The following is a 121896-nucleotide window of genomic DNA, read 5'->3' on the forward strand; positions in this document are numbered from 1 at the left end:
GAGGCAGTGTCCTGCAGGGAGCCATTCTGCACTGTCCCTGCACGGGGACACAGACTGGATGAGCTGACAGAGTTTTTCCATGTGGGTGGCTCTCCCACAGCGACGCGTGAGGACAGGGAAACGGCAGGTAAAACTTTGTAAACCACATTTACCTGGCTCTGACCCTTCAGCCAGACACAAAAGGTGCTAGCCATCCACCTCTGGCCATCTTGTCTAAACCCCCAGGCAGACTGACCACACTCCAGCTGCTTGTGTCTCCAGTTCTGGGGAGGCTGGAGGGCTCCACGCAGGAGATGCTGGAACTGTCATTTGAGTCCCAGCCAGAGTCACTGGGTCAGAGTCCAGCAGGGAATCAGTGGGGCTAGTTTAGTGGGTAAGGTGAGCAGGATTTGACCACATTTAATGCCAGGACGGGAGCACCGAGGGGAACTAGCTCGGCTGAGGATGGTGGTGTGAGGTGCTGAATCATGAGTCAGTGTGTGGATTATACGTCACAAGCAGATTTGAATATCATTCCCCCATCACCTACCTGCCAAGCCCAGCCTGCCACATTTCTCCACTCAGCTGACAGCACCCTGAAAACCTGCATTGTGTGCTGCAGATCTGCTGCTCTAGGTGCTGGGGAGGGCAGGGGCTTCACAAGAGAGAGAGATTTCTGCATTGAAGGCCACATGCTTCCAGCCTACCGACACTGGGGTTTCTATTGTATCTATCACTGTGATCAGCCCTAGTACACCCCTCTAGGCAGAACTGCTTAGGGGGCAAGGGTGTTCGGAGCCGATTTCACCTTCTCTCCTGTGCTGTTTTCCTGCTGCAATTCAAAAGTCCACAGCCTGCTAAGATTGGAAAGCGAGAGCCTGGCTAAAGCTCCAATGGGGGAGCCCCTAGGGGTGACCAACGCAGCCCACTGGAGCTCATCACAAAGGGGAGTGAGTCGAGAGAAGAGGATGGTGATCCCTAGCTAGTCAGGACTCTTCATCTGGCTGAACGGAGCAGGGTCACTTAGCCAGTGACCTGGGGAAGTTCAGGGTCCCCACCCCGCGATAAAGCATCCGCTATAACATTGGCACTCCCCCTCACATGGACCACCTCCCTGTCATAACCCTGGAGGAGCAGGGCCCACCTCAGCAGCTTGGCATTAGCCCCTTTCATTTGGTGCAGCCACGTCAGGGGCGAATGGTCGGTGTACACGGTGAAGCGCCGCCCAAATAGATATGGCTGCAGTTTGTTAAGGGCCCACACCATGGCCAGGCATTGCTTCTCTATGGCCGCATAGTGCTGCTCCCGGGGCAGCAGCTTCTTGCTCAGGTACACAATGGGGTGTCTCTCCCCCTTAGTATCAGTTTGCATCAGTACCGCCCCCAGCCCTGTGTCCGAGGCGTCGGTGAACACCAGGAAGGGTTTGTTAAAATCCGGGTTTACCAGCACCGGGCCCTGGATAAGTGCCCCCTTCAGCACACAGAGAGCCCTCTGGCACTGCTCGGTCCAGACCACCTTGTCCGGCTTTCCCTTTCGACACAGCTCCGTGAGAGGTGCTGCCAGGGAGCTAAAGTGGGGAACAAACCTCCGGTAGTACCCTGCCATCCCAATGAAAGCCTGGACCTGCTTCTTAGTCTGGGGGGCGGGCCAGGCCTTGATTGCCTCCACTTTGGCCTGCTCCGGCTTCAGGTGGCTGCCCCCAACCTTGCACTTTTCAGCTTTTATGGTCAGTCCTGCATCCTGGAGGCGACCCAGCACTCTCTTCACCTGGGACACATGTTCCTCCCAGGTCTGGCTAAAGACACAGATATCGTCAGTATACGCTAGTGCAAAGCCCTCCATCCCCCTTAGTAACTGATCCACCAGGCGCTGGAAGGTGGCAGGTGCCCCCTTGAGGCCGAAAGGCAGGACCAGGAACTCGAAGAGCCCTATTGGTGTGGTGAAGGCGGACTTCGCCCTGGCCTCTGGGTCCAAAGGCACCTGCCAGTAGCCTTTGGTAAGATCCAGGGTAGTGAGGTACCGGTCACCCCCCATCTTGTCTAAGATTTCATCAGTCCTGGGCATGGGGTAGGCGTCGGACACAGTGATGGCATTGAGCTTCCGATAGTCCACACAGAACCGGATCGACCCGTCCTTCTTGGGGACCAGCACCACGGGTGAGGCCCAGGGACTGGCGGACAGCTGGATCACCCCTAAAGCCAGCATGTCCCCGACCTCTCTCTCCAGGTCCTGGGCTGTTTTCCCAGTGACCCTGAATGGGGAACACCTGATGGGAGGGTTGGTTCCCGTCTCCACCCGGTGGACAGCCAGGTTAGTGAGCCCAGGCCGGCTGGAGAACAGCTGCCGGTATGAATGCAGCATGGCTCTGATCCCTGCCTGCTGGGCAGGGGTTAGCTGGTCTGAGAGGGGAATTGATTCTAGCGAGGGGTTAGCCCCAGCCTCAGGGAGGAGTCCCACCAGGGGGTCCTCTCCTTTCTCCTCCCACTGCCCACACACAGCCAGCACCAACTTCTCCCTGTCCCAGTACGGCTTCATCATGTTGACATGGTACACCCGGTGGCTGTGAGCCCGGTTGGACAGTTCCACCACATAGTTCACCTCGTTTACCTGTCTGATGACCGTGAAGGGGCCGTCCCAGGCCGCTTGCAGCTTGTTCTTCCTCACGGGGATGAGGAGCATCACCTGATCCCCGGTATCATATGAGCGGGCACGGGCTGAGCGGTCGTACCAGACCTTCAGCTTCCTCTGGGCCCTTGCTAGGTTCCCCCTAGCCAAGCCCATGAGCTCCACGAGCTTTTCCCGGAAAGTCAGTACATACTCTACCACTGATTCCCCATCGGGAGAGGCCTTTCCCTCCCACTCGGCCCTCATCAAGTCCAGGGGACCCCTCACCCTCCTTCCGTACAGCAACTCGAACGGGGAGAACCCTGTGGATTCCTGGGGCACTTCCCTATATGCGAACAGCAGGTGGGGTAAATACTTGTCCCAGTCCTGCGGGTGCTGGTCCATAAAGGTTTTCAGCATCCTCTTTAGGGTCCCATTGAACCTCTCCACTAGCCCGTTGGACTGAGGGTGGTAGGCTGAGGCCCAGGTGTGTCGGACCCCACACTTCTCCCACAAGCACTGGAGCAGGGTCGACATGAAGTTAGACCCCTGGTCTGTAAGGACCTCCTTGGGGAACCCCACTCTGCTGAAGATGGTCAGCAGCGCGTCTGCCATGGTGTCTGCCTTGATAGAGGACAAGGCCACCGCCTCGGGGTAGCGCGTAGCAAAATCTACCACCACCAGGATGTATTTCTTCCCTGACCGGGTCACCCTGCTGAGGGGCCCCACTATGTCCACGGCCACCTTCTGGAAAGGCTCTTCTATGATAGGCAAAGGTCTCAGCAGGGCTTTACACTTATCCCGGGCCTTTCCCACCCTCTGGCAGGAGTCACAGGTCCTGCAGTACTGTCGGATAGCGTCAAAGACCCTGGGCCAGTAAAAGTTCTGCAGCAGCCTCTGCCTGGTGCGCCGGATGCCCTGATGCCCCGAAAGGGGGATATCGTGGGCCAAGAACAACAGTTTGCGGCAGTACCTCTGGGGAACCACCAGCTGCCTCCCGACTTTCCAAGATTCAGTTCGCCCTGAACCAGTCCATTCCCGGTACAGGAATCCCCTCTCCCACAGGAATCGCTCCCGACAGTCCTCCCCCTGGGATCCTGCACTGCTGTGGCCAGCCAGGGCCCTCAGTTTCTCCAGGGAGGGATCCACCTGCAGCTCCGTTTGGAATTCAGCTGCTGGGTCTGAGGCGACAGCCCTGGCTGGTGGCGCTTCAGTTTCCCCACCCTGGGACGGAGGCTCCAGCCCAGCCCTGTCGAGCCCTACCCTTGGCGCTTCAGCCCCGCCCCCTTGGGAGGTCCCGCGCCCCTCGCTGGCTCTGGCTCCGGGTAAGGACCAGGGCGCTATGAGTGTCATCCGGCCAATTCTCCAAGTCATCACCCATTAGCACCTCGGTAGGCAGGTGGTCGTGCACCCCAACCTCTTTGGGTCCCTCCTTAGCCCCCCATTTCAGGTGTATCCTCGCTACAGGCACCTTGACGGGGGGCCCAAACACTCCCCTCAGAGTCAGGTAGGCATCGGGCACTAGCTGGTCTGGGTCCACCACCTCGGACCGCGCCAGCGTCACCTCTGCACCCGTGTCCCAGAACCCCTGGACACATCATCCCCCCACTCGTCAGGCCCCGTGCAGTCCATGGGGGTGCCCCTTTTAGTGAGACAGCCCTTCTCGGGGGTCCACTCTCTCTCGGGGTCCGGCCCCTCCACCTCCTGGATCCGCACCTCTCTGAGCCTTAGCACGTCTGTCTCTGCCGTGGGCCCCCTCAGGGAGTCCACTCGCTCTGGACCCCCGGGGCCTCCACCCCCGAAGGGGTTGATGCAACCCTGTTCTCTAGACCGGAGTGACTCTCAGCCAGCATGAAACAGAAGGGTTTATTGAGAGTTGAACACAGCACAGGAAACTCTCTGACCCTCAGGCCTGGCCTCCCTCAGCCCAGCACATCCCAGTCTCTCTGCATCCAGGTGGGCTCTGCCTGCTTCCCCTCTCCAGCCCAGAGCCCCCCTGCTCACCGCTGGGCATCTGAGATCACCGGCCCCAGGCCCCGCCTCTGTCCATTGTCTTCCCTCCAGGTAAACAGGGTCGTAAACTGGGACCTCCTCTCCTGCTTCTCCCTCTGGCTGGAACCGGCTGGTTAGGTCACTGGGTCCTCACTCTGCAGCCCATTGTCCTCCCACTGGCCAGAACCGGCTGCGTCTCCTCAGCTGGGCCTCTGGGTCACCAGGTCGCCAGGTCACCGGTCGCTGGGGTATCCATCCTCCTGGCCACCGGCTGGGTCCCCACGTCCTCTCTCCACGTCCTCTCTCCGGTCCTCTGCAAAACACACTCCCTCTCCCCTCACCTCGTTAAACCAGTAACACCCAGGGAAACTGAGTCCCACCCCCTCCGCATGCAAACCATTGAAACTCCACAGAAAACAAGAAAACCCCCCACTTCGTCACACCCCACATCCACCAAGATCCCTCCCTGGTTTATTTCTATTTTTCACTTTCCTTCATCAAAAGCCCCACACTGCAATGACATTCCTGCTGAACTGGGCTGCGGGAGGCCTCTGCTCAGAGGAAGTTGCTTTTAGAGCAAACTGGATTACTGCCCCCCACCCAGTCAAGGTCAAACCCTTCACACCATGCTCAGGCCCCTGCTGCCTCAGGCAGACGGCGGGTGGGTGGGACACAGCTTGGGCTCTGCACTCTGAACTTCTGTTGCACGCAGGTGGCATTATTGCTAGCTGCCAGGGTCAGGACTGCTCTGATTCTGTAGCCAGCGTCTGCCTTCGGAGCAGGAATGCTGCCCTCCTCCCTGGCTCCTGCCTCGTGCCCCTCATCCTTTAATAATGCTGTGACCTTTCCTTTATCTGGTTGTCAAGGTATCAACCGATTTGCGTCGCATGGCAATCAATGCAGTTTGGGCTCTAGAAGCTGTGTCAGTCTGCGGTAAGAGATTCCAAGTGAATAATAATCCAAATGCTGCTAAACATTTAATCTGAATTGAAAAGCTGACAGCAGTCTGCGTGCATCGGCTCAACCCTCTGCGCCACGGCTGGAGCAGGCAGGTCATAATTTTGTCATTTTATTGAACAAGGTATAGCAGTTACCCTGCTGGAGACGGAGCCAGTCCCTGCTGGACTATGTGGGAACCTAGAATACTTCAGTTTGTGAAAACGAAGCCCCTCCTTCCCGGGCAGCTGAATGCCTACAGCAGCCAAATCTGCAGGGGGGAGAGGGACGTCTTGCTGACAAGAGACAAAGTGAAGTTGTGGGTTACTAGCAATATTTACAGGCTTGATTCCCGTGAGAAGAACGATGCAGCACTGATTTGGGTTGCTAACTGTCAAAGGCAGCTGGAGTAGAGCAATGGGTGCAGGATGGAACTGGAAGGGACTCATAGACACCATATAATAACAAACCCTCTTATAATCAGACAAAAATTAGTGTGCAGTCAAAACCCAGACCCAGACTTGAACATGTAACTCAGTGTAGTGGCTTGGAGGGGTTCCTCCCTGTCTGCGTTAGAGGGAGGCCACGCCGCCTTATTATGCCACCTAGCGGCTGAGAGCTGATCAACAGAGGACCAGCACTCGTCACAGGCTGTACCCAGCCCTCTGGCTGGGGCAGGCAGCAACACCCTCAGCCTCCGCCTTCTAGGCAAGGCTGAGCAATACCAAAGCAGCCTATGGCCTAGCTCCATGACTAGGGCAGACAGACGACAAACGCAGGGCCTAGGGGGAGTAGGCTGCCACCCCAGCGGTGGGGTAGGCAGTAGGGGGTAGGGGGAACCGGGCCCACCCTACTTCACTGGGTCCCAGCCCAGGGTCCTAGCAGTGGCAGGGAATCCCAGCACTGGGACAGTGGTGATCCTGCCAAAACACACTGACCATGGTTTCAGCAACACAACCAGACTAATGTCTGGTTTCCCAGGGCTACTTCCTACCCCTACTTGTTTGTAGGGCTTTGTCGCTCATGGGCCCTCGGGCTGCTCGGCAGTCGGCAGTTCCAGCAGCTCCTCCAGAGGCAGGGGTGGATACAGCTCAGTCTCTGGTTCAGGGGCCAGCAGCAGTGTCCAACTCCTTCCCTGGCTCTCCCCAACAGAGCCAGAAGCCCTGCCTCTTATACTTCCTGTTCGGCCCCTCCCCTTCCGGCACAAGGAGGGGCCTGGCCTGGCTCCGCCCACCGGGGGGAGGAGTAGTTCCTCCCTGTCTGCCTCACTACACTCAGGAAGAATATCTAATTGAACGTTCAGATGTTAGTGTGGTGACTGGCTGACTAGCCTAGCTACTGTCCCAGCCCATGTAAATCAGTGACCAGTGAGATGGAGCCCAAGGGGTCAGCCTGGACAAAGCCATGAATCACAAAGGCCTTGTGTCTCATCCATGCTTGAACATCAAGAGCAGGGCAGTAGGAATATAGTACTGACCACCTGACCAGCATGGTGATGGGGACTGTGAAATGCTCAGGGACATTAGAGAGGCAACAAAAACAGAAAACCCAATAATGGGGATTTCAACTATCCCCATATTGACTGGGTACATCACCTCATGATAGGATGCAGAGATCAAATTTCTATACACCATTAATGACTGCTTCTTGGAGCTAGGGTGACCAGATGTCCTGATAAAATTGGGATTGTCCTGATGTTTAACTCTTTATCCTGCGTCCCGACCGATGTACGATCAGGACGCCATTTGTCCCGCTGTTGTAGGGTTGCCAGGCCTCCGGCTGGTGCACAGCTGACAGGCTCCCTACGGGGCTCCGCACAGCTCCCCAGACGTGGTGACAGCTCCCTCTGGGTCCTAGGCACAGGGACGGCCGGGGGGCTCTGTATGCTGCCCCTGCCATGAGCGCCGGCTCCGCAGCTCCGATTGGCCAGGAACCACGGCTAATAGGAGTTGCGGGGGTGGCACCTGTGGATGAGGCAGCACACAGAGCCACCTGGCCGCGCCTCTACCTAGGACCCAGAGGGAGATGTCACCAGTTCTGGGGAGCTGCCTGAGGTAAGCGCCACCCAGAGCCCACCCCCTGCACCCCTTCCCCAGCCCTGAGGCCCCTCCTGCACCCAAACTCCCTCCTGGTGTCAGCACCCCAAACCCCCCTCCTGTGCCGCAACCCCCCTGCCCCAGCCCTGAGACACACCTGCTTGCAGCGGAGGCTGGAGCTGTGGCCATGCGCTCCTGACCTGGGGCATGTGGCGGGGCCCAGGGCTGTGCACCCGCGGCTTGTGGCAGGGGCTGGAGCCAGGGCCGTGCGCCCTCCTCCCCATGGCTCTGGTAGGGGCTGTGAGCCTATGGCTGCCCCCTCCTCCTCCCCACACTGGGTCGTGATATTTTACTTTTGCGATCTGGTCACCCTATTTGGAGCAGTTAGTCCTGGAACTAAGAAGGGGAGAGGCAATTTTGATTTAGTCTTAAGTGGAGCACAGAGTGTGGTCCAAGAGATGAATATAGCTTACCCACTCAGTAATAGCACCCATAAAGTAATGTAATTTAACATACTTGTAGGGGGGAAAATACCAAAGAAACCCACCACAGTAGCATTTAACGTCAAAAACGAGAACTACAGAAAAAACGAGGAAGCTAGTTAAAAACAGTCACAAGTCTGCACGTTGGATGGAAACTATTTACTAACACACCATAATAGAGGCTTCAACTAAATGCATACTCGAAATAAAAAAACAAACAGTAAGAGGACCAAAAAAAAAAAAAAAGATGCCCCCATGGCTAACCAACAGAGTAAAAGAGGTGATCAGAGGCCAAAATACATCCTTTAAAAACACGGAGTCAAATCCTAGTGAGGAAAATAGAAAGGAGCATAAACTGTGGCAAGTCAAATGTAAAAGTTTAATTAGGCTGGCCAAAAAAGAATTTGCAGAACAAATAGCAAAAGACAATAACTAACAGCAAAAAAATGTTTTTGGTAAGTACATCAGAAGTAAGAAGGCTGCCAAACAATCAGCGGGGCCACTGGACAATACAGGTGCTAAAGGAGCACTCAAGGAAGACAAGGCCATTGCAGAGACGCTAAATGAATTCTTTGCATCAGTCTTCACTGCAGGGGATGCAAAGGAGATTCCCAGAACTGAGCATTCTTTTTAGGGGACAAATTTGAGGATCTGTACAAGATTGAGGTGTCAGTAGAGGAGGTTTGGGACAAATAAGGGCAGATATGATCAAGGTCTATAAAATCATGACTGGTGTGGAGAAAGCATTATTTACCCCTTCATGTAACAAAAGAATCAGAGGTTACCCGATGAAATTAATAGGCAGCAGATTTAAAACAAATGTAAAGAAGTATTTCTTCACACAGCGCACAGTCAACCCATGGAACTCATTGCCAGACAATGTTGTGAAGGCCAAAAGTATAACTGGATTCAAAAAAGAATTAGATAAGTTCATGAAGGATAGGTCCATTAATGGCTATTAGCCAAGATGGTCAGGGATGCAGCCCCATGCTCTGGGTGTCCCTAAACCTCTGACTGCCAGAAGCTGGGACTGGACAACAGGGGATGGATCACTCAATGATTGCCCTGTTCTGTGCATTCCCTCTGAAGCACCTGGCACCAGGCACGGTTAGAAGACAGGACACTGGGCTAGATGGACCATTGGTCCGATCCAGTGTCCCCTTTTTCTGTCCTTTATCTTTGTGATGCACTTAAAGGCAAAGTTGACCTTTTAGAGGTTTGATATGAGCCAGAACATGTATTTGGTGCTTAGTTTGGGCTTCAGCACAAGCCAAAGAATATATGGAGATACACCTATCTCATAGAACTGGAAGGGACCCTGAAAGGTCATCGAGTCCACCCCCTGCCTTCACTAGCAGGACACCAAATACTGATTTTGCCCCAGATCCTTAAGTGACCCCCTCAAGGACTGAACTCGCATCCCTGGGTTTAGCAGGCCAATGCTCAAACCACTGAGCTATCCCTCCCCCAAAGAAGTTACTGCTGGTGGCCCTGAGTAAGCAGCCTCACTAGCTTGCAGGCTGATTTCTTGCCTGAGACCCCACATATTTCAAGGACATCACTGTCGGGTGCACATCACCCAAGATAAATGCTAAATGTCACCCCACGCTGCTGTGCCCTCTAGACTAGAGCAGTCGGCACAGCTGCCACTAGTCTCCTCACCTGCACATCAAGCCGTTTGCTGCCTCTGTACAACTCTGGAGGATGCAGATTTTCCCGAGCTGCCGCCTGAGGATGGGAAGGGTTTGACGTCTCTTTGGCGCTGGTAAAACAGAGGTTCCAGGACACTGCTTGTTATTTCATGTCATTTCCCGGGTAGTCCTAGAAGTCAGGCAAGAATTTCTTTCACATAAGAAACTTTCCAGCACAGGCTTCCAGATCGTTAGCAGAACAGGGCTTCCTAATCTCATTGCCCAGGAAAAACAAGGTCTTGAACCAAAGACCCATTCTGCGAAACCCAAGAGTTTTCGACGTTCTAGAAGCTTTGCAAGCTCCAGAACAGGACGAGGGCTTCCACCCCATGGCCTGAGGGCACCTCCCAGCTGCTAGAGAAAAGCCTTGGGAACATCTGCAGTCACCACAGTGATATTAGTCAGTATTTTAATAGCTGTCAGGAGTTCAGCTCGCAGGTCTCTAGGGGAGGGGAAGGAATTTATTGAGTCTATTATAGATGTCAGTCCATATCTGGTCCAAAGAAACGTAATAAGGCCATCTATCCTGGAGCCTGCTTTCCATGTCAACCAAGCCGAGATATTCAGAGAGACAGACACTTGACTGATGAGTCCCGAACATCATTCAAACAATGGGTCACTCACTGTTTGGCTGCTGTCAGAGGAAAACTTTCTTTCTTGTCTTTTTGCCAGCCTCAGGCTTGTGTTCCTGGTGATCCCACTGCAGTCACATGCCACATCCTGGAGAGGATTGCTCAGGATGTTTGCCAGACCTGCTGCTGCTCAGTAACAACAGGAAGGTAGGGAGCACTTGCTTCCCTGCCACGACCACCCTGCTGCTGGTGCAACTGGGGGAGGTGCCCAAAGTCCTGGGCCTGATCTGCAATCCAAGAACGCAGCAGGCTCAGCCCAGTATTACAGGCCAAATCCTGCTTGCCCCTCTCTCTCACTGGCTTCAGTGGGATTATAAGGCAAGCAGGACGTGGCCCTCTGCGGGTTAAAAAGAGACGTTGCTGCAGACAAATGAGGATCAGGGCAGGGAATTTACATGCCCTCGAGCTGATGCAGCAGTCGGCCTCTATGACAGAGCTGCAGGAACTACTGGTCCCAGGCTGCAATGCTGCATCTCGTGCTAAGAACACGGCTAGCGGAAGCACTTAGTCACTGCACTGCTCGGATCAAGAGGTGGGATCTGTAGTCTCTCTGGACTGAGCATCCCTATTAAATACAAGATCCCACACAATCCACTGTAGAGCTGCATTTCACGTTTGACCTGTCAACAGCACGTAGGTGATTTACCAAAGCTCACAGCGCCAGTCCTCGGCTACGCAGCTCAGAGCGGCTGGGTGCCATATCAATCTGGGCTGCTCAGAGACAAGGAGATGCCTCCTCAAAGCTGCTGCAATGCACAGCACTGCTACTAGGTGTCACACACACACCTGTGGGATGTGTGGCTGAATTTGCTCATGGTTACTTAGGGGACATGGACACTTAGCCAGTCCCACTTGTGTGTGCTAAGGTTCTGCACAAAGTCCTGGGCTTTACAGACATTGAGTGTTGAGTCTGGGCTTGGGTATCCATTTTTCATGCTCCAAGGCCAAGGTTGGGGTCGTTCTGGTGCCAGCCGACTTTACAGCTCAAAGTGAAGAGCATGGTTCATGCCAGACTGCATCTGTCCCTACTGATCTACTACACCTAGGAGCCACATCGGTGCTTTGAGAGGCAGGACTTGGCAGATGATTAATTAAGTGCAAGGCGAATGACATAGCATTAGAGAAGCATAGAAATATTGAGGGAGACCAGAGAGCAGGTGCAGGGCATGTGCGGTTGAATCAGGAGTGTTTGCAACATCTGACATGCAGCTGGATTGTGTTGGCAAACGTATGGTCCGTCCTGTCTAAGCAGAACACGGTGCTTCAAGGGACACAGGTGAAGACCTTATTTAAACGAAAGTTTGAATTCTTTTTACTTGGTTTAGAATTTCTCAGAAGTTTGGAAAAGAGGACGCTTCCCCCAGACGGAAGGGTTAACCTGGTTAACCAACACTGTTCCCCTCCCCAGCGAGAGCCGCGGGGGCTGGAACCCCAACACTGGCCGTTTCTTTACTTCTTCTCTGGGGAGCAGCCCCAGGCCGAACGCCCTTGTTAGCGGCTTGCTGCAGGACGGGAGCGTGCACTTGCACTGGGATTGTGCCGTGTCCCCCACGGCAGCAGCGTCACCACTACATTGTTCGTTTCTTAAGGGTGGATTTTGCTTAAAGAACTAGCTCATCAGAGGGGAGATTTTCCGCCAGAGTCTGATCACTTTTACCCAGGACACGCCAGAGGCCTTTGAAGCGTGTCTTCGTGTGAAGAAACTGTTGAGTCCTAGAGTCGCTGGACATGGGCAACCTTCTGCTAGGACAGAACATTCTCCTTTGAGCAACAAACCTGCCTGAAGCTTTCCTCTAGCTAGAAGCCTCTCCAAGCCCCTCCCCCCCACCATGCTAAACAATTTCAGTCAGGCCCATAAGGCCTGACTAAGAACTTCTATGACACTGTTGACCTGTCCGGAACAAAGGATGTCGCCATTTCAAACCGAAGGGCACGTGCTCTAAAGACTGAGGCCTTTCGACAAAATCCAGCAGCAAGAAACATCCCGGCACATAAAGATGATGTTTTGAAAGACTAGATTGTGCCTTTTGCCGAGAAAGGAGTGACGAGGTCTGAGCCCCTCGATGCTACACTCCAAGAGCTGCTGCAGGAGAAAACAGGCGCCAGGCGCCAGTTCAGCTGGTTGTTAAACATCTGGAACACGACAGATGCAGGATAAGAACCTGACTAGAATGGTGCAAAGGTGCTCAGGCACCATGGGCAGCAGCCAGCTGTGCTGGGGAGGGGAGCCATGTAAGTACCTGCTGAGATAAAAGGGGGTTAAACCCCACCTAAAAAGGAGGCTTCGCTTAGCAGGTCACCCATAGTCCCCTAGCACAGGGGCCTTAATTTTATTGGAGACCTTTAAGTTGGGCTTGGTATAAATAGCGTAACTAGCAGTGGGCAGCCGCGGAGCATTATTCATGTAACAGACTGACATTTACGAGTCACACAGCTCTCCCCCCGATGAATCACAGGAGATTCAGTCCGATTTGGGGACACATCGCATTAGGTGATGCTAGAGCAGCAGCTGCTATTAGAAGCAAATCCCGCTCTCTGTGATTCTGCACGGAATTACGCGGGGTTCTGTGCCACATGCCCCAGAGTTCTGCCTCTACCCAGCCTCCCCCTGCAGAAAAAATCCACTCGCATCCTCCTGAATCCTGTCGTGCATTGGCTCTTCCAGACCCATAGAAAATACCTTGAGTGAAATCCTGTGTCGTCATGAAGCTGGCAGCATTTTCAAAGCAGATGGGTCCAACCTTTGAGAATGCAGTCTGCTTTGAGGGCTTCTTGTGTCAGCCCAGCCGCCTCATGCTCGGAAGATTTCAGAAGATGAGTGGATTTCTCTTCCCTTTGTCTCACACTAGCTGTCCCAGGCTGGGTGCGGTTTGCCTCTGGCAGTGCCATCACTGCTGTTCTCAGGCTACTCTTTCCTCAGTCTGCATCTATGGGAGTAGGTTAAACACAAATAGAAGAGATATGTGCTCCCTGCCGGGCCATTGTATTTCTGTTTCAGCTTGCTCAATGCTGCTCCAGCACCTGGCACTGCACTGGATTTATAAAATGCCAGCTCTTGGACTTCTTGTCCCTTTGATTTTTAGTTTGAAGGCTGCAGCCTGTATTTTTCCAGGGCCTGTCACTGTTACTTTTGTAGTTTAAAGCAAAGGAACCAGGCTATGTAATATGTGCAATGAGCCAAATTGATCCTTGGTGTAATTTCATTCACTTCACTGGAGATACAGGCCAGAGATGATTGTGTCTCCAGGTTTAGATTTACTGTTACCAACAGGCTGGCTCTTTTTTATCCTCAGTAACGTGTTGTGCAGCACAAAGCATTGCGTATATTGTATACTGGCCATGGACTGGTTCCTGCAAGGCGCTTTCCTGCTTTTGCATTGTTACCATTATTTACTGATTTAGATTTTTTTCAGAGTCTATCCCAGAATTAGGCTTTATTAAATCTACAGCATCTTGAATTGCCCATCCCAGGCAGCCCATCCCAGGAATCCCCACACTAAACCAAGCTCTCCGGACGGCCCACTCCCCAAATCCCAGAAAGAAAAGGTGAGCTTTGCAGCCTGCCTAGAAAATTAACAAATCTATTTGGATGACACTTTTCCCAAATGCAAGAACTGTTACGTGTCAATAGACCCGCTCAATACGTATAGTGATTAACCCCCGTTCTGCAGCACAGACACAGATATTTACAGTGTACCATAGCTCCTGTGTCTACTACACAATCACCCTTCTCTGCAACAGCGAGACATGCTGAACTGCGCAAGTCCTGCACTGACCGGTAATCCTCCCTCGAGAGAACAACCTTTAATTTAATATTTCCAGGCCCTCTGGAGAGGGCTGTGTAGGCTCCAGACATGCATCAACTGGCAATTTTATCCTGATGCATCTGCGGGAAAATATTGACATCTTCTTAGACGGCTCGTTCTGTTCTATTCAATTCCACGGAGCCCAGAGCTGCTTTCCCCAGCACTCTCTGAAGCTTTTGTATCTCCCTGCCTTAGTTCATGAAGTGTCCTGGCTTCTGGTTTATTTAGTAACCAGCACTGAGACCTAATTTTTTCCAGAACCTACTATAGCTATTCAATGGGGTCTTTCCTCCAAAGGCTCAAATTGCCCCAGCCTAGTTAGTGTGCACTGGCCCTGAGCCACTTCCGAGTCAATACACACGAGCACAAGGAGAACCCAACATTTCAGGTCTGCAACTCGGCCAAGGATCCCAACTCCGTCTGGCTGATCCTAAATGAAGCAGGTGAGAGCAGCGGTGAGCGTAGCCAAGTTCTCTGTTCTGCTCCTTCCTGCATCCAAGGCATCCGCGCCAACCTTGCCATAGCCTCTTGTACTCCTAGGCCAGGCACTGCACTGGCCTCATTCCAGTGCCTCATGACAGCCATATTCCACTGCATTTACGGAGCTTCTTCATGTCTGCATCCTTCAGTCCACTCACCTCGGTTGTTTGGCCCAAATCTCATGGAGCTGAACTCGTTCAAAGCCTTTTCCAAACCCAGGACTGCAGAGCTCCCACCCAGGTATAGGACTCTACAGCCAAGCAATGAAATGAGCCCAAATGAACCAGGTCCTGCTTGGCCTGTCCAGGGGTGGCCATGGCCGTCCCTGGGACATTCCTTAGGTTTTAAGAAAAAGGAAACCATGTGAACAAATACAAATCAAATAATACAAGTGTGTTTTAACTGCAGAGTTAACTGGGCATTGAAAACATGCATGGTAGCAGCTCCATCTGCAAACAATGACCAGGTGCTATTGCATTACACGAGTGCCGTCCAGGCCCAGAGAACAGCATTAGTACTGAAATTACAGTAAGGTAACTAAATACTTCCTCACTTGCTTGCAGTTGCTATTAATGCACCAGATATTGGCTGTCATTCAACAGAACACCTTGTAAATATGCACCATTCACAGCACTCAAAGTAGTTCAGTTAGTGGAGTAGATCCCATTGCTTAACCTGTAATGTGTTAACATCCCTGAGGGCTCGCCCAGCCTTGCTATTTGGGTGTTGATCTTACTAATCCTTGTGTAAAGGGGACAATCACTGGTTACACAGCAGCTCAGCTTGTTGTCTAGATTTGTTTCGTATGAAGCTTCTGAATAAATCCTGGCTCAACAAAGACGCTGCTGTATTTATCTGGAAGGATATCTGTATCTTACCCCAACTGAGTTAAAGAATCCACTCCTTTATTTTGCCAACCTGATGGCATGTCCCCTTAGGTCCCTGCTCTCCTCTCCGGGTCATGCTTTGTGCAATATGGAATGATTGCCCCTAATGGCAAAGCGATCAATCAATGTGGAACCTACCCAGTTTTTATACCGAAAATTAGTTCTGAGGAAAACACATGATCACTCACCTTGTAGAAAGCTAGCAGGTGCATCTGGGACAGCTATTAAACATTTTGGTAAACTGTTCAGTGATCACCAGAGAATGAGAAACCCTCTTCTCCAGCCAGAGATATAGATAAGGGCCAAACACATTGAAATGAAACATTAAACAGACCTGAAACCCAACTGTCTCGGCTAAACTATTTTTGATGTTAAAGAAAAATCAAGTGAGATTTCTCTTCATCTCCCGACCCTCCTTGTTTGTAATTTACTTGGTTCTCTTCACTCCCCGGCTCTGGCTGAACGCCAACAGGCATAAACAGCCCCCGTTCAAACAGGTCTGAAGATCTCTCATGATGTTCACTCTTTGCTCATGTTTAATGTTGAATTGGAATGGAATTCTGATGGCTATAGAATTGATAAATCCACTCTTAACAAGAGCTCTGGAGTCCCCATCTCAAATTGCTAAAGAAAAATGCATTAGTTTAGGACAACAGAAAATCCAGGGCAACATTCATTGCCAAGGAAGCCAAAAAGTCTGATGGAAGAGTCTATCCAACATGAGAGCTGGGCCACTTGAGATGAATGTACAGTAACATGAAAATACCGAAGTGATATTGGTACATGCTCAACACAAAGTAATGCTACTGTATTTCAATTGGCTTAGGTCATAATTTAACTTCTGACTCATTCACTCTAATTGGCATATAACTTCTGTACAGCAGTACCTCAGGACTTCCATAGAGCAGTGAGATTTAGTGTGCTATAGACTTTAAGGATGTGCCAGGCTTTCCTGTGTAACCCGTACTAAGTATTTATATGGGCCATAAAAATTTGCTCTGACCTGTGACTCCCTGTGCAATTGATGTACTAGTCATTACCTCTGTTCATAATTCTGCTATTACATCGCTCTATATTAACATCAGGATGGTTCGTATCCTTGATCTACAGGACAAAACAAAATATCCAGTAATTTCTAGGAATGTATTGCAGACAACTTTTGGTTTCAGAAGGTGGAGGAAGTAAGGAGGGGGACAGCCATTTTAGACGTAATTCTGACTATCAGGGAGAAACTGGTTGAGAATCTGAAGGAGGAAGACAATTTGGGTGAAGGTGATCACAAGATGGGGATTTCAAGGAAAGGAAGGAGTGAGAGTAGCATAAGGATTTAAAAAAAAAAAGCAAGGTCGGTGAGGTAATATCTTTTATTACTCCAACTTCTAAAGCGGGTCCAATAAAAGACATCACCTCACCCACCTTGTGTGTCTGGGACTAACATGGCTACACCACCACTTAATAAAAAAGCAGACAAACTCAGAACTGGTAGGTCAGGTCCCAGGGGAAGAAAATCGAAGGGAGAAAGGAGTTCAGAAGAGGTGGCAATTACTCAAAGAGACAATATTAAAAGGTGCAACAGCAAACTATCCCAATATGAAGGACAGATAGAATAGTAATAGGCCAAAATCAAAAAGGAATCCTATAAAAAGTGGAAACCTGGACAAATTGCTGAGAAGTACAAAAGAACAGCAGAAGCATGTAGGGACAAAATCAGAAAGGCTAAGGCACGAAAAGTGTTACACCTAGCAAGGGACATAAAAGGCAATAAGAAGAGGTTCTATAAATACATTACGCACAAGAGAAAGACAAAGGAAAGTGAAGGTTCTCTACTTAGTGGGGAAGGAGAGCCGATAATGGACAACATCAAGAAAGCTGAGGCGTTTAATGTGTATTTTGCTTCAGTCTTCACTAAAAAGAAATTGTGACCAGGTACTTAACAAAATAAAAACAAACAAAGAAGACGGAACACAGCCAAAACAGGGGAAGAAGGGGTTAAAGAGCATTTTGATAAGTTAGCTGTATTCAAGTCAGCCGGCCCTGATGAAATTCATCCTAGGGTATTTAAGGAACTAGCTCAAGCAATCTTGGAACCATTAGTGATGATCTTGGAGAACTCCTGAAGGACAGGTGAGGTCTCAGAGGACTGGAGAAGAGCAAACATAGCACCTATCTTTAAAAAGGGGAACAAAGAGGACCCAGGAAATTATAGGCCAGGCAGCCTAACTTCAATACCTGGAAAGATACTGCGACAAATTACTGAACAATTGTTTTGGAGGCACCTAGAGGATAACAGGATTATAAGTAATTGCCAACATGGATTTTTGTCAAGAACAAATGCCAAACCAACCTAATTTCCTTCTTTGACAGGCTTACTGGCCTAGGTCAGTGCTTCTTAAAGTCGGGCCACCGCTTGTTCAGGGAAAGCCCCTGGTGGTCCGGGCCGGTTTGTTTACCTGCCATGTCCGCAGGTTCGGCCAATTGCAGCTCCACTGGCCAATGGGGCTGCGGGAAGCGGCGCAGGCCGAAGGATGTGCTGGCTGCCCTTCCCGCAGCCCCCATTGGCCTGGAGCGGCGAACTGTGGACAGTGGGAGCTGCGATCGGCCGAACCTGCGGACGCGGCAGGTACACAAACCAGCCCGGACCGCCAGGGGCTTTCCCTGCACAAGCAGCAGACCGGCTTTGAGAAGCACTGGCCTAGTGGATGTGGGGAAGCTGTACACATGCTTGATTTTAGTCAGGCTTTTGACACAGTCCCACATGATATTCTCATGGACAAACCAGGGAAATGTGGTCTAGATAAAATTACTACAAGGTGGGTGCAAAGAGTAATCATCAATGGTTTGCTATCAAACTGGGAGGGGTACTGCAGGGATCTGTCCTGGGTCCAGTTCTAGTCAATATTTTTCATTAATGACTTGGATAATGGAGTGGACACTATTCCTATAAAATTTGCAAAATTTACTTAGGAAGGAAAAAATCAAATGCACAACTACAAACTGAAGAATAACTGGCTCAGCGTACTATTGAAAAGGATATGACGGTTATGGTGGATTACAAACTGGATGAGTCAACAATCTGATGCAGTTGCAATAAAGGCGACTATTCTGGGGTGTATTAATGGGATTATTATAGGTAAGATGGGAGGTAACTGTCCCACTCTACTCGGCACTGGTGAGGCCTCAATTGGAGGCCTATGTTCTGGGCACCGCACTGTAGGAAAGATGTGGACAAACTGGAGAGTCCAGAGAAGAGCCCCCCCCCAAAAAAAGGTGATAAAAGGCTTACAAAACCTGACCTGTGAAGAAAGTTGTATAAAACTGGGCATGTTTAGTCTTGAGAAGACATGGGGGGGGACGACACACTTGCTAACAGTCTTCAAGTATGTCAAGGGAGATTACAAAGTAGATGGTGATCAATTGTTCTTCACGTCTACTGAAGACAGGACAAGTCATCAGCCTAATCTGCACCAAGGGAAATTGAGGGGAGATATTCGGAAACTCGCTCACTCTCAGGGGAGTTCAGCTCTGGAGCAGGAGTCCAAGGTGGATTGTGCAATCCCCACCACCGGAGCTTTTAAGAATCGGTTACACAGACACCTGCCAGGGCTGGTCGAGGTTTACAGGGTCCTGTCTCAGCACAGGGGCAGGACTAGATGACCTCTCGAGGCCCCTTCCAGCTCGACATTTCCAGGATTCTCTGACTGGCGCACACACCTGCCAAGGCTGGGTGTTTTCGCCTCTTTTACCTGGTTTATTGAGGAGATTAGAGTTATAATTTCGATGCAGCTTCTAATGGGAGCTTCTTAACCACAACATGTAATGACGCTAATGAATTCCACGGGGATTAGCCCAAGACACTCAGCATGAAGAGCACTGCACATTTTAGTCCAGTAGCTTCTGTTCAAGGGGCATTTCCCATTCAATCTAATGGGCACGTTAACCCAACTATAACCCTGAAGAGAAAACTCCTGGCACACCTTCTTAGAATGATTATTTAGACCACACAAAATTTCTGAAAAGAAAAATGACACCCTATTATTTTCTTCAGCTGACGACCAACCAACTTTATTTATGTCACAGTGCACCTTAAATAACTTCGATGTGCACATAAATATTACATAGATTTGAATGGAATGACTTGAGAGTCCCATACAATACTGAATAACATTTATACTTGAGTATTATAAATAAGCTTTGGTGTACATATTTTAGGACATACTGTAGATCAACACTGCATTACAAAGCATCAAGGCCCTGTGTATTCTTTGCTATGCCCGTTGTTTTCTGTGCCACTCCACCGATGGCAGACTGGAGCTATTTTATTGAATTGTGTCGGAATAAATAATACACTGTGTACAGTAACCTAGTAGTATTTATTTGGACATTAAATCCAATTTTATGCTGCTCCTACATATTCAATGTGCCTTTTAAAAACTGATAACAGCTGTACTGCAGAAATTGGCCTTTGGGAAGCTAGCATGGGCCTTTGGCATCCAGAAAGGCACAGCAGTTTGCCTGGAATTATGGAACAAACATATTAGACTGGATGTTTCTGCTAAACTAATCAATAGTTTAACAATTCAAAAACTGATTTAAACTGGCATCATTACGGTTCAGATTTAACATTCAATTGTGACAAATGGTGGCACAGCTCAGACTTCAGAATGATTGTTTCAGTTTACGTGTGAACGCAAAAAGACAAACCCTCCATCTCAACACGAGTCACATCTGAAAGGCTCACTTCCTTAAAAAAAAGGAAGTTTATCTTCTGGAGTACAGTTCTGCAGCACAGAGTGAATTCTGCATCCACTTGCACAGCTACAGGATCAATGAATACACAGGGCTCTGTGAACACTTCACACAACACTAGTGAAAGGTTTGTTTTATTTGTCCAAGTAAATATTTCTAAAGTGGATATGTTTATTTCTAGGTGGCTCTGCCGTAAATATTTAGGTCCAAGATGAAGGGTCATTGTTGAGTGAGCGGTTGCATCTGCACCTGCCTTTTGGCTTTCGTTTGAAGATATCTCCCTTTTCCGTCTTCAAAACGCCTCTTCTCATCTTCAGTTTCTACCTGTTGATCAGAAAAATCAGAGACTTGAGTATTATTTCTGTTCTATTTTGGATGCTGGCTAGTCTGACAGTGAGCTCTTAGCCGACTTCATAACAATTCAATCAACATTCTAGTCCCCCTTCCAGCCTGCAAGATCCCAAGGACTTTGCAAACTATGGGACTGATTCTGATCTCAGCAGCACCAGGGCAAATCTAGGGTAACTCCACTGAAGTCAAATGGAGTTACTCCCATTTACTCCAGCATAACAGAGTAGAAACTATCGACAGGAATCCCATCATCCACCCCAGGTAGAACAAGCACAGGAAATGGCTTGGAGAATTTATGCAGGAATTCAATACAAAAAAGCTCTTCCATGAACCGTGGGGGTGAGAAATGAGTGCACTGCAAGCCAGAGGTAGCAACAGACACTGGCAGACATGCTTATTTCTCTACAGTTCAGAGACAGAGGATATTCAGCAAACTGATTCACAGCCAACAAGTGCTAAAAGGAGAGCGCCTCTTAAAGAGACGCTTCCAAGAATCGCACAAAAACCGCAGGAGCGATGGAAGGTGCCAGAGGTTCATTAAGTACAGCCCTCAGCCTCCCATGCAGGCAGCAGAGACACTTTTGTAGGAGGGGAATGTTCTGTTTTGAACTAAGATCTGTGGCCCTTCATTGCTTTTTAAAAGTAGATCACCAAATCAAAGCCCTGGAAACCCTGCAGCTGCAAGGAGGCCAGCAGCCTAGGATTCCTGAAGTTAAAAGGCAGCGAGAGTGCAGGTTTGTCAAATGTTACAGGGAATTCATTTATTTATGTACAGAAGTGTTTGTTAAGTGGGTTAGCCAGGAAGGTAAATCAATTTCTCAGACACGTATGGCAGCTTTTAATTTCTTAGCCAAGCACATGCTGCCAAGTCCCTGATGGGATAACATCTTCATGGCCATTCATTTTATAAATTACTGAATGTGTTACACTTTAGGTACAATTTTACATGGTTTTATAACCACTCTGCAGAACACTTGGCTGTAAGTAACCCTGCTAATATGATTTGGATGAACAAATTCATTTCAGAATGAAGAAATGCATCAGCAAAGTTCTAAACGATTTTGGGTTACAATCAGAGGCTAGCAGCAAGAGACTATTAAAATCATATTCTCTCTCGTTTATATAGCACCAGGGTGAATGTTGCACTTTCCAGACAGAGCCAGGCACAACCCCAGACTTTAGGAACTTGCAGTCCAAGGACTCAAGCCTGCAAACCCTTATGCACATGTGTAACTTAGTAGCATCATCAACCCATAATGCCTCCCCAGAGCACCCACCTCTGGCTCCATCAAGTCCTTTAGGACCTTATGGCGAGGTCCACCACATTGATGTTTCTGCTATTGGCTCTACCAGAAACAAGTCAAACCTCTTGGAGCCCAACAAACAGGTTTGTGTACAGTGAAAATATCCTGCAGGAGCTAGGAGACCAAACTAGAGCAGGGAGTCTTTACTCCCAGATGTTTCAGAGTAAGAGGCTATTGGTAAAAATGACTAGACAGCTTTTGAAGGTACCGTTATAGCAAATCCTTCCTCCCATAGACATCTCAAACTGTTCTCTACACGCCCCCAGGTCCAAGCTGTCCATGCCAGCCAGTGTAACAGCAGCTCCAGCGCATTTCAAACGTTGGGGTGAGTTCTCTTTTGAAACGCACGCTAGAACCACATATCTGGAGTTGGTTTTTCCAAGTCGCTTTATTAAGATTTTTCCCCCTTCAGTGTTGTCTATGGGATGGGCATTTTCTTCAGGCTGCTATGTCTGGCCTGGCCCAGTAAATGGGAGTCGAGAGGGGGTCAGAAGCAGGTCGCTTATTTATAAGCTATTGAGTAAAAAACCCTTAAAAGCTTTGGCTTAAGTTTTCAGCCGAAGGCTGATCTAGGCTGTGTCTCTGCAATCCCTTGTCACTTGGATAAACTCATGAGCTTCCCCTCAAGGCTACATCTGCACTGCACCCCACTTTCAGCGGCGTAGCTCCACGCCGCAGTGAGACGCAGGCTAGCTACACGTGACAGGGAAAGGCTCTGGCAGGGGGGAGGCTGAGTCTTTCCCCACTGTGGGAGCCGTTCCCGATGCCATGTGCTTTTCCTGGGGTGGGCAAAGGCTCCAGCAGCAGGACACTACCCAGGTGAAAACAGCCATGCGGATGGGCTGCATGGCTTGGGCAACTGGGGAACCACGTAGGTTACAAACCCTTCAGGCGTGTCCGTATTCTACTTGCCTAAGTTATGCCTCACCATCTACACTGCTACTTAAACTGGGGCTCGGGGCTTCCCAGTACACGCTCTCCATACCGCCAAAAAAGTGTGCAGTGCGGGTGTCACCCAGCAACCAGTGAAATCTCAGACCGGAGTCTCACCCGGCTTTCCCAAGCAACGTACTCCACGCCAAGAGTATCCCAACACCAAGTGCAGAGATAAATCTCACATGCCAAGTGTGCCATGGCGGAAAAATCTGTCAGTGCCAGAGACATGCAGGCCAACCCTCCATGGCTTATTGCAACCAGCAAAGGGGATATTCATGTATTTATTATGCATCATCTTGGCCCTGTTTTTCAGCCACAAGAGCAGCAGTGTGAATGGATTGTTGCTTTCGAGGATGCGCCTTGCTGAATCATTAGCCTACATTCATTGTAAACAATGGGAAGCTTTTCCTAGCAATACAGGTAGTAACAGCACACTAATTGACAGGACAGCGGCCCTGGGAAAGAGGAGAGAAGCTGATTTTCTGCGTGGGCTCTGCTCTCCATTATTGGCTTTCCTGGTTGTAAATGACAAACAAGTAAACAAACATAACTAATTTAGCTGAAGTGCTCTGGGAAGTGAACACTGCTGCACTTGCAGGGAGAACCACTCCTACAGCAGCTTGAGAACAATTAGAGTCACCCACATCTATTCAGAGAAGGAAACTGGATACATCCCTGATCCCTGAGCACTCGGGCTGGCAGTGTGGGAAAGGCTGCAGGGCAGCCAAACATGGGTGTCACCATTACAGGGCTAGCTGCAGCTCTGTCCACTCAGAGCTCCAGCCTTGTGCCTTCACCTCTCCTGGGGTGGAATGACAGGGTTCTCCCACTTTCAGACCAGGCCGCGGGCTGCAAAGCGCCCGGTGTATACACCATGGATACCCAGCAGAGCCAACTGGACTCAGTACCTGCAGTTCTTCCCGTCTGGAGCTTGTGACCAGCAGTAAATGCAGGGGCTTGCCATTCCTCAGCAGAAACTCTAGGCAGGTCTAACTTTCCAGACACCCCGAACTCCGCAATCTGGGTTCACCTTGGCTCTCCTCTGTCCTTAAATCCAGACAGCAGCCCTCTGTCTCAGGGCTTGTCTACACAAGAGTTGTGTCAGTCTAACTTACGTCGCTTGGGGTGTGAATAAGCCTCTCTTGGGGAGGTGGTTTTATTATGCTGCTGACAGCATTATTCTGTTCTCTGCACAACTGGCACTTCTAGTGTAGACTGGCCCTTAGTTTCCCAGGGTGGGACCTGTTGCCCCAAACCCGTTTGCTCACAGGGGGTAGAGTCAAAGCAAAAGGCTCCTGTATTTGCTGAGAGAGGTCTTATCTCAAGTCATCGTCTTTCCTTCCTGTTCGGTTCCCAACCCCCCAGGGGTTTAGTCCAGGACAATCATACAGTAAATATCCCATGGACCAGGTCAAGAAACAGTGTTCTTAGCTTATTACACAGCAGCGCCACCTCTCCCCCAGTGGGAGCTAAATTAAGTCCTGATTTCAGTCCTTTGCCACCAGCCTCATCCATCTAACAATTGACTGGACATATCCCTGTGTCTATGCTGCTAATACAGCCATTGTGCCTCTGATGGCTACTTACAATTACTTCCCTCACCTCGCCCCAACCTGGGAGGTTGATAGGGCCTGACAGTGCGATCAGGGCAGCACCCTACGAGGAGTGCCTTCTGCCCCTGCTGCCATCTGCAGTCTGTCAGGGGATAGGCGGGGAAAACAGAAAGGCCGGCTCCCAGCTGGAAGACGCTGCAGAATCTCACTGGAGAGACCTTGTGTTGCTCTTAAGTCACCCTGTGAGGATTGATGGGAGCCAGCACAACACACAAGGGCAACAGCAGCTACTAAACACCTTCACAAACTCAGGTAGCTGTTACCCCAGAACAGTGGGGCTGCCCCAGGGCCAGGAGGCAGTGAGCACACAGCCTGCGTGGACATACGAGCATCATCGGCATGCTGCTCACCAGGAGGCTACTGCAGAACCGGCAGAGAGTTTGAGTTAATGCTGAACAACAAGCGACCTCTCCCCTGAGCTGAAGTTGAGGGGACTAGTCTCCGAGCAACCCTGGAAACACTTCTTCCTACCGCTGGTACCTGAATTATGGAAGGAACTGCCGAGGGCAAAAATCAAACCACGAATCATCAGTTCAAGGGGGAACTGGAGGGGGTGGAGGCGACTGACTTCACTGAACAGGAAAAGAAACTGCACCTTTAAGGGGGAAAATAGTGCACTAGTTTCACAGAGCTTAAGGGTAGAAGGGACCATGAGATCATATAGTCTGACCTACTGCCTTTCACAGGCCATAACGTCACCCCGATGTGGAGCCCAGGGACGTTTGTTAAACTAACACAATTTAGTCAGCAGGAGAGTAACTGTTGTGTGCCCCAGGCTGAGAACAGGAGAGATTGAGGCCTCAGGAACAGCAAGGGCTCAAATCAGGTGAGATATGCCTCGAGGATCCCAGCCTGTGACCCGGGCCTCCCACTGCAGAGGAAGGTGAAAACCCCCAAGGGTCCCAATCTAACCAATCTAACCTGGGGGGAAATTCCTTCCTGACCCCAAAACTGGCAGTCAGCTGGACACTGAACATGTGAGCAAGACACCAGCTGGGCAGCTAGAAATAGGATTCTCTGGACTAGCCCAGACCATTGGCCTACCCCAACTGGCATCCTGTCTCTAGCTGTGGACGATCTCTGATGTTTCAGAGAAAGGTGGAAAAAACAACTACCCAGATTGCAAATGTGTGTTTTGGGAGGGGAGAGGGGGGGAGAAGAGAATTCCTTCCTGACCCTTGCAGGTGACATGCTGAAGCTCTGAAGCTTGAGACTCCAAGGCCAGATGGGACCACCACAAACATCCACCCCGCACCCATGTCCACTGTCCCCAGACTGCAAACCTCTCCCAGACAACTTTTGGAAAGATATCTAATCTTGTCATAAAGACTCCAAGAGCTGGTGAGCCCCTGCCTCCCCAGTAAACTGTTCCAATGTTTAATCACCCTCACTGCTAGCAAGCTGCATCTGATATCAAAGTTGAATTGAATCTTGTTGTGCCTTTGTCAGCAAGGTTGAAAAGCTTCTCACTATCAGATCTCGTTTCCATGTGTCAGCAGCACCTATGCACCATGATCAAGTACCTCTCAACCTTCTCCTCTTCAGTACACTGAATACATTTAACTCCTTAAGCCTTCCAGCCCCCGGATCATTTTTGTGGTGCTCCACTGAACTCTCTCCAGTATCTCCACATCCTTCTTGAAATGTGGTCACCAGAACTGGACACAGTATCCAAGCAGCAATCTTACCAGTGCTGTGTGTGGAGGCAAGACCACTTCCCTACCTCTATTCGATGTTCCCCTTTTTAATACACCCACGGGCCCCATTAGCCCTTTTCGCCACAACACTGTACTGCAAGCTCACGGTGGGAGGATAATCTACGACACTGAATTGCTTTTCTGACTCACTGCTTTCCGAGACAACCTTCCATCCTGTATCTATAATCGGCATTCTTTGTTCCCCGATGCATTTACCTTGCATTTGCCTGTATTAAAGTACATTTTATTGGATTGTGCCATTTAACCAGGTGATTCAATTAATTAACAGTACGCTGTCCTCCTCCTAGAAACAGCCCTGATTATTGATACTTCCCTATTATCAGCTACATTTTGGGATCGTCTGTGAGACAATTTTTAATCCATCTAATGTGTTAATTCCATATAATTCAAATTTTTTAATCAAAGTATCATGTGGTATTAGGTCAAATGCCTTGGAGAAACCCAAGTATGCTATATCAGCAGTTACTTCAACAGCCAGATCATGTTTTATTTAAGAATATAAGGTGGGAACAGAAAAGCACTCAGATGCACAAAGAACAACGAAGACTCGGGAGAATACAGTGTATGGTCCCACCTGCATGACTCTAGGATTTTAACATCAAAGACACTGTTACCTCTCATAGGCGACTGAGAATCACAGGACCTTGAAGGCTTATAAATTAAAGTTCTAACTAGTAATACTAATGGTGGGCATCTGTTACCAACCCCCAAATTCCCTCAACTAGCACATGGCAAAAATTAAAAGGCAATGCAGCACATGGTGCAATTGCCTGGGAGAATCAATTAAAAATGTATAATCCTGAACTACATGGGAACAATGCAGATTAATTATTGAATTCCTGCCCGGAAGAGATACATCTGTGTATCTGCCAGTCAGGACCAGGAGCTGCATCTGACATGGCTGCTCTGGGCCTGCCAGGAAGGGGCGCTACTCTGCAGCTGAGACATATGGGGCTGAGATCAATGTGGAATGTCAGTCACCAATCAATGACCCGAGAGTGACTCAGAACACTGCTATCTGCTACAGCACAAGGGGACTTGTCATTCTTTTGCTGTTAAAAGTATCTTCACCCACATATTTTGCTGATGTAACATCTGCCCACACAGCCCCTAATGACCTAGTGTGGAAACTAAATCATGCTTGATGGAACACCTGGAGGTGCTAACTTTTTGTCTCATTTCATTCAAAAGTTAACACCAACTCCAACCACCATTTTGTTTCTCTCTTTGGGCACGTTTCATCTTGCACAGCAGGGCAAGTCCCATATCAGATCTAAAGTGAACTCTAGAGGTTTTAAGAGAGACTCAGTGGAGATTTGGTGCAAGCACTAGAATCACCTCATCAGCTAAAATGGAAATTCTGGCCTTGGGGTTGCCAGTAGCTCTAGTTAAACTGTAAGCGCTTCAGGGCAAGGACAGGAGGATTGCCACAGAGCAAGAGACATGCTTCCTACACAGACTGCTGGCTAGCCGCAAACATCTGACCTGGAGTGGCAAACTCTGATTCCCTTGCCCGGTAACATGCCATGCTACCGCTGTGCCAGAGTCAGCCCTGTCCACTCCAGCACTAGATGGATCACATTCACATTCTCTGCAGTACACAAGGTTTTTGAGGTCCCTTTCCACTGGACAGAATAATACGGATGTAAAAACCAGCTGGTTTATACAAGCAATTACAAAGTAAGCGAGAACATTCCTTTCCAGAGCAGATGCTCATTACCGGGGAGCCAAAAAAACCTGGCTCCCCTCTGGATTCAGCATCCTCCCGTGACGGGAGTTTCCGCAGCGCTTCTGAAGCGTCTGGCACACGGGGCCAGCTATACTGCACTCCAGCAGGCTGCTGTACACACCTTGACAGGCACCACGGAAGGCCGAGTTTGGGCTGGCTCTCAATTAGTAACATGCTCTGACTGGAGTGGTATCGAGGGGGGGCAGAAGGACATGCAGCCAGAGTAAGGCTGAGTCCACACTACAATTTTTCAGACTTGAGGGGAAAAAGGCCTGAGGTGGTGGTAGCTTGGCCTACAGCTATATCGAGTGGGAGCTAAGGGCCTGAAAATTCCCAGTGCAGGCTAGACCAAGGTCTTCAAAGGCAGCAGGCCGTTTCGTTACCTTGGACCCAATAGAGGGAAAGACAGCAGCCCTGCCCTGGCCAGAGCCGCCTGTTTCACCTTGCTGCCCTCCAGGGAGATGGGGGCCAGAATCTGCCCTGTGTGGAGCAGGAAGCTTGGCCTGCAGCACGGACTACATCCTGTTAGCACCTGTGGATATTTTACATTATTCAAGTGACACTCAGAAGCCACCACTTTGCTGCTGCTTTTCTCTTGCTGCACTGACAAAATAATGGGAGATGAAGTGCCACCTCGCAGCCACCCACGCTCCAGCTGGCTCCGGGAGGCCACTCCCCTCCTCCCTATAAAACACACTTTCTTTTCAGAAGAGACATGCATTTTTAGAATGCCAAGTACAGCTGCAGAGAAAGCAAGCGAAGGAGTCTCTGGACAAGTCCAAGTGTGTCTGGCTAACAGTCCCATGCCGCAGAGAGCACAGCTCATCCCCAGGGCTCTTCATCACAGACCAGCTGAGCTGGCTACCATTTGGCAATTAGGCAGTAAATATACCAGGGAAAAGGATGGGAGCAGGGTGGATCTCAAAGCAATATATGGAAATCTACAATTTCACAGACTTTAAGGCCGGAAGGGACCATTATGATAAACTAGTGTGACCTCCTGCATAACACAGGCCAGAGTTTCACCCGGTGCTTGCTGCATCAAGCCCAACTATTGATGGACAAGTTACAGCATCCTGTAAAGAGCAGACCGTCTTGACTTAGACTCCAGGTGGCTGGATTTACCACCTCTCTAGGTAATCTGTTCCAATGGCGGATTTACCTCACTTAAAAATCTGTGTCTAATTTCCAGTTTGTCAAAGTAAGGGACGGGTAAAATACGGAGCTGCACAGAAAGGCTACAGAACTGCCCACAGTCACAGGACCTAGTGCCAGCAATGGGATCAGAACAAGGGTCCAGACCCAGACGCTGCCCTTTCCACTTAACTAAGCTGCCAGCCCAGACTTCCAGACAAGCAGGGCTGGAGGTTCTAGCGTCTGTTGGTGCTGCCTCCTACAAAGGTCCCTTGAGAGTGCCGTTAAATGCTCCCAGCTCTGCCCCAGGGCTGGAAGGCAGCCTGCTTAGTGTGAGCAGCTGAGTTTGGCCCAGAATTCTCATCTCCCAGATGGTCTCCAGCCTGGCCCCACTGCGTGTGGGTGTAAGACTAATCTACAGTAGAAAACACTGTTCTCATTTTCCAATAGGAAACTTGCAAACAAAGCACTTTGGCATTTGCCTTTCCTGTGTGCGATTTGAGAACACACTCTGATAACTTGGCATATGAAATAAGTAATGAAGTTCACAATTAGCAGAGTCAATAGCCTGTCTGTTTTAGAATTAATGGCTGTCTAGGCTGATCAGGGCTTCCAGGGGTGGGCAGAACAATTTCCTGAAAGCCTGACAGTTACAGACCTCTTTAATTAGTGAAGTCAAGCAGAGAAACCTCACTTGAGTTTATAATGGGAAACATAAGGCGTCTCTGGATGATAATGAGTGCAATTAAAACTTGTGTCCAGATTATTTCAGATATTTAATTGAGCAGGGCATGCAAGGTACTGGCCGAGCTCTGCAATGACTTGCACCCTGTGCAAACCCGCTGTGCCAGGCAAGAGGCAGGGCAGAATTTAGCCCTATGGCTGCAAATATGTATTATCACGAGGCACGTGAAATACATTGTGATATTAGCGTTCGGGGGACATAAGCATGTTAGTGATGTGCTGGAAGCCACCGTTCCCAGCCAGGACCTATGTGAAAAACTCTGGGCAGAAACTGCCCAAGAGCTTTTGTTTAGCATGCGGTAAAATACCCACTCGTGCACCTCTGAGGGACAGCAGAGCAGCACTGGACAGTAGATGCCACATCGCTGCCTGCTAAGGCACCAGAATTGACATGGCCGCACCTCCTATAGGAACAAGGGCTAATGAGGCAACATGGAAGATGCTGGAACTCCCTGCTAACGACATTGCTGCACAAATATCCCAGTGTGCATCATCCCCATCCCATTCCCATCACTTTGTAAAGGTTGAATTAAATTGTTCGTATTGGGGACTTTCGAAGCAGAGAAAGAGGCTGATCTCACCATCAACCCAGTTCTTAAAATAAAGATGCTCTTATGAGTGGTAACTAATCTCATACGCCTTATCAGCAACTCTTTTTAAGAAAAGCAGACCCATGTGAGCAGCCAATGGAGAGAATATGCTGCTGAAATATAAACTCCCACAATAATGAAGTTGCTGTTTATATTTCACAAAACAGGCTCCTAATCTGAACATTAAAACCCAACAGACCTTCTGCTCCTCTTCTGGGGTTTTGCTAAAGGAGCCCTGCTGTTACTGGATGAACGTACCGGTAGTGCTATGCAATGCTCATTTACAGCACTCACTGCTCTTAATCACACCCAAAGAGCCTGCAGGAAGAGAGTAAATCTTCTCCAGAATACTTTTATTTTTAAAGTAACGTGCTTTGCATGTTTCCTTAGAAGGTCTTTGTGCTCCAAGGTGGTCCCGCTATCAACAATCCCAGTGGCTAAGCACAGTCCAGCGAAACATCTCTTCTTGGGACTTGGAGGAGGGATATGCTGCACATTAAACAACCCAAACAATCCCAGGTGGTTAGTCTTGAGTCTGTATGGTTAATATTTCTTTCCATGGGTAGAAAGAGACCAAATATGGGCACAGAGTGAAATCCCCCAAAGCATTGCTTAAATCCCACATGAGCCCTCCAAAGAGGGTTTAAGGAGAGCATGGGTCACATGCAGGCCCTCTGCAGAGTGGGTAATTCCAGCTACTCACCAAGGATAGGGAATGTCCTCTTAGGGGTCTGTGCCAGGATTGGGAGTCAGGGATCCCCAAAATTCTAATCCTGGCTCTCGGTGACAGACACTGAGGCACTCGGCCATCCAGGAAGAGGGGCTAGTAATACAGACCGGCTGCACAGGGTTGGTCTTCTGATCAAATCAGAGAATGGTTGTAAAGTGCTATATAAATGCCAACTATCCGCTCGATAATGACCGTTTGCTATAGACTTGAGATGACTGGTGGGGAGAGAAACGGGGAAGGGAGAAGGATAGATTTCCTAAAATGCTCTTTTAGAAAGCTCAATGTTCCTAAGTCAGCTACATTTTAAAAAGCCTGTTTCAGAAGTTTGAGGGCAGCCCTCTGCTGTATCATGGCACAGGTCAACAGGATGCAAAGAAACTAACTTGACAGACAAAGGCAAATTCACCCAAATGAAGCTAGTTGGTGCCTAAAATCTCCACAGTTGGTATAAAAGTATTTTCCCTGTGGGAAAACACTGAAAATGTCTGTGCGAGGACAGCCACATCCGACACCACGGTGATGGCACAGTGTGAAAACACAAACACAACTTGAAATGGCCCCTTTACAACGTAACAGGACAGGCTCATTAGAGCTGGCTGTGCCTCGACAATCTAACAGAAGCTTCATGCGCCCTAGTTGGTGGATTTTATATGAATGCAATTCCTACACAAGTCATATTCTTGATGTATTTTGACCAATGTCTGTTCACGTCATTGGCAGAAAAGGGCTACAGCCAATGATTCTACAAAGGTACTAGCTGCCTGGAAGAACAAGCAGCCAAAACTCAGCTTAGGGCAGAAACTCCCTTTCACTCACCTCTGGTGTGCTTCTGTATCATAGGACACCATGAGATCATTCCCCGATTCTCCTCTCACCTTGGGGCAACTCCCTGACTTCACTGGAGGTACTCACTCCTGACGTACACCACTATGGACATGTTCCAATCAAGCCGCTTATAGCTCACTGAAATGCTGGATTTGGACAGTTTCACACAGGCCCTGAACAGGATTTTAATATACAAGCACAGTGACAAATCTTTTATTTTTAAATCTCAATTGGAGAAACCCCTCTCAGTTCTGCCTAGAAATAATTGGCTGATAAAGTACCTCACAGAGCTGCATCCTTTAATGTCCAGCAGGAACACCACCTTTGTGCAACTGCTAATCAGCATAATTTTAGGAGACCCATTGTGGCTGACAGTGTCAATATAGATAAGGTCACCATTGCATACGATTGTGCATTAAAGGCTTTGCTATGTAAAGAGGTAAAGACTATCTGTACGAGTTGATGGTTTTGAGGGGTGATCCTGCTTCATATGCCCCTGTCTACTCAACATTCTGCAATCCAGAGCTCAGGCAGGCAGGATGAGTACGGTGCTGTCTCCCCCACTATCTATCACGACAGCCAGCTATGCTTTTCCAGCTGGTGGGGGAAGGGCAGACTATTAGAACTCTGAAATCTAATTAATTGGCTGTTAAGAGTAGTTAAATCTGAGGTTAGAGATGGAAAATAAGATCTGAACAGGACCAGGAAGTTCACATATTTTGTAAAACAGCACTTCTTTTAAAAGTATTAAATATGCAAAAAGAACTTGAAGTAGGAGATCAGTTAGACAACATCAAAAACAGCATGGGAATCATTTTCTGTGGGTGTTGATCCAGGCATCAGGATAATGCCCACCGTAGCACAGAGCAAATCATGAGCTTTGTGATGTCAAAATTCTACTAAGTTCCTCTAATATTCAAAGGAACAAGTTCACAAAAAGTAGCACATTTCATTCTAGGAATATTTGCATTCCTTCAATTATTCAGCAATTTGAAATAGATCTCATGGAGTTTAATTTCAGCTAAAGACGGTAACTAGAACAATGCAAAGGTCTGAAGCAAAAACATCAGTGCAACTCTCTGCAAGCAAACCAGAGGGGATTTTTGCAGCCCATTAAGATAAAATTGACCCAATTCTCCCCTCTCACACACTACTTTTCACCAGTGTAACACCACTGCAGTCAGTGGTGAAAATCTTACAGTTCATTCTTTAAGCCATACAGTCCTCTACCCTCTCTAAAACTGGGCAAGTTAAATCTGCAGTATTGTATCTTCAAGAGGCAAATACATGACTGCAGGATGTCTCGCTACCAGATACTTGAATGTGAGTGTCTGGAATTATATAAAGCCTCTAGATTTAGAGACTGGGAAATAAATTCTTCACTCGTTGCCTTTTCTTTCTGATGGACAGGATCACTGAACTGAAAGATGTACAGCTGGCCAGACTACAAACACTTATTGCCCCACAGAAATGGACTCAAGTATCAGGGGGTAGCCGTGTCAGTCTGTATCCACAAAAACAATAAGGAGTCCGATGGCACCTTAAAAAGACTAACAGATTTATTTGGGCATAAGCTTTCGTGGGTAAAAAACCTCACTTCTTCAGATGCAACTGAAGTGAGGTTTTTTTTTTTTTTTACCCATGAAAGCTTATGCCCAAATAAATCTGTTAGTCTTTAAGGTGCCACCAGACTCCTTGTTGTTTTTATAGAAATGGAGTGTGTCTATTAGTTTTTGCTGTTCATACTTTCTAGCTCTGACTTTACAAAAGCCAGAGCACCCAGGAACTGGTACAGGTGGCTCACCTGTAATAGCAGTGACTCTGTCTTTCCCCTAGAGGGCACTCTGCAAGGCACAGACAAGGAAATGCTTGACTGATCACATGCTGGTGTAATTCTATTTGAGAAAAGAGATTCACTCCAGATTTAAGAGTAAGATATGATCAGACCCTCAGATCATTTCACTTCATTTTATAATAAAGTTCATTTGCCATCACTAGCCTGCAGCTTTTCAAACATTTATTACAGCATTTATATTTCCATCGTGATATTCTGACACCTGCAAGAAATTAGGATGGATGAGATGCTGAGCGCTTCACTGACCACCGACGATTGCTAGTGCAGAACTACAACATGTCCTCACTTGGGAACCTCCTTTCATTTGCTGCTGGAGGATTTCCCTTCAAGCCCAATAAAGTTCATCGGGAAGTACATGCAGTGAGGTAACTGAAGCATTACAGAGAGACACCTTATGGGAACGGAAATCCCTGCAGGGACCAGACACTTTCTGTCCAAAAGCATACGAGCACCATATGATTGATACTGGTTCCTAGTAAACCTGGGCCCAACGCCTACAAGATTCCTTGCAGTATCCAGTTCCAGCGGGAGCAGGGCTGATCGAAACCAGCCCAAGATTACAGCATACTCCAGTCACACCCCTCCCCACCTCCAAAATCCCCCTGGATTGGGACTGGGGGTTGTGGTGCCAAAACCAGCTCCATGCGGTCTGACAGAACCCTCGTGGTAGGGGAACGCTCAGGAGTCCAGATCCGGCAGCGTATTGCATGCTGCTACGGGAGGGCAAGAGGCATTATGGGGTGCAGGGTCACAAGCCAGGCTGACAGCCAGTGCTCCAGGTCCTTTTCAGCAAATGCAGACTCCGCACATCTCTCGTTTTGTGGTCCCTGCCCGAGGCCTGAACCTCGATGAGCGTGGCTGGCTCCGAATGAACCCAGGCAAGGTGAAAGTGATGTTTGGTGTCCCAGGACACCAGGCGAGTGTCATTCAGTGTCCAACCACCCCACGCTAGGTCCCCTGCTCCAAGCTGCTGTATAGCAAGTTACCAGGTGAGACAGGCGTTTCATTGCTTCCGTTTTTTTGTCTTTCAGATAAACAAAGAATATACGGACCCTACAGAAACCAGCCCAGAAATACTATACAGGGCCCCTTACAAATGTATGTGATAACAGTGATAAACAGAGACCCTCATACCGGTCAATATACAGCTTCCACTCAAAGAAAGCATTAGAGAGCAGCAGCAGCTATCAGGAAGTAAAGCTTCTTCCAAGCAGCACATTAAAAATGTATACAACAGGCAAATACAGGTGTGTAAAATATATAAACACTACTCTGCCGGCTAAGTTATAATTAGCCGACAAAATGCTGGAGTACAGGAGGAGATCTACACGGAATAAAATATTAAATCAAGAAATAATGCAGCACTGCTGACTTGGAGTTATGTGTCAGCAAAGAACCATGGATCAGGAGAGCTAAAAATAGACAGGAAGGCTGAAGCAGAATTGACAGTAGCGAATGGGGAAGGGGGTGCTTCAGCATCAACATACAGACATGGATGAGCTACAGCTTGGGAGGTTCCAGGAGGCCAGATTCCTCGCTTCATTCAGACATTCAAATCCCTACATAAGCTTTTACAATTAACAAGGAAGGAAAGTGAATGAAGCTGAATTCAACAGATTCTCAAAATGTGAAACAATGTTTATATTTAAATCTATTAATTTCGAAGGTTGGCAAGACAGATGCTTGCTTTGGAAACTCTTATTTACGCTTATATTTTTCTGCTGAATAATTGAAGGAAAGAGGTCTTGTTGGACAACAAAACCCTAAGGACAGCACATAGAAAGCTGAAGTCTGTAAGATATTTGGTATTTAATGAACAAGAAATGAGAAGCTTGTAACCTTGAAGCAACGAGCCGAACATTTGTTTTTAGAAGAGACATGTATGGAAGTGCTGTTTAAAGGCTTTGTGTTAGTTAAGTGTTTAGTAAAGACAAACCTCCCCATAGCATTTCAAGTGAAAGGAACAGCTATAGACACTTCTAAATCCCTTTGTGCTGCAGCAGCGACCCTACAAGGAGCTCTCGCACCTCTGGAGTCATCCAGATCACAACAGGAAAAAATCAAACATTTTGCAAAGGTATTTTGGGCCTTGCTCCCCAGAATTCAGGTTAGGAGCCATGTCATCATTGTACCTGTGTGTTTGTACCACTGATGATCTGGTATCTATCAATGAGATGCAGGAGCACAGAGACAGGAATTCAGGTACAGGTGAGGTTTCCCCAAACTGCACAGGGGGAAAAGTTTGCCTTTGCCGTCCCAAGACTCCGAGGGGGAATTTGCCCACTCCAGTATTTATAAAGCAGTCAGTGATAACCAGGAGAGAACATGGGAATGGAAGAATGCAGGACAAGAAGTGCAACATGTGGAAGTGATATGGCCAGTGATGTCCTGAACTCACTCAGTTACTGCTCCCCGAAGAAAAGCAGTGGTGACGCTACTGGCTCGCTCCTGGTTCTCTCCCTCCGGACCAGCTGAATCACCCAGAGCACTGGGGACAATTACTCCCTTGCCCTGTAAGGGAGGCACTCTCTGCCTTGGTAGCTATGGCAATTTTAAACAACAGTAGAGTACGATGGTGTAACTGCATTAACCGATCGGACAGACGTGGACAGTTATCAAGGCTAAATGAAACTGTCACAGCAGGGCAGAAATGCAACACCGGACAGCGAGCAGACGACAGCAGCCAGAGTTTGGCAAGTTCACATGCCAGCCAGTAACTCACATTCACATACCTAAGGCAGTGGTAACATTTAGGGCGTAGGACAGGGGTGGGCAAACTTTTTGGCCCTCGGGCCACATCTGGGTCTGGAAATTGTATGGCAGGCCATGAATGCTCACAAAATTGGGGTTGGGGTGTGGGAAGGGGTGAGGGCTCTGGCTGGGGGTGCAGACTCAAGGGTGGGGCTGGGGATGAGGGGTTTGGGGTGCAGGAGGATACTCCAGGCTGGGACCAAGGGTTTCGGAGGGCGGGAGGAGGTCAGGGGTGCAGGCTCCGGGCGGCGCTTACCTCAGGCAGCTCCTGGAAGCAGCAGCATGTCCCCTCTCCGGCTCGTATGCGGAGGCGCAGCCAGGTAGCTGTGTGTGCTGCCCTGTCGGCAGGTGCCACCCCCTGCAGCTCCCACTGGATGCGGTTCCCGGCCAATGGAAGCTGCAGGGGTGGTACTTGGGGCAGGGGCAGCATGCGGAGCCCCCGGCTGCCCCTACACACAGGAGCCAGAGGGGGATGTGCTGCTGCTTCCGGGAGCTGCACGGAGCCACAGCATACACAGAGTGGGGCAAGCCCCAGACCCCGCTCACCAGCGGGAGCTTGAGAGCAGGATTAAAATGTCTGACGGGCTGGATGCGACCAACGGGCTGTAGTTTGCCCACTCCTGGTGTTGGGAGCATCATCTGTAAATAGCCCCTTTCTTACCTTGCTGCCCGGGGGCTCCAGAAGCTGGCCATCTGTGGGGGGTGGGAGTGGGTGACTACCTGGAGTTGGTTGTGAGTGAGAGATCCCCTTAAAGGTGGATCAAAACACACTGCAGACTCAGCCAGACACCTCCCCCCAAACACACTGCAGACTCAGCTTTGGAGAACTGCACAACCTTGGCGTGGCTCCTCTCGGCACAGGTCTCAAGGCAGGACAGTTGCCTTTTGCCTCCCCTGGGCATCCAAACTGTGATAGTGAGGCAGCCTGCTGGGACCTTTTTCTAGTGTACTCCTTGGTTTCCTAGCAATCACTGTGGCTACGCAGGCCAGTTAGCCAAAGCTGACTAAATGGCTCCAAATGTGGTCATAATCTATCGCTGATCTCCTGTGTTATTCTGCAGTAAAATTACAGGCTTAAGATGGGGAGATGCCAGAAAGGGCCTGTGGGCTTTTGACCAGACCTGCTCAGTCCAGCACAAATACAAGTCTGACCAGAGTAGCTAAGAACAGGAAATGTACAGGAAACATGAAGCCCCCTGGCCAGGCAGGCCCCATCCTCCCTAGCACCAGGACTCCCTTGAAAATTGGCTCATTCCAGGGATTCTAGCCTCAGCACAGGAATAGCCCAAATCACCCTTTTGAGGGCAATGGGGGCGACCAGAAAGCACTTGGTAGTTCATTCTGTTGGTGAAGGGAGCAAGACCTTACAATGAGTAATTATTCCTGTGCTGCTCCACAACCCAGGGCTTCACATTACGCAGCACGAAGGTTGAGCTCTTTAAATGAAGAATTCTTACCACCAGCTGTGGAACAGGTAGAGGCTTCCCCTCCTTGCTCAGGGATACATAGGTAAAGAATGCACTGACAGCTCGATATCTTTCTTTAGGTTCATCAACAAAAGGATCAGCATCAACAAAGACCTCGATCTCCATGGATTTATTGCTCGTGAAGGTCATGCGTCCAGAAATAGTAATGACACAACCTGCAAAACACAGATGGCTTGGTTAATCAGTGGCTCCTACGGTGGCAGCAGGAAACAATAGCCATCCATTACTTAGACTGTTAAAGCACTCCACTGCTAAATGGGCTAACAGGCTGGGTTAGGCACAACTGAAAGGCTAGATTGATTTTTTGTTACCTAACAAAAAAGGAACAACAAGTCTTGGAATGTTTCTTTCCAACCGTGGATGTTATTTTTGTTTCCCTCTCTCTGGGGTGGGAATTTCCACACGCCATGATGGCGCTAGCCAGCTGAGAAGAGTAACTGATGCCTCGTCTAGTCAGTCTCTATCTGGAATGCCTGCAAACAAATGCCAGTCAATCTAGAGTACCGTATCCTTTTCACAGGGTCAGCAGTACGAACCTCCATTATGGAACACCTTTCACAACAGGCTCTCACTGCACACCGAGTACCCGGGTGAGCTAAGAGAGAGCGATTTCTCCCACCACTGAAATGCATCCATCTCTCAGGCAGAACATGGCTGCTGCTCACACAAGAGCAACACAATACCAGTTTAGGACAGGAAATGAGGAATACAATTTACAATGGGAAGCTCAGGGGGAATTTAGGGAGCAAGATATTTGGAATTTGGTCATATCAGGGCAATTCCACTATTCTTACTAGAAGTGCCATAAGAGCTACAAAGGACCACAAGAGCTCAGGACTTTGGTTTTGTATCTTCTCTGTAATACAGCATTGCTTCCCATCACCACGCTGGGGCAATGGCTCAGAGGGAAGAGTAGCACCAACCGAATCCCCCAAACACCTTCCTGGAGCACCCAGCCAGGCAGTGCACTGCTCGGAACAGACCCCACTAAGCCTGTGAGATCAGACTGGATCAAAGCACAGGAGGTATGGAGTATGGCTGGAGGCGTCCCCACACTGACACCAGAGCAGAATAAACATTGGCTACATAATGACATTTGTTTAAATCTGCCCCTAACGTGCTGACCTGAAATGTAACTATTAATTCTAGGGCCAATCACTCTAGATTTTAACCAAAGGCATAGTAGGTAAACAATGTTCCAGCCTATGCACTGATATCAGAGTGAGTTAGTTGGGATATGGAGCCTGATACTTCAGCAGAGAAAATTGAGCTGAGCTCTCCCAGGACTGGCATGCTGAGAGGTTTTTCTGGGATGGGAAAGAAGCTGTAGCAGTGTGAGGGACCTTGCTAAGTAGTATATTGAAACATCAGTCCTGTGCTTAAAGGCAGGAAGGGGTTCTTTGCAATGGGTCAGGGTGGCAGGGGCTCCAAGGCACTGAAAAGGGGCCATGTAGCTTGTAAGATCTCCCTGGGGCTGGTGCACAGATCTATAGCAGTAGTTGGGAAGACACGTGCAGGAGAGATGAGGCATGAAGGCAGCCCTGGACAGGCTGCTGCACACACAGCTGTAACGACAGCGCGTTCAACGTCAAAGCATTGTACAAATGTTCGCCAAACCACAACTGCCCACTGAGGCGGGTAAGCCAGAACCTTCTTTCAGAGACAGGAAACTGAGGCACAGACACACTAGGTGAAGTCCAGCTCCCCAGAGTTCAGGCCTAGAACTTAGATGTTCCTGTTTCCCAGTCCTGAGCTCAATCCATTAGACCACTGTGCCGCTGAATACAGCCCTGAGGTCTGGCACTAAAAGAGGAAAGAGGATACAGTGTTTGTATAGCAGGACTATGGATGGACTCCCCTACACACTTTAGGCCATGACTGACTTTCTCAAGCAATGAGCATGCACAATATGGCAGCTTTCGGGGGCACAGCCCCATGGAGAGGCCTAAAGTCCTTCTACCCCATCGCCCCGAGAAAGTGTTCTGTTTTGAACACACTTCCCACATTCGGGAAGTTCCTGAAGATGCACTTTAATGTAGAGCAAAACGGAACAGGCGGAGTCTGTGGCAGACTCAGGAGATGGATCTACGTAGCACTTAGAGACTAACGCATTAGTCGTAACTAAAGGTTTGCAGCAGACGGGTCTTTCAGAAAAGTTCCAGTTCACCACAGAATCTGAACTTGGAGTGCTGCAGTGCGTCCCTCTGTTCAGTCTCCCACTGAGCCTGCCTCTCTGAGTCTACTGCTCATTCGTGTTGGCTCGGCCAAATGCACTTCACATTTTTAATAATTAAACTTTTTTTTTTTTGAAGTGTGATTCCACTTTTATTTCAGTACAAAAATAACTTCTCTGCACCTTAAGTAGAAGAACCAATGCAGAGCATGACTAGCAATTTAGGAGACAAATAGTTAAGATAGGAGATGTGTAGAAAATCATCTACAGATAAATTCACCTAATGAGTTTTGATATTTAAAAGAAAAAACAGCAGGCTCCCCATGCTAATCATTGCCATTATCTATCATTTGAAACCTACTTTATAAGTAGAAATGGATTCCAATATATTTCACTTATAATGGAAAGTAAATACGGTCAAACTCCACAATGAAGATAATCACATTTTCTCAGAACTGTTACAGAGCAGCATAATACATACCAGACTGCAGTAATGCCACTTAAATAGCTCTTGGTGCTAATTTGGCTGCATAATAAACATACTGCAGGTCAGTTGTATTAGAATCTCTTTCTGGACTATGGGGCTCCTGTCTTAGCTTTTGTTTTCCTGGACTCCATTACATCCTGTTACTATAACATTTCTGTGCACATCTTGAGACCAAATGAAGGTAGGAACTGCCATATTAGAGCAGGCCAGCGGTCCATAATATCCAGGATCCCACCTCCAGCCACAGCCAGTAGCTGATGCCTCAGAGGAAGCCAAAGTCCAAACTGAACGTGCGCTGTGCTTCACATGGGGGATCAAGCCAACTCTCTGACACATCCCATAGGGAAAGAATGGCTGCACTATGGTACATTGCATTGCTCCCTCTTTCTTGGGTTCTGAGGTTTGGAGAAGGACAGAGTGCCTTCAGGGTAAACCTAATCAGAAAGGGGAAACACCACAAGGATGGACACCCACAGTCTTCAGCCACATGCCCCTTACCTAAAGGGAGAGAAGTCATCTTGCCTAAATCAAACGATTGCCAGGTAGAAAGCCCAATGGAACCGCACTGCAGAGCTTAAAGCACCACAGTAACACTCAGAGCCTTTCACCAGGGAACAGGGACAATGTTTTGGGCCCGTACGGCCTGTTCCCTGTACGTTGTGCCACAAAAGGGGAGGCACAAATGGCCACCTCATTTCTACCATGCCAAGGTGCCTCGGGGCTGCCGAATCATTTAGGTGTTCATGAAGTGTTTATTGAGCCTATAACGGTGAACTCTCCACAGCTGTCACTGAGTTAATTCACCACCAGCATGAAGAATCATACACACGGACATGCCGAAAAGGATATTTCGCTTTCAATACGTGTCACTAACAATGGTCTCATTTAGGGATTTATACTCACTGCATTCTTGGTAGGATGTTACAGAAATCCCCCAACAGACAAATCACAGATGGGGGGGGGGGGACGGGGGACGACGACACTTTGCTTTTTCAAAGGGCCAATCACACCAAAACGTTTGACACCAAACAAGTCCTGACGACAGCTAACCAAACCTTCACAGGGGAGATACAATCCCATGAGTAGATTTCTTGAAATATTTGCTGCTTAAATGACCTTGGCCTATAGGAAAGATTTTTCTCTGTGAATAAGGGGTATGGTAAAGTTACATGTGTCTGGAGCTGCTGGATTAACATCAACGTTTAATATAAATAATCAACTGCCAAACATGTCAAGACTGTCTGTATTCCTTGACCAAGACTGCAAATAGTTGTAAGAGATGATGCATGTTAACACAACACCTTGAAACCACCCAGACTACACAATAAAGCACCATAAGTATGTTATTTTGATGGAAATGTGGAACTCTTCCAAAATAGTTACTATAAAAGATAGTAAACTATTCCAAAGGCATTCAAGAATGCCTATGATCTCACTTAGGATTTGAACAAAGGAAACCTACAAAGCCGTGGAACTAAGTCCTTACTTCCTGTAGGAAACATATCACAGACCTCACCATCTTCCACTCCAAGTGCAAGGCACACTTCAACTGTCCTTCAGCATGAGCACAGAACAACACGTGCATGACGTATTTACCAAGCCAAAGCCCTACCAGTACAAAACACTCCAGTGCACATACAATTCTCCCCCTGGGGAAACTAAGAGAAAGCAAACCGCCCGTAACAGAGGGTAATCATATTGCTTGATGAGCTACTGGAGGCTCCTTGATGAGGTGGCTAGAGACCCCAAACGGAACAGAATTATGCTGTCAGCAGTAGCAGCTGCACCAAGTCACACCTGGAAAAGGAGCAGCAGCTGAAACTGAAGTCTGCTTCTCTTCCAAATGAGACAATTGGCAGAATATTGATGGCATATCACCAGGTATAAATGCAAAGAGAAGAGTGTAGTTTCGCTCTCTAGCTGGTACAGTCAGTCTTTGTGTAACACGCATATTATGTGCATGAGGGGATCTTTTATACTTCAAATGAAAAAACTCTGCTTGAGCCACAGGGAGAAAAACTTCATAATTTTCAATGATTCCTAATTAAAAGCAGACTAAAGTGGAAAAACATGTTGAATCTTGCACGGAAAGAGCTGGACCCAAGCTGGTCTCATGTGAAGCCTGTCAATGTGGTCGTCATTACTTGACAAATCATTGCAGTGTAAACCCGGTCAGTGGCAGAGCTGCCGCTCCAAGTACATGTAATTTTAAACTCAGCTGTGAAAGCTGAATCCCCGCCGGTCACCAGTCATTCTAGCACAAACAGGTCTCAGGAAGAAGGGGCAGAAAATCGCCACCTTTTCCCTTCCCCTCACTCAGGGAGACAGACACTCTCATGCTCACACATACAGAACAGCGGCACTGTTAATCAACTAAGCAATGCAAGCTCAGTCCTAGAAAGACAGTTATTTGGATAAAGAGGTGAAGAACGGAGAGTATGAACCCGGCAGCATCTCTCCCCCTTTTAGTTTGCTGGAATTCGATCTCTTTACACACCGATAGCCATCAGGGCTAGGACTCTAGGCTCAGTAGTATCCAATTCTAAGGTCTCTCCACAAGACAGTCTCCAAAGGTAGCTGTGCAAACAAACCCTTCATTTTTGGTTCTCCAGCTAAATCTAAACTGTGTGTCCTGCTTTAACGTTCCCACCCATCTGGTATTTTCACTGCTTTAGGATTCCTTTGCAGCACTGCAAGCAGCATTACTACTGAGACTGGAACAAGGAGTCCAAACAATGAATAATTCACAGTCCCACCGAATGCAGACAAGCCTTCTTGGGAACCCAGCCTCTCCCAAGTGCTCCATTTTGAACCTTTAGCCAAAATTCTCCATTTGTGACACTGGAATCATTTTCACAGCGGACAAGTCAAACACAGGACTGTGACCTCAGGTGGGGAATAAGCAGGAGCTGAACCTCTCAAAGCACTGAAAAGTCACATGCTCCTGCAAATGGGCCTACTAAGGGGAAAAACAGGGAAGAAACAAAGCAGGCACTGTAGGAGGTAGAGACCCCTTCTGAACAGGATTTTTTAAGACTCCTCTGTGATGTTAATAATCTGGGATTTTATTGCTCTTACTGGAAAGCTTCTCTACCTTCATTTTATTTATTTCATTATTTTTTTATTACTCTGCACACTTTGCTCCTCCTTCAGCAAATCCCCTGCCTGTGCCAGGCTGCCCTAAATATTGCATGAGTGAGTGACTCAGATGTGCCAGCCGTTTGGCCAAAGCACTGTAAGCTTTTCAACTTGGGAAGAATATAGGATAATAAATAAAGCTGTGTCTCTCCCTGAGCGCCCAGACTAATGGGCATTCCAGATAAGGCCCAGCCATAACTGCCTGGATCCTGCACGAATCCAGATATCTGGAAAAGTGGGGTCTGCTATGGAGGACAGGAGAGGGAGCACACCATTGGAGGTGGCTATGGGTGACGGAAAGGGAATGCTCCGCCGGACAATACAAGACTACTCCAGATTAAAATAGTTTCTTTACAGTCGTTAAGAATCAAGTCCAGGCTCACAAATCAGCCAGCACTTCACAACTTCCTTCCTCAAGTCTCCAGAGCAAACTCCAGTGGCTCTAGGCATTTGTCACCTGCAGCCAGGTTGAAGGAGCATCAGTGTGAAATCTAGGATTTATATTTAAATAAAGTTACAAGCACTTTCACGCCATGCATCTGAAGAAGTGAGGTTTTTTACCCACGAAAGCTTATGCCCAAATAAATCTGTTAGTCTTTAAGGTGCCACCGGTCTCCTTGTTGTTTTTGTGGATACAGACTAACACAGCTACCCCCGATACTAAGCAGTTTCTGGTACCTCACCAGCCTGAATCCTCCTGCCTAGCCTGTGCTTTTACAAAAGATTTCCTAGTTTTTAAGAGATGTTTCTCTCTCCTCTATTGATGGATGACGAGACTCATACAGGAAAAGGGAAACTACTGACCAGCTACCCCGGGGAGACAGTGAAACTGGCTACACAAAGTGCTGCCAAATGCAGAGTAAACTGAAGAGAAATTTTTTTTCTTTAATCCCCTCTATAGGGATCCTAGCTGTTAAGTGTAACAATAGTAGGTAAATAATTTGCAGAAAGAGGTGTGATTTCCCTTGGGGCTGTCCCTACTATATATGACAACAGCTGGAATCTCTTGTAATGTTCTCACTGCAAACCTCTCTTGCTCCTGGACTGAAACAGAGATACTTGCCACAGTGCTGGCACACATGATACAGACTAGACAAGGAACAGGTTTCTTGAAGGGAAGGATGCTCACTGTCAGCATGGGGAAATCATTTAATCTGATCCAATGTGCTTCTGAAAGGTCAATAGTTGTTGCTGCCTCTTGTCTCCTACTGCACCCCCAAAAACAAATTCTGACAGAGTCACAGCACTGATTGGGCACGTTTATTTCAAGACTGGGTTGGGTCCACTCAGAGGATCAGACATGTTAGAGGAATCTCTAAGCGATTTTCACATAGGGTCAAAAACTCAGCTGGCAATCAATTAGCATAGCTCCAGTAAAGCCAACAGAGAACAGAGCTATGACTATTATCCAGCCCTAACCTTGGAGTGAGTAAGCATAGGTGGTTACAGTTGTCACCCCCTGGGAGCAAGGGGGCTGGGTGCACATTCTAACCATTGCTTTTAGCTGCTTCAGTTCCACAAACTCTGTGCTCTGAGCTGCCATAATTTGCTATTAGATGGAACCTGGTACTTAGACATTGCAGGTGCAGTGACAGAGATGACATCTCGGCGCTAAGGAGCCCAGAATTGTCTGCAGTTAGAGGTGTCAAGACTCTTCCCTTGAGTGTTAGATCAACAAACTCCCAATGGCAAAAACTCAACCCTGGCTCCTCTCACCAGCCCCTGCTGCACAGGCAAAGTCTGGATAAAAAGATGGGCCACGCATCATGACCTGCAGGTCAAAGCCAAGCCCTCTCAGACCAACAGGGAACAACAGTCAGGGTCCTTCCAATGAGAATGCCACGAGCCTCTAGTCCCCTTCAATTCTAATATTCCAGTCAGCCGATGGTCCCTAAAGTCACAACAGCACAAAGAGAAAGCTGGGCTCTTCAACAATGGAGCCCAAATCCTGTATGCTTTATAGACCAAAGTCAACGCTGTGAGTGATTAATTACCGTTATTACAGTAGTGCCCAAACTTAATAGGTGCTGCTTAGACAGATGAGAGACAGCTCTCCAAAGAGCTTATCATCTCAAAAACCAAAACTCGGACAGAAGGTAAGGGAAAGGGATGTATCATTCCAACAGAGCAATCAGTACAGGGACAGGCACATGCCATGTTAGTTTCATGAAAAAAATTAACGTCAGACTCATTTCCTTGCAGGCACCAAACTGGAAGCCAGCGCTATCTACGTGAAGTGTTCCAGACAGCTCAGCACTGAGCGAGCAAGTGGACATGTTCTGTAGTAGCCAAAGTTCGCAAAGTGGTCCTGAAAGGTAGCCCCACGTACAGCATATTGCAGAAATCCAGACTTTACGTCAGAGAGAGATGGACTGTGGTGGCAAAGTCCTTATCTCAGAGAAGTGACCCAACTTCCAGGCATGGAGAAACTATAAAGAGGCAGTTCAGGCCACTGCCACTACCTGCCATACCATATGAAACCAGGGTTTCAAGAGACATACTGTTCCTATCAAATCCTCTGATAGGTTTCCCTAAATACCAACATCACGTCTATGATACAGAAGGTCAGAAGACAGGGTTTCCAGGTTCTCTGTAGCTCTTGGAGACTTCCACAGTGCCCAACAAAGAGATACTAAGACAAATTCAATCCTGGTATAAGTGGGAGCAAATCTATTAACATGAATGGTGCTGCAGTGCCCCTTACAGCAGGTTTGAATTCAGCCAACTGCTTTTATTGACCTGGCGCCATTGCATGGCCACTGATGTTCTCCATTTTAAGCACTGGGCTTAAGCAACATGTGAAGAGAAGGCAATTGCTATCGTTCTGAAGGTCTCTCTAACCCAGGGGTAGGCAACCTATGGCACGCGTGCCAAAGGCGGCACACGAGCTGATTTTCAGTGGCACTCACACTGCCCAGGGTCCTGGCCACTGGTCCGGGGGGTTCTGCATTTTAATTTAATTTTAAATGAAGCTTCTTAAACATTTTAAAAACCTTTTTTACTTTACATACAACAATCGTTTAGTTATCTATTATAGACGTATAGAAAGAGACCTTCTAAAAACGTTAACATGTATTACTGGCAAGCAAAACCTTAAATTAGAGTAAACTAATGAAGACTCGGCACACCACTTCTGAAAGGTTGCCAACCCCTGCTCTAACCAAATGGGAATGTCCCCTTTGGGAACTGCAGCTAGATTGTCCATGGAGCGACAATATGCCAAAGGGATGAAGCAGCAAAAAGAAAGAGTAAAAAACATTAACTAGCCCCGACCCTGGCCTGATGATGTACATTAGAGACCTCTAACAGCTCACTATTTAAACTAGATATGCTTCAAGGAATTCTGTCCCAGGAGGTGGCTACGAAACAGAACAAAGGAAACAAGACTGTTGTGTGTTCACGCAGGCACTCTTTCCATCTGAATTTACAGAAATTTTCCACTACGTCCAAACTGCTAATTGAACTGGAAAAGCCTGGGTTTTGGGAGACAGCTTCTCTCCACTCAGGGATGAGGAGATTTGACCCACATTTTCTCCTGTAAATGGCTTAAAAGCTATTTAATGAAATTTAACCTTTTGGTTTTTTAAACATTCCTATGCAATTTCAGCACCTTAGGGAAAGGAAGTGTTTTTCTTTACATTTCAGATTTTAAACCAACTGAAGCCAAAAGCAGAGCAAGTGATCTGTATACCAAGTTTACGTTTTGTAGCTTCATGCATTTCCCTTAAGGAAACACATTACAAAAACAGAGTGTGGAGTAAAAGTGATCTCTGAAAGAGCCATGGTACAGTAGTAGGTAAAACAAAGGAAATGCCCAAAATGGGGTTGAGATTAAAGGTAACATTTTCTAAAAAGGGGCATTTTTCTTTAATCATAAGAGTGTGTCCAAAAGCACTTGGCCTAACTCTGGAAGCAAAACTCCCCTCGACTTAAACAGAAGCCCCTTCAGTCCTGTAAGCTTAGGCCTGGGTTTTGTGGGAGGTTAAATAAGAGCTTCTTCTCATTTTCATGAGAATCCTGAGGGTGCTGCTGACTGGATGGGTCATGCCCTACACATGAAACCCTTGAGTTAGGGAGAGGGAAAGACAGCCAGTTGGCAACTTGGAGATGTTTTATACTTTGTTATTTAAGGACATTACTCAATGAGGGAAGCTACAGTAGAAGTCCTCATTTCCATTCTGATTTGACACATCAATTTACTAAAATCCAAGAAACTGCATGTTCAGTTGGCATCAACAAATCACAATGCACCAACCTAAGAAGGTTAATATGAACACATTTTGGGGAGAGAGGTAGAATATTCGGCCACTTTCATTCAGATGTAGAAGTGTACGTTAAGATAAGAACATAAAAAGGGCCATACTGGGTTAGTCCAATGGTCCATCTAGCTCAGTATCCTGTCTCCCAACAGTGGCTGATACAAAATGCTTCAGAGGGAATGAACAGAACAGGACAATTATCGAGTGATCCATCCCGTTGTTCAGTCCCAGCTTCTGGCAGTCAGAGGTTTAGGGACACCCAGAGCAGGGGGCTGCATCCCTGACCATCTTGGCCTATAGCCATCGATGGACCTATCCTCCAGGAACTTAATTCTTTTTTGAACCCACATACATTTTTGGCCTTTACAATGTTCACTAGCAACAAGTTTCACATGTTGACTGTGCATTATGTGAAATACTTCCTTACGTCTGTTTTAAATCTGCTGCCTATTAATTTCACTGGATGACCCCTGGTTCTTGTGTTAGGGAACTGTTATTTATCCCTTCACATATCAGCTTTCTCCACACCAATCATGGTTTTATAGACCTCCACTATACCCCCCTGTATCATCTCTTTTCTAAGCTGAACAGTCCCAGTCTTTTTCATCTCTCCTCATATGAAAGCTGAGCAGGGCCGCCCGGGGAGGGAGGGGGCAAGTGGGGCAATTTGCCGCGGGCCCCTGGAGCGGGGTCCTTCACTCGCTCCGGGGGCCCTGGAAAACTCTCGCGGGGCCCGGGCCCCCGGAGCTTCTTCCGCTCCGGGTCTTCGGCGGCAATTCGGCAGCAGGGGGTCCTTCCGCTCCGGGACCCGCCGCCGAAGTGCCCCGAAGACCTGCAGCAGGGGGTCCTTCTGCCCCGGGACCCGCCGCTGAAGTGCGAGGCCCCCTGAATCCTCTGGGCGGCCCTGCAGCTGAGTAATTTAATAGCAGAACTTTTAAGACAGCACTTTGTACAAAAGTTCTATGGGGCATTAGGGATTAAAAAAAGTTTTGTTCATTTTCAGTAAAGTTATTTCAAATGACTGTAGTTAATATTTAATTGTATATAAGCCATAATTGATCATGATTTTACATACACAGAGCTAGTAGCCTAACCGGGCTATGAACGAAGTTTGTTTAGCACCATTAAATGAACATTTAGAAGTTCTTTCTCTCTCTCAGAAACCGGTACACGGCATACTTAGATCACAGATATGGAGAGGCCTCATAGCCTATAGCTTCACACATTATAAATACCAGTTGGGATTCATGCACATCTGGCAAGAGGATAACGGGCTGCAGTTATTGCTATTTCTCTGTAGACCAGCACAGTCCATGTCATAAGCTGATATTTGGTATCTTTAATATGACAGCACTGTAGGATGCTGCTGCTACACTGATCTGATGTACTTCGAGAGGATATTGGGTCACATTAATTCCCCCCACAGAAGTGGCCCATGCACTCTAAGCACTAACCTCAATGGTCAGATGATCTCATTCCATCACATTCAAGGGAGCTAGCTTCCTGCAGCCACTTAGGCACAGTAATAGCTCAGAGAAGGAAACCAACACCACAAACTACTTTGTATTATGACCTTTGCCAAATGGACTAAAAGCTAGGCCAGGTCCCTTCATTTTTTTGGTCATTTGTGAAAAAAACACTAGGGGTTGTTTTTTCTGCCCCCACTTCTCTGCGAGCAACAAGACCCCTAGAAAAAACATTGGCAGAAAGTCTTATGTAGGCTGTGACAATGCGGTTCTGGCGGAACCCAACTGAGAGTGCCAACTCAGGACAAATTGCTCAAGCAGGGCAGTTACAGCCCAAGGCTGGGGTTTTCCCACCTCTAAGGCAAACCAAACCAACCAGACTAAGAGGACTTCGGTCTCACCCCACTGGCTAACCGCAAGTCTCATAAGCAATCTCCTTGGACACTCCAGTTTCCCAGATTACCACCCGTGCCACTCGTTATGGGGACAAATGGTTATGAAAACCAAGACCCCAGTAAAAGAAAAAGGTTCTCCTGATCCCAAAGGACCAAGCCCCAGACCCAGGTCAATATACAAATCAGATCTTACCCACAAATCACGCTGTTGCCAATCCTTTAGAATCTAAAATCTAAAGGTTTATTCATAAAAGGAAAAAGATAGGGATGGGAGTTAGAATTGGTTAAATGGAATCGATTACATACAGTAATGGCAAAGTTCTTGGTTCAGGCTTGCAGCAGCAATAGAATAAACTGCAGGTTCCAATCAAGTCTCTGGAGTACATCCCCCGCTGGGATGGGTCCTCAGTCCTTTGTTCCAAGCTTCAGCTTGTAGCAAAGTTCCTCCAGAGGTGTGAAGCAGGATTGAAGACCCAATGGAGACGAGGCATTAGCCTTATATAGTCTTTTCCAGGTGTAAGAACACCCCTTTGTTCTTACTGTGGAAATTTACAGCAAAATGGAGTCTGGAGTCACATGGGCCAGTCCCTGCATACTTTGCTGAGTCTCAAGGCATATTTGCCTTTTCTCAATGAGTTCATTGTATAGCTGATGGTTCTTAATGGGCCATCAAGCAGGCTTGGCAGAGCTAACACCAGCTTGTCTGGGATGTCACCCAGAAGCATAGCATAAGTTTGCAACACAGACAGTATAGAGCCAATATTCATAACTTCAACTATAACACTGATACACACATATAGACAGCATAATTATAACCAGTAATCCATAACCTTGTCTTAGACACCCCCTTTGACCCCCTTTATACAAGATTTGGGTGCCACTACAGGACCTTGGTTGCAACAATGATCTATATGGTCCCAGATTATATCAATAACGTCACACCCCCAACGCAAAATTGATGCAGGAAGGGATGACACAAACATCACTGACTGCATCCCAAGAGCTCCCCATCCTTGGGTCTGTCTCACTACAGCTAGTCTTGGGTTAGAAGCTGTACCAGTGTATAACAGAAATGGTTTATCAAAGTCATGTTCAATAACATGATTGAACCTCTTTACAAACTCAAGGTAAAACTTAGTTAGAACAATAGTGGATTGGATCTGCTCTTGCAGCATGGTTCCTGAATGTCTCATGTGATTTTGCCACGAGCTAAAGAAAACAGCTACTTTACTCATACAAGCTTTGGCAAATATTTGGAACTCAATTAACATCAAGTCAATGTAGATATTAAGGTTGTTTACAGTACAGGAATTTTGGCCTTTAGCCATGAAAGCAATATGGTAGTGCGCCTCGGTTTCCCTTTTTATACAGCACATTAGGTCTGGAATGTCTTTTCCCCTGTAAAAAGTTCCAATACTGTTTACAGGCATTAACTGTGAAACACCATTATAACAAGGCCTTTTAACATAAAGTGTGTTCTCATGTATTCCTTTTAACCTGTTCAATGGATTTTCCAAAAGATTAGGCACATTGTACATTTTTACAGTTTGTGGTAATAGCAACACATTTGTTACAAAAATTACCATTAGCAATAATAACAAATTCATTGCAAGTGTCCATTTACAATCATGTTTGTCATGGCACACCTTTGGCTTAATACCATTGGAGTTTGGGCAATTTAGGGTTAACCTGTGGCTTCCCTTTGCAAAATTTAGTTTTCTCTTTCCTCCTTGTCCTGCAGGATCAAACCCTGATTTCTTTTGCTTAACAGAATTCACTGGCTGATGGGGTGGGCTCTTTGTGCTAACAGCTATTAGCAAGTCCTTCCTCTCCCAGCCAGGCAAGTAATTTGCATTACCACAGACAGGAGCCAGTCCACCAGTTTTCATATTCTTAACTGCTATCATTTCCAAGGCTGGACTCTGTCTTAAAGAGATACCACACAAATCCAAAGAGTCTGAGGGTGAGAGTTTGCTTGATCTCCCCTGCATCCTCAAGCATTTGGCCATAAAACTGTTCTGCTCTGAAACACCAGTAACCAAATCTGTCCTCAGACCCTGAAGCACCAACTGCTTACTTAACGAATTAGCATGGAGACAGTCCTGTCCCAACACCATTGTCTTCCCAACAAGATGGCCACACACAGCCACCTGGTTATATGGCTGCTTAACTTTCTTAACAGCTCTTACTTCATCTGAGACCTTCTCAAAGCTACCCACACTGGATCTTTCAAAAGGAAAGTCAGTGGATCCATTCACAACAGAAAATTTCTGGCTGTTAGGAACTGAAACTTCCTTGATTAAATCACTCTCACACCCTTCAGTTGCAGTGAACTGCTTGCACAGATTACCATGAGGATTCCTTTCCCCAGGAGCTTTTCTAAGCAGCAAATTTCCCCTCACAGAAATTTTGCCCTTACCCTCTTCACCTAGGGCTTGCTCTAAAGGAACACTTTCCTGAGCAACAACAGACTCTGTCTGGGTCTTACTTACATTTAGGATCACCTTTGGCCCATCAGGCAGATTTCTACACAATCCCCTTTCAGGCAAACCCATAGACTCATCAGATGAAAGGTCAGAAGCATTCTCCTTTCCTTTGCCACACACAAGCTTAGGCATTTTGTCCTTTTTGCTACAAGTTGTTAAACTGTCCGTAGGCACCACAACCAAATTACCTTTCTGCTCTCCTTGTGCCCTGGCTAGGGTATCACTCTGATTAGACAGAGTTGTTACCCCCTTCTCCAACCACACATGAGCAACAGGCAAGATACAAGCACTAGAATCGTCTGGTCTCTGGGATTTTGCTAAGACACTAACTGGATGCAACCTAGTTACAGTGCCATTCTCCCCAGCAGACACAAACTTAGGACCATTCCCTTCCTGGGCTTTAGTTGAATCCAGAACCAAATCTGATGCAACTGAATTACTCTCAACCATCACAGGCTGAAAGGCACCTTCTGTCTGCTCCACAGACAAAAAAGAGTTGGAGACACATTTTCCTTTACTAGACACACACTGTGGGATTTCATTTCCCTTGTCCCAGCACACCGGGCTGTTCACAGACAACTGCTTGGAGACTGGGGTAGCTTCCTCCATAGGCAAGTCAATACCCCTGACAGACACAGGCACATTTCCTTCACTGTCCCTATTCTTTACACAGGAAACAGATAAGGTATGGGGACACTCATCTTCCACTCTCCTTGCCTTCCCAAACTGCTGACTAGATAAAGCCATCAGCTCACAAGGCTGCCTAGGCTCATCCAAAATCTCCTCTCCCTTCGCTTGATCTAATTCCAGATTTACTTTTGAGACATTAGATAGACATTCAGAAACTTCATTCCCAGCCAAACAGCTACTTTCCAAAGACAAACTTTTGGAGAAACCCTCCATAGGCACAACCTTAGGATCAATCCTGTCCTGTGCCTGGTTTGTGTTAACTTGACTGACCATAGCTTTAATATCATTTCCAATCATAATATCCTTAGGGAGTGTGTCTTTTACTCCCACAACCATGGTGCCCTCAAATCCCTTCCATTTCAGGTGGATTTTAGCCAAAGGCACCCTGACAAAATACTCAGAAAAGGCTACAACAGTCACATCTTCACCTGGCAAATAATCTTTCTTCCTGACAAGACTTGCTTTAACCAAAGTGATATCTGCTGCGGTGTCCCTCCATGCCATGCACCTTACTCCATTCACTTCTGCACTGCTAATAAACTCCGCATTATTTCCCCCATATTTAGCTTTAATGTGAGTTTTAAGGTCAAATTCTTCAGAGACCACAGAAACAGCATTTGCACACAGGGCATCAATGCTGGGCTCTGTGTAGCTTGCCTGTGAGTTTATAACAACAGGGTTAGCATTTGCCGTGGCATTTGGGGTTGCTGGTTTTGGGCTGCCCTTCAGTGTTGGGCAGTCTGGTCTCATGTGGCCCAGCATACCACAGTGATAGCATGTAACCTGTTCCGTCCTGGGATGTGAGTTCCTACCCTCCGGGCCCCCTTGAACTCCTTTAGAAGAGTCAGGTTTACTTTTAAATCCTTCCCTCCTCTTGAACTGGGGAGAATGGGGATTAGTTTTCCCCGGGGTTTTACACCCTTCTCTAGCTCTGTTTTGGGTATGGGCATCCGCAATCTCTGCTGCCCGTAGGACTGACTCAGGGTCCCTATCACACACAGCTGCTCTCACATTGTCAGGCACAATGTTTAAGAACTGTTCCAAAGTTATTAAATCCAGCAGTTTTTCAAAACTCCCATGCGCCTTGGCTCCCACAACCCACTTTTTAACAAAACCCATCAGCTTATGAGCACATTCTACAAAAGTACAATCCTTAGACATTTTAAACTCTCTAAACTTAACTCTGTAAGATTCAGGAGTAACCTTGAACCGCCTTAACACAGAATCCTTAAACCGCTCATAATCTAAGGCTTCTTGTTCCCCCAAGTCATTAAATACCTCCCTGGCTTTTCCAGTCAGTCTGGTCAGCAGGACAGGCATTCGCTGACCCTCGGGGATCTGGTACAGATTGCAGAGGCGTTCAAAGGTAGATAAAAACTCCTCTATATCCTCAGTATCGTTGTAAATGGGACACATCCTTTCCCAGTTTTTCTCATGGCGGTGGGGAAGTGGAGTACCAGGTGGGGATGACTTTCTCCGCTCTTCCATTACTTGGAGCTGAAGTCTGGCCGTCTCCTGTTCCATCTTGTGAGTCTCCTGTTCCATCCTGCGAGTCTCCTGTTCAGCAGCGAGCAGCTCTAGACGCCCCTTACGAGCTCTCTCTTCTAATTCAGCTATTTTTGCTCCTCCAGCAATCGAAGATCTGCTAGCTTCTGTTCATGCTCAAATTGCAGTTTACTTGTCACCTTTTGCATCCTAATTTTTTCTGCATCTTCTGTAGCCTCAGGTAAGGGCTGTGCTCTTGCCCCCTGATCACTGGCTATTAACAGATTTCTCAGTTCTTGATTTGTAGCTTTCTTTCTAAAGCTTATCCTCTTTTCTGAACACAAATTTTCCAGGGCTTTTTTGCCAAGTCCCTCATATGCTCTTTGCTCAGCCATTGCAGCAGCTCTTTAACCACAAAACTCTCAATCCCAAAATTCAAATTTGGATAGCGTGGGGTTCTGACCCAAAGCTTAATTGACCTGGTTCTGTGGATCCTGCCGACTACGCCACTGTGACAATGCGGTTCTGGCGGAACCCAACTGAGAGTGCCAACTCAGGACAAATTGCTCAAGCAGGGCAGTTACAGCCCAAGGCTGGGGTTTTCCCACCTCTAAGGCAAACCAAACCAACCAGACTAAGAGGACTTCGGTCTCACCCCACTGGCTAACCGCAAGTCTCATAAGCAATCTCCTTGGACACTCCAGTTTCCCAGATTACCACCCGTGCCACTCGTTATGGGGACAAATGGTTATGAAAACCAAGACCCCAGTAAAAGAAAAAGGTTCTCCTGATCCCAAAGGACCAAGCCCCAGACCCAGGTCAATATACAAATCAGATCTTACCCACAAATCACGCTGTTGCCAATCCTTTAGAATCTAAAATCTAAAGGTTTATTCATAAAAGGAAAAAGATAGGGATGGGAGTTAGAATTGGTTAAATGGAATCGATTACATACAGTAATGGCAAAGTTCTTGGTTCAGGCTTGCAGCAGCAATAGAATAAACTGCAGGTTCCAATCAAGTCTCTGGAGTACATCCCCCGCTGGGATGGGTCCTCAGTCCTTTGTTCCAAGCTTCAGCTTGTAGCAAAGTTCCTCCAGAGGTGTGAAGCAGGATTGAAGACCCAATGGAGACGAGGCATTAGCCTTATATAGTCTTTTCCAGGTGTAAGAACACCCCTTTGTTCTTACTGTGGAAATTTACAGCAAAATGGAGTCTGGAGTCACATGGGCCAGTCCCTGCATACTTTGCTGAGTCTCAAGGCATATTTGCCTTTTCTCAATGAGTTCATTGTATAGCTGATGGTTCTTAATGGGCCATCAAGCAGGCTTGGCAGAGCTAACACCAGCTTGTCTGGGATGTCACCCAGAAGCATAGCATAAGTTTGCAACACAGACAGTATAGAGCCAATATTCATAACTTCAACTATAACACTGATACACACATATAGACAGCATAATTATAACCAGTAATCCATAACCTTGTCTTAGACACCCCCTTTGACCCCCTTTATACAAGATTTGGGTGCCACTACAGGACCTTGGTTGCAACAATGATCTATATGGTCCCAGATTATATCAATAACGTCACATAGGCACACCACCTTGGAAGATGTTGCACTGGCTTGTGACAGCAACCTCACCTTTCCATTTGCATTACTGCTCCCATCCACAGAGACACTATAGAACAGGCTCTATAAAATAGCTTTATTCCAAGCAATCTGACTCGCCATTTGGTAGGGGAGAACTTGTGGGTGAGCCACTCATTGGTAATGGCATTTTCTTTGTGACCGGAAAGGCCCTATCTAAATTAGGGTCTCAAACAACTCTGGGCAGACTTTGATGGACACACTCATTCGTTAGGCCAAATCCCCAAGTCTTTACTCAGGCGATGGAGTTTGGATTTCAGAAATGAGTAAGGACTTCATAGTTTAGACTCTACTGGTGGTAGTTAGGACTTTAATTTTATTAGTTTTTAAAACAAAGATTTGCTAGAGTTTCTGTCTCCAAAGTTACTTTCCTGCACTGAAAACAGTCTGTGTCCAAAGCCGCTCCTGTTGGAGGAATAATCCTATTACAATCCTGATTTTTAAATTAATTGCTGGAGAAAGTTCCTTACTCTATTGACGTTCGTATTCATAAAGAATTCCTCTCAAAACCCCAGCACGTTGCACTGTGTACGTTCAGTCTGAAGGCATCTGCAAACTTTCCCTGGGATGTAACTAGCCAAATCATACTCTAACGACAGGAGTTTACTGGCTATTGCATATTCCTTTCCACTCATTTTTAAAACACAACATTGGGTTTATCTGCATTGTTGTTATTGCAGGATATTTTAAACTCATTTTGGCTAGAACCCTAGAAACATCCTGTCTCTCCTGAGCAGCTGGATAAAATTTGCAATGGATGGAATATTTTCTAACAAGAACAATCACATTAAATTTACCAACTGCACTCTATACTTTCTAAAATGGTTGTAAAAATCAAGGCTGCTAGAAAAAAGATTTTGATTTCATTACTTGTTTAGGAATGTGCAGTTTCTCTGCTCACTGAGGGAACTGCATAATTATAGATTAATGCTGACATTAATCATGCCCCTCTGAGCTGGAATTTTGAGAAGCTGGTATTTCGGAGGTTATGTAATTTTCTGAAATGCCCTACCAGCTCAGACCTGAAGAAGAGCTCTGTGTGGCTCGAAAGCTTGTCCCTCTCACCAACAGGAGTTGGTCCAGTAAAAGATATTACCCCACCCACCTTGTCTCTCTACCAGCTCAGAGTAAGACATGAAGGGCTCACGACCAATACTTGTACACATGGTAAAGAAACTGGATCCCTCCAACTTTGGGATTCCATTTCACTTACAAACCAAGAATAACATAGGCCAACTACTTTAACAAATGAGCTAACAATAAGCTTGGGAAGCTTAAACTCATAACTTTGCTAGACACTAAAAATCGTGCTCTTAATAAAGACACTGGATTTATTGCATATTACAACAATAACCTGCTAGCCCCCCTTCTTGTCTGTGGCTGCAGGGTTAACGGGCCACTTCACCCTGAACGACCCCTTAGAATATGTGTTAACTACTCATGCTAAACAATCTGTTCCACTTTGCACTTAGCTGTGATTCTGGAAGTACCTTTCCCAGACCGGAAGAAGAGCTCCAAGTGGCTCAAAAGCCTGTCTCGTTCATCAACAGAAGCTGGTCCAATACAAGATATTATCTCACCCACCGCTACAAATTAATGGTGCAAATATCCGATATTTATTTACAACGTAACAGAAGGCAGAATTTCACCTACTCCCTTCAGCAAGAAAAACTTACAACCTGGTGTGGGGGTGGACAGTCAGTGAGCTTAAACATAGTTTTACGTCAGCAAATCAAATTTTGGTAAAAATGTGTGTCCTGAAGTGACAACTCAAAATCTCTGCTATCCCCAACAATAACAAAGTCTGCAGCTTGGGGGGCCTGGTCACACTGAGGCCTTGACAGCCTGTGCAGCAATTTATAATCTCCAGGGTTGTCAATTTTAGACAGCAAAGGTGAGTGTTAGGCAGACACAGAATTTCACTGATCCTGACTGAATACGTATTTCATGGTGCATTTAGCAGTGTCATTTATTTAGGTAATTTGTAACAAAGCTGCACAATGTTAGGCTTTCGTTTCCTTTAATTTAGCACTGGCAGTGAGTACCTGCTGTGTGCAATATGGGAACTGAACCGTATGAACTAAATGTTAAGTCATCTAGGGAGCCAATACCAAGCTCAGTGCTCACAACCAGCCTCAGACATTCTGCTTGCTTCTAGACCCGCGTGTCCTGTTCCATTCAAGCGGATTGGGTTGCATGAACGTAAATGAGAGGGAAACTGGCCCATTTAGTCTTTTTCTGGGGTATGCTTTCACCTCAGAGCAAGAAATGCTACAAGCATGACTCTACACACAGCAAGATGGAAACAACTTCATAAATTCGTATGTAAACAAGTGCCCAAAGGTGTGGGGGCTGCCTGAACAGGACGCCCCCAGAGCTCTGCCTCCAGCACCCACATCCCTAGTACTGGAACTCGCATACAGGAGTATTTTGGGGTGGTTGGGAGATTGGGTTTCCGAGAAAACCCACCAGGAACAAGAGACGCAAGTTGATTTGGTAATGATGGTTAATGAAGTTCTCTTTTCTCAAGGAGATAAAACATATACACCTCTACCTCAATAGAACGCTGTCCTCGGGAGCCAAAAAAATCTTACCGCGTTATAGGTGAAACCGCATTATATCTAACTTGCTTTGATCCACTGGAGTGCGCAGCCCTGCCCCCCCGGAGCACTGCTTTACCGCGTTGTATCCGAATTCGTGTTATATCGGGTCAAAGGTGTATTGTCTGCCTGAAAGCATGTCTATGAACTGCTTTTATCTGACAAGTAGTCTAAATGACCTTTACCGCTCCTTGTGACAGGAACGCCATCCCTATGCATGCATGTGTAGATTACCTATTTTGGCCTTGGAATCCAATGGAGTGGAATAATATTTCAAGATGAAGATTTTGGCTCAGCTTTACCAAATCAAATCCACTGGGACCAGTCTAGCAGCTAGGGCTCAGCACCAGACTGATTTCTCCAACCCGGTCTGTCTGTCTCGGTTTCGTTTCTCTGGCCACAGACTGGGCTTCCCCTTCACTTGGCTCCCTAGCGACCAGACACGGGGGTCATGACGGGGCTTCAATAAAACACCAATAAAGTCAGAATCGTCTAACGAGCGGCTTATCCCCTTATGCTTAGGACTGGTCCTTTACCTTTTTTGAGCTTCTCATGGAAGTTAATGGCATCCACAGAAGCTGTGACAATGTTGGTCTTACAATGGCGAGCAGCTACAATTCCAGCTACCTCGTCCATTAACTTCATAGTAACACCTGCAAGGGGAGAATTACAGATTAGTGATCAAACCGAATACAGGTTGACTTTCCTAGACTTAAGGTTCTTCTGAAAAACAACAGCAAGATACACTTCAAAGAGGACAAATTGTAAATGAAGAGTTGGCTACTACCATGTTTCCTGCACTCTGAACAGGCATTCATTCTACCCCCATTCTGGGAACACGAAGGGCAGCAGACTGCTCTCTCCATTGAGATGCTGGAAACAGCTGACCAGGGTTTGGTCTGGTCTCAGAAGTAACCGACTGGCATGGCCCCTGCCTACAGGCACTTACAATTTAAGTGTAGCCACGATGCAATGTGTATGGTTGAAAAACCCTAGAAAGGATGGATTGACAAGGAATCGGGATAACAGGAATACTCCCCCACAGCCAACCAGCCTGAAGGCACAGGTACATTATAACAAACATCTATAAACTGAATCACGGACCCCTTTATTGCAGGCATCCCACAAGGCATGACTGTTCAAGAGGGATTCAGATGAAAGAAAGGTAGTGGGTTTGTGGAGCAGGTCAGCAAGGGCATTCCAGAGCTGGTTATACTCTGCACGCAGGGCACGTCTGCACTGAAAACTTAAGTCGACCTATGTTAGGTCGACTCACAGCCAGCTCAGTAATTACTGCGTGGTTCATGTCCACACTGCCCTGTCGGTGGTGCACTTCCATTGACTTAGAGGGGCAGTGTGGGGGCTGCCCTGAGGCTCCTGGCTTCCTGCCAGGCTGTTGCCCGGGCTCCCTGCCCCCGGCCGAGGTTCTCAGCTCCCCTCCCCGCGAGCCCGGCAGCTGCCCAGCAGGGAGCAGAGAGGGGCAGCCATGTTCCCGGCGGGGAGCCGAGAACCCTGGTGGCTGCGGTGCTCCCGGCCAGGAGCCTCGGTGCAGCCGGGTTCCCAGAGGGGAACGGGGAGATGGGAGCCCAGGCAGCGGCCTGGCTGAGAGGGGGAGGTAGGCCCCTGGGGGCAGACTGGCTCTAGCTGGAGCCCCTGCCCCACCGGGCTCTGTCGTCAATTTCACAGCTCTAGTATGGAGCCGTGACATTGACAAGAATGACAGCCAACAGTCAATGTGTCTACCTGGACACTGCATCGCCCCATTACATCGACATAAACCCTACGCCTCTCGTGGAGGTGGAGTTATGTCGGTGTAGTAGGGCGCTTACATCGGAGGGAGCAAAGCTGCAGTGTGGACACTGACATAATTAGGTTGACGTAAGTTGCCTTACGTCGACCTAACGCTGTAATGCAGACCAAGCCTTAGACTTCATTACTAAGCAGTTTAAGCTTTAAAGTCTCATGTGGCATCATTGTACACTGCTCCCCAGCTATCAGAAATCTAATAACATGTAAAGAACACATTCCCTACTGCCTTTCACGGGCTGAAGGATTGTTCATTACACTAGCAAAAAACAAGTGAAGGAACCGCTGATCGTCTGCCTGTCTACTCAATGTTTAACCATTACAGACACCTTATTATGTAGCCTTTTGGCCTGACAACAAGGCTTATAACAGCAACACAGTATGTGATTGAAAAGAACAGAGATGCAAAGGAGACCCCACCTTGCTAATGGATTACAGTTTATTTTATTAATTCAGCTTGTATCACATGTGACCTGTATGGCTCCATTCTGTGGTGATAAAGGCACACCACCACCCAGCTTCTCCAAGCACTGCTCATATGTATGCACACTCCAGGGATATTCAGAAGCAAATGGTCTGTGCTACAAGGACATATCGTCTTTAAATCGTAAATTGCAGGTTTCATACCCATCAATTGCTAAAGCTACTGTAGCGGTTTTGTTAAAAGAAGCACTGAGGCAAAGCGTCCTGAAATGTATTTAGCACAGTCTTCAATCAAAGGTAACCTGCACTTCACCTCAAAAGCTCTTATTCCCACTATACCCAGTGGATGCGAAAATGAAACTATCAACCTGCTATTTATCTGCAAGTTGGGTAATTTATGCCTTTTACTTCATGTTTTCACACCATCAGATGACAGATTCATGACCCAGTTGTACAGTACTATAAAGAACAGGCAGAGAAATTTTTTCAGGTACTCCAAGCCGAACCTTCAAGTCACTGCAGGCAGAATAACCATGTAAAGCAAATGACAGACAAAGATGGACTAAGAGGATCTTTGTCGCAGGTATTTTGTGAGAGTCAGCACTGTGCTGCATGCTCATTTGGGGATAAAACTACAAACGAACTGGAAGCTTACGGGGGTGACCCTTTTGCCAGACCAATTACATGGCAACATACAGCGGCTGTGCTCTGCTTTGGACACAGACACACTTGTATCCTCTGACTCTGGGGACAGAGGAGAAGGAATTATTTGTATTACAGTGGGACCCCTGATCCCATTGTGCTAGGCCCTGTAGAAACACCCCCCCCCCCCGAGCTCTCCTGACCTGAAACGCTTGCTATATTACAACTGAACGGTTTGTGATGATAGAATAGAACAGCTCGCAATGCACAACTGTCTGAAGTGCAAATTCCCCTAACCTTATATGGAATTCAGCTGAACAACTCCGTTTTCTGCTGCCCAGCGTATACTAGCAGAGAGGGAAATAAAGTAATGAAGTAAAATGAACTGTACCTTTTCAGGCATCACCCCACCCCCAATCCCAGGGCTCCTCATGCTCAGCTCTAGGACATTTCTTCCTTCCTGCAGACGCTGTCTGCTCTGCAACCGCTTACAGTCTTTCCAGATGCTCGTGCTTAAAATAAATGGTTCCCAATGGGTTTCTACCAAAATTCCATTCCTGCTCATTCAATTCCATTGAGCACATCCCTTCCACTAGAAAGCTTTTCAGACACCCCGTGCCCAGGAAAGGCCTAACAGCGTTTCCACTAACAGAGGGTTGCCACTGGTGGCTGAGACTCCTGCACATTGAAGGAGTTACAGAACCAAGCTCTGGGGCACCAAGTTCAGGTCCTAAGTCTCTCTTTTAACCTCCTTCCCCTGAGCCTCAATTCCCCATCGGTAACATGAGGATAATACCACCCCCTCACCTCATGGCGGTGTTGTGAAGGTAAGTGTTTGCCAAGAACTCAGATACTAGAGTGAGGAGTGCCATACAAAAACCCTTGACGAAACTGATCATTCTGACTTCAGAGCAGGGCTTGAATATTATGCAATAAATAAGGTGCACACGCTGACTCATGAGGATAAAACAAGATACTGAATAGCTGCTCACTGAGTAAGCGACATCCACCCTGTGCACTTAGTGAGGCAGGGGCCTGTGGAAATAATATGGGATGATGTAATTTAGGAGGGTAGCATAATGAATATGCACAAGGGGGGCTAAATTAAGGTTGCACAGGCAACCTTAATTCTTGCATCTCCTAAGTTTTGAGTGCTTGATTGTGCAAGCTTAATACTATTCCTTTAACAGTTTTTGCATCTGATTTTGTCGATTTTTAAAAAAAGCAATCTGAAAAAACAAATTCCTTCATGTGGAATCATACTGACACCCATAGGCGCTGACTTTTGGTTTTGCCAGTGGGTGCTTTTGAAGAGGTGTGTGTTGGGGGGAAAGCTATTTTCAGCATATTTATATACTACATTCAATAACTAGAATATGAAAGTATGTTTATCATTGATATCTTTATTTTAATAATGATTCAATTGTTATGAACTACATAACTACATTCTCCTGATTTACAGTATATTAAAATCATTGCAATCACCTAAAAGCTGTCTTCACTAACAACCCAGTTGAAAGACATTATGTCTCACTGTAGCTTTCTGGATGAAACTGTCAGCAATCGTATTTACATGTATTTCTTATGCAATCTTATTTCCCTGGTATTGTTTTGATGCACGTTAAGGACAGCTACATTATTCAGTTGCATCTGTCCCACTGATGACTGGAGACAGTTTTTAAGTCTTCTGAAGCTGGAGAATGAGTTCAGGAGGATACAGGCACAGGGAGAAGATTCTTATAGATCTGCAGTATTCCGGAAACATAGTGCTTCCAAAGTACTGCAAATTACTCCAGGATCTCTTTCTTGATGGGTAACAGCTAATTTAGGCACCATCATTTTGTATATATAGTTGGGATTATATTTTGCCATATGCATTACTTTGCATTTAACACTGAATTTCATTTGCCATTTTGTTGCCAAGTCACCCAGTTTTGTGAGACCCCTTTGTAATTCTTTGCAGTCTGTTTTGGACTTAACTATTTTGAGCAATTTTGTATCATCTGCAAACTTTGCCACCTCACTGTTTACTCCTTTTGCAGATCATTTATGAATATGTTGAACAGCCCTGGTCCAAAACCAGTACAACCCCCTCGGGGGACACCACTATTTACTTCTCTCTGTTCTGAAAATGGACCATTTATTCCTATGCGTTTTTTCCTCTCTTAACTGGAGTGCCTGGGAATGCTTTCAGGATCATCGAACAATCCTTAATTTAATAACAATCCCTTTGTTATCTTAATCACGCTGCCTCTGTTTATAAACACAGTCCCTGCCCCAAGGCAGAAGTTACAGCACAGAACTCAGCAGATACCACACTCAAGCTCTGACTCCTGGGTGCTGAGCACCCACTATTTTTTTTTCCCCCGTGGGTGTTTGAGCCCCACAGCACCCACGGAGTTGGCACCTATGCTGACACCCACATGGTTCATCAGCAGGGTTGGAACCTTTAGATCCACTGCACAGACCTCTGCTACCTGAACTGAGTAACTGATAGCAGTAGTAGGCTGTCGCCCTCTTTGTGTACCAGCACTACTGGGAGATGAGACACTCAGGAATTTTGGGTTCCATGCCAGGCTCTAGTGGGGAATGTGCTCTAGGACACAGACTTCTGCCCTTTCCTGCCAAGCTTGATCCCTCCCGCACCCTCTCCTCAGTCTCTTCTCCACCCCCAGCTCCTTGCGCCAGTCCCATTCTCCTTGCCTACCCAGTCCCAGTCCTCCACTACCAGCTCCTGGTCCAATCTGTCTCCCCTCCCCTCTAATCCAACACTTCCCCCCAGGCTCCTCATTCACTCAGTATCTGCTAACCACATCCCTGGCTCCTCCTTTCTGGCTCCTTGCCTTGGTCTCTTTGCCCAGCCAGTCCCAGTTCTCCCCCAACTCATGGGGGGGACATTCAGCCTGGGGCACACACAGGGCATGTCAAATTTCAGCTCAAACAGCTACAGTTTGCCAAAAAGTTACAAGCACCTGAAAACAGGGAAGGTGTCAGGCAACGTTGATAGGCAGTGGTACCAGTCCCTTCTATAGTAGAAACCTGCTAATGGAAAAGCTGTTGCCACCCTAACTGTACTAACAATGCAGCAGTTACGACATTTCCTACAACCCACTTGCCACAGATGAAGGCATTTAAAGCATGTTCCCCTTCTTTTGACATCAATATTACTTTAGCACTAGCTTCTCAGACCATTCATTCTACAGAGCTGTCTGGATGTCTGGTGAAGGGAACTGATCTTTCGTGTATAAGCAAAGCTGTTTTATACAGGCAGCATTTATCATATCCTACTGTATGTCAGATGTTATAAATAGCCTAAAGATTCACTAACACAAGGAAAGTCTGCCACGTACAGTTTATTAAATATATCATTTTATGCCACTGGGATTTAGCCCTGCTTGGCCCAAAGCAGAGCACATTGTAAGATTCCACTGACAGACTAACTTACTAAAAATAGCACAGCAGTGCAAGCATACGAAAACCGTGACATGCTTTCCAGCTCCTTTTACTGCTTCAAAGAACAGGATGTGAGCTATAAAGTAACAAAATTGCATTTTCCTTCAAACAATAGTTTTTCTACCAACTATGGACAGTTCAGGGAGTAACATGGAGGTTTAACACCTTTATTTTCCCACCTCGGTATCTGCAAGCTTCTCAGCAGGGCTGCTGGAACAATTTGTAGAGTGGGGGGGCTGAAAGCCATTGAACCTGTAAATCCTGTATATAATGGAAATCCCTTCAAGCCAAGGGATGCAGCAGCTCCCCGAGCTCCAGCACCTATTAATCCACGTTCCTGACAGCATTGTGGGGACCTTTGACAAAGTGGGGAGCAGAAGTATTTGTGCCCTGTGCATGGCTTTAACCCTCAGTATCTCTGATTAAGCACTAGACCAAGATTCAGAGAGAAGCACAGAATTTACTGTACACACTGCTGTGTGAACTGTAAGTGTGTATATAGCTGTAGATGTTTTAATCTGTTTTCCTATTTTGTTATGCATATTTGTAGAATGCTTTGGGATCCTGAAGGATGGAAGGGGATGTGTACAGCTACACAAAGCCGCACATGAATTCCACACATTATCCTGGGACTGCTCATAGATCAGACAAAGATTTCCTCCCAACGCCAATATTCTTCTGCCCCAAAATCTCTCTGCACTTTGGATTATGGAACCAGAAACCCAACATTATATTCCCCGCCTCCCCCTTCATACAAGCAAAATCCAGAAAGGTACTAAACTACTTGCATCTCAAAGTTCTCTGAATTTGCCCAAAGTGGGAGAGCTCTCCTTTTACATCCCAATTCAATTACATTCTCCAGGCCCACTGCTCCCATTACAACTGTCAAACCTAGTTAGAGCAGAAAATGCCACATCAAGAAACCAAGACTTAAAGACAATATTTATTCTTATAAAATAACCAATCCCTCACTATTTGTCACATCTTCATTCTGGATCTTTGGCTTCTGCTGCACCCTCTATCAGTGCCAGAGTAACAGTAGGTTGAGGGGTGTAGGCTGGATGTTACCTACACTTTTGTCCACTGCAGTTAGTATTGATCTGACCTTTTACATTGTATTTGGGAACTCTCTTATCTACTTTCCCTTTCTGTACACACCTCTTTCCAGGTTCAGACTGTAAATCCTTGCTGTTTTCTTATTGCTCAGACAATGGATGCTGCCAACCAGGGGAACATTACTTCAGCAAATTACAGTAATTTCATGTTCTGTATTTATAATCTGAGATTTGCAATTTAAAAGATAACATAATTGTAGGATTTACATTTCTCAAATGTGTCACTTTTTTCTTTCCCACATTTAAAAAAAGCAGCCGTGCTTGGCCTAAACGTGAATCCAAACATCTGGTACTGCAGATATTTTTGAATGTAACATTTAACTGTCTGTGGATCTTAAGTTTTGACAGCATGTTGACTATCTTTGAAAACATTGTTAAAAATAGATCCTTAAAAAAAAAAAAAAACTTTTCAAAGACATCTGATGTATGACTAGGTCATGTTTTTCTTCAAACAGGAGCTACTGGAGTTGCTGGAGTGTTCTGAATTCATGAAGAATGCCTAACCTTAATTTGCCAACAGCAAAGAAAATCTTCCCCTTTTACCAATCAAAAGTTGGGTAATAGATGAATTGGGAAGTGTGTCACTGTATTATTTGTGTTATAGCAGTGCCTGGTAATTCCAGTCCTGGCCCTACATTCCATACTGCCAGCTGCTGTACAGACAGCGTACAGTCTTGGTGTCAGATAGGAAGACAACACAAACAAATGAAGTGGGGGGAATGAGGTAACAGTGAACAGAGCTTAGTGAGGAGGAAGAGGGAGGAGTCTCAGCTCAGCACTTGCCAAAACAAATGCCAGATGGGAGTGATTTGGAGGCATTACGCCAGGGGTAGGTTTCAAGGAGAGAGAGAACTATCTAACAGTAAACATTATCAAACTGAAGAGTAGGACTGGGTAGAGGGGAGTATTTCATTTATTTTATTCCATTTTTGATTGAAGGGTTTAGTTTTTTTAATTAATAGCCTGATCCAAAGCCCACTGAAGTCAAGAGGAACACTCATGTTCATGTCAAAGGGGTTTGGATCAGGCCATAGAGTAGGGAACAGCACGCTAAAAACCAGAATACCTGCCCCTGATTCTAACATTACACACCAAAATGATTTCAGATTAATTTAAGGCACCCAAAGTGCCTTCTGGGCTTTTAATGGGCAAGTTAAATAAGCCCCTCTGAAGTGGGGCTAAAAGTTTATCAAATGTAATTATCTATTTTTATATAGAGATATTTTAAAAGTTATATATAGATAGATATTTGTATAGATATTTTGATATCTAATTCACAAGAAGTCTTTTCTAGCATATTCTCACTGCTTGCATCTAGGGAATATTGCAGCATGTTTGTTACAATAAGGAGCCTTGCTGCACTTCTCTCTAAAAGGCTAAGTGGTGCCTGTTCCTGCAGTTAGCAAGCTGAAGGATTCCTACTGCTACAGAGAGGCCACCCCACCAAACAAGGGTTGGCACTTGGCAAGAGTGGGACCTGGGATTTCACTCAAACTCTGAATATCTAGATTAATTTATTCCAGGTATCTCTCCCCTACACACACACGGGGCAGCTCCAGGCACCAAGCGCATGCCTGGGGCGACAAGCCGCGGGGACCGGCCTGCCGCTGTGAGGGCGGCAGTCAGGCTGCCTTCGGCGGCATGCCTGTGGGAGGTCCGCCGGTCCCGCGGTTTCGCCAGCAATTCGGCGGCGGGTATGCCGAATCCGCGTTACCAGCGGACCTCCCGCAGGCATGCCACCAAAAGCCGCCTGACTGCCGTGCTTGGGGCGGCAAAATACATAGAGCCGCGCATGCGCACACACACACACACACACACTCGCACTCCTTACAACTGGAGCTGCCACCACAAGGATAGATGGATTGCTAGATTGGCTTAGTTTCATCTTGGTAAGTGCCTCCTTAAACTCAAACAAACTGCGGGTCTGTAACTGGTTAGTGGGATACCCCCACAGCAATGGTACACTTGGGAGATTATTTTACCTTTCTTCAGTAGCAGATCACCACCATGGTTAGAGCTGGACTAAACCTAAACTCTGACTTGCCATCGGATTCTGCTTTAAGTATATTATACTACCTATCACTACGCACAGTGTCACTGCCATTTGCTGTGCATGATATTCACTGTGCATCCTGTTAACTTACTTTTAAGGGAGATGGGGGGGGGGGGAAATCTTTGCTGGATTTTCCTTAAACCCAAAATAATCAAAGAGAAAAACATATTGATTTAGGAACCAAAGAGCTGCCAAGTGCTGACAAAGCTTTGGGCAGGAAAGCTTTCTGTTGGGGAGAATAGAGAAACAATTATGTAGTTTTTACTTTCAGGAGATACGGAAGTCGTGTCTTCAGGAGTGCTTCCCACTCATCCATAAAATGCACTAGAACTCAGCACCTCTGAAATTAAATGGACACATTCAAGCTGCAAGGACTTTCACTATGTGAGTTTACTTAAAATGGCTAACAAGGAGTCAAAGCCCAACAAGAACTTATACAGCTTGTTACTTAAACAGGTGGCTCAGAGACAATATATATATATATGCATGAAGTGTTAGCTGGCTAAACAGAGGATATTGTGTCTCAAGAACTGACCACACACCACACTATTCAAGAAGAGTCTCCTGCACCAGATGAGACAGAAATGCCAAACTCAGCATAGGCAGCCACTGAAGAGGACTATTAAGGAAATATGGTTGAAATAAGCAATTGGCTGTATGGCTGCGACTCACTACCACCACTTCAGTGGTCCATGGCAAGTGTATAATGGATGTCTGTCTACTGTGCTGGACAGGTGTCCATGTGCAAAGCCACCATCACAACTGTCACCAGAGGTGGCTTTTGATTTCAGGCTCTCCCCGTGTAGCTTGCAAGGATGAAGAGAAGTGTCATAATGATGTATGGCTTAGCGCTACAGCTGTTTGCTTGCATCCCATCCTGTATATTGGAGTTCCAGTTATGAATTCGCTCCACTTCTCATGCCAAGTGATTTAAGTTCTTTCCCACAGAAACACCAGTGTTATGTGTACAGTTACTGATAGCAGCAGCAGCAATGTACATGCCCTAGTTGTGGGAGAAGCAGATCCCCCATCCCACATTCTGGTTCTCATCTAGCTAATCTCCTTGATCAGTCAGAGCAGGGTTCATTTCCACAGCACAAGGATTGCTCTGGAGAGGGAGATAACAGTTTAGTACAGACTAGCTCTGAAAGAGACATATGTGCATGTCTCTCTGCTTTTCCACGTTAGCCATTATTGCTAGCCTGTCACAGACAAATGAAATCACATTAACCCTGATTTAGAAGAGGGCTTGAAATGCAGCATCCCATTACTCTTCAGCTAAAGCCAATTAATCACACCCCCACAGGGCCCATCAAGTCCCTTGTTCAAATCACAACAGCTACTTACTAGGAAACAGCTACACACAGAAACCTCAGCCAGTGCCTGTGTGCAAGCAGCTCTGGGTAAAACGAGACACTGACACTTGCAGGGCAACAATGGCTGCACACAGACAGACTTCCAGCGCTCTGTTCCAGAGCCAAGTGTTGTGACTTAAGTCATCGACACCCAACCCTTACTGTCCAGCCTCTTCCACCCCAGCAAGGCTGGGGAAGGTCAGCGTAATAAGTCTTGACCCTTATTCCATAGATGCCTACGTTGACGGTCTTCCTCTGTGTAGTGCACACCATCCATCATACTGAGTACCAAGGAAAGGGTCAGCAGACGCCGCTTTTTCGTACCCGACAGGCCTTACTCTTTCCCTGATCACCAACAGCCTGCTCTCTTTTGACGCTGGTAAGGAAGCTTCGCCTGCTGGAGCCAGCCTTTCCTCCCTTTGATTTCTAATAGAAAGTGGACTCTGATGTGGTCTGGCCAGAGTCTCAGCCACTCCCTATCTACATGGAATTTCCTTCGCACTCTGAATTCACAGCCAGCTTCTTCCAGGTGCCGGTGGAGTAAAGAGGAGTCGTGTCCTGTCTGTAGGGAGCCAGATGGGCTTTATGCAGCAGTTTCTCCTCATGAGCAGGCTCCAAACACCATTAACAGGCAGGAATCTGCCTCTTCTCTCGCAGTCCAAGGGTCTAGCAATGAGAGAGTCTTAACTCAACTAGTCCATCTGCAACTCCTCCCCTTTGGCCGAAGGAAAGCGATTGCCTACAGTGGGTTGGCTCTAGTTAGACCAGCAAAGCAGCTAAAAAGTCAAAGTGGCCCTGATTCCTGGTAATGATGTAAACCTTCCACTAGACTTCCAAGCGATCCGGACTGCCTGAGCAGCAGGCTAGAACCCTTGTTTGCTGAGAAAGCATTTGCAAAGCAAGGTGCAATTTGCCATCAATGTTACTGATTGGAATGTTCTTCAGGGCTACCACTCCGCAGGTCTGATTTGGCCCCACCCTCCCTGAATAACCCCACTCTAGGCAAGTGGGACAATGCACAGCCGAGTATTATTCACTAGAACAAGGATGGCAGAATTAGGCCCTAAGTTTGGCTCTTTACAGGGCTCCCTCTCCCCCTTGCTGGATACACACAACCCATTAACCCTAAAGTTATCCACAGGCAACAGCTCATGTGAGGCCTGAACGGGAGATCAACATCTGTAATAAGTCTGGGAGACAAATACCAAAAGCAACTAGACTAACTCTGCCCAAGTTTAACTCGACAGGAAAGTCACCGTGCAGGGCTATCAACTCGAAGAAGCCTGGCAGCCTTCGAGCTATGCCTACCCTATTAGAAGTAATGTGATAAAACGTCGTCTCTCTGGGAGCATCCCCTTTGCTTTCCTCACTTCCTCCGCACCCACACAGGGCTCAGCGTGCAGGAAGCTCCCTGTGGATGAAGCCATTCCACTGTGCTCAGCATGTCTGCCAGGGAGGTAGGGTCACTTAACCAGTATGCATTCTTCTCTTCCAACCTCCGAACTGAACAGGCTGCTGGCATTGAGTTCTCAGTCACCACTGGCTGAAGAAGAACTGGAGACCCTGTGCTGCACAGCCATGAGGCTGTCCCCAAACCATTCCACCAACCAGAGCTGAAATAGCGGGGATAGAATGTTTTGGGGGTGGACAGAAGTAGGATGTTGCCAAGCTAGGTTGGATCCTGAAGCAAGCAGCCACATGATAAACAGGGCTTTTAAAGGGGGACCTTGACCTGCCTTCCCTTAAACACCAGCATATTCACTTTATAGGAAGTGCTTGTTTTCCCCAGACTGTTTTAATGACATAATCCCCGGTGGCAGAGGAATGCTTGGCAATGATGCGTTACTATAGTAATCACTCATTTGATTATCACCACAAATGGTACCGATTCACCTGCTGGAAGATACAATATTTCTTCCTTTTTGATTAAGGAACTCTCTCAATAATGGAATCACCATCACTGCTCTAATTGTTTCAACTTTTACATACACAACTGCAGTTGCGCTGAAGAAATCACGGTTTGATGTTAGTGACTCCATGAGAGCCCTACAGTTACAGGCATTAGCCACTGTGACTAACACAGCATGAACTCGATCAACTGCAGACCTTACAAGTGGCTAACTAACTCTGTCATCCACAGTCCAGCAATATTGCCATCCCCAAGTTTTCAAAGGAGTCATGACGCAGGCTCCCCCAAATCGATATTAGCTTTAAAAGAATTTTAAAATAAATTTGAAGTTTTCATTTGCCTTCTGTTTTACACCTTTCAGCGTCACTCAGATCCCATTTTGAAGCTTTTCTCTATAACCATGAGTGCTAGAAATGGACATTTTAAAAGGAAAGCTGAGCTCCACCAGCAACATCATTCTGCATGGAATGGTTATTTACTCCTGTAATACTTCCATTCTCTGATTGCTCCTTCTTGACTTCAGAAACAAACAAACCAACCTTGCAAGAGTTGGCAACACCAGGTAAGGCACCCAGTAAAATCAACGTTCCTGCACGCAGCGCCAGAGCAACAGCTCATTTCTCCACTGCTACAACTGATCACGCAGCGAAGGGTTACTCCTCTAGGAGTGATTACATTAATGTTCCGTTACAAGCTCCCAGCTGCTCACTGAACGCTTTATATGCATTCTCAAAACACGACTTCGCGTTCACAGCCCAACAGGGCAATAAAGGGCCCCCACTCCTCCCTACAGAAGCAGGCATACAAAGGAACCCTTCTACTGAAGAAACCAGCATGAGAGGAGGGAAAGAGCACTGCCTGCTTTACGTTACTCCCTTTCTTCTGAATTTAGTTTACTCCTTTGAGCCCTCAGAGCCAACCAGCAGCTGGGCAGCATAGCTCAGTATTTCAGAAAATGGACAAAGACACCAAGTCTGGTCAGACAGCGCAGAGCAAACCCTTGATTTCAAAGCCTCCACGCTCACCAAGGCAGAGACGGGAGCAGAAATTCAACCTTGTATGGAAGTATCCTATTAACATTACGTGGGACCCAAATTCTTGTTGACCAAGTGAAGTGAGATCCAAAACTCAATGGCATGTCTGGCTGCCTATCTGTAATGCGATCACTTCTGAATCCAGTATGTGATCAACTCCCAAGTACCAAGGAATGTTCTAGGCATCAATGGGAAAGAGCCTGTTGAGTTTGCGGACAGATTTTCATCGTTCCCATTTGGTCATAGGAGCACTGGGAGAAAAGAATACGGCCAGTCACCACTCATTCCCTCATGTTTGTTTGCATACTTCAAACCCATTGGTTGAAATGAGTCAGCAAATGAAACTGCGGGTGAGGACTGAGTGCTTCGGCAGCATGGGGGGCAGGGGTACAGGACCGGAATAGCGAGGCCTGCTTCAGATTAGGATCCATGTTGGCTGAGTAGAACAAGGCTGGAAATTTGCATGATGTCTCCCTTCATGCTATAACTGACTTAAGCAAGATCATTTACCTTTCCAAGCGCTGACATTAATACAGTGGCATACGAAAGAGAAATGAGAACCAAGTACGGCATTGGTTTTCACTCCATTTGAAGGGTATGGAGATGTCTGACAGACAAAGGTAGAGTTAGGAAGCGGAAGCGCTCGTATTACAATGTCTTACAAACAGGGAAAAGTCATTTCAAAAACTCTTCATTTTAATGAGCTTGGGGGAAATGCCTTCACTTCAGATGTATTTATTGAGTAAGAGCAGCAGCTGAAGACATTTGAAAATGCAAAAGCAAATTAGAATGAGTCAGTAAAGTTTCAAATGAATTTTCTTAAGGCAAAAACTTGTAAGTACAGATTAAAGCTAGAGGTTGAATTTAAACAAGGTTCAAACAGTACACTGAACATCACATTTTCACAGCAGACATCACTCCACAGCTTTGGTGGGATTTTTCCAGGACCCTGTGACTTACACGGGGTTTTAAATAGAACATGGTGCTGTGTTTGTTGCAGCATCTGTTGCTTTATGCCACTTAACCCTCACAGCTGCTAATTATACCTTGATTTCTGGTGATGATATCCCAGTTATATTTTTGTTTAGAAGAGGAGCAGGAAACTGGATACATTTGCCTGTACAACCCTATTGAAATTGCAGGTGCTAGAAACTGAAGGCTTTCATTCCACAAGTTCTGGAATCAGACTGTGCACATCTTCACAATGTGCTATCAGCAACATCATTCTGCATGGAATGGTTATTTACTCCTGTAACACTTCCATTCTCTGATTGCTCATTCTGGATCTTGTCATGAGAGCAATGAATTGGGCCTGATTACATCTGTATACTGGAGAAAGTAGAGCCATCAAGTTTGTTTTGCTTACTAGCAGGTTGGACTTAAATTTGTTAACTCAAAAGTAAGGGTGTTGCTTTCTCCTACAACTCATCCAACATCTCCCTTCCTTTATGTTAAGCCAGATTTGATTTGCTCTTATGTGATCAGTACTTAAGGGCACACCTCTCAATTTAAAAACTAAACTCTGCTCTAATTTATTCCCGTCAGCTATCAAATTCTCTTCTACATGAGAGAAACCAAAAGTTTAACTATTCACATCAATTTAATGTGGAGGTATGGCTGGCTGCAGGTTTCTGCCGTATTCTAGAGCCGGATGTTAGTCACTTCACCTTTGAGTTCCATCTATACAGATGGCATTTACATTTTAGATCTACAACATTGACAATACTAAGTCTGGTTAAGACATGACTGTGCAGAGCTTTTGTTAGCCAAAGGCACCAGACTGTTTCCCCCTCAATGTATACTTCCATTGCCAGAAGCCAGAACCCTTATAAATTAATATGCAGAGATTGCCAACGGACAGGCATTGCTGATGACACTGAGGGCGGATCTCATTTGCCTAAGCCTTTGTTTCCCCAATTTTAGCGTAATCTAACAAAGGAAAACTATTCTTAAATGGACAGACTAATCAAGTCAAAGGACCAGCTTCTTTCATCTTGCAGTAACTTTAGACAAACCCTGACTGAAAATGAGATTCTTAGTGAGCAACATTAACAAACAATTATTTGACATGTAGTAGACAATAAACATAACCAGAACAGTGGCTTGATCCTGTGCTAAGACAGGGTGAAATAAAAGCCGCTATTTTGTTATGATAAACTGGAAACAATCTAACTCCCATTTTCTGTCACCTGCCCAGAAATTTTTTTTGGAAAGTTTGATTAGACAGGATTTGACTAAGTTTGAGGGCTAAAAAACCTTGCTCATAAAAAATTTGACACTCTGTTTAAGAGCTGTACAGACACTGCCGGGGTATTTGGAAGATGACACGTGGCAGGGAGATTGCAATTCTCAGGGGGCAGTACAAGTAATTTTGACTTGGCTAAGTTATGACATGTAGAACCCTATTACTGTTTGGGTTATTTTTGTGATCACTCTAACCCAGGGGTTCTCAAAAGTTATCGTATCATGACCCCCTTCTGACAACAAAAATTACTACCTGACCCCAGAAGGGGGGGACCAAAGCCTGAGGCCCACCACCCCAGGTGGGGGGGGTGTCAAAGCCCAAAGGCTTCACCCCAAGGCAGAGGGGGCTCAGGCTTCGGCTCTGGGCCCCAGCAGCTCTTAGCCAGTCCTGGCGACCCCATTAAAATAGGGGCATGACCCACTTTGGGGTCCTGACCCACAGTTTGAGAACTGCTGCTCTAACCTCAATATACACAGCTAAAGCTACTCTCTGGATGCCTGACTAACTTAAGAGCACATGAAAATGTAGTAGGAAGGTCGACAATAAGTGAGGCTAAGGGCTTCTCCATTTCTTCAATGTGGCTATGCCCCAAATCTCTAAGACTGGTTCCAGTGTCTGCAACAGGAGGAACACACCTGGTTCCCCAAATTGGCGTGAGGTAATGAAGACATTTCATTTGCATAACATGACATTTTAGCAAACAAAGAAGCTAGCTGAATATTCCCATGCACTTTAACACTTCACAAGGAGCAACTCTACACTCCTTCCATGTAGATAAAGGGGCATGGCCATTTAATGGCTCTGCAAAGAAAGCATTTATTGAATTACTGCTTCACTGGAGTGTTTGATTTATTTAGTTTCAGATTCCTTTGTAAGTAAATGAGAAAATTGCACCACTCCATTATCTTGAGACCATTACTCCGTTCATCCAGTCTCAATACTGCCCCACGGCATGCTCTGTTCTCTACTATAGTAGATAACTGCTTGGTGTTATTAGGCACAGCTTATGAATCAATCGTATACACAACACACTAAAACAAGTAAATGGTGTATTGTGAAGCTGCTGCTAAACAGATCCCAAATACCAGTTGAAGAGTGAGCATATGTCAGTAAAGACTTCTTTGCATAAATTGACAAAAGTGTTGCAATTTGTAGAAAGTTGAAAGTAATTTAGCATCTAAACATTCCTTCCTAGTCTGAATGCAAGTTAACAGGCACTTGACTGTTATTGATCCTTCCAGAATACCAACAGTAGTGGCTCATGCAGATATCAAACTCCATATTAGTGAATAAGTTTCACACATTGGAACATTAAAGTTGCAGTCATTTTTGCATGGAAATGGCATTATAAAACTACTTTTTGAAGTGAGCCGAATTCCAGAGATCAAGACACACGAGGGGGTAAGGTAAGGAGAAAGTGTCATGCAACAGCGTCCAAAGCAACAGGGTCACCAGTTAGGGAATTTTATTGCAGTTGAAGTCACTAAAACTGAAGTACTAGGAAAATCAGAGCTGGAAAAACAGTTTCTTCAATACAAATAAAGTACTTTACAGTACAAGCATTAACTAATCCAATTCCTATAGAAGTACATACCACAAAAATCTATTTAATAACGTAACAATCTGAGCATGTGTGTTTAGAATTGATGCACCACCGTGGCTATGCAATACTCTCTCCTTGGGCAGCACTTGCAGAGCTGGTATCACACACCAATGTAGATGGGAATTTAGACACGTCTCTCTGAGAAGTGCTCATAGGATCTCAAACAATTCTCAGCACGGCCTAATCTAGTCTGTTCTCACAGACTCACTTCGGATCTTCACACAGTGCCTCGCATGAGTGCCTGGGCCACAACAGGGGCTCCTAGGTGCTACCACACTACGAATAAAAAAAAATTATATTTTCCCACTTCTGTTCTTCTGTAAGAGCCCCCAAGGGTCCGTTTACACCACCCACGGTAATGAGCCTCCCAGCCTGGGTTGACAGACTTGGGTTGGCAGGGCTCGCACTAGCAGTCTAAAAATAGCTGTGCAGACCACACTCTGAAGCTGTGGCTGGGGCCGCAGCTTGGGCTCAGAAGCCTAGGGACAGGGCTAGCTTCAGAGCTCGAGCTGCAGCTCAGGCCACAGCTTCAAAGCCCCATTTTCAGCTGTTTTTTTAGAGCGCTAGCGCAAGTCCTGCTGTGACGAAGTGGGACTGTTCTTAATGTTTTCCTCAGTTTCCCCTATGCAGTTCTTAAGTATCTAGGTGGTGGGATAAGGGTGTATGGTTGCTGCAGAGCAAAGGGCCAGTGTACATAAATGCCCGACACTCTGTCTTCTAGCAACTGATGGCCTGGGCCCCTCCTCTGCAAAGGCGCCAACTGAAGGTGTTGGAGACAAAGGGATCAGGTGACCTCCTGGCCTGGGAAAGAGACAAAGCCCAGAGAAGGAGGGGCTGGAGGGGAGTTTGGAGCTAGCTGGGGACTGGAAGGGAGGGCAGACGGGGGTCTGCCTCGCTGGGCCCCAGAATGGACCCGGTGGAGGGGTCCCGTTCGCTGGACCTACAAGCTCTGTTTTAGACTGTGTTCCTGTCGTCTAATAAACCTCTGTTTTACTGGCTGGCTGAGAGTCACGTCTGACTGCGAAGTGGGGGGTGCAGAACCCTTTGGCTTCCCCAGGACCCCGCCTGGGCGGACTCGCTGCGGGAAGCGCACGGAGGGGTATATGCTGAATGCTCCCAGGAGAGACCCAGGAGGTGAAGCCGTGTGAGCTTCTTGCCCTGAAGACGGACTGCTCCGAGGGAGAGGAGGCTCCCCAAAGTCCTGACTGGCTTTGTGGGGAGCAGTTCCAGAGCATCGCCTGGGGACTCCGTGACACCTGCCAACCCAAGGCTGCTGACCCAGGCTGGGAGCGCACTGCCACGGGCTGTGTAAACGGACCCGATGTCAGAGCGTGATTTCATTATGCTGGGTATTAAGAGCCTTTAAATTTATTGTAATTTAGTTCTTGCTGAACAATAGCCTGGCGGTTGAGTTCTAAAGTTACACATCACACACTTATGCAACCATGGTAAAACCAGAGCTACTCACCTCCATGTACAAATCCATGGAGAGTGCAGTCTGATGGGCCCACCAGATGGATCAGGCTGGACTGGCTATAGCCTACAGTGTACGGCTCTATGGAAAGAAAAAACAGAGGTCAGACCTACTACATAAAGGATTCAGACTCTAATCATCAGAATTCCGAATGACGTACAAGAATGCCATTAAGAGGCTGAAGCAGACTTTTAGCTCACCTTATACAGGACAAAAACTTTGTGCTACCTTATTAAAAATTGTGATGTACATTTAAAGTCAGCAAGTCTTTGAAAAGAGGGAAGGCCATTTGACACACAAAGGTTAGCTGTGGTCAAACTAAACATCTTTCTTAAGCTACAAACTTGGCTTTATTTTTAATCTAGATCTTCACAATAAGTGAACATTTGAAAATCAGTAGTTTTAAAGTTATTCCTATTTCAGTTTGACAATTGCATCCTGAGCGGAGCCATCTTAACCAAAGCAGCCCTGAATCGAGCCCATTCTTGCCTGCCTGCTGCCTCACACGATACTCCCTGCTCTCAGCCCCACCTCTACTGCCCTTGCTGTTCCACCAAACTGCTTCTGGAAAGGTCTTCCAGTTCAGAACGGATCAAAGGCCTGCGAAATGGCTTCAGCCGCCAAACCCAACGTCAACATTTCTAAACCTCAGTTTGGTGGGAGAGAGCAAGAGATTGTGTGTATGCGTGTGTGTGCACGTGGGTGTCGCTGAATTCAGTGTGTGTTTGTTTCAGTGCCACAGATCATAAAAAAGATTCTGAAAATAATGTGCTGGGAAACCAATATGCTAAAGGACTCAGCCTACAGCCCAGTGTTAACACTTTCTATTTTTGTACCCACTTGTAACTGCAGGTGCAACTGGTATCTGAACTGATCACTGGTGCTTCATATGCAGGTGCATTGAAATGTCTAAGTGAAAGATTTTGCCCAAATATGATGGTAAAGAAAATTGCATTTAAAAGCCTATGTTCAGTGAGAAGTTTGTACTAACTTTGGCTTATATTTAGAAAAAAGTAAATCTGGTAGACAATTGCTTGTCATTATGGCCTTCAACTCAATAACCCAAGTAACAGTAGAACAAATAGCATTTAAAAAATCTCTCCTTAATGTGTATTTTCCAGCTACATCAACACAACACAGTGTCAATTAACTGAAATAGCCTTACCTTTATTCTGTCTATCTGTGAGGCAAGGAGAGCAAAGAAAAAAGGTATATAAGCAGCTTTCATTATCTTGGTACCCTCTTTTAGCAAACAGATAACGGAGAACAGCCCCCCCCCCCCCCCATGTGTGCTAGAACTGCAGGTCTGTAGAGTCCCCGTGCATTGTGAAGTTACAGAATTCTATCTTCATGGGCTCGAACAGTAAAGGAATTCAGTGTTGGTAACAGACACTTTATTGGGAGCCCCAAAGAATGAAGTCTATCCACACAACAGTTACTGCCCAGCAGACGGGCAGACTTCTCCATGCCAGCCCAATGTGGAGGAAATGCCCATGAGTAGGAAGTCAAGTCAGTCTTCATGCCCATTCAGTTCTAGATCTGTTTCAACTCAGGGATTTCCATCAGTGTCTATTGTGACGGTGATGTCGAACGTAGACACTTGTCCAATTTCACACAGGAAGCCAAATGATAGTTAATGGCTTTCCACCACTGCCAATGGGGGCCAGATTTGAACCGGTGGCTAAAAAGCCAAGGAACAGCTCCTATATCACTGTGAATCCCCTGATCTACCCAGGTCCTCACCTCAGACACTTTTTGAGACAGGCGTTGATACCAGTGTCTGAATGTGTGGCTGTCCAACTTGCATTTCCCACTGCTGCCATTTGGGACAGTAGTTGCGGGGACGGGGAGTACAAAGCCTGGGCATGCCAGCTCCCCCTTCACCTCCGAGCACTGGCAGATATTGTAAGTATTCAGGCTTTCAGAGCAGCTGTGCATGCAGCCAGATGTGTTGCTAACGTTCACACTTATTAAAAAGTTAAGTTTTCCTGATCTTTAATGAGGAAAGTTTGTCACTGCTGTAAAAATTAACAAGCCATTTCATCTTCACCTGGGTATAGACATGTGGCGTAGCAAGGGAAACTGTTTATAAAACCTATCGGGCTCTGGAACGAGACCAAAGGAACGCAGTTGCCCCTTGTGATTTGTTGCTAGGCAACAATTGTCCAAATGCCTGAAACCGTGTACTGGTCTCAAATTTTAAAGGTAGTTAAAATTAAGCTGTAGAGAAAGAGCCTCTATTCAAAATGGGAAAAACAGTCTGCATGTCATCTCTTTCATAACGCCACCTCAGAAAGGGACTTACAAGTTTACAAGTCACATGCTCTAGCAGCTTCTCAAATTATATTTCAGATCTCACAACGTTATTTTAGAGTACAGACTTGCAGCCAGAGACACTTGAACAAAGCCAGAATTGTCTTTTCTAATCCACAGATGCACACTCTTGGATTGCACATGCTATGCCACGTGAGGGCTATAAATAGCCGAGCGCAGCAGCTCAGCTCCTCAGTGCTCCGAACTTCCAGTGTCAAACCCAACTGCTCCCTGAAGACAAGCAAGGCAGATGGAGGGGCGGTCTCTGAAGGGGCAAACTCAGGAGGCCTCAGGCTACAGGTAAGTAACCTAGTTTAGTCCATTATTAGTTTTCCCACCTGGAGACTAGTCGTCTGGGAGACTGGAAATCACTGCCCTTTTACAGTGATGGGCAGACACACTCCTATCCAAGTGCATGGAGAGATCTGGGTTTCTGATTACAGAAGGCATAAGTCGATAGAAAATTCTCCTGTTGGCAATAATGGAGGCAAGAATTCCAGGAGGATAATGGCTTCCTTAAAGTGAGCTCTCTCACCTGGGAAGCGGCACTTTGTAGGAGTGAGGAGGAAACAAGCAGCTCTTATAAAGCACGCAATAAGGACACAGCATGGGGGGAGCCTTTTAGAATTGCATGAGACGTCACCTGGGCAGTGAGAAATCAGACATGGAACCCAAAGCCGGCTAGCGAGTCAGAATTTTTGAGACGAAGGGGCAGCCAGTATAAGAATGTCCCTCATGGAATGCCAGGAGAATTCCAGATGCTCTTTGATGATCTCCAGACACACCTTGACAACTCCAGCCAAGAGCATTCGATCTCATAGCTACACACTGAAAGGATCTCCAACACTGGCTAGCCGAGTCCAGGAGTTATGTTAAGTGGCATAAGATGGGTTTCTTCAGCAAGTGCACGCAGAGGGAAACCAGATTCTCCAGCAACAGATGAGTAAGATGCGTGAGTGAGTGAGGCCGTTCAACCATGCTAACGTAACGCCCAACACACAGATTCAGATGACAGAAATGAACGTTTTTCTACTGAAACCAAGCTCTAGGTATTGCAATTCTCACGATTTTATGACTAGCAATTTTGGGGTGTTTTTTACCACCTGTCTTATGAAAACCATGATGACAGGCCCAACTCACAAATTTTCCAACTCACCAATATTCAAAACGGCCACCATCTCCCATTAACATGACTGGGGCTGAAGCCAGCAAGATGGCTGGCTGCCACCTTCCACTGTTTTCAATGACATGGAAGCCCTGGCCACACGCAAAATGGCTGCCACTGTACAGGTCAGGCAGCGGAACAGGACAGACGGAGGAGCAGCAGTGACACTGAAAGATGAATGAGAGGGAGCAGAGGACATGGTGGGCAGTGGTGGAAGCTGAGGGGGGTGCAGAGAACAGTGATGGGATGGCAGCTCCCACATCTTGGGGGTAGTGGTGGGAAGGAGACTCCCCTCCGAACAGCCAGGGGAAGAGACAGTGTTTCCAACTCTCAGGAACAGATTGCAAATCACGGGATTTTGGCCCCTGCAGCAGGCACAGTCACCGTGACGCAAGAAGATCCTCAGATCCCACAATTTTCAGGGATGGGCACAGAAGCAGAACTCTGTATGAGAGCCTTGGGGAGGGGACAGATCTGCCCTGCCTGCATGGCACTAGATCAGAGAGGGCCCTGGGGCAGCAGGAGGTAGAGAAATGTTGCTGCGAGGTGAAGACAGGAATGTCAGATGGATGTCAGCTTCTCCTACCTCAGGGGTCAGGAAGGGGTAAGTGAAGTCTTCATCTGAGCAGCCAGGGAGAGGTATGCATTTTTGTGCACATTAAAGGTTGACTTTTCAACCTGAAATTCTCTCTCACACATTGGCAGAGGAATAGAGGGGAGTTAAAAAGTCAAGACAATTTAAAAAATACTCATGTTTGTTAGTCTATGATTTTTTGGGGCCAATCATGATTGATAGCCTGAGTCATGAGCTTTGATCTCTTGAGGTTGGCAATACCTTATCTTGACAATCTCCAGGGAAAGACCACCACATCCTGGTCTGAACAGCCTTTAAAAAGCAGGGGTGATGGTCAGGGATGAGCAGGGAACCATCCTTAAAAGGTCAGGGTATGCCAGGAATAGAACTAGTCATCCTGACGGTCAGGTACTGATGGGAACGTCTGGGGCCCGGGATGGAAGAGGCCAGTGTGTCTGGCACAGCTACACATACATCTGAGTGGAGCGGGCAGCCACGAGGTGTGATGAACACGTCAGGGTGGGAGCTGAACACAGGCTGTTACAATGCCAGTCTTGCAGAAACAGGAAGAGAACGAATTGCAGGGCTGCCTCTCCTGTAGCCTAGAACAGGAGCCTGTCTATTTGCAGGCATTCCTAGAGCACACATCACCTGCGGGGAATCACAAGTTAACGAGAAGGAATATGGAGCAGTGGTACGTCCAGGGAAAGTGTTCTACAACTCCTGGGTTTACGGACTGGGAAGACAGGTGCCACCTGCAGTTTGAGCAGGATCTTGCATGGGGGGGAAAAAAAAAATTATGAAGAACCAACATGCCAATATTAACCCTAAGAACTATTTTCCTCTACCAGTAAGTCATGGAAGAAGTTCCTCCCAAGCCCTTCTACCAGGGCCAGAGGATGAAGTGAGGGGAAACGGAAAGGTGGGTTGAGGCGTTCCATTAATCTTGTGTGTATGAAGAGGTATCCGACTAGCCTTTAAAACTCTACTTCGTTCCACACCCTCCGAACTGGATGCCCCACAGTCTGAAGAGGGCAGACAGTGTTGTCTAGTGGATAGAGCAACAGAATTTGACTCTATCCCTGGCTCTACCACTGGTCAGCTGGGTGACCTTGGGCAAGACACTTCACTTCCGTGCCTCAGTTTCTCCATCTGTAAGATGGCAGATCTGATCCTTACCTCCTTTGTAAAGGACGGAGATCAATGGATGAAAAGCGCTATATAAAGAATTAGTTATTGGTAATATACCCAGGTAGTGTGTCAACATGTTCTAAGCAGTATGAGGGTAACAAAACAAGGCTGAAAATTCAGAGGAAACTTGGCTCCCTATTAGTAAAGTACAGGTCTCCACCACAGCCCAAAGTCAGCATGTTATAAGAACTTACAGAACAGTTTTTTCAGTTTCTTCCCCAGAGTCCTAAGTTAACTGCCCCACAGAGATGGAGGCCTCAGACCGACTCTCGGGCTCTCATCCTGGAGTCTGCAAACAAGTTTTGAGGGTTTCAGTCACCCTCTTTTCTTTTAGGCAAACAGGAATGGGGCCCAAAACCTTTTTCAGTTACAACCTGGAGTCACGGGACAGACAAGGTGGAGAACTCGTGTTTTGGTGCAGTGAAGACCTTACTCTACCAAGTTAATATTCAGTCTTATCCTACTAGTTTGGAAGCCTGAGATAAGGAGAGTGTGAAGAATTTTGCAAGCTGATTTCTTAAGAAATCAGCTCTCTGGCTGCCTGCATTACCTGGGTTGAAAACAGGGAAGATGAGGTCTCCATTTCTCTGTTTAGTTACCAGTCGTTCCAGTTTTTGCTCTTCGTAGCGTTTCTTTCCTTCCTCCTCCAGCTCTTTCCACGCGTACTGAAGGGAAAGAACACACAGGTCACACAGTGTATTGCTTGGCTAAAAGACAAGTTACGCACCAGAGGAAAGGCCAAGGATGTGTGACTGGGGACCCACAGCTGAACAGGTACTGCCCTCGTTACTCTGCCAGATGCCGAGAGATTCCATGGCTGCCCTAGCTATCACATAAAACCAGATCTGCCCAATGACTATTAGTGCAGGGGCAAAGACGCAGAGCCCCAGACTGGCTTGTGAGGGGGGAAATGGGTGATGTGCACAGCCACTCGCTTCCTCTTCTATGCCAGAATCGCTAGTGTTTATCAGTCACTTGCTGCCAGGCCTTCTTGCCCTTGGAGGTGTAACAGGTGGAAAGATTCAACAGCCTTCAATGCAGCCTGTCACTTTAGTTCTCAGCCCTTAACTGAGGCCATGCACATCTTGTTCACAACATTCATTCACTCCTGGATGTGCATATACCTTATTGGTTTTCAGACTGATGGATTTCCTTGCTTCATTTAGGTGACATAAAACTTTGCTACTTTTTCTAAAGAGGACCAAGGCAAGTAAAAAGGAAGGCACAGCTGGTGTGCCTGCAGACAGACCACAACCGTTCATTTTTATAAGTTATGTTATCCTAGTGTCTACAAAGCAATGCAGCTGTTTCATTATTGTAACAACACACCATCTTTGACTGAATCACTGACCTCTCCATAGGACTGGAATAACTTGAGCACATCTTACACACCCCTACACCTTGTACATGTTCTAACTAGGGCTGTCGATTAATTGCAGTTAAAGCAAGTGATTAACTCAAAAATTAATTGCAATTAATCGCAGTGTTAAACAATAGAATACCAATTGAAATTTATTAAATATTTTGCATGTTTTTCTATATTTTAATATATTTCAATTACAAAGAATACAAAGTGTACAGTGCTCAACTTTATATTATAAATATTTGCACTGTAAAAATAAAATAGTATTTTTCAATTCACCTCATACAAGTACCGTAGTGCAATCTCTATCATGAAAGTGCACCTTACAAATGTAGATTTTGTTACAAAACTGCACTCAAAAACAAAACAATGTAAAACTTTAGAGCTACAAGTCCACTCAGTCCTACTTCTTGTTCAGCCAATCAGTAAGATAAACAAGTTTGTTTACATTTATGGGAGATAATGGTCACCTGAAAGTGAGAATAGGCACATGGCACTTTTGTAGCCAGAACTGCAAGGTATTTACATGACACATATGCTAAACATTTGTATGCCCCTTCATGCTTTGGCCACAATTTCGGAGGGCATACTTCCATGCTGATGATGCTCGTTAAAAAAATAATACGTTAATTATATTTGTGACTGAACTCCTTGGGGGAGAATTGTATGTCTCCTGCTCTGGGTTTTATCCACATTCTGCCATATATTTCATGTTATAGCAGTCTCGGATGATGACCCAGCATGTTGTTCCCTTTAAGAACACTTTCACTGCAGATTTGACAAAATGCAAAGAAGGTACCAATGTGAGATTTCTAAAGATAGCTACAGCACTCGGCCCAAGGTTTAAGAACCTTAAGTGCCTTCCAAAATCTGAGAGGGACGAGGTGTGGAGCATGCTTTCAGAAGTCTTAAAAGAGCAACACTCCGATAAAGAAACTACAGAACCCGAACCACCCAAAAAGAAAATCAACCTTCTGCTGGTGGCATCTGACTCAGATGATGAAAATGAACATGCGTTGGTCTGCACTGCTTCGGATCGTTATTGAGCAGAACCCACCGTCAGCATGGATGCATGTCCTCTGGAATGGTGGTTGAAGCATGAAGGGACATATGAACCTTTAGCGCATCTGGCACGTAAATACCTTGCAGCATTGGCTACAACAGTGCCATGTGAACGTCTGTTTTCACTTTCAGCTGACATTGTAAAGAAGAAGCGGGCAGCAATGTCGCCTGCACACGTAAACAAACTTGTTTGTTTGAGCGATTGGCTGAACAAGAAGTAGGACTGAGTGGACTTGTAAGCTCTAAAGTTTGACATTGCATTCAAAAATAAAACATTTTTTGTGCATAATTCTACATTTTTAAGTTCAACTTTCATGATAAAGAGATTGCACTACAGTACTTGTATTAGGTGAACTGAAAAATACCTTTTCTTTTATTTTTACAGTGCAAATATTTATAACAAATATAAAGTGAGCACTGTACACTTCATATTCTGTGTTGAAACTGAAATCAACATATTTGAAAATGTGGAAAACATCCAAGAATGTTTAAATAAATGGTATTCTATTACTGATTAATCGCACGACACCCCTAGTTCTAACACATTTTGTTCAACACATAGCTACAACAGAGAGACAAGTATACCTTTCAGGAATCATTCACTGTTATGATGAAATTCTGAAGTATTTTGCTGCTGACATTTCATCTCAAAGTTGAAAGAGAATAAGTTTTAATTATAGACCTGTCAAGTACAGTTACTTCCAGCTCTTTCCAAAGCGTTTACAAATAGTTATCCATTTCAAAAAGCAAAACGTCTCTGTAAAATCCCTCAAGCTACATTCAAGCATTTTCCTCATTGCATCTTCCTCCCCACCCCCCACAACTAGAGCTAGAAAACCAGCTTCTAACTGGACAGAACTAGAAGCACTATCAAAAGGCATCACATGGAACAGGCATCAGTACAAAGGCCCTGTTTGTGCCGCTCACACAATGCAATCTTAAAAGCACTGATAATGGGCTCAGACCTGTACAAGAGGAAATTAAACAGTCCTTGGATGTACAGCATCCAGGACACAGGGTGGGAGTGGAAAGAGAATAAAGAAAAAAATGTATGTGCAACTCCCATTACAAGTAATTCCTAAATCCCGATTGCAACGAGAAATAAACAACTTGTTTTGAAGGCTTTACCCAACACGCACGGGCAAGTCAGAACAATCTGCAACGTCCGCTAGTTTAAAAGAGTGGAATGCTCTGGTGGAGTTTTGACTGAAAGTGCCTGCAGTGTGGGACAGAGCTATCAACCAGAACTTTAGGGGTGATTTTCCACTAATGACACTATTTCCAAACACCGTCTCTTTACTGCAGCAAAGCAGTGGCAGGCTGCTAAGCATTCTTTCATTGTCAACTCTAAACCCTGCAGTACAATTTCTCAGTCTCTCGTTTGGCAAGATCCCATTCATTGTTTGCACCAAGACACTGGTGTGCTTCTGAAATCTACATTTCGCAGGAGAACATCCTGGAGATGGGCTTAAACTCTGGCTACTTCCGGGAACAACTGCTGAACTACAGATAAACACAACAGTTGTCCTTTCTGGGTGAAGCAAGGATGCTTCACTGTCAGTTTGCGAAAGCCCCAATCCCCCCCACGGGGGGCACAATGCTCCATAAAGTGGCCAATGAATATTGAAAGGGACAGTTGTTCCAAGCTAATTATACATTGTTGATCAGAGACTTGAATGGGAACGTGAAAGCTGCCCTCTTTCAGGTGCTGTTCCTCGGCTCGGAATGCTTGGGCTCCAGATGGCAGGGCTGGAGTCATACAAAGTTTATTTTATGTAGCTCCAGCCGTCAAAGAAAGAAACAGGCCATTTGTTTTAGTACAGGGAAGCTGGCATGTGGGTTACTCATTCTCCTGGGGTCCTCTCTCCCCAAGGCAGAGCCAGCACATGTCACTTCTGAGAGTGCTACAGATGAAGCCTCATTCACACTGCTGGCTATTCCTTCCAAGTCCACTCCCCCAGCTGCCTCCTAGCGCACTCTCAGAGGAGGACTCAGTCCTGGCGGAAACAAGGTTGTTGGAAGGTCTTGTCCCTGAATGTTTTTTCATCCCCTAAAAGCAGACAACTGAGATTCCCTCAGGCTTTGCCTGCACTCTATGATCCCCAGGCAGAGTAGCTGTACCTGTGCCAACCACTAAGCCTAGACAAGGGCAAGCCAGACTTTGCAGGGAGAGTCAGAGGAAGTAGCTGCTGCCATTGTTGTCTAAAGACATTAAGAAAATTAGAAATGTCCATACTGGGTCAGACCAAGATCCATCTCGCCCAGTGTCCTGTCTTCAGACAGTGGCCAATGCCAGAGGCCCCAAGGGAGTGAACCTAACAGGCAATGATCAAGTGATCTCTCTCCTGCCATCCATCTCCACCCTCTGACAAACAAAGGCTAGGGACACCATTCCGTACCCATCCTGGCTAATAGCCATTGATGGACCTAGCTTCCATGAACTTATCTAGTTCTTTTTCTCTCTGCATTCTCATTCTGCTTTGTGTGCCAGAGTGTCTTGTTTTCAGAAATATAAGAGGTAAATGCTGGGTTAAATCCTGCTTGGCCACACCCACTGGAAATGTAGAAAAACTCCACTGGAGTTAGTGAACCACTGGAATTAATTGGATTTACGTCACTGTAACGGACCAGAATTTGGCCTACTCTAGAGTTATCTAGAGGGGAAAAAACCTCACTCAGAGCCTAAGACTGATCTCACTAAATCGTCCCTAGCAGCTACTAGTTGAAACAAATCTACTCCTTTGTCATCCCCTGCCCCACCTGCTCCTGGTATATGTGGAGACACATGGGTAAAAATGGGCTCCTGTTGACTGTTTTGAACACAATGTATCTGGCTGTGTACAGATAAAGGAATGCACAGTCCCTGTGCTGGGGGTGAATGTCAGCTGTTTAAGCTGGACTATTTAAATTAATATTCTTCGGTCAGGACGTTGTGGGGTGGTTCAGGATTTAAAACCTGAAAGTGGCTTTTGCAAGGGAATTCTATGCCTTTGTAAAAAGAGGAAAGAGCATTTCAACTTTATATAACGAATAGCTGTGTTAGCTTGGTAATACTATCCCAAAATGTACACTCTCTTTCACTTGAAAGCCTGAAGGATACTAAGCAGTAACATCTGTGAGCTATGTAGCCCTGACACTGGAGTGATGGCTTGCTTGACTATACACTCAGTATATTGGGATGACAAAACTCCCTCCATTGAGACTTTCTGCACATGACCCCATTTGCCCAGCTACTGAACTGCGCTAGCAGTCTAGTCAATCATTCTTTGTGACAAAGGAATAGGATCAGTAGCAATCGCTCATAGGGTACAGGTTGGGAGCTCATTACAGCCATTTCAAACAGAGTTGCCTGTCCCAGTGCTCCATGGGGGCAAAGTCCTATTAAACTAAAATGGTTTCCTTTCACAGCCAACCACACAAGGGGACAAGTGCTTCCCTGCTTTCGGTATGGCTCTCAATGCCAGGTGGGGCATACACTGCCGCACAGCTGCTGTGCTCCTCAACATGTTGTACAGAACAACTAGGTGGTCTACTAAGTGCAGTGGGGCAAGCAGAAATGTCTCTGCATTATATGTCTGGACCTTCTGGCACTTGGTCAGAATCTTACGTTTTCAGGCATTTCCAAGGTTAACAAGTCTAGCTCTGCCCACTCACAGCTTCAGCAACTAGGATTCTTTGTCCATTTCAGTTACTAAGAACAGGTCCCCAGAAGAAGAAGAAGAAGAAGAAGAAGAAGAAGAAGAAGTAGTGCAAGTGTGTGTTTTTAAAGAACAATGCCCTCACTGCATATTATTCTTCCCAACAATGCAGAAGTATCAGTTAAATCTTATAATTTCTGGTTATTACCTCCAGCAAAACAGATTAGTCCAGGGAGAAGCCCCTTCCCCATAAGAAGCTATTACAGTAACTATACTAACTAACTCTGTTGTAATTAGCTTCATTCCAATGCCTCTTTCATTATAACTTAGGGTTAGCCTTAGAACCCAAACACAAAGTCAAAGAGTTTTCTTCCCCTTTAACATTTTAATAAATGTTGCTCAGGAGTTATTGAATTCTCTCCCCAGGAAAAAGCTAAACAAAGCTTTTAAAAGCCACACAGGCAAAATTATTGTTTGCCTGAAGATTGGAGGGGGGTTGTAGGAAGATTAGAGGATACATATGAATATATTAGGTCTGTTGTCCTAGTGCTAACTAGTTTTTTTTCTACAGTTCTGCTTCCCCCAATAAAGCGCAAAGCCACTTTTAATCAGTGCATGAACTTCCTTTCAGTGAAATCGTATTTCCTCATGACAGTGCCCTATCAAACAAAGTCAGTGCTTGTTTACTGGAGGGCAGCAGAATCGTCTTATTAGGTGCTCTCTTCTTGGGGGTGCTGGAGAAACCTGTGAGGACTCCAAAGAGAGGTACAACCATTTAGCACAGTGTTCTAACCGAACTAGCTTTGCAAACTTCTCTCAGCTCTCTAATGGTGGCTGTCATCTTGAAGAAGAGTGACATTTGCCATTCCCAGCATGGAAGAAAGCCCCTGCAGGTCTTATGATGCATCAATAGTGAGTTAACACTAAGAAGTGTTTAATATTTAAACAGTGTTCAGACAGAGAAGTGCTTCCCATTCTGAAGCCAGCAGGAAACTGGTGCCCAGCCTCAGCCATTTAGTGGTGGGTGGAACTAGAGTATCACAACAACAAGATTAGAAGCTTTCTAATGGAAGTTTACATACTATCTAACCGAGTAGGCTAGTGAAGAAGTGTTGGTGGCCATTGCATTCCAGATCGGTTTGCTGGCTATAGTGCATACCAGCACTAGGTTTAGGAGCCAGTTTCAAACAATCTGCATTGTGCAGTACAGGTCCTGTTATGCAGCACTTGATCTTGATCAGAAAAACATGCCTCTATAGTTGAGATGCAGGCAGCTGAACTTGCTCAATGCTAATATGATGAGGGGAGGTTCTCTGGCTCCTACCAAGTTGCCTATGTAATCTTCACTAGGGCAAATTCTGGATGCCCTGGACAGAGGAATTCCTGCATTTATCTGGAGGACTGGGCTAGGTCGCCTACGAGATCAACTTTTATCTCCATCATTTCCAGCAAACAGGTCTACAGATGCCAGTCTAGAGCCCAACAGAAGCAAGAAGTCTAAAATCTTCTGTCCTAAGAGGACTGCCTCTCTCCAGTTGGAAGTTTGATTGCCCACTGTTCTCATATGGAAGATGTGCAGCACAGTAGGAACCTATTAGCTCATATTCAATGCAGTGTACTCACAGTTCAGGTGTGCAGATAACTTTGGTCAGCACACATCAGAAAGAGAGGACTTTGCCCTACGGCTAGTGAATTTAGCATGACATTTTTAGAGACATGCTCAGAATAGAGCTAAGTGTAACTTTCTCCATAAATTACATGTTAGCAATGGCTATGGAGAAGCCTGGTATCTTTGGTGAGTCAATGAGCATTAACCACATCATAAGACTAGAACTCAGAAAGGAGAACATGGTGGAGTTACACATGGTGCTGACCACTCCTGAAGGAGTGAAGTCCCAGCCCAAGCCATATTAGAGTGGGTATCTAACAACAACTGCCACACTTCAGGGTATTCTCTTACAAGCCACTTTCCACACACAACTTCCTGAAGCAGTCACCTTTTAGGTTGAAATTTTCCACACTTGGTCTCCTTGCCTCTCTCGCCCACCCAAAAGAACCAAACAAACAATAAATTGAGCAAAATTACATCAGTACCAGTCCTGAAGAGAATGCAGCTTAGACAACAGCAGCTTCTCACAGTAAGGAGAGTTTAAGTACTAGGTAGACAGATCGTCCCCTGCCATTTTGATTTGGAGAGCACATTCATACGTGTGAGGGGAACATGTGAAAGGAAACCTAATGCCCTAATTGACATTTTGCTGGCAGTAGCACATCCATTATCAGGCCAATATCAGACACAACAATGGCTTTTACTGGAGACTTTAGTACATTATATTAACTCAATTAAAACCAAGACACAGCCGCCAACTCATTCAGACCCCAGAGGCATATCTGTAAAGAACTCAATTAAGTTTGGATGGTGTAATGATGAAACCTCATTTATCATCTAAATGAGGCATCAACCTCTTGTTTCAAATTGTTATTTGGGCTCTGATCATTCTTCCACTCAAAGATGAGTTTCATGACCCAATTTAAGATTCCAAACTCTGAGTGGAACCTTTCCATGGATTTTCTTTGTACACTTAAGATTCTGCACGAGCAAATGCTCTTCATGACAAGTTACAATGGGTTTTGAAACCCTCAAATGACCAAAGACTGAACTTGACAAACTGCATAAAAGATCACAGGAGGAGTGGGATTTTAAGTCCTTTCACACAGGTTTAGAGGAGAGGATGTTTGGGAAACTGACTCAAGTCCTTAGTACTCTGGAAGAAAAGTAAAATATCAGATAAATGAACTTATTCCAATTTGGAGGCAGAAAGGAAGAGATGTGTTAGGTGTGAAAGATGTAGCTGGGATCACAGCTCCGTGCTCAACAAATCTTTTCCAGTTAAAAGGAATATGAATCCTCTTTCCTGCCAGATGAAATATTTTTTCACCAACATATTGGCAGGGGAATTCTCAAGGACTCAAGAGTTCCTGGAAGGAGACATCTGAGTAAAGGGAGAGAGAGAGAGAGAATATGCTACCCGAAGTCTGAAGCAAACAATTGCTGAGTAAAGAACAAAAATATCCTGCTTTAGACTCTCAATTCATTCTGTCCCAGGAATTTTCCTCTAACACGTACAGAGAAAAACCTTAGAGGTGGAGCAGACCAGACGGAGCAGCTCATTAACAGTCACCTCTCTTGGCAATGCAAATCCGATGCACTCAGAAGTACAGCAACTCCAATGACTATGTTGGCAGAGCTAATGGCTGAGCTGTGTTGGTGTTCACAGTTCTCGTAAGAGTCTGTTAGGCAACCAATGAGTTTATGTCAAAGCGCCTGACATGCCAAAACATGGAAGATCATTTGAAAGTAAAATTATGCACCAATCATTAGTTATGACAACACAGGTGTGCATGATTCATTAGGGACTGGAAGGAGAGATGCCTCATGCTATCAAAAAGCAAAATGTAAGAACCACCACCACAAAGGAAAGGTCACCTCACACATAAAAGTAAGTGGTTCACTACGTGTGGTATTCACCAGTGAATATAAAGACTTCGGCCATTATTGGCCCATAAATCTCACCTTTGAAGTATCCTGCAATTTCACTAGACAGTTACACCTGTTTTCCACATATCTTTTCTTTAGTCTCACCTTCCAATTTTCTTCTTGCTATTCTTAACCTTTAAGAACCTACCTAAATTCCTCACCAAGAGCCTGATCCAACTCCCACTGAAGTCAAAGAATCTCACTGACTCAAGCAGGCCAAATTGGATGAGGCCTCAAGTCACAATACTGAGCAAACCAAGTCAACGCTTTGGCACAGAAGAGCTGGGGAGCGGTGGAAAACGTTCCTGAAAACCTGTAGCTCCGGAGAACCCAGGTATTTCAAACCTGACATTTTGGTCACTCAGTGATATATCTGATGGGGGGTTTTTTAGTATTTTTTTTTTTTTTTTTTTACACTAGAAGGGGCCAACCAAAAGATATTTTAGAGGACTGCATACATGTTAGAACTCTGATTGTAGGAGGAGAATTACAGGACACATGGATGGGGTGAAAAGCTAATTCTAACTTGACAAAGTATTTTATGTTGTGATGGGGTGCCTGCCCCACACTGAGCTCTAAGGAGTTAATAGAGCCCTAGGAAGGCTTCGCAGGAGGCAGCCAATCAGAGAAGGGCTGAAGCAAGCAGCCAATCAGGACCAAGCAGGCCCATATAAAGAGGGAGCTGCAGGGCAGAGGAGTTCAGTTCTCTGCTGGGAGCCCAGGGAGGAAGGACTGTGTCTCTGGAGGGCTGAGAGAACTGCCAGCAACCTGGACAGAGCAGTGCTGTGAGCAGGGACAGGGGGAGTGAGAGACAGCTCCTGGCCAGTTGCTGGGGTTTGCAGGCTGAGGCCCTGAGGCAACGGCAAAGAGGATGCTGGGGCCACGAGGAAGTGGCCAGACAATTCGCTGCAGTAGCCACTAAGGGAAGTGGCTGAATAGCAGACTGCAGGTCCACCGGAAGGGGGGAGCACAGTGTGTGGCACAGATGGAGGGCTGTGTCGCTGAAGAGGACGCCGCGGTCCTTGGAGAGACATGGGTTCTAGAGCAGGAGTGATGACAGCAAGACGCCACCTGAAGACGGCGCAGAGCTAATTCCCAAGACAGCCAGGAGGAGGCATCACTGTGGTGAGTGAACCCCATTACACATGTACACTTAGCAGGTGATTAGTTTAGACCAGCTAGAGAGATTTTCTGACACACACAAAGCATTTCCCTGAACATACGTTTATTTAGAAGGAGAGTTTATGGTGAGTCTGTCATTTATTTTTACATCCTTATCCCTAAGGATTTGTCACTGTGACACCAAAACACAGACTCTGCTCTTTCATTCCTGCACTTTAATTACTTGAAAGCCAAAGAGAGTTCTTCTACAGTCATTTTGTTGCTCTTCACAGCACAGCTATTTTGTCCAGTAAATTTAGTACCAGCCTTTTTGTGGGTTGTACACAGGTACTGAACCATTTCCATGTCTACGCATCTTGGTCGCTGTATCTAGTGAAAATAGAGCTCAAAAGTAGAGTTTGTGGCCTCTAAGCATCTACAGATCCTTCTGGAAACAGCCAGCTTGAGTCCTGAAAAGCAATATCCTCTCCTTCTGCAAAGCCAAGTCTGTCAGTTCTCCCACTTAAAGGAGAAGGGAGAGACTTCAATAGCTTAATTTTTGCCTTGCTCTCTTGCATTAACTGGTTACGTCCCACTGAGCTATGGAATAAGGAGGTTCATTTTCTGTGGTGCAGTATTTCCTGAGATCACGGCCACCTGCTTCAGTACAGTCAAAAAAGTGGTGAGGATATTTACATTAGTCAGAGCATCTTTTCCTCAAGGAGGGGAGGGAGAACACACAAAACTGCCCACACCCCTGAAATGGGACATCTTAATGGCAAAGCTAGTGTTACTCTGATGCTGCACCTGCTCCGACTGGCCTGGAGGTAGACATGTCAACTTTTCATTAAAAAAAAAAAAAAAAAGAACATGAAGGCACTGGAATAAAATACACCCTACTCCAAATCTCTGCAAACGCATACACAAAGTTCTTCTGAGTGTGAGGATTCTGAGCGTGAGGATTCTCTGAGCTAACATATGTCGTTACCTGAATAGGAGGAACTTCAAGGACTTTGTCCACATTCTTTAGAGAAAGAGGCACATACCACAGAGTCGCCCTATTAGTCACCCTCTTAGCACCTTAAAAAAAAAAAAGAGCAAAAACAGTGTTAGTAAAATACAGATACATTGGAAACACGTGACAGTAAAACCTGTGTAGCACTTTAGGAGCATAAATTCTGTACAAGGAAAGTTACACTGCTGAGGATCGGTAACAAAAGCAAGAAGCCCTGATACAGCAGCTAATTTCTTGGAGATGCACCAAAGAGACTGGAGAATTGCAAAGAGCTGTATAAACCAGTAAGCCTCCCAAGGCCTAGGGCCTTTCTCCAATTGATTATTTGGTATTCCCCACATAGCTTCATGCCTTCCCTTCCCCATGCTCATTCTATAGGAATACATAGGGACAGCATCACTGAGGTCCGGGGGCCCCCCCATGACCAGGGAATGGGCTTGAGGAGACTTCTCTAGATGACATGTGCCAGCATCAGAGAAAGAGCTGAACAACGGCAAAGAACCACCATGTTTTTGCTTGTGGCTTGTAAGCATGGAACATTTGCTACAGCAGACATCTTTGGTGCCTGTCATGTTTGAGCTGCATACTAATAAGTGACACTGTCATGGCTTAAGAGACTGAGGATCGATCAGGCTCCAGTACAACATTAGCACATGCTGTGTTCTGACCCCCAGTCAGTCTATTATGCCACATCGGGTCAGACTGGGGAATTCCAGGACTGTCAGAAATGCGTGCGCCAACTGCTGCATTCGGCAAGAGATGGACAGGAGGCTATCCCGCCTGCAATGCTTGAACCTTCCATAGCAGCCCTACAGACAGTTAGTGCTTTGTCCTTAAATGTATACGTGTAGCAGGTTGTTTGAGTGACACAGGCCCTCTGACTGCAATGTTACTGCTAAGTGGCACCTTGACCTGCTAGCACGGTGACCTTTTTAAAAGCAGATTTAAATGCTAATGATTGCTAGAAATAATTAGCTGAAACAAGCATCCAGTATAACGCACAAGAGATGGCTTTTATCATCAAGTGCTGCAGGGCTCATTAGCTTCTGCTGAAGGTTTATAAAGCTTAGCATGTGCACTGTACGTGAAACCACCACGGACGTGAAAGATCATGGTGAGTGTTTAGAGCAGGGGTTGGGAATTCATGTGTTTAATGTTTATTTTGCACAATTTCTAAAAACTCATGGTTTAATGAATCCTACCTTTGCGGAAGCATCTAAACACAATACATACAGGTACAAGGTTAGCTGGTGGAAGGCTACATAGAGCAGATGTGAAAGCAGACCAGACAAGCTCTTGCGTTGTTCTTCAAAAAACCAGTCAAAGTCATGTTTTCAGAGCCAAATTATCTCTGACATTGAATTTAAAAACTCCAAATATCTTGCCGAAAAACTCTATATCACAAAACATGAAATTCCTTCTGACGGGATTATTTTATGTCTAAATATTTCCACAAGTCAAACCGTCCTCGGAGTCACTGACATCAAGCTCAGAGACTAGCATCTATGGCGCACGCAAACTGTTCAGCGAAGACAGAGCTGTTAGATAAATGGAGGTAATTCACCTCTGGTCTGGGCATTCAATCACATGCACTGGTCTGCTGTCAACACAGCCATTAACAAGCCAGCCAGGGATGGTGACTGACCCTGGGCTGACAGATCTTTAAGTCGGAGATAGGTGAGGCCCATCTACACCAGCCCTGCTGAAGCTGGCTGGGCCATCTCCTTCCAGTATTCCCAGCAGCAAGTTCTGCATGTTATAGAACAGGAGAGTTTGTGGCATGCCAGGCAAACTACATCTAGAATCTGTAGCATTGTGGCCTCCTCATGCAGCATGGGACCCTACGTCATCTCTTCTTCACAGCGGAGCAAGCACTGAATTGTAGATGCAGATTCCCAGGTGGGGATCTCAGCCAACACAAGCTCAAGTGTCAGTCATTTCTGTACTAGAGAGGGGGTCTCATCTGTCTGAAATTTGAAGGGGCAAACTCCAATCTTCCAGCATCCGGATGGGTGCTGGGATTTTGGGAAGCACATCCGTAGCAGTGCAGCTAGCCCCCCTGCCACACCAAACTGCCCCACATGGCTCATTTTTATAAACCAATGAATTTTAGGCATCTGAAGGTGATGGGGGACATTAGAAGGGAGCTCCGGAGTCAGACACAAAAGAACATGCAATAGGACCTGGCAGTGAAGCAGTGTCTGGGTGGGTGCTCTAAGCACAGACAATCAGACTTCCAGGCACACCCTCCCCTTACTCTCCCTACAAACATTGACTTTCACCCTAACAGTTGCTGCTGACTATTCTTTTAATGCCTGCAACAAATAAGCCTGTCCCTGTAGCCTGGAGACTAGTCCAAGTCAGCACTAGGTAACTGCATCTCTAGTCCCCTGCAAGACACCTCCCTAAAAAAAAGTGGGAGCTTCAACAAGCATCCCCAGTAAGGAAGAGGGTACCCAGACTTCCCAGGCTCACCTTACAAGCCTCTCTCAAACATCGGCTTGGCTTCCTCCAAACCTTTCTGGGCACTAGGAACCTTTCCCTGCAGATCCCAGAGCCTGGTTTCACCCACTGAGCAGATCTGCCACGAAAGCAGGCTACCCACACGAGCAAAATACGGGTACAAGAACCCACTGAGCTTGAATAGATACTGCCAAATCACATTCATTAGGCCAGGTCCTGCCAGGACTGCATATGAACTTCCTGTCACTAATAGAAATATTGCATTTAGCTACGATTCTGCATCATTTTTCAACTACAGGCAAATAATATGGAAAACATTTCTGCTGCACTTTGACTGAGAGTGGATCTGACAACACGCTTTTGGGAATAAGATTCACTGTTACACCCAACTAAAACCATCCTGACAAGATGGTTACCATGGCAACCACACGAGCCGACCCTTTACAGGCCTCTGTGAACAATGTGCACTAAATTATGCAAAACAAGTTCATTACAATTTTTTCCGCATTCTTTAATAAAAATTACCAGAAGAACCGTAATTCCCAAGGTGTATTTTAAGTCTCAAGAGCTGCGCTTCTCTTCCAGTGCAATTCTCCCCCAATCACATCCATATACATTTAATATTTTGATATTTAATATTACTGTTGCAAAGCTGGCTGTGCTAAATAGAAAGGCATGTGCCCGAACTGACTAGTAAAATGGAAACTCCTGGCACTGTTAGTGCTGCAGGTGAGAGGGAGGGGAGAACTGGGGGAGCAGGTTCTCTTACTTTGCATGGTATTTATTAGCTGACAATCTGTAGACGAGGGGATTGTTAGGGAGAGGCATGTCTATAGGTTCAAATGAATGTTTTCTGCCAAGGAATGGGCATGAATTGCCATCGCCAAGAGCAGCCATGCTGACCTCCAAGCCCCATGTAGATCAAATGCCTACAGGGACAATCGAGACGCTCCAGTTCTTTCGGAAGCTGGATGCAGGTACGCATGAAGGTCAGCTGGTCCCAGGGCTGAGCTGTAACATTTACCGTGCCAAGTCTCCAAAACATCTCCCAACCCTCTCTTCCACTACGTGGTTTATCACCATTATAATAGTCACCGACAACTAGAGCGATGTGCTCAGTACAGCATGCTGCAGCAGCTCCCCTTCTTCGCCAGAATTTTCTTTGTGCCAACAGCCAGCATTCAACCCTCTGCTGCCCCTTGTACACTCTGCCCCGGCGACCTGCTGCTGTTCAAGTTAGTGACGCTCTTGCCATAAGCTGCGGCTGTTCTTGGGCAGAGCCTGGCTTACTGCTGCTTTCCCTGCAGGTGCTGCTGAGGCGGTTACCACGATACTCACGGAGACTCAATGGGGTCTTGTCATTGCCAGACCTGTTTTCACACCTGCCTTCTCTGGGTGGTCTCAGTGCTCCTTGAACAGCAGCAGCAGCAGCGTCACAGGCGGGTCAATGCCCGAGACTCTGCTGCTGTGTGGAGGAAGCTTCAACCCAACTGTGCTTTTCGGTGACCGGTCTCTCTTCTACGGAGGAACAGGACTTGGAGATCGCATAGCTGGGTCTACTTCTAAAACAAGGGGTTTAAGGAAATCAGGGAGATAGATGGGGCTTTCAAGGCTACTGCTATGGACACTCTAGGCAAATGTCAAAGCAAAATTGTTCATCATGATGCTCTTGCATGAATGAAGCCACTGGAAACAAGGGTAGACTACAGATCTAACCAAATGTGTTACACAAACTCTGCTTTTGGATGCAAATCTCTGGGACAGCAAGCAGGAAGAGATCTTTACTGCATAAAAGGTAAGTCTCCTATCTTAGGTGTGTGGCCTCCATTATCATTTCTGAATGCCTCAATTTTTAAAGCATTTATCCACCATCTCTGTGAGGCCTGGAAGTGCCATTATCCCCATTGTACAGATGGGGAACTGAGGCACAGAGAGGCTAAGTGACTTGACCAAGATCACACAGGAAGCCCGTGGTGAGGGGGGGAGGGGGACTTAAATTGAGTCTCCTGAGTTCCAAGCTAGCACCAAAACCATCCTGGACCTTCTTGCTACCCAGTCTATTCTTCAAAAACTGCACTTGCTGACTTCAGGGATACTGAGGCACAAATCACTCCAACTGTCAAGGAAACAAGTACTATAGGGTTTATTTGACCAATACTTACGGTAGCATTTCATCGTTTCAAAGCATCAGGTGAAATAGCCAAAGTGTATTAAGACGAGTGAGAAGAGTTGCTCTAGTAACTTTAGCCTGAAATTTTACATCACATTCACAGCAAGGTGAAATCACTTAAGTATCAATAAAATCAATAAAGGTAGGGTTCCATGACTGTTCCACACACTGCAAGTCAACAAGCATCTAGGCCAGTGGCTCATTTACAGAGCTGTGGGTTATTACTATGGACTATTAGCCTCAGTATAGATGGCCCCGACACAACTTTTCCTGGAGTACCATGGCATTAACACTGAGGCGGCCACACCAATGGTAGTGCTGGTGAACATGAGGCATTGGTGGCTGGTGGCTTTCTTCCCTGAACCACGTCATCTAGCCTTGCTATTAGCAAGGTTAAATTCAGCAATAGGAACAGTAGTGCCTTGTCTATGCTAGAGATCCTATCGTAGGGCTGCCCAGTGGCAGTGGAACTAGTGGGAAATGTTCAGAGAAAGTGCGGTGTAGACACAGCCTTTGACTCAATGGAAGGGGAGACCATTCAAGAGTATTGAACTAACCTGCACAAACTGTTCCTTAACAGTAATATCCTGTCATCCTAGAACCTCTCTCACATGAGGCTCTTCAGCTACTTTTAAGACGTATACTAGTTAGGGTCCTGGTGAGCAGTATATGAAAAAACATTCAGGACCTGGTAGCTTTAGCCCTAAATGTAGGCTACATTAATAAAAAGTTTAGCATTTATAAAGAGGTTTCAAAAATTTTCCCTAGAAACAGTTTGATGTTTGGATGTAAACATTCTCTTTCAGTGTCTGCACCTCCGAGATGGCATCATTGTGACAGAACAGGAAAAACAGAAGGTGAAAGCGAGCAACTAATTTTTTACACTTCTCTCAGGCTGGGGAGCGCAGACAAACTGCAGCAGTGGTGAGATAAAGCGTAGGTTTTTCAAATGCTTTTCACTCTGCCCGGCCTGCGTCAGGGAACATGTTACTTTGCAATCCATTGAGCAACGGGGCAAGAAACCCCTCTCAACATAAAAGATGCTGAGAGGCTTCTGAATGACTTGCAATATGAAGGCAGCACAAGGCCAGAGAAACTGACTATACAGGTGGTCCACAATCCCACAGCGTGCCACTACAGGCACAAGGGAAGGGGACAAGCCATGAACTGGATGATAAAATGCTCTAATATCCTGCATCCCAGACACAAAAATCCATAGGTTAACATTTAATTAGAGGGGGAAAACCACCATTAGTTTCTCTTGATCTCTTTCATTGGAGGGACTGGTAGGTTTGCACAGGTCTGGAAGGGTTTGACATTAACGAAAGGCATCAACTAACAATGTCCGCTCAGATTAGCCTCCCAAGCCCCACGCAGGCTCAGCCTCAGTGCTACAAGAGGCAACAGGAGACACAGGGTATTATACAAACAAGATTTATTTCATCTAGTTGCTACCTTTAAGGGCTGCAATTAGAATAAAGGAAATTTCTGCTCTGCTCAAGAGTTAGACAATCTCCTCCAGGCCTGTTACTCAAACAGAACATTGCATCAACTCCCACCAAGCTCAGATCCAACACCAGAGTTTGTTCTCCGCAACTGTTCACATTACAAGATTGAGTAGCAATTTGTTTGCAAAAAAACTTGCTTAAAAATGGAAACGATTTGACAACTTTTTGATGCAGTTTTTAGTTTAGTCCTTTGCTTCTTTTATAATCAAATGATAACAAATGAATAGATTAGATTTGACATCAACAGCTTAGGCTGAACTGCAAGTTCCACTAGTTTCCTCATGCAAAACCGGGGATTTAAATATTTTTGCTGTTTAAAGTCACAAGATGATGAAACCTGGGGGCAAAACATTTTTTTTTAAAGTCACATTTTGCTGATAAACTGCTGCTTTAAATTGTCAGTCTAAAGTCATTGTACCTAATTGCAAGTTTTACTTTACAGGATTTTTTTGTTGTTGTTTGTTTTATCCTGACACAAGTACAACGCACATCTCTGAAAAAATTCACTAGAATAAGTATCCACCTGCTAGAGAAGCGTGGGGGCTGCAACAACAGAACAACTGACACTAAATCATGGTTCTGGGAAGAGGGGGTGGCTCCAAGAGACAGGGCTGGGGGTGGATTAGTCAGACACCAAACTATGGCAATGAACAAGACGAAAGGAAAGTGAGAACAGGAAGACCCTCCCTTCCAAATGGAGTTACTATGTCTAGCCACAGGGGGAGCCCAATGGGGATTGCAACTTTTCCCTTTCCTAAACCCTAAACTGGGATGAAGGGCTGGCGCCCAAATCCACACAGCCCTGCTGCTATTCCAGCTCAGTTATCTACGGTCGTTTGCAAACTGGGCTGTTGTCCATTGTGAACTGTACCGAGATCACCAGCATTCCAACGAGAAGGCCAAGAGGCAGCAAGTTTTCAAGACAGCTGCAGACAAGCACTGGTTGTACCTGTGCCCAGCAGGCCAGCCAGAGCCTTCACAGACAGTGTGCTCTCTTCACTCCCCTGATTGCCCACCCCCATTCATTCATTCCAATAACAGCCGGGGTCAGACCAACACGGAAAGCTAAGAAGTCTAGCCTGAGCCAGCAACACTTCATGTCAGGCCATTCAGAATCCCCAGTGTACATGCAAGAGTCAGCAGTTCCCAGGAACGTGTGTTCCATGTAAACAAGCTGTAGTATTAGACAGAATGCAGGAGCTTCTGCACTGCTGAGCTCCTCCCCGCCCAGCCAGCCCCCTTCAGGGCATGTCTTGGGTTTCAGCTTTCGGCAGGCGTTCCGGGGCACTGCACCGTGCGGCACAATCTGAAGGCGGAGAGTTTCCAAGGTAATGTTAGAACAGATAAGAGCACCTATCTACCGCCAGCCAGGTGCTACGAGTGACAAGGCAGGAAGGACATAACGATCAGCCATACAAGCTCTCTGCTGATTTTAACAGTTTTCCCCAGAAGCTTTGAGTGTGAAGGAGCCTTCAACAGTTGGCTGGTACCAGGAGATTCTGACATTTGGGTTTGAAAATTGTTGGGTTTTTCCCCCCTTCTTCTATATTGGAAAGAGACCTGTAGGACTTTACCAGAGCATACTGGAACATTCCAGAGCACACAAACAGATTAATAGAAATCTTGGAGTCAATTATAAAAGTCACTTCTCAGAGTGCAAACATGCCAGGTCTGTAGCACCACTGCCGAGAGATTCTGACAAAAGGAGTGTTGTGCCTATGTCAACGCAAACACCAGTTTAAGAGAAACATAAAAAGCTTGTGCATGCAGCCATCACAACCTCCTGCAGTTGCCATGTGGGAAGATGAAAATGGGTTACCATGGTTACTACTGCCTGGGAAGAGAATATTCAGCTCAAACCAGAGCCAAAGGTTCATCCTGTTAAACTACAGACACCATCCTGATTAACTAAAGCCTGATGCTGCAGAATTAGTATTTCTTCTAATGGATCAGAACAACCCTGCCTGCAAATTTAAATCAACATACAGCGATCGTTCGAGTTCCAAAACCTCACACATATACAGGTATTAGAATCCAAGAGCACGGAGTGCAACACAAAGAGGAGACGTGGTACCTACTCCAAACCTAGTGCAGACCAAACATGCTGATGCAGATAGCAGATCAGATGCCAGGGCAACTTAGAGGTGGTGAGAAATCACATTGTCATTAACACACAGCATAAGATGGCAGTAATTTTTTCCTGCCCATCCTCCTCTCATCACTATTAAAATGTAAAACTAAATATTTACTGCATATGCTGTCAACACTCAAGAGTTCTAATTAGACACACAAGTTGAACACTCAGAGCATACCACAATGCAGGGCTGCTTTCTTCAAAGGAACAGAGTATATTTTAAAGAAAATCATAGCACCACATTTAACTGCAGTGTTCGTTTGTGACTATGCATTTAAACCTTCACTACACTGAGAAAACAACTGCAACTAGAGCCAAGTGGAGTTCTGACAATTTTAACAGCCCAGAAAGCGTGTCTGATGTTCACACACTTGGCTTAGCCTGAATGCGTACTTCCTGAATGGTTACATAAACACGGATTGCTAGATGCTCTTTATGTATCACCAGACTACATTTAAACACTTCAAGCAAAACTTGTCAGAGCTAAAGAGACTCGTAAGGCACAGGTATCACCCCCCACTATGCCCCTACTGCAAGTCAGGCAGGCTTAGAAAGAGAAACAAGGAAAGTTTCCTTCTCCACCAATGAGGAGAAAATTCTTACTACCAGGAAAAAAAAGCAATCAAGCAACAGGTATTCAAAACCCGAGAGATCACCACACCTGAACCAGGCAAGAGGGAGAAGACAACAAAGAGACACTCCAATCACTTTTACAGCAAAAGAAGGCTTTCTTCAGAGTTCAGTGTTTTGTAAAGCACTGCTCCCCTCCCACCCTGCTCTAGCTTGAAGTCCCAAGCTGACTTCATCAGCCATGTTATTCTTGCCACATGGCCAGCATGTTCTGCCAGAGTAACTCTCACTGCAAAGCCCATCTGTACAACCGAATCATTCTCCTTACAGTTGTATAATCACGTATTTGGTTACTTCACAGCCCACACATGGAAGCACACACAACCAAAGGGGCCTGACTTGCGTGGCACGTCTTTCTTCATAGACGCAGCACTAAGTCTTAATTATCATGCAAAAGTATAATGCTGACATTACAGCAGAACTGCCACCCTGCCTTCTAGAGAGACTAGGGGGGTGAAGTGATAGCTTTTATTGGACAACTTTTGTTGGCGAAAGAGAAGCTTTTGAGCTACCCAGAGCTCTTCTTCAGGTCCCAGGTCTAGCCGTTGTGTCTCTAATATCCTGGGACCTACATGGTTACAAGACTGCAAACCACCCGGTCTTCTAGGCTTTTATCTAGTCATCTGCTAGCTATAGTCTTAGATTGCGTCAGTATTACTGGCAACCTAGCTAACAAGAATAGACTCAGGATGACCCTACAGCACGCTGCTGCTGTCATGCTACATCCTAGTTCTTCCGTACCTCTGAAAATAGGTTGGAGCCTTTCCCAGGAAGACGTGAGCCAGAAAAACTTAATACTGGTTACAGAGCTTTCCCCATGGACTACACTAGCACAAGAACATAGAAGTCATTCTGTCTTGGGGCTAGTCTACCACTAGGATTGCTCACACAAAATATGCCTTTGTTTGCTCAAGTATCTTCAATCTGAAACTTGAGGAGATTGCAGAGGCAATGGCAGAAGTTATCGCTAGAACCTTGGATAGTTCCAAGACGTTAGCGTGGCTACAAGACATGGTTAAGGTTCCAGCTATGCTACTGCTTGGCATGTTGTAACTAAGTCAGAGGACAACTACATATTTACCAAACCTCCTGAGGTGCATAGTGTAGGCAGGTCCTTATCAGAACCTTTTACACACATTTCCACACCCTGTAAGGAGATCACAGAGAGCCAGGGAGAGGAGGAAGGGAAGCCACCAATAGGAATAGGGAGCTTGCCACAGACCCCTATTTAAATTGCTTCACAGCCCACACAGATTCCACGCTGGCCATAAGTAAAGGAAAAACCTGTCACCTTGGGAATAGCTCGGCGCTACTGCCATAGTGCTGAGAGCACTCAACGGAGGAAGAACGGGGGTTATGTGATTGCTCCCCTCCCGCAAATATGGACTGAAGCACCCAGAAAACCCTGACTGGCGAGTTCTGGGAACTGCTCAGGAGGCCTCAGTGCAGAACTCGTAGCGATGACATGAGGGTTACGCAGATCCTAGCAAGAGTCTGCCTGGGTGTTGTCCAGAAACTCCAAACAAGTCAAAACTGCCCTTTCACTCTTCGCTGAACTGGCCCAGCCACCTGGAAACCAGCTCTGTAGTTATCACTGCACAGATTCCAGGTAGAGGCAAATCAGGAGGCAGCTACTGCACAATGGCCCTCATCTCCGAAAGGGGAGTTCACCTTTCCCAGAGCGCCCACGCACAGACTGCCACAAGCCATCCTGCTAGACTTCTCTAGAGAGGTGATCCCGGTTAGAGAAAGTTAACTTAGCTGTTCATTACTGTCCAAGACCTTCCTTACCAGGCCATTCAGCCTTTGCCTATTAGTCTCCAGATTCATTACCTAGGTTCCCCTTGCTCCAGGATTCCCTCCCCAAGGTGAGCTGCGTGGGTCTGGCGTTTCCCATCTCACCACAGTGTTCCGAGCGCAGCAAGGGAGAGCCCACACCACCTGACGGGGACTGGTAGATTACTACCAGCGACAACAGATTATCAGAGAAGGATGTTGTCAGACAGATGGAAAACCCACACAGCCATCCAGTATTCAGTTGCTGATTGGTGGACAGACAGAAAGATCTGGAGAGCACCCATCGTTTTTAATTGGCTTTCCAAATGTGAAACTGAGGAGAGATTTTTCAACGATCCCTCAATACAGAGCTGGAAATCAGGCTCTTAGGGCCCCATAAGGCAAGAGCAACACTCCTGCCAATTAATCTGCTTTGCTTTGGGGAAGTTTGTTTGTTCCCTGGGAAAGCAAGAAGCAAACGGAGCATGGCAGCATCAGGAGTTACCTGTGAGGATGTTTTCAGACAGCACGTTGACTTGAACTTCCACGGAATGTTTGGAGGTGTAAGTGATTTCCGCACTCACGTGAGCCACTTCGCCAATGCACATGGGCGAGAGGAAGTCTGTACGCTCCACACGGGCCAGCGCAGCCACACAGTGCTCCTACAAATTGCAGACGAATCGTGGTTAGACAGTGTCCAGAGCACCAAACCCAGAGTCATAACAGAACTGTGTACTCTCAACACCAGCTAGGCCCAATGGCAGAGTAAGAGCTTGGAATACCTCTGAAAGGCAGAAGCTTGTCACATGACACACCGTATTAAGTTAGGACAACAACTAACTAGGAGCTCTTTACAAAGTCTGCACCATCCACAGTGCTGCTAAGGGCTCTTTGCGCTTCATCAATGCAGACTGATAACCAGTATTGGAATTTGGAGTGGGGGCAAGAGACCCACTGTTTAATTGAGCCAGACTTCCCACTAGGAGAGGGACACCACCTAAATTCCAGACTCATTTAATCTAATCTCCCCTCATTATCTTGGTCCTGGCATATTCCAACTCTTTAGAACACAGCCAAAATATAAAATCAGTCCTGGTTAAATCTTGGCAAATGATCTCTCAGTCCAGTAGAAATATTTGACTTAGGTTAATCCTTTCGCTCATTAAACATAAAAATGTTCACTGTCCTGGGACTCTGCCAAACATTCCTTGTTTAGTTGGGGGGGTTGTTGTTTTGGGGGTTGGGTTTGTTTTTTTGTTTTGTTTTTTAAATTCTGGCTCAGAACTAGCTTTGAACGAAGATTTACAGTTGGACTGAATTTGGTGGCTGCTGAATGAAGAGATTAAATAAAATGTGTGGACTCTGTGCACACAACTCAGGTTTTGTTTTGCCACTGAGTTCTCAATACTTCTATAAGAGAAAGAACTAATGGTGGGAACAGGTGCCCAATGTAACTTAAGTGTTAAACACATGTACAAGAGAGGATGTCTGCATGCTACATGTTTACCAGAGAGCTGGCTGGTGTAAATACACTCAAACCCTTATGATTTGTATTGGGGCTAGAAGGGGTTTTTCTGATCCCAGAACATGGAAACTAAACAAGCCAGGGAAATCAAGCTGCTTAGAGAGACAGAGGAACACAGAAGCCTACCCCCATCGAGCCAGCCAGGGGAACAGAGAAGAGTCATTTTGCTTTACTATTCAGGGTGTTTAAGTTGCCACAATTTATACAATAAGCCATTCATCCAGCCTCAAGAGCCTTCCTGGAGTACGCACATGTAGAGAGGAACAGAATTCATTGCTCTGGTTTTGCTCAAAAAGCCCTATTCCATGAGCAAAGTGAGGGGCTGCAGTGCCACCTGCTGGCAACTCAGTAAAGGAAAAGGATTTTGTAGGATTGACAACATTTTTATTTGGCCGAACTCTAAGAAACACCCACTGACTGTGGGTGCTAAAATGGAGACTCATTTTTCAGAGGTGCTACAAGCCTGCAGCTAACATGGACCCCAGCTGGAATTGTGGATGCTCTGACTTCCAGAGGTGCTGATCCTAGGTCTCAAAGGGGTATCCTAAGATTAAGGCACCCAAAGTCAGTGGATGCTTTTGAAAGTCTGGATCGTAGAATTGTGAAACTGAACTATCTCCACCTCCAAGAGCAAGCTCAGTCACCCAGGAGTTATTAGCTAATTCCTATTGCCAACCTCAGAGCCTGTCCTGCCTTGTGGTAAGGAGACATAGACTATCAGGGTTGGAAGGGACCTCAGGAGGTCATCTAGTCCAATCCCCTGCTCAAAGCAGGACCAATTCCCAACTAAATCATCCAAGACCTTCATTCCTACACAGCAGTTTTGTCTGCACTTAAATTATCAGTGTCATTTGTATACAGCAGCCTGGCTCCAAATGCAGGCCTCCATCCCTCGTGAGAGAAAGACTCATGCTCCACTAGATCCCACCAGCACCTGCGTTAAACAGGTTCAGCAACAGGCCAAGCGGCCCGTTAGTGCTGTATAACTAGGCTTGGCAGAACCCCTTTTTTGGGGGGGGGGGGGAGGAAGGGGCGTGCAATTGATTTTAATTTTTCCAATATAAAAATTTTTACAGTTGCAAAAAATGAAGGGGGGGGGGGTCAGAGCTGAGGTTAGGCAGAGCTCGCTTCAGGGCTACAGAGGGTTCCCAGCCTGACAACAGGGCTGTAGGGAGCTCCCCCGTGACGGAGGCTGCACTTGTGCTGATTGTTCATTGTTCAGTGAATTTTTTCATCCATTTTAGTGTGTGGGGGCTGAAATTGACGTTTATATCAAACCCTGCCAGTCCTCTGTCTAACCCATCTCAGCCAGCGTTCATTCAGTGCCACTGATTTCTGAGATTCTCCAAGCCCACTGCTAAGGCAGCCTGCTCTGTGCATGCATGGCCAGCTGTCTGTGGGAGCAAGAGACCAGTTAGGGGGAGCTGGTCAGGCTTTTAGGGCAAAGGTGACAGACCAATGTTGCTTAATGAAAAAAATGTGAGTCAATGTCACTTTTAATAATAAAAAAAAATGACATGAAGCATCTCTAACATTAAACAAAGTATAAAGCAATACAACTATCAAATCACCAAGTTAATTCCACTCCAGTATCAGAACTAAGCCAAATTAATGCTAAAAGTCATCAATCCTTATATAAATTTTAGGAAGGAGTCTTCTGTGGTTGCTGACTATTTGGTTATAGAGCCCAACTAAAGAATGTTACCAAATATATAATCTGAAGGGTTAAAAATCTTAACACTGAAACCAAACCCTCTAATGTCTGACCCACAACACCAAAGAATTATGAAGCTTTCTTCTTAGACTTCATTTTGCGTGATGGCTAACACTGCCCTCCTATTCTCCCCCCCCCCCCCCATATTATAATATAGACCAACAGAACATGCCTGATAAGAAGAAGTTTGACAACTCATTTAGCAGACAGATAACCTCAAGTCTCAGGACATTTAGACACAGAACACACTTTAATAAGTTCCTTTATGAGACAATATTTAGGGCTGTTTAAAACCTGGACACACTTTCAGGTGTGGATTTTAGGGATGGTGTCACACAGGCATGCACACAACCTTTTACTTCTAGGGTCTGGAAGGGACAACAAAGGGGAAAAGATACAGAAGATAACGGAGTTCAGCCTCTTCAGCTCTCGCAGGTTCCTGGACACGCAGAGTGGGAGATGGAACTGCAGCCAAAGAGTGAGATGCTGATGTTCTGCTGGCACAGTGCTTCTTGCTAGAGGGCGTCCTTCCGGTGCAGGGAGAGATGGGTCACAGGCTGGCATGGCTCGTTCCATGTCATGACTTTCTCTCCGCAAGGAGATCAGACTTGGAGACTGAGATTCCAGAATCTCTCAGGTGTTGACTAAAAAGTCTTCTTGGCCTTACCCTTGATTCTTACAGTTTGCAAACTTCCCCTGCAGCACCTCCTTCCAAGGCCTTCAGACAAATCAGGCGCAAGGCAGACCTCCTGGCCAACAGGTTAATCCAATCAGGTTTGAATCAGACCATCCTAGAAAGCACCAGTTTGGAAAAGGCTCACTTAAATCAGCAACTTAAAAAATATTCAGGGTTTTACCACAGACACACTATGTCTGACTACACCCCCTCCCTGCAAAAACAAAAATCCAAATACTTGAGGCCACTTTTGAGGAAAGTGGCAGAGTCTTAAAATGACATTATGTCACCAGTTTATGGAAGTTCAATATACCAACAGCTAATTGGAAAAATGCTAGCAACAAAGCCAGTCACTCAACATTCCCTCATCAGCAAAGTTCAAACTGATCAGTTTAATCATCTCTAGTTTCTTCTTCCACCTTCCTATTGTAGAACTGGGCTGTATGTCAAACAGCTTATCTGAAATCTTCATCTCATTAGAAGAAAGTTGCTTTGAAGTCTACCAAGATGAAACACAACCTTTGAGGTGCTATATAGGATCCGTATTCCTATAGAAGCTAGTTGTCTCCAGAGGAGAGGTATTTTGGAAGTGCAGGGGGGCAGACCAAGTTGCTGTACATCTTTCAGAAAAAGGGGCCCCATTCAGATGCAGCCTAGGAGCTGCATCGCTCCCACGTTTAAGCAGATGAGGGGCGTGCAGTCAGACTCTGAGCCTATAACTGGAGTCATCCAGGTAGACTCGTGCCCACCTGGAGCCCCCACGAAGTCAACAGCAGTGCAAAGATCCGCCCCCACGGATTAGATTGCAGAATCAAGCCCCATGGGGCAGGCTGCTCCATTGGCATCTAGCCAAACAGCTCCAGGTTAAGGGGTCTGCAGTTCCTGAACCTGCCTTCTGCCTGGAGTCGCCAGAGCTAAGATTTGGTGATTAGGGCATGCTGCAAGGAGCACCTTCTTCCTCTGCCCTGCCTAAAACGCTCTGGGGCTGGTGCACTAAGTGAAGGCTGGGGAGACATTAGGTAGATGTTTCCAAAGGAGGCTTTGCTGGGGCTGAGAAGGGTTTCTGGATGCTTGTTTGTAATCATGTATTTTGTTACCATTTGTAGGTTTACTTGTTTGCACTTTATTAGTCTCTACAGGCCACAATCAGGACTAGAGCCCCATCCTGCAAGGACTGCATTCACCAGGCCGAGAAGGGCCTGACCTGAAGTAGCTAGCTGAAGTCATTCATTTACATAAGGTGGCTAAGATGCGACTGCTTCAGTTAAAGTCAGAGACAAATAATCAGCAACACCCACAGGAAGTCTCTAGCTGGTAATTCCAGACAGTTTCCCTTAGTTGCTGATAGGCCTCTTAAACTTGTAGTTATTGCTTTTCATAGAAGTGACTTATGGCCTCTGGTATACACAGTAGTGATCAATGCTACAAGACACTATAGGTGGGCAAAGATTGTTGAAGGATATCGCTTCTCGGCTCTTTGAGCTCTGGTCAAGTGTAGGTAGTCTCTTGGTCTATCCAAGGCCGTGATCAAGTGTCTTGATGTTTTGGTCTTTTGGCCTCGAGATGAAAACCTTGCCTTTGTTTCTGGGACCTTGAAGTGAAAAAATTCTCTAAGTTATATATTGTATTTGAGAGTGACTAGGAACCTGTAGAGAGGATATTGTAACACAAAGATAGGCAGAGTTATGACAACATCTCAGGCATGTCTCTACACAGAGAGACAGCCAGGAACGTTATTCAGAACTAAAAATACGAATTTGAAGTAGATTACATGGGTTTATTGTGGTTTAAGTTAACACCCTAATTCCGTTTAGCTTTCAATTGACTCTGAACAGGGCCGCCCAGAGGATTCAGGGGGCCTGGGGCAAAGCGGGGGAGCGGACATAAAAAAAGGCGCCACCTGCTGCGGCGCTTGTACTCACCGGGCAGCGCGCCGAGTCTGCGGAGGCGGCAGGTCCTTCAGTCGCTCCGCGGCTTCGGCAGCACCGAAGGGCCCCCCGCCGCCGGGTGAATAGCCAGGGAAGGGATTCTCGCCCGGGGCCCCTGTGGGGCCCGGGGCAAATTGCCCCACTTGCCGCCCCCTCTCCCCCCCGGGCGGCCCTGACTCTGAATGTCAATTAAGCTAAACTGAAGGAAGTTAACCTAATGTAATTAATTTAAATCAACATAGACGTATAGAAAATAGACCATGTCACACTAGCTTGATATATTTTTCTGATGCAATTATAAGTTTGGTAGATAAGGTAATAGTGTTGATGTACCAAACTTCTGTAAGGTATTTGACTTAGTACCAGGACATTTTGATTAAGAACTACAATGATATAAAGTGAACAGGGCGCACGTTAAATGAATTAACAATTGGCTCACGGATAGGTGTTAATGTAACTGTAAATGGGGAATCATCATTGAATGGGCATGTTTCCAGTGGGGTCCCACAGGGATTGGTTCTTGGCCCTACACTACTTAACATTTGTATCGATGACCTGGAAGAAAACACAAGATCACTGATAAAGTTTGCAAATAACATAAAAATTGGGGGACTGGTAAATAATGAAGAGAACAGGTCACTGACTCAGAACGATCTGCATTGCATGGTAAACCGGGCACAAGCAAACTATGCACTTTAATACAGCTAAATGTAAATGTATACCTCTAGAGAAACAGAATGCAGGCCATACTGACAGGGTAGGGGACTCTATCCCGGGAAGCAGTGATGGAAAAAGATTTGGCGATTGTGGTGGATAATCAGCTGAACATGAGCTCCCAGTGTGATGCTGTGGCTAAAAACTAATGTGATCCTGGAATGCATAAACAGCGGAATCTCAAGTAGGAGTAGAGAGGTTATTTTACCTCTGTATTCAGCACTTGTCTGACCGCTGCTGGAATCCTATGTCCAGTTCTGGTGCCCACAGTTCAGGAAGGATGTTGATAAATTGGAGACCGTTTCAGAGAAGAGCCACAAGAATGATTAAAGGATTAGAAAACCTGCCCTTATATTGACAGACTCATGGAGCTCAATCTATTTAACTTAACAGAGACAGTTAAGGGATAACGTGATGTACCTACATAGGGAACAAATATTTAATGATGGGCTCTTCAATCTAGCAAAGAAAAGTCTAACAAACCACTGGTTGGAAGTTGAAGCTAGACAAATTCAGACTAGAAATAAGTTGTACATTTTTAATGATGAGTGGTTGACCACTGGAATGATTTCCCAAGGGGTCATGGCAGATTCTCCATCACTGACAGATATTATGCAAAGGACAGCAGACCACGTGCACTCTGTAACAAGTTATGGAAACATCTCTGCTAACAGCAATTTAAAAGAATAGGAATGTACTAAATCCGACACAACACTGCTCAAGACACAACACTGCTCAAAGATACACTACATTCCAATGGCTTATTTCCCCAACACCCACCTTTGAATAGTCCAAGTTTGAAAGGTGACAAAAGGTACCTTGAAGTCCAAGACAGCCCTTTAAAGACCTCAGAAGACAGGCCCTTTTGGAATATCAATAGAAAGATCACAGATAAGCTGCAAGTCTTGGAAGGCATCAGTCCAGTCTGGCTTTGGGCATATCAGTGCTCTGTTAAATAGAGACAGAACTTCTGTTTCCAAAGTGGGGGGAAAAGGGGAAGAGAAGAGGCTTAGTGTGAGAGAAGTACAGTGCTTCTCTCTCCAAGAAATCTCAAAGTTTGGGAGGTAACTCACTAACAGAGTGTACTCCCAGCCACTCGCAAGTTTTAGGTCTTCCGAACTACAAGGAACACAGGGCCATTCATTTTTAAATGAAATGGAAAGAGAGGAAGGAAATTGCTAGTTTCACCCCTAGCATGCCAATAGAAAGTGCTGACATCTGAAACTTCCCAGTGTTTTCCACTAGATGGCATTTCTAAAGAAAATGACACCGAGATACCCGATCAGACACTTGTCTATGTATTGTACACAGAGTTAAGGGCCAGGTTCCTCACTCACATTTACTGCCTTGGGACTGATCATGCAAGAAACAGGAGCTAAGGCTGCATGACTAAGTGAAGAGAAGCCGGAAATGCAAAGGTGAAGGTTCCAACAGCAACACAGCCACAGTAAACATCCTGTACAACATCAAACACATACAAACGTCATCATTTACAGAGAACAACCACGGGAATGGAAAAGGCACACACGCTATGTGAGATGGGGACACTAAGGTCGGTTGCTGCCATGATTTTCTCCCATCCTTGCAGTTCTCTTCTTGTGATTTTCAATGAAACATGGACAGACTCAACTGGGTCCCTTCCAAGTTGTTAGTAAATAACATGGGGTTGGGCATTTGACCCTGTGTCAACAGCTGCAGCGGGAATGGACATGCTCCGGCCGCAACAGTACGTACCCCTGACTGGGAATTGCAATGCCGGGTGCTGATGATGGCACCTGCCTCCTCGATCATTTTCAGGATGGTCCCCCCATGGACGTTCCCTGCGATGTTTGCATCATCCGGACGCATTATCCTGCAATGGATGAGGAAAGATGTAATATCTCAAACTTCAATTCTTATCCCACCCCCCTTGCCTAGAGAGTTGCTGGAGAGTCAGCCAGCCTGAAGAACATCACAGCACAGCTAATCCCTTCACTTCCCGTCCAACTCCAGCCACGGTGCCCTCCCCAGCAAGAGAAGTGCAGCAAGCCAGCCCCTGAAGTGAGCACAATCTAACCGGAGACAATAGGACTGAAGGCAGCAATTCAGAATGCAGTGGATGGGGCAGGCCAACAGAGCTTCCTGTTAATTTCTCTTCCTGCTTCTTTTACAACTAATTTAGTGCTGGTGAAAGGGGCCAACATCCAGCCCTCCTCACCCCAACCCCATTTGTCAGAGGATCTTGAAGTGCTTTACAAATGGTAATTAACCAGGCATGCTCATTCAGCACAATCCCCATTTCGCAGCAGGGTTAATGAGGCCCAGGGCCCACAGGGGCCTAGCCCCATACCAGTTAGTGACAGAAGTAAGAGCACCCAGATGGCTTAACTCCCATTCCCCAATTGACCATGCTCCCTTCCCAAGAGTCGGGGGGAGTTCGTTTCTGCTTCTACATGATTCCTGACAGACTCTTCAGAGAAAGCAAGATCCCTCAAAAATAGCATCGCTAACAGGACAAGTAGCCTCCGGCAAAGCCTACAGGTCAGGTACACAGTCGTCAACAGGCCTCCCTGAAAGACTATCTGTCCACACTAGGAGCGTGGCCCAAAGACGACAATGGTCAGCAGGAACAGCCACCTCGCCCCCACCAAGTGGTGTCAAGAATGGCTTAATTGTGAGCAGAGGGGACCAAAAGCATCATCAGCACCACGTCCTACCACGACTTGGCCTCGCCCTCCATAACAAGGCAAGGTGGGTTTTGACACAGACAGCAGAGCTCAACAGGCTGAGGGGGTCACTGCCAGCAGTGGGGAATTCTGAGAACGTGTGGCCTGTAGAAAGTCACCTATAGGTTTCACAATGACGACTCGAGTCTTTGCAGCACACAAGCAACCCCAACTTAGCTAGGTGCTTTTTCCATCACGGCTTTGAGACAGACCATTCATTTCATGAAAGCCACCCAGAATGCCACTACGTAACAAGAAAGCCCCACTCCTCCACATCCTCCCAGGGAGGAGAATTCCAGAGAGTGGTCAACATAATTGCCCCTGTACTCCTGCAATCCAGATGGCAACAGTGCTGTGAGGGATCACAACTGCTGTACCCATCCCTGCTAAATTTAAAACACTGCAAAGTAAAATCCATGGTAACCATATATTTTCCCCTCCCTTACCATAACCATGGTTACCAAACCACAAAGCCATGTTAGAGACAGAGTGTCAAACATGGGGATAGTTAGGAAGTTTGACACACACACTCGGCAGATGTGATGAATCAACAATTCAACCTCGTTCCAGGCAGGAAGAGGTGTGATGGTCTCTCACCATAAGCCAGAGTGAAGTCAAATGTGGCATCCCCTGCAGAGTTACGGGTAATGGAGCAGCCTCCCCGGCTTCTTGTGCCATCACTCTTCAAACCCCAGCTGAACGCTCACCTTTGTGAGGTCTCAGATTGATCCTCTCACCAATGCTGTCTCTGCACCAGGGGCAGCAGACTCAGGGATAGAGGACGCTAGACCCCCCACTATGGAAATACTGTGGGGACTCCGCTCCTGCAGGCCGGAGAGGGGCAAAGGGGAGAGCAGGACCCAGAGGGGCAGGAGGAGCTGCCATAGCACCCAGGAGCGAGCCAGGGAGCAGGACCTGGAGAGGGCCCGGGAGCAGGTAGGAGCCCCTGGGATGATACTCCACTGCTGGGAGCCAGCAGCCTATCAACCACATATACCCGCCAAGTCTCAGTACCTCCCCTCACCCCCATTCACAGGGAGCCTCCTCCCTGACTGCTCTGGACGGTCTCATACCTGACCTGTCACCTCTCAATCTGTTTGAAAGCTCTTCAGGGCAGGGAACCCCTCCCATGGTCTGTTTTAAGGCAGGTTTCAGAGTAGCAGCCGTGTTAGTCTGTATCCGCAAAAAGAACAGGAGTACTTGTGGCACCTTAGAGACTAACAAATTTATTAGAGCATAAGCTTTCGTGGGCTACAACCCAAGTGGGTTGTAGCCCACGAAAGCTTATGCTCTAATAAATTTGTTAGTCTCTAAGGTGCCACAAGTACTCCTGTTCTTTTTGTTTTAAGGCACTACATCAGGCCATCACCTGCACAGCAGATCAGCTTTTAAAGACCCTGAAAAACTAAAGCTGTACCAAGCACCACTAGCAACTCCAGCATCTCATTCACTGATCAGACTTCTGCATGACGAAGCAGATGTAAGCTGCGATAGCCAGTTCCAGGCAGCATTATCTGGACATACTATATAAAACACAACAGTTATTTCTCTTTTTAACAGCTGCATAGCTGGCAGCTTTTTTTATTATTAGTTGTTATTATTATACAAAATGGTTTCCAAAAAAGGTTCTGTTAAAAGAAAACTAATCCACTTGACTAATTGTAGATTACTGGGTTGATGGATTTAGGAGGTAGGGGATTATCCCAGGGCATGGCTGGGTTAGGCCTCAGGTGCAGAAGTCAATTCAAGATGCAGTTACTTCTCTGCAATTTGGGTCATATGTACTGGAAAGACAGAACCTTAGAGGGATGGACCATTGGACCAATCCGATCTGTTGCAAACACTTCCTATATTCATAGGAATTAGCATAACGTAATAACAGAACAAACCCACTAGCACAATATTTGCTACTAGAGCAGCAGCTGGTGTGGGGCACTGCTAAGTCATAAAGAATTGAAATAAAGTGCAGAAGACTTCCAAACCCACAGCAATTGCATTCTACAATTCCAGCTGGATTTCAGTGCAGGACGTCTCTTATAAAGAGCTGTCCCCTTTGAGGCGGAGAGCAGGATGAATAACTGATTTTTTTTTTTTTAATTTACTGTCAGTTCCAAAAAATTCAGGTCAAGCCAAGTTCAGTTCTTTTGGGAATTTTCAGCACATCAACAACAATCAATTCTGGGTCGAATGAAACAAGCTGACTGATCTGAAACATTTTGTTTCCAGGTATTTTTAAAGGACTAGATTCACAAAACAGGCAGTGGTGGTGCCTGGCATGTAACCTTTAGCCCAGTGGTTAGGGCACTCACCTGGGGTGTGGAAGACCCAGGTCCAAAGCACCAGGCTATCGTGCCCCTCACTAGTCCAATGACTAATTCAAGTATTTTATATGAAGCCCCCTCCCCACCCAGAATGCCCAATAGCCTGGTGGTCAGAGCGCTCACCGGGGGGGGGGGGGGTGAGGGGAGGGGAAACTCCATTCAAATCCCTGTTGCAGAGGGGGATTCAAACCTGGGGGAGTGCCCTATGCCCTGGGCTAAAGGTTGTCAAAAGGGCACCACCACCTTGTCCTCTGGCTGTGGTGGGGATGGAAACCAAGTCCCCTTGTGAATCTAGTTCCCCCTCCCAACTATTTGGGAAATGTGTCAAATTCACAAATACCTCCAGGTCAACCAAAACTGTTTTACTGGGGGGTAAATAATCTTAGTCTGAAAAAACCTGCCCCGCTCTTGTGAGCGCATGGAACAACCCCCTCCCTCCGCACACACACCCAAGTATAGATTTATATGCAGCCTGACAGTCTAATCTGCTACAGCCACATGGCCTAGAGACAAGGCTGCTGCAGACAACTTCCTCCTCGAGATCAGCTAGAGCTAGACTAGTCCCGACTGCTTTCACTATTTTCTATCGTCCTTGCCTAGAAGACTCGCACATTGTAGTTTTCACTCATACTTCCAGTTACTAGGCAGCATTCAGACAAACACACACCGTATACAAGAGAAGCATAAACGTCCCATACCCAATAAGCTGATAGGCCATCCTTGTGTGGAACAGACCGAGCCTTTGAGTCTGTGTGTAACTCCCCAGAGTCAGACCGGGGACCAGGCTTGGAGTTACACTCATTCATTATTTGCATCACACACCACAGCTCGTGATGTCATTTCTGCTGCTCCAGCTCAACCACAAATACCAAATTAAGAGCCTAGTGGCTTCCTATGTTGCTCAATCAGAAAGAAGAAGATGGGTCCTTAGCCAATCAGAATGACTAGTTTAAAACTAGCTGTGATGGAAATCCTTATGTTATAAATAATTACAAAAGAGAGTCACTCCCCAAAGCTGCTACATCCCATAGGAGATCCTGTCCCTACTAGACTCCAAGCAGCTGGCTGCAGTGCTGAACACGTTGCCTTCCCAGGAAATGCAAACAAGGGCCTGATAGGAGTTTGCCAGGAGTCCTCCTACGCATTTCCCAGGGCCACCTCCACTTTGCACCTGAAGTTTAGTCGAAGCCTTGCTACATTTGCCTCTGGGACTGCATTGATGGATGAACAGAAATCATTGCCTGTTTGTGTCCAGTCAGCTAGCTCTGTCCTCAGCCGGCAGATCCAGGGAGGGGGGCGTGAAGGCTGCAGGGCTACACAGTTCACATTGGGTCCTCAGCACCAGAGATCCATGTGGAACAAGCTCCCCACATCCATGTGCACAGAGCACTGGCTTCCTCCATTCTAGGAGTTATGCCCCCACTCCAGGCTATTCCTCCTACAGCAGTGGATACTGCCCCAAGACAGCAACCCATCCCAGTTCTCAACATTAAAGGGGTGCAGGGAGAGGATGGAGGGACTGGATCAACAACATTAACGTTCTTTAAAGGCTGCACAGAGTGCAGAGACTCGTAGAAGGGACCTGGATTCCTCACATCCTCCGTTTGGTTTGAAGTCCAAGCACAGCCCTGCCAGAGCAGACTATTGGCCCAACTAGTTTAGTATTGGCCACTGCCAGGGGCAAGGAACAAGACAGACACACACATGGCACCACGTCAGTTGGACTATTCTGCAAGTTCCTCCCCGGCCTTGTGGTGAGGCACTTCTGCCCAGAAGCACTAAATGACAAGTCCCCACAAAAGAATTCACCTCTCTTAAACTGGGCCTGATCCCTGCATGGATCCTGGCACTCCCACTGATGATGCAGATGTTCAGCCCCTCCCAGGATCAGACCCTCGTGAGACAGAGGAGGAGCAATGAGGAAAGAACCGTTTTCCTTTTCCTAGCTTGCAGTCACTCAGCAAGAGGAACAATCTGTTGTGTTCAGCCACTAGTGAGCTTCCTTAAACCAGGGGTAGGGAACCTACAGCTCATTTTCATTCAGCCCGCAGGCCACACACGTTCAACTCACCTGCCGGGGAGTGCTGGCTCACCCCGCCGTCTCAGCATCCCCCCCGCCCCACCCCGGGGCAGGTAAGTTGAACATGTGCGGCCCGCCACTGATTTTTTCAGTGGGTCAATGGCCCAATCCAAAAAAGTTTCCCCACCCTTGCCTTAAACTCACCCAATAGTTCCAAGTAATAGGTGACAAGTTTGGAAGCGAAGTTTATATGGGCATGGAAGTAAGAGACAGGCTTTTCACAGAGGCTACATGAAATGATTAATTTCCCTCTGCATCAGACTAACTGACCAAAAAAAAAAAAGATTTGTTCGTGCAAAGGTACTGCCTAGCTAGAGACGCCAGCCTTGCTAGAGCAGGCGAAGTGATGACCGGTTTAAGGGCTGCATGTCAAACATTTCCTCTTTCCTATCATTTTCTAGCTGGAGGAATAGCACTCCACCCCACACCTTTACAGTGGAAACAAAGCCGGGGCTACACCTAACACGTAGGTGACCCTAACTACTTTGCTCATGGGTGTGAGACATTCACACCCCTGATGTCTACACTACAAGTGCTACAGTGGAAGAATTCTCCATCATCCCAGCTACTGCCACGTGAGGAGTGGATTTACCAAAGTGACAGGAAAAACCCCTTTCGTCGCTGCAGCAAGGGTCTACATTACAGTACGACAGCAGCATAGCTCCAGAGCCATCACTGCACCACTTCTAGTGCGGACATGCACCAGTCTTCAAGTCCTCTTACATAAGGAATGAGCTAGAGTCCAGTGGAACACAGTACCACGTAGTACAGTACCACGTAGTACAGTACCACGTGCAGCTCGAGCTCCTTAGTGAGTCCTGTCTGCAGACTCTTCTCAGCTCTTCCCCCGGGTCATGGGTTTAACCCAAGAGCTAAAGAACTCCAGGCTTTGCGAGAGCCCGAGGTATGCCTGAGACGGCAAATGAGACTAAAGTCATTCTGCCTGGATGCAGCTAGCTGAGAAAGTCACTGGATTACACAGCACTTCTCATTTGTTAATCTGTACCGCTCGCGTGACCCAATAATTTCAGACTGGCTGCTCTGGATACCTGCAGTATCAGAGTTCAGAAGTCAGCAGGGTGGAGTAGAGCAGTAGAACTGCTTGTAAATACCTCAAGAGTCCCCATTTCACGAGACACGCTCTAGCAAGTCTAGCATGGGACCACAGGAAATTATCCCCTAATCTCACTAGTTAGAGTCCCTACCTGGCACAGCATCCTTGTCACAGGCAGTGACCCCTACTGCTAAATGCAATGGGAAAAACAAAGCATCACACATAATCCCACCTCCCTCACCCACCTTGGGGAGAGGCCTGCTGATCTGATAGACCAAGTATTGAATTAGCTAGCTGGAAGTCTGAGGGAAGCTGCCGGCAGCTCACTTTCTCCATCCCAGTTGTTCCAATCCTGCTCCTCAACCATTTCATATCCATGAATAAAGCTGTACAAACAACTGTACAACTACGCTAACCAGTTACAATCTGCCATAGTCCAACTACAATTGCCATTTGAGAGCCATCAAAAACAGAAATTTAGTGTCACATTTTACATTTAGTAAGGCAAAAGACCAGACCAACCTATAGCGTTGGCTACATTAAAGCAGTCTGTACATTTCAGAAACTTAATCCACTTGTCACCTTTTCTCTGCAGCTTTACCAGGCAACCCCAAAGGGAGCTCTCGCCTCAGCAAGCTGCTGTACGCATCTCAGACAAGACCTCCAGTATCTCAATGAAAACTAGGTAACATCTCCCCACTCACCTTTTGGGATTCATGTTAATATGCAGAAGTTTCACTCCTTTCTGAAGGGTACGTATGGATAGCTGTACCCGCAGCATTCTTGCATTAGATCAGTGACCGATTTCAGCATAGGAAATGCACGCAAATGAAGTCCTAGAGAATTCTGTGGTTGAGCAGAGCCCCTATCTGCTTATGAGTTATCACGTGAAATTGTGTATAGAACATTCCAAGTCCTCCATGCAGACTATGTATTTAGAGATGAATATGTTCTGCTCTAGTCAGATCTTGACAATACATGTCCTGGGAAGAGGGATTCCTCTGAAGCTAGACAACAGAACTTAAAGCAGCAACTAAAAATATTTTACATATTTATAGCAGGGGAGAGGGAGCTTTCACCATCTATTTCCTCGGGTGGGGGAGCAGAGAGGGTATTTAGACAAATGCTTTTAACTTAGAATTATTTGTAACGATTTTCTTTAGACTACATAGAGATTGTCCCCCTCCATATCACTGCACTCCGGAAGAGAAGCGTCCATCATTCTGGGGGAGGGGGGAGCAAAGATCCTTAGGAGCCAGAACCCCTTCCAGAGTTTAACCATGCGTAGATCCGTAAGTCGCAGGCATTTGGGGTGTATTTTTTCGTGAAAAAGCTATTCACAAATGTTCACTCCAATGTAGTTTTAGATGGTTTTACACACTGGAATGAGAATTCTTAGTTATAGCCCAGTAAGCCACACCCCCTTGTTTTCACAAGCATCGGCTCAAACGATGGATCATTGCGCAGTGTTTTATAAAACATACAAGTTAAACCAAAGTCTCATTTACACCGATGAGCCAATAATGCAGATTCCATTAGTCACTGGACTTTAAGACACTGCT

At 46.4% G+C, this 121896-nt stretch overlaps 1 protein-coding gene across 1 annotated transcript; it reads right to left on the reverse strand.

The window, feature by feature from the left end:
* Positions 1–20470: 20470 nt before the first annotated feature.
* ACOT7 (acyl-CoA thioesterase 7) lies at positions 20471–117918 on the reverse strand. The gene is made up of 9 exons (XM_065421319.1): positions 117899–117918; positions 113909–114026; positions 106123–106279; positions 94910–95001; positions 83770–83884; positions 77971–78057; positions 59401–59517; positions 38009–38193; positions 20471–20595 (listed from the first exon to the last, which is right to left on the reverse strand). The coding sequence occupies exons 1-9, from the start codon at positions 117916–117918 to the stop codon at positions 20491–20493; spliced, it is 996 nt and encodes a 331-aa protein (XP_065277391.1). The 3' UTR covers positions 20471–20490.
* Between the last annotated feature and the right edge of the window lie 3978 nt (positions 117919–121896).

This window comes from Emys orbicularis, chromosome 22, assembly GCF_028017835.1.
Source record: "Emys orbicularis isolate rEmyOrb1 chromosome 22, rEmyOrb1.hap1, whole genome shotgun sequence".
Taxonomy (NCBI): Eukaryota; Metazoa; Chordata; order Testudines; family Emydidae; genus Emys; species Emys orbicularis.

Bases quoted from the DNA above. Each gene is read 5' to 3' on its own strand.
- ACOT7 (XM_065421319.1), bottom strand. From the start codon at position 117,918: ATGGCCTATCAGCTTATTGG. The intron at 114,027-117,898 runs GTATGGGACGTT...CATCCATTGCAG, and splicing joins ATGGCCTATCAGCTTATTGG to GATAATGCGTCCGGATGATG. The intron at 95,002-106,122 runs GTAACTCCTGAT...TTTTTTTTTAAG, and splicing joins GTCTGAAAACATCCTCACAG to GTGCTAAGAGGGTGACTAAT.